Raw genomic sequence first — 144,179 nt, forward strand, 5'->3', positions numbered from 1 at the left:
TCCCAGCACCTTACATATAGCCTAGCACTCAGTAGCTGTTTAGTAAAGGATTATAGCCTGATCTTAATCATAAAATGGTGAAGGAAGATCAGTCTGTATTCCTGACCCCATTATGGACAAAACAACAGCAAGAGCACAGTCTCCTGAATGTGGGTCCATCTTTGCTCTCTTCAAGTAAGGACAGCGTTAGGAAAACCAGGCAAGCCAAGGTCACAGAACTGGACAAAGAAGTTCTCAACTTATGATTATTATGGTTAAGAATTTTATTATCAAAATTATTACATCTCTTGTGAAAGTTCAAATGTTACAGCAAGGTGTAAACACTCCACTTGAGAAAGAAGTGATACTTCTTCCCTTCCAAGAGTCCCCCCCACCCCCCCGCCCCCACCCCCCCCCAGAGGTCTGGTCTTGACAGCACCCTGCCCACACAGAGTGGCTGGGGTCTCTGCACGTGCCAGGCAGGGTGAGGGCCGCCTGCCCGCTGGCCTCTCCCCTCAGTCAAAAGCCAAGGGGAGAATGCAAACCCCAGCCCAAATGGAGAGACATTTACATACGTTTTATATAATATACAAAGAAACCAGCATCCCAGGCAACATGATTTCCACTCCCAACGCTCTCCCAGACTGATGGGTTTGTGGGGGAAACAAAAAGAAAAGTATTCTGCTGAAGTCTCAGCATTAAAAAAAAATCTCCCCTCATTTGAGCAAACACCTGATTTCAATTTTGAAAAAGTGAAATTTTGTAACAGTCACACACAAAGAGAGAAGACTGTGCATATGATAGTTGTAGGAGAGGGTAGAAAGAAAGGGGATGTAAGAGGCTGAGGGAAAAAAGGAGAAAACAAACTGGAGGGAAGGAAGGAGGGAGACTCACAGTATTATCTTGTCCAAAAGAAAGAAGTAAGGTCCACTGCAGCACCAGGGATTACACCTGTCAGATATCTGCTACCCCTACCATGGTTATAACTGAATACAAAATTAGATAAATAAAAACACGCCGGATATTACAGTAAACAAGTGAAAGAAATAAGCTGGCAACCGTATGGAATTTAAAAAGATTGTGTACCCCACCTGGCTGGCTCCAGGGCTCCTGCAGGGGTGTACAACAGGCACAATGCACTGATGGGGAGAAGCCAGTCTGCTCTCATCTCTCATCCAGAACAGTGTTATTAGGTATGTGGGTGGCTTTGTAACACTCTCACCTGGGCCACTCTCAAATAAGCATCTCCCAAAGAAACGTGGGACATGCCACACACAATCACAGCCCTGTCGGTGCCATTCCACAAATGTATCTTTCCACTCTTACCCTGCAGTCACGAGTGCATGCTCCCCAATCATGGAGGCAGTCCTACTCAGGGGATCATCAACTCCTGATTAATTGGGAGTAGAAAAAATAAAATTCAAAGAATTCCCTAACCACCTGGGACCCTTCCTAATCAAATTTATTGCCAAAAGCTGATAAGTAGCAATGCAATTGGCCCATCTCAGTTATATCTCTTTTCTTTGCCTACTTACTTCATAGATTACTGAGCTGTGAAATAGCTTGGGGAAGGGGAGTGGGATGGTACCAGCTGGGGGCTCAGACAATCTACTAGGACAGTCTGCTCCTGAATAATCAAGAGTTGACCATGAGCTCTTCCTCAGAGATCCAGGCACCCCTCAGTCAAAGCACACTCCAAGCTTCACTATCCCCGCCTCTTTCTTGGTGTTTCTAAGACAAAGGTAAGGAATATTCTTGGGTGGACACATCTTGGCCAGATAACTGCTTTTGGAATGGTTGTCTTATATACCTACCTTTTTTCTTAAGTGCATAAAACCCTAACACTACTCAGATGGCTTGGGGCTTTGAGATTGGCTCTTCTCACCATTTTTTCCTTTGAAAACTTTTTTTTTTTGATTTAAAAAGATGTCCTCACTGCACAAGTGACTACAGGATACAGGCAAGGATGGGAGACGGAGGCTTCAACACAACTCATTGCACTTAGAACCATTACTAACCGAAACACCATTTGCTTGTCAACAATGTACCCTTAACAGCAGGGAGAAACTTCTTTATAGTCTCTGCTTCAGACAAGATTTACATCTTTCTCCAAGGCCAGAGCCAGTCACGACCACAAGTCTTGTTTCTTGTTGACCAGACCCAATCCTCTGGCACCTTGTACCCCCTCCCCCAGCAATATGCTCGGCCTAGGTTCCAGAGGCAGCTGGAAGGAAGCAGCTATGGGCTCATTCAAGTTCTGTTTGCCCAAATCCAGAAGCCCTAGGAAAGTCCTGTCTGAGTCTTGACCCCTGACCCCTGCAGTGGCTGGAGCCGGTACTGGTGCACACCCCCACTCCCTCGATGTGGGTAGTGCTGTGAATTGGAAACCGCAGATACCCTGGAGGCCTGGTAGGCAGCTGACTGCCCAGCACTGGGCAGACTGATAGTCCGGAAGTCTGATGGCAATGACGACCTAGAGTTCTGAGGAAAGGAGGTGGAACTCAGAGTTCCTGTGCTGGACTGGGAAACCGAGTCTGAGGTCGGCGAGTCTGAGGGGCCCTGCGGGGTAGGGCTAGCAGCACTAGAAGGGCAGCTCCTCCTTGGAAGACTGCTGCCGGTGCTGTTTCCAGAATGTGGCTGGCTGCTATAATACCCTGGTGTCCCCGTAAATGGGGCCAACGAGTCTGTGGACACAGGGTGGGCAGGGCTGGAATAGGACGTGGAAGAGAGGGAGGATTCTGAAGAACCATGAGAAGGGGGGTTCCCAGGTCTCAGTGCAGTAGTTCGATAACTGTATCCCGGAGACTGGGTGGGATGTCCTCTAAAGGGGGAGGAACTCTGTTGAAGGAGGCTTTGTGATTCTGTCCGTGGACTATCACACTGCAGGAGCTAGAAAGAGTTGGGAGGAAAACATAAGGAGGTGAAAAAGTCCCTATTTAAGCCATTTAGGCTTGTGAATATTTAAAATATCCTACTTTTTCTTCATCTTCTTAAACATTTGTTCTTTTTAGGATACCAAGGACAGTAAAATGGCTGTCTTTGGTCACTTAATTTTTCTGGCATGATTTATTACCTGAAGGTGAGCAGATGATGACTTATTTCCAAAGCTGCTGAAACTATATGCAAAGACGGCATCTCAACTGCAAAGGATGGCCAGGATCACAAAACATTTGGAACCCAGAACACATTCTTATGCCCAGAGATGAGCACTTTCTTGTCTCACCTGGTAGCTGTATCTGGAAGGGCTGTAAACGGCTGCTCCTTTAGAGAGTGCTGAGCTCAGTGTCTCTGGGCCTTCACCATCTGCAGGGTCTGGAAGGTAATACAAAATCAACTTACTTTCTTAGAATAAGTGTGAGAGATCCATTGTTCATTCAAGTCACCAATGCCAGCACCAACCCATGCCTCTCTCTTTCTGACAAATCAGGTGAGTGCAGCATGCCAGAAGGGCAAAAGGAGCGGTTAATTATGGGGTGTTTTAAATGCCTGATCTGATTTCTGTCTCCTTTTTTCTCTTCATCCTTCATCAAGGTGATTCCCAGGGCTTTGGAGAGATGAGTTACATAAAGGTATCCTTTGGGAAAAAAGAGCAGACAAAGAGCAAGCAATGCTAGATCTTAAGAATGCTGTAGCCCAAAAGAGTGAAAGCAAGACTGAGCTGGAACTCTGCATACAGGGGAGCCCAACTGCATAAGAAATGGACTCACCTCAGCCCAGCATTTGGTGTGCATTGTGTAGAGCCTGGCTCGTGTCCCTGTACCTGGTTGGCAGAAGGCCATAGGCTCACCTGAGTCTTTTTCTGTGATGTTACTCTCCCACGTGGGAGAAGGCTCTCCTTTTTGGGCCACCCTCACACTGCTTCGGAGGACCTTGGGGATGCTCCCTCCTTCTCGGAGTCGTTCTACTGATGTGGGAACCATCCTGTGAAGGCAATAGGGTGTGGAGGTTTATGCCACAGGACTTTAGAGATAAGAGTCTGGAACAAACAAAGCTCTGACAAAAAACTGTACAACGTTTTCTCTTAGAACACCCTTTTTTTTTTATTATTATTTTTTTTTAGAACACCCTCTTTTTAAACATTATTTTCTTCAGGACCAATTTAAAACAAGGTATTTTCTCTGCCTCAAACTATGTCAGGCACTTAAGAATAAACACTTCTAAAGAAAAATAGCAATTAAGGAAAAGGGGGATTTGAAGCTGTTTACTTCTTTTAACCTCCATCTTGAAATGCTAATTCTCTCTTCTGTGAACTCATGTGACTGGCATGTGGTAGCAGTTTGTTTCACAGATGAATGAACATTACTCCCTTGAGCCATGTCTCTCCTTTCTCAGACCTCATTTCTTCAGTTCAAGATCCCTAAAATGCCTCATTCTTTATTTCACTCATTTGATACTCAGTACTTGACATTAGTATTATTTATTTGCGTTGTCCCCTAAACCAGACAAATCCTTTCAGAACGTGTCACATCTCTCTGCATATTCTAGCCGTGTGGAACTGAGATATCTGTTGTTAATTTAAGGGAAACTGAGCTCAAATCCTGACTTACCTTTCACACGAAATGAGAAAATAGAAGAGGCAGTGTTAGTGCCCAGCAAAAAAAATAACTCCACTGTGTCCACAGCTATATGCCATCCAACATGTTGTTTTGCAGGCTCGGTGGCAATTCTTTGCTTCTGTAGGGCTGGTGGATTGTGGCTGATACTATGAAATCAGCTGAATAGGGTAGATAGCACTGTTGGCTGGCTTTCTCAGATAAGTGTTTCCGTACATCTTAGGTAAAGAGCCTAGATGTTTACTTCCCTCCTGAATTTAATCATTAAAGCATCAAACATAAACTTACCACCTACTGCTGATACTCTCTTGAGGTCTGCAGTGAGATGAAGTGCCCCTGGAATCCGATGGGCTTACGGCCTCCAAATGAGACATAGAGGAATGAGATGGGGAGAACTTTTTGTGAGGGGAAGATGGGGTTCGGGCTGAGGATCCCTGCACACCATGGGCACCAGTGTCAGAAAGTGAGTTACTGCTGCCTTGCCCAGCTCCTGCAGACTTGCTTTTGCTCTGTGTAGAGTCACCTCCCCCACCAGCAGAATTTTCCTTGGCTTCCTGTTTCCGTTTGCGGTACTCCAGCAGGGATACCTAGGAAGGAAAAAAGAAATAGGACCCTAGCTAGACATCATTAGTGGATCACTAGCAATGGGAAAAGAAGATGGAATCCTAGTAAACTGCTAGCAAGCCATGCGAACAAAGCAGGCACCAACAGGTGACTTTTTCCAATGTGAGAGAGACCTGAGCACAGCTACTTATTTAAATCAGTCAGAAACTGGTAAGGAAAAGAGAATACACTAGGAGATGGCATTTTTGAAAAATGGTATTCACCAGTAGACCTCAACCTTTATTCTGCCTTCAGAAAAACCTGTGAGATTACAGTTCCCTTCAACAAAAGTGTGCTATCATAGCTATTTGGAACAATGGTAGCACCCAGAAAAGGGAAGGTGAAGAGCTGGGAGTCTGTGTAGTTTGAAAAAGTCTCCTAGATGATTCTGATAGCTCTTCCTCACTCCGCAGAAATCTCTAGTTAGTCGTTTAAAAACAAAACAAAACAAAACACACACACAAACACACAAACAAAAAGAAAAAGCCAATGCTTCAGGGTTTTTAAATGTGCTCAAATTTTCAAGATATATCCAGGGATTTATTACTGTTACTGTTTTACACATAGAGAAACTAGTGTAAAAGGAGAAAGGAAATGATTTCCTGTTTATATTTTAGCAAGCCAGCTCTAGAAAGCCTGTACTTAGAAACTTCTCCTCGATCTGCCATTCCTCTGCCTTATTCTTTCCTGACTGCCACAACAAACCCCTCCTCCCTGCCCTGCCTAGTACACCTCCTCTCTGCTGTTACAGCACACTGTGCTTACACTGCCTGTCGACCTATTACAATGTCTTGTATGCTTGTAAACTGTCATGTTCTACAAGGGCAAAGACCAAGTTTATTTGGCTTTTTATCTTTAACATACAGTGCAGAACTTGGTTGATAGCAGGTGCTCAACAATATTTCTGAAATAACAGGTCATGATTTCAAAGACGGCATGATTTCAATCACTTTTGCACATAATAAATGAAACCATGATTTCAATCACTTTTGCACATAATAAATGAAACCAGAAATCCAAAGACTGTTTCCACTTTTGTTCCTGCTAGTCAGTGCTGTTGATGCAACAGTATTCCAGACCCAGTGCTTTTTTTTTTTATTGGCTGCGCCTCGCAGCATGTGGGATCTTTGTTCCCCAACCAGGGTTCGATCCGTAGTGAAAGCACGGTGTCCTAACCACCGGACCACCAGGGAATTTTCCCCGCAATGCTATTTTGTTACAAATTATCTGCCAGTGTTTCCTCCTTCTTTTATCCACTTAGGGCTCTCATTTATCTGTTCAAATGTAAAATATAATGAAAACACAAATTAAGACAATTTTGTGTATGCATTTTCTATAGACAGTCATGGAAAGGGGTTAATAATAAATTCTGTTAACGTATTTCACTGTAATGCAAAGACAAAAAGCCACTAGGCTACATTTGAACAAGAGTACCACAGACATTTTGCAATTATGTGAGACTGTCACACACACAACATTAAACACCTCTAGCTCTGACCAGTAAATGGAAGTTGCTGTGACAACTCAAAATACTCCTATGCATTTCCAAATGCCCTTAGTTGAAAACCACTGACATAAAAAAAGCACACGTTTGGCTTTGTAATTTATAGATCAGGCATCACCTACAAGTCAAGCCCCAAACCAGATCTCTGCGACCTGGCCCTGCCCACCTCTGTATTCTCCTCCTGACTATCCCCACTATTCACCTGCCACCATAGCAACATTCAACTGCAACCACATCACATCCCTGCTGCCCACTCAATGGAGTGTCACAGTTACTTGTTCTGCTCTCTCTTCTGTAAGATTTTCACCCCCTCAATTTGTTGGCTGATTGATTCCTACTTCCTGTTTTGAGATCAGACAAATCAGTGACCTGTCACCTTGCACTCTACCACCCCTCAAACTTGGCTATGAACCTCTTGTTTGTTCTCAAGTACCCTCCACATATCCGACTTGGTCAGATTTCCTGTTAAGTTGTTCTCATCACATCTGAACAACTCCCTTCTCATCATTAGTACAATTATCTGCTAAGCTCAGTCTGCCTTGCTATAAGCTCCCTTAGGGCGGAACCTAGGAGGCAATATAGCATGGTGGCAATAAGAGCATGCAATCTGGAATCAGACCTGGGTAGTGTCCTGGCTCTTCCATATACTAGCTGTGTGACCATGGCAAGTTACTCAACTTGCCTTAGTTTCATCATCTACAAAATGGGAAATTACCCATCTTACAGGATTATTGTGAGGTTAAATGCATAAGAAGAGCTTAACAGTGCCTAGAACATGAAAAGTACTATATAAAACATGTAAGTAGCATTATTCTTTTTCACTGCTTTATCCTTTGAATTGCCTAGCCACGTGTATGGCACATACATGGTAGGCATTTGAATTTGCTTAACATTTACAACACTCATCAAATTATATTAAAACAGTCTTTCACTAGACATGCCAAGAGACCGTCTTACTTATCTTCATTTTCCTCACACTGAGAACAGTGCTGAAAACACAGTGGTAACTCAGTAAATATCTGTTGAATTATTCAGTTAAAGTTCTTCAAAAGAGCCTATAAAATGTGAAACACTTACCTTTTTCCTCTGTGGTGGGTTCTGTGGGGCAGATGGGACTCCCTCACAAGCCCTTTCGCCACCAGGTGACATGGATCCACGAGAGAGGTCTTTCATAAAACCATGCTCATATCTGCTGGGAAACCCTTCTGCAGGGGAACAATAGCCCCCATCCAAATGTAAAGGCTTCCTATCCCCTACTAGGGGAGACCCTCGATACAATCCATCTGCTCGAGGCATAGCGTTCAATGGGGAGTAGGCATACATCAAGTTAAACTCTGTCCGAAATGTCTGGTCCGAGTTTCTCACAAGGGTCTGATGTCCATCTCCACTCCTGCTTGTAAAGCCAGTCTCAGAGGTGGGTCCGACAGAGGGATGAGGAGCCAGGTCAGAATGACCCGAGCTTATCAGGGAAGGTCTGTCAGCACAGCTGTTAGTGTTGGAGTCAAGGTAGCCTACTTTTGTCAAGTCCAGGTCTTTTCGGTGACAAAGCTGAAAGAATAAAAATCAACGGAGACATGGGGTAGAGGAGAAAGGAAAAAGTCAAAGGGCAGAAAAGAAGGGAAGTGAGGGGGCACAGGTGAATAAGAATAGGTAAGAGGGACGAAAGTAGAAGAGAGAAAGCCATTAACATCTGTAAAGGTCCCATGTAATACCAGTGTATACACGCCAGATTACCAAAGAATCCTGGCCTTCCCCAAATTGTTTTAAAGTCTTTCTGGAGGAGAATACTGGGAAAGTCAGAATTAGATAACTGGCCAAATGTGACTATTTTGCCTGCTTAGCCTTTCATCAGGTTTGCTGAGTCACCTTGCACTACATTCAGGGACTGGCAGTATAATTAGGGATTTACCTGAGCCCCATGGAGCCACAGAGGTGAGAATAGTGTCTTAAGATAACTGGCTTCTGGAGTTATTCATTTCTAAACTAATATTGATGGAAGGTGGGAGGAGGGAAAAGGGTGAAAGAAAGTAGAAAGTAGACGAAAAGTCAAGTATTTAAGTTACTGGTTCAGGAAAGAAGAATGGTATTAGTTAACGACATCAACCAACCAGTTCTTCACTCACTTTCACTATTAAGTATGTATTTCTCGTAAAACTTTCTGGCCACTCAATTCTTCTTTTTGCATCCTCTAACGTATGTTAACATACCACAAGACCACTAATGCTCATCACTGCAGAGCATCTGAAATGCTGAAACGTACCAAAAATAAACCCATCTACTTGGTCATCATTACCTCCTAACATCAAGATTTTCTGCCACTGTGTCAGCTACAGCTAACTCTCTAGAAAGAATAGTACCAGAAACCCAGGTGACACACCATGTCAGCCTCCAAATTATGCTATCTTAGAATCTTTAGCAACTGAGGGAGAGCTTTACATTCCTTACAAAATAGAGTAAAAAACACCCAGAAGACCTCTAGTACACTAGAATACAATCTTCTTCAGTTTCACATTGATCTATAAAATCCTACTGATTCAGAATTTGGTCACCTGTCACTGATTTTAGCACTAACTTTTTACTGGAAGGGTGTGGGTTAATTTCTGAAAGGTTATGAGAGACTATCACTTTCTCTTTAAGAGGAAAAAGGCTCCATGTGGATTCATGGAGTTAATCATTACTACGTTCGTCCAAATCTTTTAACAGTTAAGAAACTCTAGCACTAAAATCTGAATTTAACATCTCCATAGCAGTAGGATTTGATATTCTAAGAGATACCATTTGTACAGCAACCATTTCCCAAGCACTGCAGAATGGAGCCCTGAGTCACAGAAGCCATGGGCTGACTTAAGCTGAGAGGCATGACTCTTTCTAAAGAAGCTGCTTAATCTATCAACCAAAGCTCAAAACATCCAGTTAAACAGCTGTCAGATTAACCCGGGAATAAGGCATAAATCGCTGCCTAACTTTTCCAATATAAGCTGCTCCTTTATCAGCCCAAGATAATAAAGATCAAAAAACAGCTCCTACCAACTGTTGATATAACCTTCCTTATTTAACAAACACACTGTTAGACTTTCTTTAACAAGGTTCCCACCGCATCTTCAGCTCCTTTAAACTTTATTTCTAGATTCTATTCTTTAAGAAAACTCTTCAGCCATACCCTTCCCCCCCACCCCCCCAAAACAACAAAAACAAACCCACCACACACACACACACACACACACACACACACACACAACTACTTCATTTTCCTCCATCTACATTGAGAGTTCTGAGTAACCACAGGCACACATGGGAAGATTCATTCAACTTACAGTGACCAATCGGCCACCCTCCAGCCCATCACCCCATTCACTCAGATCCCCCAGCCCTCCCCACACAGGCAGGAGCACACTCATGCACACTCACTCTCAGCCTCCAAGTGTGATTGAGATGGTGTGATAACTACCTCGGGTGACAGGGACTCGGGCCTATTCGCAGGGGAACTCTCAGGGGAGGATATGTTCTAGAGGAGGAAAAGCATCTTGTTATTCATCTACTCAAAGAAGCAAAACAAAACAAACAAAAAATAAAGCAAAAAAAAAGCAAGCATAGATGGTTAGCCACAAATTTTGGGGGGTGGGGCAGGGAGAAGGGTAAGAAGGCACAAGGGAAATGTTCAAATGCAGAATTCATCTCGATGGACAGAATGACTTGTTAAAATGCTTCCTGGCGTCTTTGAAAGCATTTAAGGATAAACTGGTTATGTATCATGCTGTAAGTAAACATCTCAAGCAGATACCAAGAGTTAAATTGGTAAAATTTTACACTATTACAGTATATGTCTTTCTATGTTAGAAGAGATTTCCTACAGTACTTGTTATTGAGGGGCACCCTACCACTCATTCCTCATGCTTAGGGGCACCTTTTCTCTTCACCCCACACCCTATTCTGAATGTCACATTTCCTCAATTCTCCTGTGTGACTCAAGCCTGCCACCATTACCCAGGGAAACTGCTTAGCATGTTGGGGGCTGACAGGGCTAGGAAGATGGCCAGTTCCTCTTGAATGACAGTTGCAGAAGTTATGATTGATGGATTCTCTAGCTCATAGGCTAGATGGTTCTTAACATAATCCAACTGGATCTGACCACCACCACTAAAGTTCTTCTGATATTAAAATCCACTGTACTTTGAGGAATAGAGGGAAAAAAGAAAAGAAAATAAAAAAAAACGGCAGATGTGTACACTTCCAGTCTCTGGTCCTAAACAGGGCTACCATTAGGGCGGCTTTTGCATGAGGCAGCACTCCCGTATGAAACAGGAACTGGGCAGTAAGTTCAGATGGGAAGGTATGAAGGGTAAAAAGCAGAGAATGACAGTGGTTGCTGTGACAAGGATTCAGGGGCAAGGTAGGGGAGGGCCTCTAATATCACAGGCTCTGGACAGCTGTGGCCTGGGTGGCTGGCCCATCCTGGGGCAGGAAATGAGGCTGTTTTAGCAGAGCAGGGGTACTGGTGTTCACTTTATTTGGTGGGGTGGTAGCATGTGTGAGATGGATAGTGGGGTATGGCTCTCCAGGCAGGAAAACAAAGGAAGCGTTATTCTGCTGGAAAGGAGGGGTTCATTAAACTTGGCCTCCCAATGTTGCTTTCACTTTTTTTTTTGATGCTTCCCTCTCCTCATGATCTTGCCTCTCTTCTACTACATGTCTTTTCAACTCATTCCCTTAGCATTTCTCACTTTCCTTCTTTCAAAAATATTCTTCCCCCAACCAAGCTGATCTTCACTTGTGACACCTTTCTGCTATTTCTCTTGTGTCATAGTCTTGGATGGAAATAAGGCTCCCCACCTCCCCATACTAGAATATAGGAAAGAGTATAGCAATTAGAATGGTGATAAAGATGGTTGGGATGATGAAATCTGTTTTTTGAATTGATGAAAAAGGCCAAATTTTCTTAGTTAAATCATGAGACTAAAACAGTGAAAACATGCACTGAACTTTTTGAAAGGATCGGCTACTTAATGTATTATGTTTTCTTTCCCTCCTGGTATCCTAACATTATGCTTAGACTACGCATCACTAAAATGATCTCTTATTAAAAAAAATAGAAAATAAAAACACCTTACATTTGCATAGAATTTCAGTTATCCAAAACGCTGCAAGGGGTAGGAAATACACTGAGTGCTAAACCCGGCTGTTCTAGATGGCAACCCACCTTCTAATTTCACCTTTAATTATAATAAAACATTAATTATAATAAAGTATGAAATTCTACTCCTAGAATCTACTGCCTCCCAGTGAGAACGTCCTCTCACGAAATTTTACCATCAAACTTTGGCTGCTAAATGAAAAATCAACTGCAATTAGATCCAAGTAAAGTTAGTAAGGCCCATATCAGCTGTTTTGCTATCTGACTAAAAAGAACGCCACAGGGAATTTGGTAAAGGGTAACTTCCCTAGAAATCAAATGTAACCAGAAGGTTCTGTTCGCCTTCTCAAAAAGGTTTGCTCTGAAAGTAAGTTAATATGGTCGAGTTTAGGTACAGAATACAGCTGTCTCTTACTTTCAAGGTTGCTAAGTTTCCTCTTTCTGAGTTAGTCATTTAAAGGTTCAGGTCTTTTAATCTCCATGCTCTCATAAAAACTGAATAGGTAGGATGGCACTGATTAGAACATTCACCTTTATCAAAGAACACATCTGGAAAAGTGCAAGGTAGGGTCAGAGCTGAGTGTTTAGTCATCAGAACAAATTTTTCTGAGAAGGAATAGATAGTGTCTGTTTAATTTAATTATAAATCAAAGCAACATGCGATAGATGAGTTTTTTTTTTTAACGCACGCACACGGATTCTATTCAGTAAAGCTGCCGTCACTCAAACTTGAATACTAAAGCAATTCAGAAGTAACTTTTTGAAACAGCTGACCAGAGAGCGAGTGTAATAAATCTGGTTCTTATAAATGCATGTTGCTAGGCTCTTTCTACTTCTCATTCCTAACACATGAGGAGAAGGAAAAGTAATCTGGGAATGAATAAAACCCCTAAATTGCCATAAACCATACCTCAGTGCTTTCTAAATCTGTTTACTTAGGCACACGAGAATGCAAAATAACAGACACTTCACTTATTTAAAGGCCTAGAAATGGAGGCACAACCAATCAGTATAACCTGAGCTCTCAGGCAGGTGTCATTAATGGTTACTAAGCAGCTAGAGGCCTATTTTAACCAAGGTATACAGTAAAGATAAAGATCTAGCACGCTTACCACCTAAAGTAATGGAGGTTGATGAATTGCATGCAAAAGATAAGATGAGTGTCACCTGTGGGAGCACTACTCCTATTTTGGGAAGTATGCGGACTGCCAAGATGAGAGGCTACCAGGTAATAGGTCACAATGACCCTGAGGTTTCCCATTCTCTTGCTAAGATGGGCGAAGAACATGGTAAAGAAACATTTGGAGTGATGTATTTGAAATGAGGAGGTGCAAATAATGATTTTCATATTCAGCACTCCCAACAACCAAACCCAAATCACCTCAAATTGCAGAGGAGTATTGCAGCGACTAGCAGTAGTAAGAGACGTGACTGGTGAGAACATGAGGCTGTATCCATTTCGACACTCCTCTTCTGGGTGAGATGGGCCAGGTGTGGTCAGCTGGGGGCTCTTTGAGCCTGGATTGGGAGGGGGTGGTGTGACTGGAGAAAGAGGCCGCAGTAACTTGGTAACATTCTGCTCCATCAGATAGCGAGATTTCCATTTCTTTAATGGGCTCAACAAGTCTGTGAAATACAAAGCTTGGATGAGAGGTCTGAAATTACATCCTCAAGGGCTGCTTCATAGTGAAGCCATTATTAATCTCTAGCCCACAATGGCTGGTAACTCCACTTTTGCCTCATCCCATTGTTATCTCCTGCAATCAAACCAAAAGCCCAAAGACTTTTTAATTGTCACACTTAAAGTAATTCTCAAAATTCTCTACCTCCCAGAAAATCACCAGATGAATTTGACCCTTCTGATAACTAATCCCTGGAGCTAATTTAATCTCTTGTAGTGGAAAATATAAATTTAGTTTTTTCACACTGAATTTCTGAACATCTCTAATCTGTGTCTCTTTGCTAAAATCACCCTCTACTGAATTGCCACGTCACCAGCTCAGTTTCAAGCTTTTATGTATTTTTGCCATTCTTTACCAGCTCTTTATGTAATATTGTTTTAGTAGGAAAGAGTTACACATGATTACTTGATCCTTGTTGAGTCCTTAGTTTTATAGTGCTTCAAAGTGTGAAATCATTTCTACAGAAACTTCTCCCAATCATTTTCAAAAAGTAGGGTGGTACTCTTTTTCTGATTGGAATATCCTACTTTCTACTGTACACTTCTTAGTTCCACTTTGAAAGGAAGTTAATATACTATAAATTTTACTGACCACTCAGGCCAATGCACCTGTCTCACTTTCTCAAAGGAAAAATCTATTTTTATTCGTTTACAGTTCAAAGCTATTCATTTACTAAATACCTACAATATGGAAACCACTGAACCAGGTAAGTGGGGGAAAATGGTTATCATGTATTCTATTTTAAATGAGTTTACAAATGTGTAAGAAAAAGAAAACATATATAAAACGTGTAAGTTTAAGAACCTCAACAGAGGTGATCATACTGCTATGTTAGTAAAAAAAAAAAATATGCTTTTAAGTGCTTATTACACACCAGGCACTATTCTACGTGCTTTATGTGAATTATCAGATGTAATTTGAGTAACTCTATAAACCCAGTACTATTATTATCCCCACTTTACAGATAAAGAATTTGATGTATAAAGAGAGAAAGACTAGGTCACCTGGTTCCCATCTACATTCTTAATCATTAGGTTAAATTATACCCCCAAGGCTTGGTGGAAGGAGTGACATTTACCCCAAGTCTTTGAGGAAAAGTTTTCGGACAGTAATCAGAGCTGTGCTTGAGAAAGATTCTCCTGGTAGCAATGGTTAGGATAAGAATAGACACTGGGAAACTATTTGGAGTTAATGAAGTAAACAGAAAGAGTTATGAGGCTTGAACTAGGGCAGCAGAGGTTGAAGCAGAGTCAAGAAATAAAAGCAAAAAACACTGGAGATACATATTTCTCCTTTCATATATATAAAAATTTAAAAATTTTCCTAGATTAGAAGTATATTTCTATTTTCCTTCCGTTCCAGATACTCATTTTTCTTTTCTCCTTTTGAAAAGTGCCTAGGTATAAACAAACAAACATGTGATTCATGACTTATAGTTAGGTTTATATATTTTGAGAGTCTTAAACAGTGAATCTTTCAAAAGACTGCTATACTGCTAGGTCCAACGCTGTAACTACTAAAGGTAATTATGTAAGTGATAAAGTTGATTGTAGAAAAGTTATAAAGTTCAGATGAACTCTCCCACCCCCAAAATCAACTTAAAGGTCATTCATTTAAAATATATTTACTGAGTACTTATTATGATATATTCAACAAGAGACCTGACACCTGCCCTTATGAGGTTTATGGGCCAGTGGTAATCTGCGTACTTTTTTCTATGAACGGCACTATATTTACAAAATTGTTTTTTTCAAGTTTCATTTTTCTTCTTTTTGCCATACACAGCTATCAAATTTCATGTGGTTAAACCTATCTTTTATGGTTTTTTACCTTTACTCAAATAATTCCTAAGGTTATCTAAACAAACACCCACATATTGAAACACATACATAACTTGAAATCATATCCACAAATTAATTCATTGTTAATATGCTGGTGTATTTTCATCTAGAACTCTTTCCTGACATGTCCTTACTCACCCTGTCTAAATCACACTGGACAATAACCTACTATTTTCAATCAGAAATACATAGTAAAAATCCTTCCATTACAATGACAAAAATGTTACAATTATATTTTAATTTTATTAATAGTCTTGGGCTATACAATGTTTTATATTTTTATTTAGTCAAATATATCAACCATTTCCTTTATTTTCTGCCTCTGATGTCATGTTTTTGTCACCCCACCCCAAGACAATAAAAATACTGACCAATTTTCCCTTTATCTCCATATTTAATTTTTGAATTCAACTCAGAACATATAGTAGTTTTGGTACTAGTATGTTCTATCCTTTTCACAGGCCAAATGGCTAGCATATTCTTCCAAATTCTTTTGTAATTATAGAACAATCATATTTCTCTATTGATTTGAAATATGACATTTATCTGACTAGATACTGGGTTTAGTTCTGAATGTTATTCTGTACACTTTTTAGTAAAATTGTTTGGGCAATTCCAGTTATTCTACTCTAGCTCTCCAAAATATTTTGCCTATTCTAGCATACTTGTTCATGTCAATGAACTGTAGAAATCATTTGTCAACTATGCTGATACTGGGACTTCCCTGCAGTCCAGTGGTTGGGACTTTGCCTTCCAATGCAGAGGGTGCGGGTTCGATCCCTGGTCAGGGAGCTGGGATCCCCCATGCCTCACGGCCAAAAAACCAAAACATAGAGCAGAAACAATATTGTAACAAATTCAATAAAGACTTTAAAAATGGTCCACATCAAAAAACAAACAACTTTAAAACAAACTAACAAACACTATGCTGATACTACCCCCTCCCCAAGGCTGACTGGGGTTGTATTAAATTCATGAGTAATTTGTCAAGAATTCTAACTGAGCACCGTGGCACGATCTTTTAGCTACTCATGCCTTCATTTATATTCCTCCTCCTCATTATTATTATTATTTTGGCTCTGCTGCGCAGCTTGTGGGATCTTAGTTCCCTGACTAGGTATTGAACCCAGGTCCTCAGCTGTGAGAGTGTGGAGTTCTAACCACTGGACCGCCAAGGAATTCCTTATATTCCTCTCCATTATAGATCTGCCACATTTCTAATTAGGTTTATTCTGCAGTGTTCACTATCTTCTGTTACCACTGTGAACTGGATGTATTTCTCCCTGTGTATTACCTAAATGTTATTGCTAACATGTAAGAAAATGTTTACATATTTTTGTACCCAGCTACCCTATTGATCTCTACCAGTTTTTCAGTTAATTCTCTTGGCTTTTCCAGGTAGAGTAGCATATTACTTGTATACAATGGCAACAAATACATCCTCTTTACCAAAACTTTTATCTCATAGATTTTCTTTTTGGTAATCAGTTTGGGTAACAATTCTAGATGTTGTTATATAAGAATGGTAATAGTGGGATAAGTTGATAACCAATTTAAAAGTTTAATCTAACTAGTTTTCACCAGGAAACATAACTGGCAATTGTTTTCAGATAGATGTAAAATAAAAAATCATTCAGTATGTTATTAGATTTATCATTAAATTCACAGTTACTGTGCTATTACTACCCCTTCTCCATTTGGCTGGCTAATAAATTTATATGAATAAAATTTCAAATACTGAACCAACCACCTTTACATTCCACAGAAAAATTTTATTTCATCATAATATACTATTCTTTTAATATTCTTACAGATTCAAGATTCAGATCAGTGAAATCTAATTCAAAAGTAGTACTGTGCTATTTTTTGGAGGTTAATTTGATAAAATAGAGTAAAAAATTTAATGCTACTCTATAGTATTCCACCAAAAGTATGTGTAATAGAAGATAAACCACAAATTCTAACATTTCTTTATTTGTTGAAACCCAGGTTGTTTTTATCCTGCACGTGTTTGCAATTATTAATAATTCCATGACTAACACTTTGTATAAAAATTTTGGTCCACACCTATTTCTACAGAACAAGTACCTAGAACAACAACTTCTAGGTTAAGGAATGAATTTTTAAAATGCATGACAGGGACTTCCCTGGTGGTGCAGTGGTTAAGAATCCACCTGCCAATGCAGGGGACACAGGTTTGAGCCCTGGTCCGGAAAGATCCCACATGCCGCAGAGCAACTAAACCTGTGCGCCACAACTACTGAGCCTGCGCTCTAGAGCCCGGGAGCCACAACTACTGAGCCCGCACGCCTAGAGCCTGTGCTCTGCAACAAGAGAAGCCACCGCAATGAGAAACCACGCACTGCAAGGAAGAGTAGCTCCCACTTGCCGAACTAGAGAAAAGCCTGTGCACAGCAACAAAGATCCAATGCAGCCAAAAAAATAAATAAACTAAAAAAATAAAATGCATGATAAATCTTACCAAATTGCTAGTAGGGGTATTACTTCCCTGTCATATATATATATATATATATTTTTTTTTTTTGCGGTACGTGGGCCTCTCACTGTTGTAGCCTCTCCCATTGCGGAGCACAGGCTCCGGACGCACAGGCTCAGCGGCCATGGCTCACGGGCCCAGCCGCTCCGCGGCATGTGGGATCTTCCCGGACCAGGACACGAACCCATGTCCCCTGCATCGGCAGGCGGACTCTCAACCGCCGTGCCACCAGGGAAGCCCTTCCCTGTCATTTTTGTTGCAAATCCTTTCTCCCAATATTTTTGTCCTCTATTAATTCAGAGAACTAAGGACATAGAAACATTGTTTATTTAACTTTAATTAAAAAACATGGGGGCTTCCCTGGTGGCGCGGCGGTTGAGAGTCCGCCTGCCGATGCAGGGGACACGGGTTCGTGACCCGGTCCGGGAAGATCCCACATGCCGTGGAGCGGCTAGGCCCGTGAGCCATGGCCGCTGAGCCTGCACGTCCGGAGCCTGTGCTCCGCAATGGGAGAGGCCACAACAGTGAGAGGCCCGCATACCGCAAAAACAAAAACAAAACCCAAAACACTGAATGCACATAGAATTTACTTTGGCAAAGATCTAAGTCTTTCTCATCCCCCATGCAAGTAAAAATTCCAGAATAATTTACCAAATCTTTCACTTACATAAGGCCTGCTTCTGGCTATTCTGTTCCATATATACATCCATTATTGCACCTGTACTAATTACCAGCTTCTAGATTCATAATAGAAGTTAGTTTTACACTTCTAGGTAAAGTACTTCTTTGTCATTACTTTTTCAATTTTTTCTTATTTTCATGTTTGCTTTTTATGATAAACTTCCAAGATCATTTAATCAAACCCCCAAACAAACTAGTTTGATGGAAACTATCTGAAGCCAGGAAAGAAACTGACTCATTATATTTCTTCTTTCCATTAATCAGTATGGGAGTTCCCTTCATTTCCTCAAGACTTAAAAAAATATTTCTCAGTAATGATTTGCTTTACATGTCCCCACCATTATTCCTAGGCAGAGTCTCAGTTCTGTTAAGTTCGGCAATGAAAAATTTTTCTTCATTTTCTTGGTACATAAATGGTATTAATTTTTGCATATCCAGCAGTTTTGTTGAACTCCTGTTAATTTTTTCAAATGATTGTTTAGGCTCTCCTAGATAGATATCCACATCATTTACAAATAATGAACATTATGTCCTCCCCTGCCTGAAGAGTAATACCATTTATTTCCATACAACTTTAGCTGCTAGGAACTTAGAATCTTTAATGTATCCTAGTACATGACTAATTTCTGCAAATGTTCCATAGATGTTCGACAAGAAATCTGTAGATAATGACAATAATAATTCCTATTAAGGGTCTGATACGGTAATTTATGTACCTTAATTTAATCTCATATTAGCTCTACAAAGCAGATATTACTATACCCATTTCACAGATGAGGCTCAGAGATAACTTTATAACTTGCCCAACATCATATAGTTAGTAAAGGGTAGAGATGGTCTTCAAACTCAGGTCTGTTGGATTCTTTCTACTACACCAATTTGTATCCCTTTTTGTTTTCTTTTTTCCCTTTCTTGATTAATATTTTCTTGATCTTTTTGAGAGGAAAAAAAACCAAAGAAACCAAATAAAAATAATTCCTCAGGATTTACACTAACTTGTAGCAATATACCAAGTCACTCATTTGAGTACTGCTTGTTTTTTTTTTTTTTTTTTTTTTTGCGGTACGTGGGCCTCTCACTGTTGTGGCCACTCCCGTTGCGGAGCACAGGCTCTGGACGCTCAGGCTCAGCGGCCATGGCTCACGGGCCCAGCCGCTCCACGGCATGTGGGATCTTCCTGGACTGGGGCACGAACCCGTGTCCCCTGCATCGGCAGGCGGACTCGTAACCACTGCGCCACCAGGGAAGCCCTGCTTGGTTGTAATTAAATATTTTCCCATTTACGTTGTTCCTAAAGGGCAAGGTGTGTCCTCTGAATGTTTCTCACTGCTAGAGACGAGAGACGTTCAATAAAGGTTGGTGACTAACAGTCCTACTTCCATTCCAACCAGGGCACATAGTAACAAAGGCAACTTTCCCTATGAGTCTTTGCCAGTCAGGACATGAATTGCTAATACAGCCTCCCTTTCCCATCCTCAAATACACACACACACACACACACACACACACACACACACACACACACACACACACAGACCATACACATACATATGTGTGTATACTAGATAGAAGATTTCAGTTAAGTAATACTCTCACCGTACTGTAAAAGCTGCCAATAAATTGATAATATTGACGGAAATCTTTTACCAGCATTTCTTTATGTTAACCTGGTTTGAGTAAATCTCCCTAATATTTGGTGAAGAGAATAAGATATTTTAAATACATGGTATCATTTATCTTCCAGATGTTCTACACTGGGATCTTATTATCCTGAGGTTACATATGCGATAACTTACAAGGTATAATCCAATCTAGGGATAGAAAAACAAAGTCAATAATTTTAAAAAAATCTGTTTTTAGTAGCCTATTTTTCCCCCAAATACAGTATTACACAAAGTTTTAATATAAAGCAGATATTCCTAGTACAAATCTCTTTATTTAATTCAAGTTCATATTTACTCAGACAATAAACAGAAACAAAGAAGTGGTTTTATGAAAATCGGAAATATTACTATGTGACTTTTAGCATCTTATTTATTTTGGCATTTTGTTTTGATTGCATAATATTCACAAAATTGATTTAGAGATAAATAAACTAAGAGGAATCACACAGAACTTTTCAATTAAAGTAATACTGGCCAAGAGAAACCGGTAATAAGACTATCCCAAAATAAGTTAAGTTGGTATCAAGTCCATACACCAGTGCTTTCAACTGCAATTCAATTAAAACCCCTGCAAGAGTCACCGGAAAACCAGTGGGCCAGATGATTTTACATGACCCTCCAGTTTGAAAACAACCAATTCATAATAATTTCTCATTTACTTCACTCATCCCCTGCCCCTTCAACCAAGTCCCACCCAACTCAATCACCTACGATTTTGACTCTTTCCTGAATAGTGCCCCGCATCTTTCTTGCTTATTTCCCCTCTTATAAATATGGATATAGATTTCCTAAACTTACTACTTTAAATGTATCTAACCTTTTTTTAACCATTTCTGCTGTTATCTGTACACTGTCTAGTTCCTTCTTTGTCGTCCTGGGAATACTGATCCCTGACTTGAGATCTCTCTCTTCCTCTGTAAAGACAGATGTAAAGTAACTATTTAGAGAACAATGCTATTTCTTTTTTTTGTATCAGACTTTTTAAAGTACTCAGTGAAATTTTTTATGTAGACCCAAAATAATCATTGCTCATGTATTCAGAAAGGTCTGCCACACATACCTGCATTGTCTTTGCAGATACTAGAAGAATTACTATTCTCATTACTTTGGTATAGGTGCTGAGTTCTAGTCTCTTGGGGTACAGATGATGTCTGGGTCATCCCTTCTTCCAAGGCTTGCTTTATCCAGCGCTATAATGGGAAAAGAATCAGGGAATTATCAATAATCATTTAAAACTATTTAGGTCACCTATTTTAAATGCATTAACCAGGTCATTACATATCAACTGGTGAGAGATGCAATACAATGCATTCATTCGGGTCCACAGTCAAGTAGTTTTTGTCTTGTGTTTCAGCATTCTAGGATAGTGCCCCATCAATTCTTTTTATGGGGCATAACTGAGAAAACCTGGATTACACATAATGAAGTCCCACAAAAAAGCCCAAACCAATAAAAAAAAAAAAAGATTACTATTTAACTTTTCATATTGCTTAGAATGGGATAAATGGGAAAAGATAAGGAAGAAATCTTAGCATTTATTTAAGAGAGACTCTGATCACACAGGATGAAACTAGCACATAAAATAAGTGCATAGAAGGAAGATAAAAGATCTCTTAAGAGTTGTCTGCCCTGTGTTGGGCATATCTGAATAATCGAAAAGATTCACAAGAAAACTTTGGATGAGAATAAACAGCTCTTCACTACAAGTACCGAAATGCTTCCAGAAAGTCTACTCTCAGAATATCCTCTGAGTTTTCCCTCCTTGTTAATAAGTAGTTTGGTTAAATTATGCGTGAATAATACAAATCATCACCTGAATAAATGACCTTCTGCAGAAATCAAAAAGGCAAAAAAAAGTAAAAAAGAGCTCTCTAATCAGTCATTTTTTGTTGTGAATAATGGAATCTAAAATGATGGAAATAGATTTTTGTCAGAAAGTCTGCAGAGATTAGCATAATAAGATTATGCATCCTGTGGAAGAGAGAAAATTTCTTACCTGTAATTGTGTTCTCTTAAGATACACAGTTGTAGGTTGCTCACCACTCTGTGGCTCTCCTGCCCTGACATAAGACAGATCGAATTTTGATAAACATCAATTTCTGAGTCAGACCCTATCCCAAATAGGAAGAGCAAAGGTGATTATAACTTTACACCTTTAGAAAACCAATATTACAGGTAAGTAAATATTCTCTTTACCAAAGAGAGAAATTCTAATAGAGTTACCCTCTTAGAAACTTAGGAAATAATGTGAGGAAACCAGACCATGTGGTCTGCCAAATGAAAGCAAGAATAAAATTATGAACATGAGGGGGTAAAGAGTGAGTAAGTACCTAAGAAAGACAGCTCAGCATCTATTGAATCACATCAGCATTTTAGGATTTGATCAGGTCTCTGAAAAGCCAAAACAAGACCAAGAATGAACTAACTCTCCTACATACAGAATACTGATATAAAGATGAAAACTGTCAGAACCATAGCTCCTTACATAGAAGAGACCTCAGAGGTTACCTTGTCTTAACGCACTCATTATACAGATGGGGAAAATAAGGCCAGGAGGCCAAAAAGAGTGAAAATCCTTTGTTATAGATACCTTATTACATACAAGTTTTTCATCAGAGCAGATGACAGGACTCATTTGGGGTCACTGTCCTTTCTTCCTAGAGAAGTCAATTTCTTATATTTCCAGTGTCAAATAGACGCACCCATAAAAGAACTTACACTCTGGATCTGATGACTACAAAAAGGGAAAGTAAAACCAGGACAAGGGCATTCTAAGGAATAAGATGCTGCTTTGGTTAGCTTAAGGTCGAACACAACAACATGATCAAACCCATTCCTCCCTGACCCTATATGTACGTCTACACAATATTTCAGGGCCTGTAAAGAAGGAACATGAACAGCTATTTGTATCTAACAAATCCCAATCACCCCTACAGATAATAAATTAACTTTAGACAACCCCTCTCCCCAAGTTCTAGCTACAGTTATTAAGGTCAAAAGAACATTTCTCCCTTCCCTGAAAGTCTGTGTTGAAGAGATTTTTAGAAAGCTCAGAGATGGGCAACAGAAATGTCTTAAAGGGTCTCATTACGATGGGGAAAGAGAAAGGAATTAATTTGGGTTTTAGGGTCCAAAGACCTGGATTGAAACTTGGCTGTGTCTCTTACTAGACGTCTAACTCTGGGCCAGTTACTGAACGCTTCTGAGCCAAAGCTTCTGGATCTGTAAATTGAAGCAATAATCCCAGCCTCACAGGGTTATCATGAATGGTGAGACAGTGTGTGTGAAGAAAGCTTGTAGCACAGTACTGGGCACACATGTTCAGTGAGGACTAGTTCAACTGAATTTCAGTGCTATGTACAGAGATATACAGATTAACAACACTCTAGTGCACATCATGAAATATCAATGCAAAACACAGTGTTTCATTTTCAGTCTGAACGGGAAACCAAATGCCCACACATATTATGCCTACAAGGTAAGTTTAGAGATTTAGAGAGAGCAAGGAGGGATACTACTGAAAGGCTTCTTAGCCAGTCATAAATGCTTCCATTCTAAAATAACAAGTGAAGTAAAATCCAACAAAAGACATGCTATAACATGCTAGTTAAGAACTGTGTATCGATTTAATTTAGAAACTACAGAGACATCACAAAACATTCTGCCAAATACTCTAAGAATCTGGGTGCAAGTATACCCATGCAGCTTTATACTGTTTTAAACTTATGAAGCTTTTATCTCCTTTAATCAGATATGAAAGAGTAAGCCTATTAAGAATGTACACTGTTCTAACTAATCCCATGGAGGATGGTTGTTTTCATCTGTTTAAATTATATTCTTCTCTGATGGATTTTCAGAAATTTATTACAATTTTGTTTTATCATGGAAATCTTCTTAGGTCCTGTACTATATGAGTACTTTCTAACCAATCTAAAAAATCTTCTCCTTCCCCATCTAGGATAAAGCTGAGTTCAATTTCTATATAAGGCCCAATTTCATTAATTTTGTCCCATAAAAAGTTACAGTCTTGTTGTGTAATATAATCTTGATACATTAACAGCAACTATTAAATCTGTGATTAAAACTTAATTTTAAGAGACCCAATTTAAGTAAGATAATTTGATATATAAGTCAGCATACATAGCCTGAACTCTTCCCAAAGACCAATATGACACAAATAGATAAAAGTGCCTGAGCAGAGCCTGTATAAAACAAGACTAAGGATGGTCAGATACATGTGGAGAATATAACACGGACATGAGTTAAGTATTTCTAACTGTTGCCAATGGAGACACAAAGATGAGATACAGATATAAGTCCTAAACCATAACCAGGTAAAAAGAGCTCTAAGAAATGGATTTTCTATCAGATTTGAAGTCATATTTCTACACGTTTTCGATTTTCACAGAACTCTGCTACTTGGAAAAAAGCAAGATGGGAATAGAAAGATTATAACCCAGCATCACAATGATCAAGGCAGTATTTTAAGAGGCTAGTCCGTACTATTTACAATTCAGACTTCACTATTACTCTGTATTAATAATTGTTCACCCTTCTTAAAGGACCAAAAAAAGAAATTCAATTATCTGACTTGGTAAGAGGCTTCAGTAGTTAACATCCTAGGAAATCTAGTACTGTGTCTAGCCAAAGACAGAACAAAAGGAAAAAGTCTATTTCATATATATTAAACCATCTCTTGACTTGTTCCTCCAAACTAAAGACCATATTTACAGCTTCTCTAATTGTTCAATACTACTCTGAAAATGTAGTTAAAGATTCTGAGCTGTTACTCTTAATGAGGGACTGAGCTAAACGTAACAGGAAGATTAGTTTCGCATGCCATACCACAGTTAATGCCCTTCTCCAATTATTACAGAATTAGGTTAATCATAATGGTCATTAAATGGCAAATACTTTTTTTTCCTTCTCAGATAATTTGTAAGATCCAGGATAAGTAACTTGGTATAATAAAAGATCCCCAGAGACGCAACTTTCCTTTATCACTTAGGCAAATTTCTAGTCTTATTTTCTTCTTAAGAAAGTTGTCACTGTTTTCACTTCTGACACCTGAAAGTTATGTTAGTCCATCATCCACAAACACTTCTGGCAAAGATCTCATGGTCAAATTTCTCTTTAGGAGTTGTTCTACTTGGTAATTTCCCCTAAATAAACCAGTAAGTGACTCAAACACTTAGGTAAGATTAGGAAAAGACTTTCTTCAGTGTATGCTGCTCATTCAGTGGTAGTACCCTTCCTTTGTGTGCAGATCCCTGTTGCCCTCCTCCCCTCCATATCCCACACCACTTTGGCTCATCTTTTATGCCCCCTCCCCCCAAGAAATAGTATCTGCTCTTTGGGAAAAGAGAAAAGCTTTAAGTTTGGAGGAGTCAGGGAAGACCTGCCTGGAGTTGGAGACTTCATCACATCAAATAATCTATATGCAGCATCCTCATGTACGTGATGCCAGTGGAGGAGGGCAATGGCAGACACTGAGGAAGGCAGCCTGAATCCAGATCTGAGGATAAGAGAAAAGGGTGTTCCAGGGAACAGACTCTACCTCAAAAGAAGACCAAATGAAAGGGTGTCCTATACTTCTAGAAACACGAAAATGACATTATAGGTCTGAGGGAGTGATCTATTCTTGAGAGACACTTCTGGAAAATATGCAGGGCTTCTGGGAACTAAGAAAGAGCATTCCAAAAACAAACAGCCATCAAATACTACTGTCACTAGATCCAAAAACAATATATAACTAGAGAAGAGCGAGAGAGAGGCAGAGAGAGGGAGAGAGAGAGGGAGAGAGAGAGAGAGAGAAAAATTTTATAGTGGGTTCCATAATCACTAGGGAATAAACAGTCCAACTTGTCATTTGATCAAGGAAAAGGAATTATGCCAATTGTAAACAGGACTTTTCCTCTACTCTCAGTCAAATGATAACAGTGACTGAATTAATCCAAAACACAATTCAATCATTCTTTAACTTGTACAACAGTGCTCTAGAGTACCTGGGGCCCAATCTCACACAATAATCACAAATGGACATGTTAACCAATATCACAGGAGCACACACAGAACACCCCTCCCTACCCAGTCACCAACTGCTATGTGCTCTCAACTCAGTAACCACAAGGGCTCTCAGAAAAGACAACAGTGAATACTCACAAACTGAGCACCAAAAATGTAGTATACATCCCACCTTAGTCTCACTGACTCTTGATGCGTCAGTATTTGTGGTTGAACAACTAACTCATTATAAACTCATACGGGCAGAGTGTGGCTATCTAGAGAACGTGTTAGATATGTCACCAGTACTGGAATCCTAGCTTAAAAGAAAAAACCGCGTAAACACAGACATACCTTTTTACAGGAGCTGAACATGCCATCAGGCAGAAGCGGCCTTCGACGCCTCTCAGGGATAAAGGGTGAGCCAAAGCGAATGTAGTGTTTGGGGGTGGTGCAAATTAACGGGGAATGGATAAGACCGGGTAACATGTTCAGGGTCGTTGCCAGTACAGTTGGGTCCGTGGTGATACGTAAAGGGCACTCAACAGGGCACTCTTGCTTCTCTGCTTTGTCATTCAACCACTCTGTAACTAGATACTAAGTTAAAAAAGAGACCATCAGTTGATGCTGCAGATGCAAAAGCCAGAGGAAGCAGTGTAGCTCACAAACACAAACCTCATCTAGAAACTAGACAGAGGTAGATATAGCAGCTGCAGAGAGTATGAATCGCACATTCAGAGCACAAGGGTATCTTCTTTCACCCTCTCCATGAGCACTATGGAAAGAATGATTTCAGCTCAGCAATTTAAACTCTGCCTAAAAATTATGCGAACAAAAGTAAGGCAGCAGGATGACCTCAGCCCTATGTGTCTAAGCATTTCATCTAAAACTTTCAATCTAATAATTCTTAGATTATTATTATTATTTTTTCCCCTGGGGATTACAGGTCCTTTCACTTTACTAAGCCACAGCTTTCGGCAGACTACACTTAACGAAGATGTACTTGTAACTTACCTTTTTGGTTTTGGGGTATTTAGATGCAGCACGGTTGACATGGGATCCAGTAACTGACACCACAGTTGGGTCAGACCCTGTTAATTGCCTGTTTTCTCCTGAACTGTCTACATTTCCAGCTTCAGTAGGAGTTACTGAGCTGTTATTTCCCCCCTCTTCCAAGGCAGCTTGTGATAACTCTGCCTGCTGTGCAATGGCCTGCTTCTGACGCTTTAGTCTTTGGGCTGAACTGGTCCGGTACCGAGAAATTCGACTCTTCGGTCGGGGCCTAGAAGGCTTTGCTGGAGGTGGTTTGGGGACTGGTTTTTCGGCAGCAACATCCTATAACAATAGCAAAGTTAACTGCTTACCAGAAATTTCTTATCAGCAAACATTCTATCCAGCTTCCTATTCACTTTAAGCATTCTGAATGTTTACTGGTGAAAAAAGTGAGCGTTTAAAAACATTAATTTCAAATGTAATCCTTATAAAATTTATACATTTAAATCAGCTAAAAAGGCTACAGGAAGATGTCTCAGTTATTTCTTTTTCTAATAAGTATTTATAAAATAGGTCTAAAGACAGCTGAAAGTAGCCACCTAATTTTAGGTTCTTAGCAGGGAAGGTAATTCTTCCTTTGTCTCTTTCCCCAGATAGTAAGGTTTTAGCTTAAGGCTTAGAATCTATGGCTAAGGTAGGAAAAGGAACGAAGAATTAATTCTGAGAATCCTATGAAAGGTCAGGTACATGACAGTGCTACACAGAGAGCCAAAGAGAAACCACATGATTTTTATGAACTCACCACCAACAATATCTGGCAGAAATTGTAGAAAGTCCCATTCTAGTCTGAGAGTATCTAGTCATTCAAATTCTGTCTCCTTGAATCCCACGAATCAGCTGACTGAAAATAGTCTTACTTACTGCGAAATAAGGCAAAGCTGAAAATGCTGACACTAACCATTCCAAAAGCTAGGTAACTGATATTAGCAAAAGAAAGACCGACTAAGACCTGGAGTCTTTTCATCTTACCCCTGCTTGGGAAGACCTCCGGGTGTTCACTCCAACACTCTGTGGGTTGCTTGGGACGGCAATGTTTGAAGCAGGGTTGCTAACTTCAGATTCAGGGGCTTCAGTTTTTGTCTCCTCTCCCACAGGAGTCTCTGAGGTGGTGGTAGTAATCTCTATGTCAGAGTTGCTCTGTTCCAAGGGCTGATCCCGCCGCTTCTTTCTTTTTTCTAAGTTTTCAAAAGCATGCATGATGGCTTCAACCTTCCTATCTTCCCGGGTCTAGAAAGAAATAACATTAGCATAGAAGGAAGCCTCAACCAGGAGAAGGGAACAGCTTTTCAGAAGTATTATTAATAGAAATTGATAGATATTTATAGAAAATACTAATAAGATAATATATATATCTTTGAGAACATAAGATAAAAACTAAAAATTTTTCATCTTAAATGTTGCAAAGAGTTGTAAAGAAAGGCAAGGTCAAACTCAAGCTTTTCAAAAAGGGTCAGCTATTTTGAAACTTTTTTTTTTTTTTGTGGTCTCTCCCGTTGCGGAGCACAGGCTCCGGACACGCAGGCTCAGCGGCCATGGCTCACGGGCCCAGCCGCTCCGTGGCATGTGGGATCCTCCCAGACTGGGGCACGAACCCGTGTCCCCTGCATTGGCAGGCGGACTCTCAACCACTGCGCCACCAGGGAAGCCCTTGAAACTTTTTAATACAAAAGAAAAATAGCCATCAAAACCAATTTTTCTCTGTATTTTCAGAGTTCAAAAAAAAAAAAAAGTCAAGCAGATTTTCTTAAACAGCTTCTCAGGGACAGAAATAAACATGACTGATTTCAGCCATAAAGCAGAATTTTTGAATCCATATGACTGAATGTTGTGTTTGTTTTTTAAATGTCAAAATTCACACAACAAACTTAGGAAATTCCTAAGTTAGAGTAAGTAGCCTAAGGATATTTTGTTCCATTAAGACAGTTTTTTGGAAATCAAACCGTTAGTAAGAAACCTCTTAAAACCATCATCTGGTAATAGTCATTAGAGAACTACGTGTGTCTGTGTAAAAAATCGTAATAAAATCTACTTTATAGAAAAAGCCCACACTGTGACCTAGAGGTGATGGCATAGTAACTTACTGAAGAAATGAGATGATATAAATTCAGAAGACAAGGGGTTTACATGCTATAGGTAACATGAGTCAGCAGGAACAAAAAGACGTTAGAAGGTACTCACCCTCTTGCTATGAGCTGGGTTCTCCTGGTCATCTGTAATCTCTTCTTTCTCTTCTTCTGCTTTTTCTTCTGGATTGTCTATTGCCTTTAAGACAGAGTAAATACTCAGCTGTATCCTTAAGCTCTAAGAAAACTCAATCCCTGTTTTTTGGCTCGTAGCTTAAAACTCTCTAGAAACAATTTCTAGTGCTTTATAGTGTTACTCATGTGGGGCTACATAGTAAACACAGATGATAAATCTCATTCACTGGACTGAAACCTGATAAGTACCTGAATGGATGTTCTTGACATTGTAAAAAATAATAAAAAGATAATGAATGAAAGCACACCCACCTTGATATGAAGGTTATTAAGTGTTAATATAGATTCCCTACATAAAACAACATGTGGCAACCTGAGATCCTCTTCATCTGAAGAGGATCAACACCAAAGCAACAGCCTCTGACCAGGGGAGATTACCTCATGGTCACTGGATACAATTACTTTCTCAGGAATTTGCTCTGGCTGCTGGTTGTTTTCCTCTTCTGGAGCCTCATTTTGCTGCTCCATCTCTAGCTCTTTCCGTCGTGCTTTTCTACGTCTTGTCTCTGCTCCGATGGTGGGCAGGCTTGGAGGAGGTGGAAGTGGCGGTTCTGCAGCACTGGGATTCCTTTTCTGTATAGGGCAATTCCGGTTCCCCTTGTGACATGCACAGTCCACTTTATAATTACTGCTCCAAAGAAACAACCAAAAGTGCCTGTTTCAGTACCCCTGAATATCAGTTATATTACCCATTCATTCTCTTGTAATATTAGTATAGTAATTTACTCTAGTTTCATCTTTGAACAAGGTAAATAGTCATTAAGAAAGTCCGATAAATACTTTCAACATTCTGTGTTTCTCTATATAACCCCAACGCTTCCCCTATATATGGTCAGTGGAAAGGAAATGAAGTTCCCACTAAATTCAATTCTCCCAACTGTCTACGCTATTTAGTGAATCAGTGACAGACTCTGCAGTGGCCGTACCCTTCTCCATGTCCTCACTTTTATCTACTGATTCCCTACTTATTATTAATACCTTTTCTTCTTGCACCTGTGCCCAAACATCAATTGCCACATAACCCCTGTTTGCCTGAAAGGACCAAGGGAGAAAAGCATCCATTTTACAAAACCCATCACATAATCACCTATGATTTGCCATCTGTTTTTCGGCATTGCCATATACAGCTACATTACATGGCTTGAGTGGATGGAGCAAAGCTTTAAATTCTCATTCTATATGATCCCTGGTACAAGTGCTGTGTGCATAACAATAGATGCTACTACAATTTCTACGTGTGTTTCATACATACACTTTTTGTTATGCTTGCTACATAGAGGCAGAGGCCAAAACACCCTTGGTTAGAAGATTGGTAAGCAGTATCACACTATGTAGCTGTGTCTCTTAAGAAAACACCCTCAGTCTGTCTTTCCCTCCACAATTTCTAGGCAGAAAATGCATTACTCATGGAAAGATTAGGTTTAAAAAAAAAAAAGAAGCAAATGGCAAGGCACAAAAACAGACTGAACAGAGTAGCTTAATCTGTAAGACAAGCAATTCATGTTAGGAAAGGTTGTGGAAATCTTACCAGTTACTGTACTCATAGTCAAATGCTATGGTGACCTCAGCATCCTTGGTGATGGCAGACACAGCATAGATACAGAGGTGAATCATCCCATCTGCAATCATGTGTCGCACCTGTGTGAACAAGGCTTATGGTTATGATTTATCAAAAAGACCAGGAACTCTCCATAAGAGGGAAAAAACCTTTTACCAAAATGATATCTCCTCACTTAGAGTTAATGGTAGTCTGTCATTTAACTCCATCATTTCATCTGAAACTATCATATAGTAATTGAACATTTATGATACTTCTTGAAATAAATGAAGAAATCTTGAGATGTTAGCAATCAGGGTCTGCTCTACATCTTTTTTTTTTTTTAAATAAATCTATTTATTTATATTTATTTTGGGCTGCATTAGGTCCTCGTTTCTGCACGCGGGCTTTCTGTAGTTGTGGCAAGCGGGGGCTACTCTTCATTGCGGTGCGTGGGCCTTTCACTGTAGTTACTTCTCTTGTTGCAGAGCGCGGGCTCTAGGCACGCAGGCTTCAGTAGTTGTGGCACAAGGGCTCAGTAATTGTAGCTCGTGGGCTCTAGAACGCAGGCTCAGTAGTTATGGCACACGGGCTTAGTTGCTCCGTGACACGTGGGATCTTCCCAGACCAGGGCTTGAACCCGTATCCCCTGCAATGGCAGGCGGATTCTTAACCACTGTGCCACCAGGAAGCCCCTGTTCTACATCTTAAAGCTGTTTTCAGTTGCACCAGAAAATTAAAATTCCTTAAGTCTATAAGAAAAGCTCTGTGGATTTTCTTGCTGCATTTGATGTGGTTGCACTCATTATGCACCAAATACTGAACTTTAGAAATGTCTAGAATCTCTCTCACAATCCTATTAGCTAAAATCTAAAAAACTGCAACCACACACTTTCGTTTTGACCCAATAATAAAATCTTTTATATGGCAATTCTTTAATATAATGTCACTGACTTCTTATCCAGTCTAGCTCTTTCTCTTTAGCAAATGCTAACATGCTTTTGCCCATTTCTGCCTTCTCTAAAGAAAATCCATTCCTTGCCCACATCCTGTGAGAACAGATGCATTATTACTTTTTTTTTCATCTCTTACAACGAAAGATCATAACCATTATCTACAGACCTTAATCTGGGTGAAGTTTTCAGACTGCTTCTTCAGTTGACTTGTCCTTTTGGTGGTTCCATTCAAAGAGAAATTGCTACAGAAATCTTACCTCTGCATTTGGTGTACATGATCTTCTGATGAACCGAGCATCATTACCGAAAGTACGTGCATCCACACACATCTCTACACCATTGAATTTTGAGTAGAAGAGCACAAAGGGGTATGGTCTAGGGATATAATTAAAATTCCTGTAATTCTCAATACAAATAAAAAGGCCACCCCATGATTTCAAATATGAAGCATATGCTGACAGAAGAAGCAGTAGTCCTTTGCAATGCCTACACTTGGAAAACACCACATGCTTGTCTGCTTCTGATTAAAGAATAAGCACAAAGCAAGGAATGCTTCGCTTGGAAAGGAGTCATCACCACTTTATACGTTAAACAATTTGCAGGTTTATTTGCACTTCTCTACAAATAGCAGAGAGGGGTGAGCTTATCTGAGCTGTAATCTTTTCCAAGAGCATCCCATCAACCAGGATGGTTTTTATAGCCATATGCTCAGCCAGGCCTACTTTAGCCCTTACTACTCAATGAATGATGCTCTTACTTTTTGAAGAAATGTCCATTGACCTCAAATTGCTGCCGTAACATGACTTTGCCTCGATACTCTATTATAAGAGTGTCCAAAGCCAAATCTCTTGCAGCCCTCAGGATCTTCCGGTGCTTCTGAACACGAGTGACTCTTCCCAACTGTAGCTAAATAAAATCAGAATATTAACATTAGATAATATCAACAGCAGCTTAGCAGACATTTAAAATATTTCTTAATTGAGGAAAAGGCACCAATATTTTTAGGTTTTATTTGTATGTTACTTAGCTCGCTGATCAGACATTTTAAAACATGATAAAACCTTAGTACTTCTAGGAAACAGGCTCCATCTAGTGAACCTGCCACCCCCCCAATCCTCAAAGACAAAAAAAAAAAAAAATCTAAGAAAAATATATGATTAAAACTTTAGTGGCTCTATGTTTAATGTAAGAGTTTAGGTTTAGGTTTCTATTAATCTTAATAACTCCTACTGAGACTATATAAAATTTCCTACCCTAATTTATCTATTTTTAATTAATAAAGATACGTAGTTTAAAAACACGTATCCGAACAGTTTCCAGTTACTGTAACTTGCTTTTAGTTAAAGATGCTCAATAGCTGGCTAATTTGTTATTCTAAGGCCATCTGAAAGAAACAGTAATTCCAAAATATGTCCTTTTCCTGGGTTCTTAAAATCTCAACTACTAGGCTTCCCTGGTGGTGCAGTGGCTGAGAGTCCGCCTGCCGGTGCAGGGGACACGAGTTCGTGCCCCGGTCCGGGAAGGTCCCACATGCCGTGGAGCGGCTGGGTCCGTGAGCCATGGCCGCTGAGCCTGCGTGTCCAGAGCCTATGCTCTGCAATGGGAGAGGCCACAGCAGTGACAGGCCCGCGTACCGCCAAAAAAAAAAAAAAAAAAAAAAAAACAAACAAACAAAAAAACTCAACTACTTAGGGAGTCTTTAACCCTTTGATCCTTACCTGCATTTGGGAACCAATAACTGTATTATTACAGGCCAATTCAGTCTTATTAATAGTGTCTAAAATAGCAGGTTTGCCCACAAATTCCTTGCTAGAATGTAGATGTTGTTCAAGGGCGTTCTGTACATCTGCACTGTACTGATTAGTGAAGGCTTCTTCATATTGATCAGTCCATAGTCTTATCCGATTTTCCCATCCCTCAGTTGTATTCTCATCTAAATTCTGTGCTTCAGAAGGAGAATTCTGTAGAGAACAAAGGTCAAGTAGGTTAGGAGAGTCCATTAAAGGGCAGGGGTGGGTGGGTGGGGTGGGGCGGGCTGAATATCCAGAGAAGATTAGTTTTCACTTGGCAGTTGGTGTGCCATAAGAGTAATGGCCTGGGAGTCAGGATCTGGCTTCTATCATGGTTTCATTACCAGTGAGCTGTGAGGTTCAGCTTCCTCATTTATAAAGTGAGAAATTAATCTGGATTGCAATTCCATCCCATCACTGTCATTTTATGACCACTTTTTAAGTCATAAAAATCAAACTTATCAGAAGAATGACATCAAGTTCATAAGAAAATCTTCATAAAAATGAACAATACAGACACCTTAAAATATCCATATTGCTTAAATTTCAATACTTATCAAACAACAGTGTGCCATCTCAAATTGGTAGTTTTACTAGCATCCAGGAGAATGTTTTTGTGCGACTTATTATTTTTAATATACAATTAATACATGTTCATTCTAAAAATACATGTGAACCAAATAAACAAATAAGTAACTCATACTCTTGCCTCCCATAGAAAAAGCTATCATTTGGAGTATATCTTTCTAGCACTCTACTTTTGACATTTTAAAACAGCCACTCTCTGTAGAGGTGAGGTGGGTGGAGGGGCGTGGGTAGGGGCAGTGTAGGAAATGCTGAGAGATACTGTGCTATACCTCTTTCAGAAAACCGCTGCCCTCTATGACAACATAGGACTGAGGAAAGATTATTACATCTCACCAACATCATCCTAAACAGTTTTATATGTGCTTGTGCTATAGAGACACAGCTGAACTCTGATACATGTTCTCCTCCATTGTGTTCAGGACTTAAGGTGTCGTCAGAAAACAAAACAAACGTGAGATGATGTCACACTAGTGACAACAAGAAGGAAAAGACACTATAGTACCAAAGCTACCTGCAAATCCATGTCGACTCTAAACTTGCAAAAACAGGTATGAAAAAATTAAATATAGTTTCCACAAATTACAGAGAAAACATTTATACCCATTGTAACAATTACTTTCTTTCACTTCTGTGTCACTAGTTTTGATTGACTATTGTCTACCATACTTCCCCCAAGGAACAGGGAAATCAAAGGAAAAAGTTAACACCACTGTTTTCCACATTTGTCACTAGAGTCCAAAAGAATGAACAATAAACAAGGGATGTAACAAACACCTAAGGCTAACACACTGAGAACAGACTATTACCAGCTTGAGGTGTCAGTAGCAGCTGAGCAACAGAAAAGTACAAAAGCTGAGGCTTAAGGGTGTTTATAAGACTGGGGATTAGGGGTGCCCCAATAGTATTCCCAGGTTTAAGCACCCAGCAGTGATCACTGAACTTATAACTTGTTAAACAATGTATACTGGAAGCCTCTGCCATAGTTTTAGCTACTGTTCACTAATATAACTGTATACTCTGCTATCCCATTCTTCCAGGTACTGGAGACCCCATCTCAGTGGGTTTAGAGCAGTGGTTCTCAACCAGAGGGGATTTTGCCACCAAGGAGACATTTAGTAATACCTGAAGTCATTTCTGATTAATACACCTGGGTGTGTGTGTTACTGGCACCCAGCAGGTAAATGCTAGGGATGCTGCTACACAGCTGACTGTAATGCGAAAGACAGCCCTGATCCCTGCAAAGAATTATTTGGTTCAAATGTCAACAGGGTCGAGGTTGAGAAACCCTGGTTTAGAGCAGTCTCCAGTAGGGAAATTCAACTTTGGGGTTAAAAAGCCAAATGATAGGTTCTTCTCATTCTTAAGGTATTGTTCCCACTCAGATGTTTGGTGTAGTTCTTACTAACAATTAATTCTGAGTACAAAATTTATAACTCAATTTAGAATTCTGATATGAGAATCAAAATAAACCAACTAGTACTATTTTTTTTGGGGGGGGGCCTACTCTTCATTGCCGTGTGTGGGCCTCTCATTGCGGTGGCCTCTCTCGTCTTGGAGCACCAGCTCTAGGTGCGCGGGCTCTAGAGCACAGCCTCAGTAGTTGTGGCGCACGGGCCTAGCTGCTCTGCAGCATGTGGGATCTTCCTGAACCAGGGCTCAAACCCGTGTCCCCTGCATTGGCAGCCGGATTCCTAACCACTGCGCCACCAGGGAAGCCCCAGTACTTTTTAGTTATCTAAATTTTAACATGCTTATGGGGCTATCTGTCAACATCTCAAAACTGCAAGCAATATTTGGGGTTTACATGTAGTTTTCTGGGAGAGCCAATCAACTGCTTTCAAACCTCTGGAAGTTAAGTTACAATAGTTAGCTGATACAAGAGAAAAGGGCTTAACACCTGGGATCAGGGGCTACGTCTGCCCCTTAAATCTACTGAAGGTCCCCTCTAAGCAACTGTCTCCTTGCAGGAGATAGATCTAACAAAGAAACAGTAATTGTGTTCCAAGATATCCCAGGATTCTGATGGTCTTGGGCTCTTAAGTCCTCTCCCATCTCTTTTACAGATATGTACAAATCTGTTTATGGGTATATGCACGGTGAGGCCTTCTAATTTTATATAAAGTACTACCTGAGATCTTTCTAACATGAGTCATATTGGTGTTCCATATGTATGTGTGTGTGTGTGTGCATAAATCCTAAGAAAGCCTCCCCTCACTAACAAGAGTTTAATGTTTACCACAGAACGGTCAACAGGAAAGATCCTGCTTTTATATTAGTTACACATTTAGGCATAAGTATACTTATGGAATTACACTCAACCTTAATTCTAATTAAATGCTTTGAAGCCATTAAGTAATGGTTTGGGAGGTATGCTGTCCTTCTATATACACACATAGGTAAAGGAAGATACCAGACAGTATATTCAAATCTCCTTTGGGCAATCTCTTTCCTTATCACCTAGTAACTGAAAGTCCCTTTAAACCATTGTACATAATTTCTCTATTCTCCAACCACTACCCGAAATCATGCCTCATAAGCTCTTTTATTTGATAACCGAAGAAAAGAAGCACACCAGCATCACCCAAGTCTTCTGTACCAAACAGATATGCCAGGAGAAAACAACTCAAAAGTAAGTAATTCCAGTATTCTTATCAAAACTACTACCTTCCTACTGATGAAATTTATCCTTCCAACTGGTGATTAAAGCCTACAGGGTGCTAGGGCGGGTGCACAAGAGATGCTCTATCACCAGAAAATCCTCACTCCTGAGGTGGAGGCCAATCACAATGATGGAAAACATCAGCCTCATTTTGTCTGGCAAAATGTCACTTACCCCCATGCCGAGAGAAGCAGCTAATGAAAAACCAATAAATGAAGGCTAATTACAGAAAGGGAAAATATTTCAGAAAATGGTCAAGAAAATCTACTTTGGAGAAAGGCTCTATGAAAACTGAATGGCAACAATTACAAACTAACGAAAAGCAGGGTCCAAGATTCCCAGACCATCAATGTCAGGAAAGAAGCTGACCAAAATGCAAGATCACAGTGAAGTAAAACACAGCATCAGGGAAGAATACCCCTTACCTTCATCCGCAAGGACTTCCGGGATCCCTCTCGAAATGCCTATCCCAAAGAGGAAAACAAGTAGAACAAAACAAAACTTGGTACCAAAATGACAGTTATACCTATCTGAGACTAAAACTAAGGCAAGAACTAGTGTTCTAGTCTGTCCCCTTTACCCTAGGTAACAAATACAATGGAATTCCCCACACTATTATCAAGAATAGGGGTAGCACATGGCCAGTGAACTCTGAGGCTAATTCCAATACTTTCCATTGCAGAATTAGGTAATAAACAGGGAAGAGCATGCATCACTTAAATCCTATATGCACCCCTGACACTAAAAGAAAAAGTAAATAAAAATGTTAAGTAAGGCTGCAGATTTACCAGTTTTGAAATTAAGAAGGAAACAAAGACCAATCCCCTTAACAAGGGGTGGGCAAGTCACCTAGGAGCAACAAAGTTGCCGTGATGGGGAAGAAAGAACACAAAACAGAAGAGATTTCTTCTGGAGACTTTTTAGTTGAGAATACAGGAAAGTGACCACAACACTGAGGAAGCCTAGACCATTCAAGAGATGTTTCCTGAATTTTTTGTAACAAGGGAAAAACAATCAACCAACGACATGAAGTGGGCATGTACCAGGACAAGAATTTCAGACTGGGTTTTGGGATTGAGGAGGTGGGAGATACTGTAAGGACAGTGGAAGCCTAGACTGGAGGCTGCAGCACACATGGACTTGTGCCAGGTGGGGCTGGGATTTCATACCTGGGATGGGGGCTGGAGCAAAAGAAACTCTGTGCCAGTTGTGATGATATGGAATAAAAGAGGTTGATCTACATGTTCATAATACAAATTAGCTGATTTGTGCAAGAAGAGCAAAAGTGGCCCTTCAAACATCTGGATCAAATTTCTTAAAAGAATTCTAGTGCATTCTTCATCCAAAATTTGGGCTATTTCAGACACATTTCTATTTGAGATAGTTTTACCCTTCATACCTTGATTTTCTTCGTCTTTGGTGCTGCACGACCCTTTTCTGGACTCTTTTTCCGCTTCTTGGGTTTGGTTCTTCTAACAGTTAAGGTGATGCTTGTAGGTGTGTGCTGTGTTGCTGTATACAACACAGTGGAAGGAGAAAGCTCCTCATCCCAGCTTTCTGTTGCACTGCTATCCCCACCTGAAAAAAGGTTATTTCATAGTTCATGTTGTACAAAAAGCCTCATAAATACATTAAAAGCAGCTTATTCCTTTCGATCTAGCCCATACCCAGTAAGTTATTACTTCTACTATTAACTCTATTATCTGTGGAACATATACCTACATTCCATATAGAAACAAGATTCTTTCTGCATCATTGGCATTAAGCATAGAAAACCCTGTTCTATATCATGTATTTCTACCCTTGAATTCAGTCCCCAATCTCCACTGCCTCAATGTATATGTAACATAGAAAAGGATGTGTGTGTGTGTGCGTGCGCACACATGTGCGCGCCCGTGCATGCTCACAAGGAATAATTTGATTACTATAGGGCTAAAATTGTTGACTCTGGATACAATTAGTTCACAACAATAGAATTACAATGGTCTTGAGAGGACTTCAATCACTGTCCATGAAAAGAGCTGGGGACCATGGGAACTTACAAGAGGGGTTCTTGGGATGAATATTAAAACCACAAAATATTATATGTCAAAATATGGTCCTAACCCATCTTTGGCTCACCTGATATGTTGTCCTGCTTCCGCCGATGAAGTCTAATAACCTTCCCCCTGCTCATTCCCCTAAAGAGGGAAAATAAACTTAAAGTAGTCCTTCCAACAGCATGCAGCGCATCATCAACACACATGGGAGAAGTATCTCTGCATATACTACCCCCTTCCTCCCACCTACCAAATGTTTCCAGGACATTAAATTTCATATCAAATTCAATAGCTTTAACATCAATCTCTCATTCCTTGTTGTCAGCAATTCTCACCTAGTGCAGAGAATTCGAGCCAAGGAGCACTAAGGAATCATCTACATTAACAAACACAAGAAAGAATACTTTGAGCTTTTCCCTACTAATAAGAAACCCTAATCCCAGCAACCCAGGGCTGGATTTAGATGGAACACGATCTTACCTGCACTTGTCACAGTTGAGAAGGAAGCCATCCTGAGAAAGACCACAAGGACACCAGGTAGGAACAGTCTCTCCTTCAGAGTTCGGGCTGTCTCCACAGCGTTCCTCTACGGGCGACGGCAGGCCATTCAGGTCAGAACGGGGGATGATCGTCTGGACAGGGGGAGAAGCAGGAGGTGTCGGAGGAGGAGGGGCTCCGTAATTATGATCCTGAAAATAAGATTTTTTAAATCAACAGTGTCCAAACACTGGCCCCTCTCTCCCCTAAAGTATGGTACATATGGAAAGAAAGAAGAAAGTAGTACCCTTCGTTTTTTGGCTTCAACCAGGAAAGTGATAAAACAAAATGCCAAGGTCAACTGGGACATAAAAACAAGAACAATGATGCAGGGCTAGACGTCCGCTGGAGGCAGGGAAGTGCAAAAGGGGCAACTTCGTCATGCTGCATATAAACATTTCAAGAAAGTCACAATGTATAAGAATGGATTACACTCCAGGAAGATCACTGCTCTGGAGAGAAACAAATGCATACTCACAGCATAAGGCAGTCCTCGACACCCATGTCTCTGAGTGGTCCCATAATTATGAGTGGAATACACGCTCTTCTCATTAACTGCTGGACTAGCCTCCACAGATTCAGGGCTGCACAAAGGCGAAAAGCAACGCATGATAGCATAACACCTAATCTTCCCTTAAACTAAGACTTAACTTCCCATTCTAACCCCTCCTCTTTCCACAACCACCAGCCACTAGAATAAGAGAAAGAACTCAGTGAAACAATCTGATTAACATAACTAAGCCTATAAATAACAGTAGGAGTGTCATTAAATGTGGATTTGTGTGTAACATGAAGCCAGTACAGGCAGATGTCTCAAAGCAGGCACCTGGGATACAAGGTGTCCCTAATGACAAACACAAACGTACCAGCTGAGCAGGGAGTTTCCCCTAGAGAAGCCACTCTGGGCTGGTTTAGACTCAGAACTATTCTTCTTAATTGGATCTCTTAATACTTCCATGAAACCTCACATGACATTTGCAGTGAGTGAGATGATGAAAGTGCCTTCTGCACTGCCCCAGGGACCAGGCCCTCTTCCATTCACTACCAAGACAGGATACCCTGAAGAAAGTACAGGTAAAAACAATGGCATCTTATATTTATCATACCTCTCATCTTGATGAACCCCCAAACACCTTCCAAATATTAGAGTAATAATTTCTCATCTACCAATGACATGCAAGCATATCAAGGACACAATTATTTAATAGCTGCATGATAATACCATAGAACTTCAAACTATTCAAAACTGTACTCAGAAGTTTAGTCTAACGACAAATAACAACAGTAGTACTGGCTACCATTTTGAATTGCCCATTATTTGCAAGGTGCTTTATATGTATTAATTCATTTACTCTGCCACTACTAAACATGATAAACAGCACCCCATCTTTACAGAACATGAAGTTGAGGTGGTGAGATTATATGACTTCACCAAGGTTACCCACTGACAGAGCCAGGATTTGAAACAATGTCTGACTCTAAAGTCTGTGCTCTTTCCACTATGCCTAATTGGTTTGGAAACCACGATAACTTTCTTCTTTTAAAGAAAATTACATAAGATCTTAAGTAACCAGGCTTAGTGAGAAGCTTGGTTGAGTATGTTTCTGTACCCTCACTGAGTGGAAAGTAAACTGTTCAAACACAATTTATTAAAATAAAATAATTATAAATGTGTTCAAATTTAGAAATTTAATGTAAACCCTTACTTGATAATAAAAAGGCATAGGTGGCTAAGGACAAAATTCACGTTTTGGGGCAAAAAGAACTTTAACTCTGATTACTTAGGTACCTGGTTAGGTTTTGGAGAATACTGAAAGATAATTAACGAATGCAATTGTATGATTTGCAGAACTGAATAATGGGTTATCCGTCATTTAAATTAACCAGCACTGAGATTCACAAATCAGAAACTCCAAAGACACACGTAACTCAGCCTTAGTGGTGGATCAAAGGGTCTTTTAGGGAATCAAATAATGAATATTGTTTGCTTCAAGTAATGTACATTTTTCCTGCTTAGAAATACACATAATATAGGACTTGGCAGGAATCAAGTGTGCAGTTCAATGTGGTGTAATGTCAGCTGAGAAGTGAGGGATAAAAGAAAATTCTGAGATATGTATCCAACTCACCCAGTTATTTGCTCCAAAACTGTAAGAAGGGATCTTATAAATAACAGCAAAGGTAATTTCTAGGTGAAGAAGAACTTTAGACACAGGAAAGTATTCTCTGTTAGTGAAGTGCATGCATTTTATTACTTAAGAGTGTCTGCAAGATGGGAACTGGGCGGGGGTAGGGGAATACATCAAGAATGCAGGTCAGTATTCTTGAGAAATAGATGATCTGAACGTGGCTCACTGAGAGGCAATCAGCTCTGAGTATTAGGACACAGGTGGGGTTTCTTAAATAAACCAAAGGCAAACAAGCATTAATAAAATGAAGGTAGAATTTAGTTTCTATGATGGACAGGTTAAGAGAAAGTAATAACTTTACACAACATTGTTAATTTACTAGATAAACAAGTATTTCAAAGAGCTATACATATTTTATGCAAGAGATTTTGTACCACTGAACACATGGGGTGAAACATGATAGCTGTTTATTAGAAATGGAATTTGTTTTTTTTGGACGGGAAAAAGGAAAGTGGCATGAAATAAAAGATGGCCATGGAGATGGAGCTATGCCGGTTGTATCTTACCCATCTCCAAACTGGGTAAATATGAACATATGCACTTCATGTGCAAGTCTAGGGAATAAAAATAAAATGTATATTGTGTAGGTTAAAAGGCCATCCCACTGCACAATACTTTGTAGTCAAGCATAGCATTTAATATATTGCTATGCATGCCAAATACTAAAATTTAAGCTCACATCTTTTGATGAGGAAACTTTGCAATTTCCATACTGGTTACTGATTAAATACATAGTTACATGCTGACAGGTAACTACAGGATTTCCTAGGATACTCCCTGACATACAGAAACATATATCAGCTCTTATCTATATTTTAAAATATCGATAAAAATTTTGGAGTGTTAGGATTGCATCTCTTTATTAGCGAATGATTTTACGCAAATGTAATCATAGCCTTTCTTCCCCTATGTTTGAACTTCTATGACAGCTAGGCACATACACAGAAGCCATGCTTACGAAAGATATACTCCATCAACTGTGTTCCAAGTATAATATGCAACCTGCTGTTATAACACTACCTCTTAGAAAATGTCTTTAATTCATTTATGGCAGGATTGTAAATTCAGAAAAGTCTTTGCTTCTATTGTTACATCTAGAGGTTTTCCTACAAATATACAAAAAAAACAAAAACAAAACATAATGCATACCATTGCCATCAGATTTAAAATCCCATAAGGTAAGGTCTAGATCTTTTATTTAGTTGAGGATGTTATCCTGTCCCCAGGTTTAATCTTAGAGTGCCCAGAACAGTGGAATATGCATGACAGTGACATATGCACAGTGAAGCATTAACAAATATCATCAATAATTTAACAGAGTGGTATATAAGCTAATTGTTGACATTCTCTTGCTTTATAGGAATACTAAACGAAAAACTGTATAATTAGCTAAGACCACAGTATCAGAAATCTGTCTGGAGATTATGGATGAAAATGTTTCAGGAAACAGAAACACTGCAGTCAAACTTTTAGGCCACAAGTATTTTTTGATTCTGCAATTACTTCTGGACTCCCTAGCAACATTTATGGGCAGTTAGCTCTGTACTATGGGAAAAATCCCTGTTTTAAGAATAATAGCTTTAGGTCTTTTCCTTAGCTACTAACCCCAAACTCGTTGAGTTAATCTTTTCGTTGAAATTTCTGACAAATGTTAATGTTGTTTACATATACAGTCTGTCAGCCAATCCATATAGGAGGCTAGTGGTTGATTTTATACAAATTCATTAACACTACACAATTACCTATGAATGCAGGGAGATTTTTAAGTACTCTATTTGGGAAACAGATGTAAAATTGGTAGTCTCGGCTATTGGCATAACTACATCTCTGTGGCATGCAAAAAAACAAAAACAAAACAAAACAGGAAAAAAGGCCCTGGAAGTAACACAATCCACCCTTCCCTACCCCCCGACCCTCCATCTTCCTTTTTATATAGGAATAAGGCCAGAAACTGCTTTCAATTCTACACGACCCCAGAATATAATACACTGCTTCTTAGGGTAGCTTCATGTTAAGTCTTCCTCTTTAAGGAAGTCATGAAACAGTTAAATTATCCTAGGTGGCTTTGTGAAGAAACATACATGCTCTTTACTAATATTCTCAGTCTTAAGAAAGAAAACCACTATTATCAGGGATGCAGTTGAACCCAGAGTTCTGGTACAGCTTCTTTACTTTGCTGGAGGGGAAGGAATCCCCAGGGACTGTGAGAATGGCAAGAGAAACAGGGGAATTAGAGCAACACCCACCTCACTCAAGAAGTGGCTGTGGGATCAAGAGTCTGAACTGGACCTGAACATATTCAAAACACCAGGATTTTTCCAGCCCAGACCCTAATCCCTGGTACTGCCTGGAATAGACTTGGCTTCTGGGGGTGTGCTGCCCCCTAGGCCCCTTGGGTCTCTTTCGCTGGACTTTCACATCCTGGTGTAGTGCCACTTCGTCTTGAAAGGTAGGGGGCTTCCACTTCCTTTCTGTAAGCAAGGAAGATTGGGTACAAGGGAGGTAAAAGGACAAGAGGGGGGGAATCTGTGAGCAGGGGGAATCTTGGACAACTTAAAAGAGAAGGGATACAAAAGTCTAAAAAATTTTAAACTGTGAATATAAAGTTTTATAATGAAGGCCTACCTTCATTGCCATTTGGCATTTAAATTCTTCAAGAATTGAGAGTCTATTTTAGGGATTGGACTTTTCGACAAATTCTGAATTCCTAAAGCTGCTCTTAGCTGAAAAAAAAGTTTGGTACCACTGATTTTGAAGGTCCTCTTTCTAGGCAATGAATATTATAAAAACAGATGATACTAATTTCCACATTTTCTATCCCAAATATCAGAATGTCTAAGTAACCTGCCCATATAGCTGCAGCCCCTTTACTCTAGAACAATGAGAAGTACATAGGAAGAGGCCTTCAAGGAAAATCAGTTGGAGAGAACTCCTCCTTATCCTTCATTCATCAGATAATCATTAACTCTACAGAAGCAGGTAGTGACACTTACTTATTTCAATCTTCCTCACCCATCAAAATAAATGAAAACATAATCACTACCTTGAAAATTTAATTCTATTAATTATTTACTCAGAAATCCCGCCCCGCCAAATTCTTTTCCTCCCGCTTCTAATTCTTTTTTTCCTCCAGTTTCTATGGGGGAAAGGGAAAGGTCTAATGTCATTTACAATGGGCTAGGCTTGGGTTTAGAAAATACCACGTTATTTATTATTAGATGCCCACAAGAAATTTGTCTCCACACAAACTGGTAATGTATCTGCTACCTAGGAAGCAGCACTTACTCTGATCCAGCAGCCATATCTGAGTAGGATGTATCTGGTGTGGTGACTCCCAGAGGGATTGCAATGCTCATGACGTCCAACACAGCAGAGAGTGGAAATCACGGGGTCCAATTATCAGAGACTGGCCACTCTGAGAGTGGGGGTGAGCTGCAGAGCCTCAACCAACATGTTATGGACATGAGGAATCCTAGAACAGAAAAGGAAAACATCTAGTAACCAGAAAGTTCTTTGAATTTATTGCAAATACTACTGAATATTTTTCTATTTTTTGAACAAAGCTTTTAAGGGATAAATATAAAACAAATACAAGGGATCAACATTGTATCGTGTTTACTATGTTCTACATTAATGTTCCACAAAGTGAGCTAGCAAAAGTTATGCTCACTTTTCATTTCTATTTTAATTTTTTTCTTTTCAGATAAAGGGAAAGTAACAGTCTGCTCACCACTGAGCACATTTCTCCCATTCCACAACTGCTTATCAAGCAAAAATTTCTGACACCCTAGGACCTAACTAACAAGAAAGAGAAGAGTTAAAAGAATTTACTAGTTTAATGTTATAGTTTAATGTTATTCCTTCCAAATTAAATATGATGATAAAAGAAATCAATTTGCTTATATTTGACTGAATAGCTGTTTCTTATTGCCTTCTTTTGTCATGGAATACTCTTTTCCTTCTTTTAAACCTTTTTAATAACTATAATTTTGGGAGAAGATGTAGTTAGTAATGATATCTGTGAGATAATATCCACTGCTAGGTATGAATAAAAACATAAACCACAAAGTGTACAGTTTCATGATAAAAATAAGAAAATTTTGCATGGAAAAGCAGTGAGGATACCTTGAGTTGGTGACCACAGCCAGTGGAGTTTGGGAACAGAAAGAAACAAACTTGGTAGTGTAAAGAAACAAAAGTAGATTAAGTAGATTAAGAGATTTGGAGGTATGGTGCAAAGGGAAAAAGTGTACTTTGACTTTACATTAGTGATTTTATAGTTCTGTAAAAAAAAAACATTAAAAGAATGGAACACAAAGCATTTTATGTGGGAGGAAAGAAAGTCAATGTGACTGTTAAGGCCCAGGTTAATACAGATTTTTGCAAAAAAATTACAAAAAGAAGTCATGACTGATATACTGATACATGATAAGACAAATAAGACAGTAGAAAATGGTTATTTATACTAAAAAAATTAAATCAAATGAAAACTATACCATATTAATTGAGTCAATACAGGGGATCAATGCAAATTTTAAAATGGTAGATGATCTCAGATGCTTGACTCTTATTTTGAAATACGAAGCAAATTAACATGGAAAAGAAAACCAATAGTGAACAGTGAATCAGGACAAGATTTTTAAGAACACGTAAAGATAATACTCTTCTGTATCATTATTTTACAATGCTAGAACAGCGATAAACTAAGCAGTCCTCCCTGGCACCTACACTTTGAAAGAGCTGGATCTCACTAATGGACCTAGGACTCTCCAAATCTGGGTGTGGCAATATACCTGTTCCCACTCAACTTGAGGTGACATGTTGGACTTGAGACTGAAATGAAAAGGGCAAATCTTCCTATCTATTGCTTCCTCACAGCTCATAAAACAAAAGTGACTAATACAACTTTCTGCCTTTGGGCCTATTTTACACATAAATGTTTCCTTTCCCTAACAAACCGAACAGAGGAGAGCAGTACATTCTCTAATCCTCTGGGAAACTGAAATAAAATCTGTTAGTAACAGAAGAGAGAATACTTATCAAATAAGCCCAAAAGGGCATTTTTAAACATTGGGGATTGTTGGTTACAACTCTTTCTCTATTTGGTATCACTGCATAATTCTCAAAAAAAAAAAAAAAAAAAAAAAAAAGTCCAGAGGCTACTTGGCTAAATAACCAGAACAGAGTCAATAATGAGCATACTACTACCTTGACCAATACAGGAATCTGAATCGTGTGTTGTATTTCAGTAAAGAACCCCTCACTACCAATTATTCAACACCATTAAAAAATCCTCTGTCATAGCCATTACTGTTATATGCCCATAAAAAAATGTAGGTGTCTAGATAAAAGAAAATTTACAAAACTAAGCTGACAGAGGTTATTTTTCTGAGTCAAAAAAAGATATACTAAAAGGAAAAGATGGAAAAATCACTTCAGATAATACCTCCTTAATAAATGAGTAAGTGATTAATACATTCCTTAATGAAATCTCAACCCAGCTAATTTGGATAGTTGAAAAATAACTTTAAGAAAGATTAAGTAGTTAATTACTTTCATGAATTCTTCCATTTCCCTTTTGTGTAATTTTACATGACCTCTTCCACTCTTCTGATGAAGGCATTTTGGATTAGCTTGGTTATCCTGTTCCAAATAATACTCTTATAATATTGGGTGTTTTTAATTAAAAAAAAAAAAGATAACAAAACCTAATTTCTCATATGACCCCAAGACTAGTTCCTTTCCTAAATAACATGCAAAATGTAGCTATTAAAATGTTAACTGAAAATAAATAAATAAATAAATAAATGTTAACTGAAAAACTTCTAACAGATCATCTATATGCAGTATTTTACTGTAATTACCCTGGTTTTATAAGACAAGACAATAGGCTCCTACTATAGTTTACCAAGCTTAGTAGTTATAGCAGTTACTAATTTATCACATAGTTGGAGATATGTCCTAGAAAGAATTGATAAGAATTAAAATCTCTAGGTGGAACAGTTTCAAAGTATCTTTTACTTGTTAATTTGTCTGTCTCTCTTCCTACCAAAGTAAAAACTCAATGAGAACAAGGATTTTTGTATTTTATCCTCTGTTGTAGTTCCACAGCCTACAACAGCACCTGGCACATAGAGGGTATTTGAGAATATTTGCTGAATAAATTATGATCACTCATATCAAAATTATAGTTTTTAGCATTCATTGAAGTACAAAAATTAAAACAAATTAAAAGAATTTACTTGGTGCAGTCACCTTTTTATAGACCTCTGAATATGAAGTCCCCCAAAATTATCTGCCAGTAGTTCTGAAGACCTAGAAAAAGTTGAGAAGCAAATTAGTATAGAAAGAAATAACACAGATGGACACATGGAATAGAATTCTACAGAAATAATATTTTAACGGTAATTGTTCCATTTAGTACGGTATCTTTGTCCTTTAACCTTGTTATCTTATTTTCCTGTAAAGCCAGAACCTAAATAAAGGGTAGAAAAGGCAATTGTCTATTTGAGTTAAGAAGTGATATATATTGTCTCTGGGTGTAATCCTTTTCTTTCCTTCAAATCAGAATTCTCTCCCATTTCCCAAAGGATTCCTTCTTTTTATCTCTCCTAGGAGGTGCTTTTCTCCTCCTCTGACCCATTCTTAAATTCGGAGGCTTTTCTTTAATCAAATGTCAGATTTAGTCTCCAGTCAGACAGGGACCTACCATGATCTATTAGAGTTCATATTAGTCCTTTCTTCCCCCTACCCTCTTGTCCTACTACAGAAAGAGTGACAAGAGGGAATCCATTTGTGGTCATCTACACAATGGAAAGCATGTAGAAAACAGAGCTTTAATTAGCTTTCTACACTCCAAAAAGAAAAGGAAAATAGGTGATGACATAGGACTTGGGGGGGTAAAAAGTCAAATTTAACATTAGCCAGAAAGGAGTTTCAACATCTGAAATGTTATATCATATATGTGAAAAGAGTTGTGTGTGAGATTCCAGTTACCAAGCAGTAGAGAGTAAATGTTCTTTATGTTGATATCTTATGGATTTCTAACTTTTTATTAAAAATTGGAAAATAAACTATTCTTTAGAAACAATTTTAAAAGAGCATGCTCAGAACTGTAAAAATAAAAGGTATGAAGGTAACAGTAAATGGAAGGAAGAAAAAAATTACACCAAGGAAGAAACAGACTCCTTTAGCAACAACAAATAAGAAAGAAAAATGGAGAGGAGTAAAAAGAGAAATAAGCACATGAGTATACAGTAGGGGGAAAATGAATGCATCGGAATTTCAATTTCATTTCAGTTTAACTACAATCCATCAGACCCCCAGGAACTGTAGTTAAGTTCTTGGACTCAGAAGCAGAACCAGCTTGACTCCCAGTACTGAGTACTCTTTTGAGAAGTCACCATTTACATATAGTTTCTAAGGAAAAGGCTTTTAAGAACGTGCCAGAAATAGTTTATAATTACCCCAGTCTTTTAAATTGAATTCAGAAATGGTCAATAGTCTCTGTATCTGCCATTCTGACAGTCTCTTCTCTATATGACTTGCTGAAAGCACAAGACCCATGTGATCTGTCAGGTCACTCTCAGAGAAAACAGACAAAAAGTGTTTTAAGAACAACTCCAACAGAGATTTCAGAAAAAGAAATTGCATCAGCCAGGTGAGCCGGAAGCAGCTGGGAGACAAGAGTCCAATAAACAGCCAATCCGATGAAAGAAATTCAGAACAAGTCTGCTTCAGTAATCCTGTGAAGAGGACTGGCAGGAAGAGGAGTGCCGCTTCAGAAAAAGAACAGGCCTCATATGCTTCAGACAGTCTTTGTACTGTGGCTGTGGACCTTGGCCGTTCTCCCAGAAATGATGCAATCCTGATGAACAAGATCTGCTGCCAGAGAAACAATTGTTAACAGCCTATGCAGACAGCAACTTAGCCAAGAAGCAATCTCTGATCAACTCTCTCACAAACCACCAGAAAGTCAAATTTCTTCCTCAGTTTTGATCTCTGACAAAATGTTAGTGAATATATATTTAGATATATACAAACACGCCATTTTCTCAAAATGTCCCTTTTAAGTTCCTGTGGCTTTATAATATCTATCCTCTATCATTACATTTGAAAGAAAACACTGAGATTATTTTTATTTTTATGAATTCTCAAGCTAACAGCAAGGTATTTACGTTGAAATTTTACACTTTTCTCCCCTTCTTATAAAAAAAAAATGTTTGGGGATGTAGTGGATTCCCTAAGTTTTAAATTCACTCTGCAATCTAGGGCCCAATTATGAGATTTCAAAGTAAAGACAAATATGTACACTCACTAATTCAGGGCCAGAAAGGTGTATTTTTAGACATTTTTGAAATTATGTGAAACTCAATATGTTAAAAATAGGCAGGTGTTACAGAAAAAGAGAAAAATCTCTTCTTGCTTAGGCTGACACAAAAGGTAGGCTGAGTAATATCAGTTTGCAATGCCCACTTTTCTCAAGGGCAGTAATATTACTTCAGATCTTTTAAGAGGGTTAATGATTATTTTCATCCTATTAGCCACAACTTACTATTTTAGAATCTAAAACATCCTCCACCTAAAAATTCTCCCAAGGGGACTTCCCTGGTGGCACAGTGGTTAAGACTCCACGTTCCCAATGCAGGGAGCCCGGGTTCGATCCCTGGTCAGGGAACTAGAAACCACACGCATGCGGCAACTAAGACCTGGCGCAACCAAATAAATAAATAAATATTTAAAAAAAAAAAAGAAAAAATCCTCCCTAGACTCCTCATCTCCTAGGCCTGGTTTCTTTTTCAGAGCTTTGGTATCAGGTTGTTCACACAGTATTGTTATGAAATTATTAGGATTTTTTCCTGCCTTGCATACTAAATAAAAGACTCTGTATACAAGAAACCTCATTTCTCTAAACTCCAACTAGCCAGATGCGACAATTAACCAAATTTCTTCTTTTTTTTTTTTTTTTTGCGGTACGCGGGCCTCTCACTGTTGTGGCCTCTCCCGTCGTGGAACACAGGCTCCGGACGCGCAGGCTCAGCGGCCATGGCTCACGCGCCCAGCCGCTCCGCGGCATATGGGATCTTCCCAGACCGGGGCACGAACCCGTGTCCCCTGCATCGGCAGGCGGACTCTCAACCACTGCGCCACCAGGGAAGCCCAAATTTCTTCTTTTTGAAAGCAATAACCCTTAAACTGGGATTCACTATAAACACAAGCTTCTAAAATGTATTCTGAAATCAATATGTTCAGCCCAATCTACTACCCCGATATTTAAACTATTAATAAAAATCAACAGATATACAGAATAACTCTGAAGCAGTAAAAATTTTTAATAGGCCAATAAATGAATAAATTCAACACAATTAAGATGGAAAAAAAGTCAGAAAAATTTTCAATAAGGGTTAAAAGAAAATAACCACTAATTTTAAGATTCAACTTCTGAATCTACTGATTATTCAAAATTTTGTTATACATGTAAGTTGAGATTATTCTTAAATACTTCTATACTTAAATTTCCTACTTTTGAATGACTAAACAGTAAAAAGGGAAGACAGAGAGAATATTAGAAGACTTTTTTGTATGTTTATATCCTCAATTTTTAAATCACATAACACTTAAGAAAGCAGTAAATATATATGTACATTTAGCTACACAACCAACTTGCCTGAGAACTAATGTGGCAGCTGCATTATACGCTTATCTTCCATTTCCCACCCAAACTGAGATATTGAGGAAAAACACTGCCGTTGTACTGTTTAACATAAAGCTTTTTATCTTGGGAGGAGAAAATGTATGTTAGGAAAAAGTACTGTATTAGGAGTTAGGAAATTTGAGTTCTAGCCTACAACTTAATTAGTCTGGTGATTTCTGAAAAATCACTTTTTATAGATGAGACTTAAGTTCCTCAAAGTAAAATCTTCACTGGGTTTCCTCCTGCTCTAAATTTCTGTGAATCGTGACACTGACTTGGGCAATTCATGCAATGTCTCGGTTTTCTCAGTGTACAGTAGAAAGAATAATACCTGTACTGCTGACATAGGTGCACATAGACTAGTGTTTGTAGCAAATAATAATTTAAGTGGCTCTCTGGAACTTTAAAATATACGTAAACAAAGAGGAGGTGCTACTAATAATCTGAATGTGGCTAAAAATTATTTTCACTCATCTCTAACAGTGTATATTTCAATTTTGCTAAAGTAAAATAAACCGTGTGAGAAAAGGATATGTAAGAAACATGCAAAAAAAGAAAAGTATAGGAGAGAGAAGTGATAAGCATTAGAAGAAATAAATAAGAATTATTGGAAAATAAGAGATGTACTCTAAGAAAAGAGAAAGAGCTCAGAGATCTGGGGAAAAGTTCATGTACTTGGGGTAGTGTAAGTTATAAGTTAGGCTTATGATCTGAAGCAAGTTAATACAGGCAAAGGATCTAGAAATTCAGGGCTGAAGAGAAGAAAAGACAAACGTGTTGGGATAAACAATTAAGAGAGACTAAAGAAACATCGTTATTTAGTAATTCAGAGCCAAGATAAAGTTTTGCTTTTCTCCCACCTCTTCTCCTTCAACACCTGTTTATCCCTTGGCTCCTTTGCCTAAATTTATACTCCCTCTAGGGGCTACTGGGCTTGGCACAATAAACTGATGTCTACAAAAGCTCTAAACTTACTAGAGTAGGAGGTAATTAAAACCCAATTAAAAAAAAATCCTATTTCAGTCCATAGTAAGAATTTCTTTCCCCATGAAATACTTCAATAATGGCAATATTATAGAGGCGAAGACATACTTCATTGTGCTTGGAAGGAAGGGGGGTGAGTAACAGAATAAGAGTACACTCTATAAATAACGAAACTAAATCTTAAATTATTTTAAGATGACAGTGAAGAAAAAGAAATATTTTATTTACAACTCATTTAACAATGATAAACAGATATTTACTGCTAAACTAACCAAGGATGCACAGACTCTTTCTGCCCTTAACAATAATCAGTTAGGAAAATTTTAGGTTTCTAAGTGTCAAATAAAGATGATACCCTCAATGAACTTCGATTTACCTCTTTAAAGAGCTATATTCTAAAGACTTTCTAAAGGTTTTGTCCTACTGTGTTTGAAGCCTCTGATCATGCTTTAGAGCCATGTTCCATACTAGATCGGAAAAGAACCTCTCCTACCTCTGTGTCTGCCTCCTCTAAATCCATACTTTTTTCATTTTCAAACCCTGAATGGGAACCATGTTTACTTACTCCAGACAAAGTGAGACATACATATTTATAAGGAATTGATATCTTTATATTTTCAGTAGTTTAGGCAAAATTTCTCCAGTTGATAAGAAATTTAGAGTTTCAAGTTCAGAGTCTAATTCATTATTCTATAGATGAAGAAACAGAGCTATAAAAGTGTTAACTTATAAGAAGTCACACACACAGTAGTGGAGTTAAGAAGAAAATTAGGATTTTAATGGATAGGTTCTACTTATTAAAGTAATCACTACTAACTTTAGATAGCAATATTTGAATTAAAAGAAAAAAATATATATTTTTTGGCTGCTGAGCAGCTTGTGGGATCTTAGTTCCCCAACCAGGGATTGAACCTCGGCCCTCCACAGTGAGAGCGCAGAGTCCTAACCAATAGTCCACCAGGGAATTCCCTAAAAGAAAATTTTAAAAAATTAAGCACCAATTATTGTTGGTACTACGTTAGACAAACAAGTCCAGATTAACATTCCTGGCTCTCTTGGGATTTATATTACCTAGATTTGTCAGGGTTTTCTTCATTCGTTCATTCAACAATCATGAAGTGAGTAACTACTCATGTAACTCTACTACGTATAAAAACGATCTTAAGTTTTATTTTAAAATGTTTCTCTTGGGACTTCCCTGGTGGCACAGTGGTTAAGAATCCGCCTGCCAACGCAGGGAACACAGGTTCGATCCCTCCTCTGGGAAGATCCCACATGCCGCAGAGCAACTAAGCCCATGCACCACAACTACTGAGCCTGTGCTCTAGAGCCTGTGAGCCACAACTACTGAGCCTGCGAGCCACAACTACTGAAGCCCACGCACCTAGAGCCCGTGCTCCGCAACAAGAGGAGCCACAATGAGAAGCCCATGCACCACAATGAAGAGTAGTTCCCACTCGCTGCAACTAGAGAAAGCCCGCATGCAGCAACAAAGACCCAACGCAGCCCCCGCTCCCCCCAAAATAATAAAGTTTCTCTTATCCAAGTAGAAGAGGGTAGGCACTTTGCAAAAACTCTTTCTGTTTGCCTGTGTGCCAAAGTATTGCATCTTCACAACCATGAAGGGAAAAGAAAATCCTGAAGTGTGTTTCTACAATTTATGAGTCATCCTGAAGTGAAAACAACACCCTACCCCCAAAGAAAGAAAACCCCAAACCACTCCATCTTTTAGCAATGACACAGAGGGGTACAGAAACAGATTCTTTTATAAATCTCTTAAACTGTTTAGACAAAACTTTTCACTGATTGGTCTCATGAAAAATTCTATTAAGAATGAAGAAGAATAAAGAACAATGGGCAGCAAGAACCTTCAAAACACAGACAAACAGAAGCTGACTATATGTGTTCTGTGATTATTTGACAGACCAGGTGGCTAAGTATCTAGCAGTAAAGGAATTTAAAGCTTAATAATTCTGATATGCACAACGGGGATCCTCTCCTGACCAATAGCTGTATCTTTATTGACTTACTGAGAAATAATAAATGCTTATAAAAATATACAAACATTACAAACGCATAAAAAGTAGAAGTGAAATTCTCACATAATTCCACTTCCCAAAGTTCCCCAAAGATGAAAGTGAGAACCCTACTTTTCTTTAATCAGCTTTGCTCATTTAGTAGTAAGTTTTGGACATCTTTCTATATGCACATGTACAAAATTTATTTCTTCCTCTTAAACAACAGCACTGGGGCTTCCCTGGTGATGTAGTGGTTAAGAATCCGCCTGCCAATGCAGGGGACAGGGGTTCAAGCCCTGGTCTGGGAAGATCCCAACCGCCATGGAGCAACTAAGTCCGTGTGTCACAACTACTGAGCCTGCAAGCCACAACTACTGAGCCCACACACCACAACTACTGAAGCCCGTGCGCCTACAGCCCATGCTCCGCAAAACAAGCCACCGCAATGAGAAGCCTGTGCACCGCAACGACGACCCAATGCAGCCAAACAAAAAAAAGACAGCACTGTATTCTATCCTATGGATGCACTATAATTTAAATCAATTCTCTGCATGAGAATGTTTAGATTGTTGCTAATTTTCCATAATATACACAATGCTGCACTGAATGGACATGTACATGTACATATGCCTTTCTTTATACATGTGTATAAACAATTCCTTAGGACACAGTCTTAGAAGTGGAACTGCTAGAAGGGCATGAGCACATTTAGTAGTGATGCCGAACCACCCTCCAGAAAGTTAAAGCCATTTTACACTGCTACAAACATAGTGGGAAGGCTACATTTTCCCGTAAGGTTCAAAATAATTTCAATTCTAACATTCCTCATAGAGTTTCTTCCTTAGAAGACTCTCTACAGCCTACAAGAAAACCCTAAAATGAAAGTTAATTGCAAATTCTCAACATTTCTGTGATACACTTTTAAGACTACTGACTGGATGTACTGGATGTCCTCTAAAATTCTTTTATACTAAGTAGGAAATCTCAGTTGCTTTTTCACTAAACTTGGGATGGGATCTTCAAAGTAAAACCTAGATAAGGCACCATTACACAACGGAAGTATTTTCTTATGGTTGTCCCATGACATAACTTTAAATTCATTTAATAGAATGCAGTGCCAAGCTCTAAATTTCTTTTCCCAGTAATGAAAAAACAAATGCTAGCCATCTAGCTGGCATCTGTTGATTTGAGCTCTTCAGTTTCAAATAAGCTATCAAAACTCTGTTCTAGCAGTTCTGCCTCAGTAGTATATATGATGCCTTCCATTTTTAATTACCTTCAGAAAGAGAAAAAAGTTTGAAACTACAAGAAGCTTGTCAATATTGACTTACTAAAAGACAGAGCGCCAAAATATTGACTAAATTTGTAACGTAGCTACAAATCATTTGGTATATACTCCACTATGACACCAGACATGGTTCAAATCTAAGTCCTGGGTCAATGAGGCAAAAAACCTCTCCTTTTCGCTGAGCTGGCACTAGCACCTGACTGACAGCGTAGATGCAGAGGTATTCTTTCTCCTCTGAATATTTCACAGATTGTCTTTTATCCATCCATTCACCAACACTACTCACCTCCTTATGATTTCAACGTTGCAGTGAACTGCTCTCCTGAGTTCTCAACCCTTCAATCTACTCTTCATTCTCCCATGACGCTAAATAACTATGACCATTATCATTCTACTATTAGAAACCTATAATGGCTACCTAATACCTACTGGGTTAGTTCAAACTCCTTTGCCTGAATGGAAAACCACCTTTGTTAATTAGCTATTCATCTGTTTCTTTTCCTTCAAAATTTTGTTCACACTACTTATCTTGTCTGATATGCTATTTTTTTGCATCTTAAAAAAACTTTATTATGAAAAATTTCAAACAAATACAAAACCAGAGAAAACCCTGTAATGAACTCACAGACTACCGAGTTTTAATCAACAACCAACTCATAGCCAATCTTATTTTATCTATAATCTTTCCTCTTCTACATGATTATTTTAAAGCAAATCCCAGAAATATCAGTTGTACATATTACATTTGCTGAATAAAGTTATCCCTTGTTTATTATAAATATGGTGAGAGTGGTTGGCTTATAATGACAGGTGGCAGTGACAGGGAAAGAAAGACCATCATTCCAAGGCAAAAGTGAAAATGGATAAAAACGTAACGTAATTCATCAATTGATTTGCTGAGTAATGTTTAGGCTTTACAGTTATACACACATAACTATTAAAAATGTCAATCTTTTTCTTTTAGGAAAAAAAAACTACTGGGAATTCCCTGGTGGTCCAGTGGTTAGGACTCCACTCTTCCACTGCAGGAGACACAGATTTGATCCCTGGTTGGGGAACTAGGATCCCACAAGCCGTGTAGCCAAAAAAAAAACCCCAAAAAACAAATACTGTAAGCAATTTTTAAATTTGATATGGACAATTTTTTAATAGATTCATTTATTTATCTATTTATTTATTTACGTATTTATGGCTGCGGGCGGGTTTTCTCTAGTCATGGCGAGCGGGGGCTACTCTTCGTTGCGGTGCGTGGGCTTCTCATTGCAGTGGCTTCTCTTGTTGCGGAGCACGGGCTCTAGGTGCACGGGCTGCAGTAGTTGTGGCTCGTGGGCTCTAGAGCACAGGCTCAGTAGTTGTGGCGCACGGGCTTAGTTGCTCCGTGGCACGTGGGATCTTCCTGGACCAGGAATTGAACCCATGTCCCCTGCATTGGCAGGCGGATTCTTAACCACTGAGCCCCCACGGAAGCCCTGATATGGACCTTTTTTTTTTTTTTGCGGTACATGGGCATCTCACTGTTGTGGCCTCTCCCGTTGCGGAGCATAGGCTCCGGACGGGCAGGCTCAGCAGCCATGGCTCACGGGCCTAGCTGCTCTGCAGCATGTGGGATCTTCCCAGACCAGGGCACGAACCCGTGTCCCCTGCATCAGCAGGTGGACTCTCAACCACTGTGCCACCAGCAAAGCCCTGGACCATTTTTTTAAAAAAAAAAAAATTTATTTATTTTTGGCTGTGTTGGGTCTTTGTTTCTGGGCGCAGGGTTTCTCTAGTTGCGGCGAGCAGGGCCCACTCCTCAACGCGGTGCGCGGGCCTCTCTTGTTGCGGAGCACAGGCTTCAGACGCGCAGGCTCAGTAGTTGTGGCTCACGGGCCTAGTTGCTCCGCGGCATGTGGGATCTTCCCAGACCAGGGCTCGAACCCGTGTCCCCTGCACTGGCAGGCAGATTCTCAACCACTGCACCACCAGGGAAGCCCAGCCCTGGACCATTTTTAAAGTCTTTATTGAGTGTGTTAAAATATTGCTTCTGTTTTGGTTTTCTGGCCCTGAGGCATGTGGGATCTTAGCTCCCCCACCAGGGATCAAACCCGCACCCCCTGCATTGGAAGGCAAAGTCTTAACCACTGGACTGCCAGGGAAGTCCCAGTAAGCAATTATTATTATATTTTTAATTTTTATTTATTTATTTATTTTTGACTGTGTTGGATCTTCATTTCTGTGTGTGGGCTTTCTCTAGTTGAGGCGAGCAGGGGCCACTCTTCATTGCGGTGCGCGGACCTCTCACTGCCGCGGCCTCTCGTTGCGGAGCACAAGCTCCAGACACGCAAGCTCAGTAGTTGTGGGGCAAGGGCCTAGTTGCTCCGCGGTATGTGGGATCTTCCCAGACCAGGGCTTGAACCCATGTCCCCTGCATCGGCAGGTGGATTCTTAACCACTGAGCCCCCAGGGAAGCCCTGATATGGACTATTTTTAAAGTCTTTATTGAGTTTGTTACAATATTGCTTCTGTTTTGGTTTTCTGGCCCTGAGGAATGTGGGATCTTAGCTCCCCAACCAGGGATCAAACCTGCACCCACTGCATTGGAAGGCAAAGTCTTAACCACTGGACTGCCAGGGAAGTCCCAGTAAGCAATTTTTTTATCTGAGTTTGTTGATAACAAAATTTCTTGTGTTCTTGGGAATGCAAATTTTTCCTTATAGCAGAGTTAAGTACAAGCATACACACGACCCACATCTCTGACATAGCATTCTTATTTGTATATGCTATGTGTCAATAAGTAAAAATGGATAAAAAACAGAAGAAACAGCTGGAAGCAGTTAAGTGTGATAAACCAATGCATTATAGAGGACTGTGACCACCTGGGGGGGGGGATAGGGAGGGTGGGAGGGAGGGAGATGCAAGAGGGAAGAGATATGGGGATATATGTATATGTACAGCTGATTCACTCTGTTATAAAGCAGAAACTAACACAGCATTGTAAAGCAATTATACTCCAATAAAGATGTTAGAAAAGAAAAAAAAATTGGTTTTGAGTCAAAAAAAAGAAAAGATAAGGACTGTAACATCACACTAGCAATGGATCATATCTGAGGTGCTAGCCAGCTGTTCTTTTTAATGAGCAGTTTCTTAAGAGTACTAGAACCTTAGGCTGATGACTAACTTAGGGTTAAAAAAGCTCACATACTCAATGGAAGCATACTTTCCAGCCAAAAAATAACTCACTAATAATGGTGAGTGTCACAGAACAGAAACATTTGGGAATATATATAGCTGATACCTATATAAACCACAAAGCAAAGATATCTTAAGATCCAGTTAGTGGAAAATAGGCCCAAATCAATGCCAATGCAAATATATACCAACACATTCTATTACCAAACTACCCTCCATAAGCTATACTGATAACAATAAAACTAAACTCAAGATAATTTGTAATTTAAAAAGTAACAGTGATGTAAGACAATGATCAACTCAAAGAAACACTGATGTACATTGTTTTACCTAAGCCAAAAACTAGCCTACATTTACTCATATAGTAGCTTACTGGGTAAAATGAAATCTTTGGAATGGTAAATACATCATTTCCCTAGAAGTCCAAGAGGATGAACATCTCTGGACCAACTAGCTAGTAATTTGTTATGAGATGCAGAAACTTGTAAGAGTTCTCATCATGAAAAACATCAAAAATATTTAACTTATGGATTGTAAAATTATTCTCTGGAGATCTTAATATGAAAATAATTTAAAAACCTTGATACAGAGAATTCCCTGGCGGTCCAGTGGTTAGGGCTCTGCGTTTTCACTGCCGAGGGCTTGGGTTCAATCCCTGATTGGGGAACTTAGATCCCACAAGCTGCGTGGCATAGCCAATAAAAATAAAAACCCTCATAATTCAGTTTCAGTAAACCCTTCAGCTGTATTTGGGCCAAAATTCTCATTCGTTAATTAATACTTAACAATAAACTAGCCCCAGGACACGGACAAAACAGTACTTTTTAATGAATACAACTGGTACAGTAAAGTTGCTCCAAATTCTCATGCAAAATATAATCACAACCATATACTACGTTAAAATTTCCCAGTTATTTTATTGTCTCTTTCAATCATCTCTGTTGCTTTTCCTGTCCTGTCAGAGTCTGACCCTAAGCAAAGCCCAGAATTCTACCACTGAACAAAGTGGAGTAAAACATAAAGCATCTTAGGATTTAGCTTCTATTTTTCTTTTTTGTTAAAACATTTTCTATGTATAAACTTATTTTTTTCCTAAGTAAAATATTTCTAAATGCTCAACATTACTGTTTTTGAATATGGTATTTCCTTTTCCAGTGCCTGGTAACCAGTATAAAAACTAAGACTTAAAAAAAAAAAAAAAAAGCCTATGCCCTAGATTTTGACAAATCCCTTGTAGACCACCACTAATAACTTCAGAGCAGTGGTTCCCAATCTTTTTGGGTATGAGGATAGCTTTTAAAACTGCAAAAATTTTGGGGGGTGGAAGAAATGGCTATAGGGGGTCAAAGGTAGAAACTTCCAGTTGTAAAATAAATAAATCATGGGGGTATAATCTGTAGCATGGTGACTAGTTAATACTGTATTGCACATTTGAAAGTTGCTAAGAGAGTAGATCTTAAAAGTTCTCATCACAAGAAGAAAAAGTTGTAACTAAGGTGAGGGATGTTAGCTAGACTTATTATGGTGATCATTTCACAACATATACAAATCATTATGAAATCATTATGTTGTACACCTGAAACTAATGTCAATTAAACCTCAAAAAAAAATTAAAAAAATAAGACCATTAAGGTGGGCCCTAATCCAACATAACTGGTGTCCTTACAAGAGAAAATCTGGACACACAAAACACACCAGGGACATGCACACACAGAGGAAGGACCATACGAAGAGGCAAGAGACTGACCATCTGCAAGCCAAGGAGAGAGGCCTCAGGAGAAACCACCCCTGCCGACACCTTGATCTCTCAGAATTTTAGCCTCAAAAAAAGGGCAAAGAAGATTATCTGCTGACTAGGAAAGTACAGTAAAAAAAAAAACACAAAAAACAAAAACAAAAAACCCTGCATTTGTCAACACATTAGATCCTTTGCAATTGGGGCTCCTGGCCCACAAAGCACCAGTGCCCAAGAATAATAACTATGGGGCTTCCCTGGTGGCGCAGTGGTTGAGAGTCCACCTGCCAATGCAGGGGACACGGGTTCGTGCCCCAGTCCAGGAAGATCCCACATTCCGCGGAGCGGCTGGGCCCGTGAGCCATGGCTGCTGAGCCTGCGCGCCCGGAGCCTGTGCTCCGCCACAACAGTGAGAGGCCCGCGTACCGCAAAAAAATAATAATAATAATAATAATAATTATGGAGAACTGACAATATTTCTGCACAAGAGCCTTTCATTTATGCCCTTAAGGACCATTATCTATTAACATTTAGCCACGACAGGACTAAACAATTTATACTCTGATAAATGTATCAGATGATACTTACTAAAAGTGAAAAAAAAAGGGAAACAAACAAAATCCCTGCCTAAGAAGGTGCCTTTCTTTGACCTCTTGGGCCAAACCACCATAAGGCCCCCTGTTAAAGCAAAGATGTCTTTACATTCAACCCTGAATTGTGAAAAAAATTACATGACCCATGGCTCTTCAATGAACTTAGGATTTCTTAAGAATCCACTAAGACTTAAGTTTGTGTTTCATGTTTTAAACTCCAACTCTTCCCCCATCTGTACATGAAAGCAAGAAGGAAGCCCACGACGCAGGCTCTCCATTTGCCTTGGTATTTATATTAAAAATTTATCTGGGGGCGCTTCCCTGGTGGCGCAGTGGTTGAGGGTCCGCCTGCCGATGCGGGGGACGCGGGTTAGTGCCCCGGTCCGGGAGGATCCCGCATGCTGCGGAGCGGCTGGGCCCGTGAGCCATGGCCGCTGAGCCTGCGCATCCGGAGCCTGTGCTCCGCAGCGGGAGAGGCCGCGGCGGTGAAAGGCCCAAGTCCCGCAAAAAAAAAAAAAAAAAAAAAAAAAAAAAAAAATCCGGGGTATAACTACCTTGTTACAGTTTTTCTAGCAGATTTCTAACTTAACACCTCTTAGCTATTATTTGAGCATACATACTCATTAAATTCCTACCAACTCTACATTAGTGTACTGTTCAAAGGAAACAATTATTGGCCTAAAATTTTCTTTGAGGGGGACCTACAACAAATGTTTATTTGACTATCAGTCTATTACAGTTCAAACAAAATCCTTATTTACAAGCCAAAATAAGTTTTAAAGATAAATGTTTGGGAGCAGCTTGATACCATTCCTTATTCTACAAAAATTCAAATTCTTTTAGAAGTCTTAGCAGACTTCTAGACCTATTATTAATGCCTCCCTTTTTTACTTCCTTTTTTTTTTCTTTAATTTTTAATTTTGGGCTGCACTGGGTCTTCGTTGCTGTGTGCGGGCTTTCTCTAGTTGTGGAGCACCAGCCCTAGGTGCGCAAGCTCAGTAGTTGTGGCTCATGGGCTCTAGAGTGCAGACTCAGTAGTTGTGGCTCACGGGCTTAGTTGCTCCATGGCAGGTGGGATCTTCCCGGACCGGGGATTGAACCCGTGTCCCCTGCATTGGCAGGTGGATTCTTAACCACTGCGCCACCAGGGAAGTCCTTTACTTCCTTTTTAAAAGGTATTTTCTTTGGGAAAAAACTGATTTATCAAGCACAACTGAGTGTGCATCTGTGCCAATTTGATACAAGTAGGTTTTGATTTCTAGTAGCAAAATTATTTAAAATTTCAAAACTACAAGAATTCACAGATTATTTCTTTATAAGAAAACAAGTACGTTCACGGGTGGACTCTGTGGTGGTTTGCTGCTTGGCCCAATAGGTCAAAGGGGGGCACCTCTTCAGGCTGAAGAAGAAATCAACTGAGTCAAGCTGCTCTCTTAGGAACCAAATCATAGGATGCCTATAGTTCTTAACCTTTTTGAAGAGTAAACACAGATTTCTGTGATAATCTTAAGAAGATTATGAAACATTACCTCAGAAAAATGTAGAGACAAAACTCAGGGAAAAATTCTAGGGATTCCTAGGCCTCTGATCTACACCCATTCCTGAAACGCAGGCAGTCTGGAATAATGGAAGCCGGTAACTGACTGAATGGTAAATACCCTCGAAGTCAGAATTTACAATATGTCCAGTAGGGGACAAAGTCCAATAAAACCTCATCAATTTCCTCTCTTTATCCAGATCCAGGACCGCTATCCAATTTGAGGCAAAGAATCCTAGAGGAAAAAGGGGAAAAACTACAGATGGATGGCAACATCCAAAGTCAGGAGGAGAGGAAAGTGCAGATTATGTTGGTGGAGTCTTCTTTAAATAACATAATACAGTATAATGAAAAGATCCTGGAATCATACAGGGTTGACTCACCTTATTACTAGTTGTGCGATCACTCTGATTCAGTTTGTTCATCTGTAAGCCACTCCTATAGCACTACTTTGAGAATTAAGTAACATAACATTGAGAACTTAGCAAGATACTTAGCACACTGCAGGTACCTACTTTTGGTATGCAGGGTTACAATATTACAGAAGTAAATAGAGGTCAAAAGGCAAATAGGAACCACTTTCCTGCTTCCAAGGCAATAGTATTTAGCGGAAGAAAGGAACCTACAGTTTGAGTTTTGTTAATAACTTGCCAAGTCTACTAACATTAAAACTTGCTAACAGTCACAGAATAATCTGCACTCTTAGTCAAATACCCTATTAATTTTCTTAGAGAAATCTGAACTGTTTGGCATTGATGTGGTATTTATAAGATACCTTTTCAGAAATTCAACCAGCTCATAAAATGAAATCTAATATATACTGAATATACTGTTAATTTAGCCACTTGCTTCCTCAATCCTGTCCAATTCCTCTCAGGAAGGCTCTCCAGAATTCCATACAGACTTTTAAAAAATATTAGTTTCCTTTTACTACAAAGTCATATCTGCGTAGCCACTCTGTTTTTCCATTGACTGGAAGTATCATGTGACAGTCACAAAAGGAACTGGGCTCAGAAAGCAAGTAGCACCAATGGGGAAAGACTGAAACATCTGAGTATGTTACTATCTGCTTTAACAAGACTCAAAACAGCCAATTTGATAGACACCTTTATTTTATCCTTTAAAATGTTTTATTGTGAAACATTTCAAACAAGTAATAAAAGTAAACTTTTAGAAGAAACTCCATTTATGTATCATCTTTCAACAATTACCAACTCACAGTCAATCTTGTTCCATCTTTTACCTCTCCTCCATTCTAAAGCAAACACCAGGAACATATCATTTCGTCCATAAATATTTCAGCATGTATCTCTAAAAGACAGATTCTTTAAAAAAAAAAAAAAAGCGTGCATTTCAGTTCCTGTTTTGTTTTGGAGGGAAGATAACTTTATTTTTAAAATTTTTATTGGAATATAGTTGATTTACAATGTTGTATTAATCTCTGCTGTACAGCAAAGTGAATCAGTTATACATATATTTACATATATCCACTTTTTAAGATTCTTTTCCCATATAGGTTATTACAGAGTATTGAATAGAGTTCCCTGTGCTACATACAGTAGGTCCTTATTAATTATCTATTTTATACATAGTAGTGTGTGTATGTCAATCCCAATCTCCCAATTTAGCCCCCTCCCCTTTTGGGGGGAAGATAACTCAAACCACCATTTTGTCCTTTCCTAGAACTCCCATTCCTATATCTAAAGGATTGTCATCCAATCTGAATTCACTTTAGCACTCCTCAATCTCACTCTAATCCCAAAGTACTAAAACAAACAAACAAAAACCTTCCAAAAAAATTAAAGAGGGAACACTTCAAAACTCATTTTACCCTGATATCAAAGCCAGATATTAATACTACAAGAAAAGAAAACTACAGGTCAATAACCCTGATTAACATACATGCAAAAATCCTCAACAAAATATTAGCAAACTCAATTCAACAGTACATTGAAAGGATCATATACCATGATCAAATGGGTTTTATTCCTGGGATGCAAGGATGGTTCAACTACCCAAATCAATCAATGTTATACACATTAAAAACCATATGATCATCTCAATAGATGCAGAAAAAGCATTTTACAAATTCCACCATCCTTTCATGATAAAAACTCTCAATGAATTGGGTACAGATGGAGTGTACCTCAACATAATAAAGGCCATATATGACAACCCACAGCTAACATCATACTCAATGGTGAAAAGTTGAAAGCTTTTAAGATCAGGAACAAGACAAAGATTTCCACTCTTACCACTATTATTCAAAACAGTAGTGGAAGTACTAACCAGAGCAATTAGACAAGAAAAAGGAAAAAAAGAAAAAAAAGAAAAGGCATCCAAATCAGAAATAAAATCATCTCTGTCTGCAGATGCCATGGTATTATAACTAGCAAACCCTAAAAATTCCCCCCAAAATGTTTAGAATAAACAAATTCAAGGAATTCCCTGGTGGTGCAGTGCTTAAGAATCCGCTTGCCACTGCAGGGGACATGGGTTTGATCCCTGGTCCAGGAAGATCCCACATGCCGTGGAGCAACTAAGCCCGTCTGCCACTACTGAGCCCACGCGCCACAACTACTGAAGCCCGCACGCTGCAACCACTGAAGCCCATGAGTCTACAGCCCGTACTCCGCAATAAGAGAAGCCACTGCAGTTAGAGGCCAACGCGCTGCAACAAAGAGTAGCCCCTGCTCGCTGCAACTACAGAAAGCCCATGCGCAGCAACGAAGACCCAACACAGCAACAAAACCCCAAAACAACAACAAAAAACAAATTCAGCAAAGTGACAGGATATAAAATCAATATATAAAAAAATCACTAACAACAAACTACAGGAATGAGAAATTAAGAAAACAATCCTATTTACAACAACATCAAAAAGCATAAAATAATTAGGAATAAATCCAACCAAGTGAAAGATCTGTGCACTGAAAACTGTAAAACACTGATGAAACAAATCAAAGACACAAACGAATGGAAAGACAGCTCGAGCTCATCAACTGGAAGAATACTGCTAAAATGTCCATACTATCCGAAGTGATCTACAGATTCAAAGCAATCCCTATCAAAATTCCAATGGCATTTTCGCTGAATAGCCAAAGCAATCTTGAGAAGGAAAAACAAATCTGAAGCATCATATTTCCTGATTTCAAACTATATTACAAAAACTCAGTATGGTGTTGTCATAAAAACAGACACATATATCAATGGAACAGGCTGAAGAGCCCAGAAATAAACCCATGCATATACGGTAAACTAATTTTCAACAAAGGTATCAAGAATATACAATGGGGAGAAATTCAGCAAAAGCTATGAATTAGGACTTCTTTGGATATTCTTTAATTTTGAGAAGCATCTTTCTGTTACTAGAGCTGTTAAGAGTATTTTATAGGCCATGACAGCACTGTAAGCAACCTAAGTGTCCATAAACAGATAAATGGATAAAGAAGATGTGGTACATACACACAATGAAGTATTACTCAGCCATAAAAAGAGAATGAAATACTGCCCTTTGCAGAAAAAGGATGGACCTAGAGATTATCATACTAAGTGAAGCCACACAAAGACAAAACTGTATGGTATCACTTATATGTGGAATCTAAAAAATAACACAAAAGAACTCATTTACAAAACAGAAACAGACATAGAAAACAAACTTATGGTTATCAAAGGGGAAAGGGATGGGGTGGGATAAATTTCTGATAAATTATTTCAAAATATAAATCACAGTACTTCTACAGCTGATAATTCTGATGGAGTAATTTTTCTTAAAAAATTTAACTCTTTATATAAATCAGTTTGTTGTAAATCTGAATTGAATTTTAAAATGTAAATTTATACAATAGCATTTTAGTGTTTCCTCTGACATTTTCTGTAAATAATGGAGGTTGTACAAGAAACTAAAAGTGGCTTTTTTTATTTGCGTATAATTAAAATATAATGTAATTAAAATTTCATTCATATATATAAAAAAGAATACACAATGGGGAAAGGATAATCTCTCTTTACCATAAATGGTGCCAGGAAAACTGAATATCCACATGCAAAAGAATGCAACTGGACGCCTATCTTATATCACACAGAAAAATCAACTCGAAATCTATTAAAAAGACATGAATGTGAGACCTGAAACCAAGCAACTCCTAGAAGAAAACATAGGAGATAAGGTCCTTGACACTGATGTTGCCAATGATTTCTTTTTTTAAATATATTTATTTATTTACTTAGGGCTGCATTGGGTCTTCGTTGCCGCGTGCAGGCTTTCCCTAGTTTTGGCAAGCAGAAGCTACTCTTCATTGCGGTGCATGGGCTTCTTACTGCAGTGGCTTCTCTTGTTGCGGAGCAGGGCTCTATGCGTGTGGGCTTCAGTAGTTGTGGCACGCAGGCTCAGTAGTTGTGACTTGCGGGCTAAGAGCACAGGCTCAGTAGTTGTGGCGCACGGGCTTAGTTGCTCTGCAGCATGTGGGATCTTCCCGGACCAGGGCTCAAACCCGTGTCCCCTGCACTGGCAGGCGGATTCTTAACCACTGCGCCACCAGGGAACTCCCGCTAATTATTTTCTTAAAAATTAATTTTTATTAGAGTACAGTTGCTGTACAATGTTGTGTTGGTTTCTGGTGTACAACAAAGTGAATCAGTTATACATATACACATAACCACTCTTTTTTTTAGATTTCCTTCCCGTTTAGGTCACCAGAGAGCACTAAGTAGAGTTCCCTGTGCTATACAGTAGATTCTCATTAGTCATCTATTTTATATATAGTAATGTATATATGTCAATCCCAATCTCCCAATTCATACCACTCCTCCCCCCTTGGTAACCATAGTTTGTTTTCTACTTCTGTGACTCTACTAATGCTTTGCAAGTAAGTTCATCTGAATTATTTTTCTAGATTCCACATATAAGCGATATTATATGATATTTGTCTTTCTCTTTCTGACTTGCTTCACTCTGTATGACAATCTCTAGGTCCATCCAGGTCACTGCAAATGGTATTATTTTGTTCCTTTTTATGGCTGAGTAACATTCCATTGTATATATGTATCACATCTTCTTTATTGCCAATGATTTTTTTTGATTTAACACCAAACGCCAGGACAACCAAAGCAAAAATAAACAAGTGAGACTAAAACAAACTAAAAGTTTCTGCAGAGCAAAAGAAACCATCAACGAAAAGAAAACGTAATATGGAATGGGAGAAATTATCTGCAAACCACAGAGCTGATAAAGGGTTAACGTCAAAAACATTTAAGGAACACATACAACTCAATAGCCAAAAAAGGAAAAGAACAAAAAAAAAAACCCAATTAAAAAAAGGGCAAAGGACCTGAATAGATATTTTCCCAAAGAAGACATAAAAATGCCCAACGGATCCTTGAAAAGGTCAACACCACCAATCATCAGGGAAATGCAAATCAAAACCACAATAAGACATCACCTCACACCTGTCAGGATGACTATTATCAAAAAGACAAGAGATAACAAACACTGATGAAGATGTGGAAGAAAGGGAACCCTTGTGCACTGTTGGTGGGAATGTAAATCAGTGCAGCCACTATGGGAAACAGTCTGGAGGTCTTCAAGAAATTAAAAGTAGAACTACCATTTGATCTAGCAATCTCATTTCTGGGTATATATCCAAAGGAAACAAAATCACATCTTGAAGAGCTATCTGTACTCCCATGTTCACTACAGCATTATTTACAATAGCTAAGTTATGTAAACAACCTAAGTGTCTGCTGAAGGATGAATGGATTAAGAAAATGTGATATCTACCTATCTATCTAGCTGTTTACCTACCTACAATAGAACATTATTCATAAAAAAGAAGGGAATCCTACCATTTGTGACAACATGGATGAACCTGGGGGGTGTTATGCTAAGAGAAGTCAGACAGAGAAAGACATATGTTGCACGGTATCACCACTTATACAGGAATTGGTAAAAAACAAACAAAGCAAAAACCCATAGAAAAAGACTGTAGAATGGTGGTTGCCAGGAGTCGGAGTGTAAGAGAAATGGGAAGAGGTTAGTAAAAGCGTATAAACTTTCAGTGAAAAGGGTGTCTAAGTTCTGAGGATCTAATGTATAACACATATTGGAAAACTGAAACGTGCTGAGAGATTAGAATTTATAGGTTCCCTCACACACAAAAAGGTAAACATGTGATGGATGAATGTTAATTAACTTAATTGCTGGAATCCTTTCACAACATATGTGTATATCAAACAATCATGCTGTATGCTATAAATATATCACAATTTTGCTTGTCAATTATACCTCAATAAAGCTTAAAAACAAAACAAAACACAAAACAAAAACACCTGACCTGATGAGCAACCTGGACTTACATAGCTTTACCTGAAGGCTCTTAAAAGGCTGATATATCTTAGAATTCCAGAGTTAAAAAATTCCTTTCACTCTGGTCAGTATATACGGTGCCCTAGAGCCGCTTCTAATGATGTCTGAAAAGGACCTTGGATCCTGAAAATAAATTTTGTTTCCTTAAAGCTCCCTTCTCTGGACTTCCCTGGCGGCACAGTGGTTGAGAATCCGCCTGCCAATTCAGGGGACAAGGGTTTGATCCCTGGTCCAGGAAGATCCCACATGATGCAGAGCAACTAAGCCCACGTGCCACAACTACTGAGCCGGTGTGCTGCAACTACTGAAGCCCATGCGCCTAGAGCCCGTGCTCCACATCAAGAGAAGCCACCACAACGAGAAGTCACGCACTGCAACAAAGAGTAGCCCTCGCTCACCACAACTAGAGAAAGCCCGCGCACAGCAACGAAGACCCAATGTAGCCAAAAACAAAAAAAAAAAGAAAAAAAAACCACACCCAAAACTCCCTTCTCTATTAAGATATTTAATGTAATTATATTTATATAGCAAGCACTGGTACCTTTGTAAAGTCAGAAGTCTCAAATTTTAGCTAGACACCAATTATTCCTCTGTTAACAGTTGGTTCTTTTCATATAACCAAGTGAAGTTGTGAAAATCAGATGCTATATTTACAGCATGTAAGCATTACTTATCCTAAGATGCAGACAGAGTTTAGAGAATTGATCAAATATTCATAACAATAACGAATTCCAAAATAAAAGCTAACATCTGGAGAATGCTTATTTTCTAAAAGCCACTGTGTCCTCAATCACTTTGTATGCATCAGCTCATGTAACGCCCACAACTTCATGAGAAAGGCACTATCCCTATGTAGCCAAAGACTTACACTCACTAAGCTGAGAAACTTGTCCAAGGCCAGAGCAAGGAAACCCCCAAACTAGAATCTGACCCAAGGTCTATCCAATTTCAGAACCCTCACACCTTTAACCACTATCACTTCACCATTTGGCATATCTTGATTTAATATTTTTTAGCATACAAAATAAATATATTAGAATGTGACATAAGATTGCTGAAATGATGCTGTAACTTTTTTCTTTTTAGGTATTATAATTAGAAAGGATAAGACAGATTTAATATTTAACAGGTTTAAGATTTTCAACAATTTGATTTTTAATTTAAAACTTATAAAATCAAATAATTTGACTTTTAAATGACAAAGCTAAAAATTAGATGACATCCTTTCTAAGATAATATCTAAATTTCAGGTCTAAGGGTGAATCATCGAGAAAATGTTAATTGATGACCTTTGTACTACAAGTACTTCCAGTGTCCCACGTGGTAGTCAAGGTCAAGTATCTGAAATCATCAGGGACAAATGGAAAATGATCTAACAACTCAAGAGAGAGAATTTTTACTGGAGAAAGGAAGTTTCTTATCTTGAACTGTTTATATTAAGTCAAGAAATTCGGGACCCTAGAAGAACAGAAAAGTCTATGTCCTTTTCCATGGCCTAAAAGTTATCAGTTACTGAAAAATCTAGAAGCAGGTAAGTTTTAGTAAATAAACTAACTTATATGCTTTTGTGTTACAACAGAAGCACCACGACAAAATATCACTTTCAATAGTATTCATATGAACCTGTATTCGTAAGTCTTACATACAGGGACAGGAAGATAACAGAATGGAAAAACCACTGTAATTTGACTGTATATCCTTGGAGGAATATATACTCAGGGCAAAGACAAACAAACAAAACAAACTTACTTTCCAGTAATCATATTGTTCTGCCATTCTAAAACTGTTGTGTGTGTATTGTGGGACAAAGCAAAGTAATTACATTGGTTATTAGTGGAAACTGGGATTTGAGGCATGGGGAAAAGATTAGGCTTATGAAAATATCATGAAGCACTAAATTCAAAATAGAAGTTATCAAACACCAACAACTGATATTTTAAAACAAAAAAAGGAAAGAGAAAAAGAGGAAAGGAGAGAAACCATTTTTTAGTTCTGTTCACTGAAAAGGTCTAGAAACAAGGTCCAACCCAAGAGCACTAAACACTCCTAACACCCAGACCATGGTCTCTAAGTACCATTTCCCACTAAAAGAAATCAGAGTTTTGCAGAAATGAATAATTCCAGGTTTGGGGAGGGAAATACACAAAATGATCCTAGAACATCTTGTCATACTAGAAAGCAAGGAATCAATCAAAACAAGCCAGGAAACGACTGAGAATAAATAAAAACGACTTAGAAGCCAACAGCCAAATATGGGACCATTTGAATGTCAAAACTAGTAACTCCAAGGGACTGCAACATATCAAACAGGTTTAAAACCTTAAGTACACAATAATAACAACACTTTATTGCTCACCTCTAGACGTTGCTAAGTTACCAACCCATTATTTTGAAAATTAGTAAGAGGGGGGAAAAAGAAACCAAGTACTGATCTTGCTTTTTGTATTCAAACTGTATCTTAGGGTACCATATAATTAATGAGGGGGAGTATTACAGAAATTAAATGAAGTAGTGATATCACCATTCCACAACCATAAAGGAAATAAGGATCTAAGCCTGTTCTTCTCAAACTGTGGTCTAAGAACTCCTGAAGGTCTTGAGATTCTTTCGGGGAATAAGTGAAGGCTTTCCCTTTTTAACTACGCATCTGTGTTAGGCCAGATTTTCTTCAGTCTTTAACCAAAACAACTTATCACAACAAATTAAACGCAGAAGTAACTATGAGAAAGCAGCTACCTTCTATCACTAAAGAGACTTACAAAAATGTTAAACAATACCATTAAAAAAACTGGAAAGTTATTTTTCATAACAGTCATGTTACTTATGTCAGCAGGATTTGTTATTGCTATTCTAAAATTGGTTAATAAATATTTAAAAATATTATCAGTTTTAATTTCTAATATGGTAAATCTCAATAGAAACTACAAAAACAGAAACCCTCTGGGGCCTTCAACAGCTGCCTAACATCACAAAGACAAGCAGACATTATGTAAGTCTTAAGGGACGTATCCACTACTTTTATAAAGTATACTTGAAATGGATCTAATCACTAATTTACATAAAATATGGGGGGGTCATCTAACAGGAGAATATGTTAAATGACACCATAGAGACACACTTTCCAAAATCCAAGAGTAAGAACTCAACACAATGATAAATTTCATTAGTCAGTGTATTACATGAGAAAAAGAGAAGAGAGAAGCTATAAATTAGAAAGACATAAACTAATCCACCAAGTGCAACGAACGTATGGACCTTATCTTGACCAAATGGAATGGTTTCAGTAAAATCCAAAGGGAGTCCATTTTTCTACATTCCCTCTATTTTGTTGTATTTGGAATTTTTCATCATAAAAAATTAAATCTGTACCTATCCCCTCCCTCACCACAAACTGAAAGGAAAAGAAAAAGGCATTCTAAACTGTCCACGTGGAAATGGGGGTTCAGAGAGGCCAACAGAAAAATCCTAGCCGAGAGGACAATCAGAAGAGCTCTATAAAAGAAAACTGCATTGCTGTGGAGTGATGAAAAGTTCCACAACCCTCTATAATTAGGTTGAGCATGTAATTTACGGCCCAAATTGGGACATTTTTGAGAGTGAAAGGGGTGCTATCACTAACTACCTGCTAAACACAAAACAGGACTCTCCCAGGTAAACCAAGACATATGGTCACTCTATCCACAAAAGATTAAAAATCATTTTCACAGAAGATATTCAACTCAATCCTTTGGGTAACCATTTTCCATAGAAACATATTCCTAATGTAATAGAGTTCAGAAAAGCTAAGGTATTCTTCACACACAAAAAATTACTTTTCATCTTTCTTGCCTGGCACAGTTATATCATAAAGTGGGATATGCCTACTTCTCTTCTCGTTGCTCAGTGTATTCTGCAAACCTCCAGCCATTCCTTTTCATACCAACTGTGCATGATAAACTATGAGAGGAAAGTTACTTACCCAGAGCCTTGCTTTTCTAAAAATACACGTCTTCCCATGGGCCTCCACACATGACTTAGTCAGACTCCTACTCAATTTATGAACAGATACCTTATTCCTAGCAATACTTCAAATCTTAACAGCCTAGGGGTAAAGCAAGAGTAAGCAAAAACATTTTGATCAGGTCAGCCAGCCCAAGCTCCAAAGGGCCTTGGGGTTGGCATTATTATTACCTACTTTTTCTAAAGTGGTATGGCTACAGTAACTGCAGAGCTCCATACATGTTAATATAATTTTCAAATTTTTTAATTTTTAGCAAATATCTGGTTTTAGTATTGCTTATATAACATGTCACCAAGAGATGAGTACCTGTTAAACTGTGAATATTTTATGCCATTTCATAGGTTTTAAAGTATTGGGTAAACCTTTTCAATAGAAGTAGCCTAAATATGAAAGTATGCAACAATTTGGTACAATTTAGCCTCATACTAAAATGTGGATTGATACCCTGTCAACCTACCTTTATTCTTTTCTATTACTAAGCTATGACATTAAAGTTCTAATTGCCATAAATAAAACTAAATTTCTCTAGTAAGAATGCAAATAATTTAAAACGGACTTCAAAAATTTGGACTTGCTTCTACAATTTCCTCAAGCCTGTTCTTTGTTATTTTTGTTTTCTTAAAGTCATTTCACTATATATTTTCCAGGCTGTGGGCATAAAGACACTTAACTTGCATGGTTGTAGCAGTCTGCACCACAGAAATCAAGAATATAAAAATTTATGTATTCACACAACAATCTAATGCTACATGTGGCATGCAATCAATCACAGTCCCTCAAAAGTCTTTCTCCTTGTTTTACTTTAAGAGATTAAACTCTTTTGTCTTTAGAACTAAAATACAGTTTTTTTAAAAAAGTGTCCTCTACACTCTATCCCAAATGCTAACATATTAAACATTTATTTTTCAAATAACTATCTGACTGTGGCTCTTCCATTCCTGTCTGGTTTCTCTTTTAAAGTAAGTCAACTCTCAACAGCCTACGTTAATAAAGGAAAATGTAACATAAAGGCAGAGTAATTGCCAACAGGTCCTTCCAGGTCATTCCTCATAAATAAAACCTTCCTTGGATGCCAAGAATGCCCAAACAGTTGATTATTAACTGCAGATCATCCTCCTTCGCAGAGCTGTGAGAGAGTACAAACTGTATGTGTTGTGGCATGCACAGAGGTTGGTGGAAGGAAATAGAATTTTTCAACACAGGCCAAAGATCATAACAGGACAGGAATAAAAAACCATGGAGACAGGGGGACAAAAAAAGAAAAGAAACAACCTTAAACAAAATGACAAACAATGGGTGCAAATGTAAAACAATGACATCCATCTGGATATACATTAAAATTAACAAGTCAACATTACTAAATATGCTAACACTATACTGGAACATCCTAACCAGATCATAACTTCTAAGAATTATGAAATTATCCTCTTACTATATCCAGCAGTGCACATGCCTTATTAGATTACTGAATTTTATCTGAGTCTTCACATTTCATGAGTGGGGAGGAGGAAATTTCAGCATCAGAAAATAATAAAAATAAAATTTCTTGTTTGGGGAGGTGGTGTGGGAAAAACAAGGCTTGAAAAATATAAATTATGCAGCTTGAAGAAAGAAGTCTGAAAAATCTATATTCAAACAATTTCACCTCCACTAAGGTAAAGGGGTAAATATTCATCAAGGTTTAATTTTTAACCTTACTTTTGTCATAAATCTGAGTTATACTAATTAGTAATTCCCAATTCAAATTGCAAATATTATCTACAGAAGAGATTCTCTCTTTTTTCAAGCTAATAATACGGTGGCATCTGGTGGTAATAATGATTGTGTGACCAACCAATGAAAAATAAGTATGCTTAAAAACAGTTTTTTTTCCTGTAAGGCTAAGAACTGAAATGGCTTATCAAGAAAGAGAATGCAAGGTACTGAAGTTATAAAACCTCTTTCACTACTGATTTTTAAGAATAGGACAAATCAGCTTTGTCTTTAAGTATATATAAACAATCGAATCATAATAAAAATCCTAATAGCCCATCCAATTTTCCCCCTTTGTCCTATTTTCCTTTTTGCTGGGGAGAGGCACTGCAGGATGATAATAGCAGGAAATAAGGTGGAGCAGCTGCACAGGCAAGATGAGGTAGGTAGTGCTGCGTTTCACCTTCATTCTAGCCTACTGCTGACTACGTCTTACTGAAAATGAGATTAGCTGTCTGGGGAGCCAAAGCAGTTATCAAAACCTTTGGGATCAAAATGTGCGCCCTCCTCACTCTTGCCAGGAACTTTTTAGGGTAATAGGAGTACTAGGAACCACGATGAAGAGATTTCTAATTTGGGAAGTGGTGTGTGTGCGCCCGAGTGTGTGTACATGCACAAGCACATGCGTAAAGGATGTTTAACCCTAGTGCTAGCAATGTGGGTCTTAGGACTCATAAAGAAAACTGTCTGGAATGGAGGCCAGGGTTTGAACTAGATGGCTTCTATTTTACTCCCACAAATCTATAGAAATAATCCATGTGAATGAATTTTAAAGAGAAGAAATGACTACCCTTAATTTCCATAATAATATAAAATACAGCCCACTAAATTTCATGTTAATGAAAAAAACTTCTAACTAATGGCAGAGATGATTAGTCACTCAAATTTCCCTTTTCAGGTCAAAATATATCTTTACTGCCAAGACCACTGCACATAAAAATATAATGTTAAGTATGTAACACATATTTCTTTTACTGAGGGAAAAGACACAAAACTTGGTCGTTTGTTTACTATTATAATGTGCATTAAAGGCAGTTTTTTAGCTATTCTATTAAGTTAAAACATCTCTTCTTTGCTAACAGCCACAAGCTCTGAACCCATAAGTAAAAATTAGCACTCCAGTTTCCTTTATCATCTCCTCCAGTCTGGATAGAAGGGAAAACTTTAAAGCTAGTTTAATAACATTGCAATACAGGTGGTATCTCAATTCAAGCAACAGATGTACTCTTGGAAAGCTGAGTTCAAACCAATCATGTCTAAAAATCAAATTCTCCTAAAATATATTAAGCATTTAAAAGAACCACAGCATATACCTTTTATAAAGCAGGAATCCTTTTGCAATCAAAATAACTGCTATCTAATTTGTGAATGCAATTCTTTAATATTTTGGGTTTTTAAAAAGAAGTGGCACACATGTATTGTTCAACATTTATTTTAAAACTAACTACAGGGCTTCTCTGGTGGCTCAGTGGTTAAGCATCCACCTGCCAATGCAAGGGACATGGGTTCGAGCCCTGGTCTGGGAAGATCACAAGCCGCAGAGCAACTAAGCCTGTGCGCCACAACTAGTGAGCCTGCCAGCCACAACTACTGAGCCCGTGTGCCACAACTACTGAAACCCGTGCACCTAGAGCCTGTGCTCTGCAACGAGAAGCCCACGCACTGCAACGAAGAGTTGCCCCCGCTCGCCACAACTAGACAAAGCCTGCGCGCAGCAACGAAGACCCAAAGCAGCCAAAAATAAATGAATAAATAAATAAATTTAAATAAATAAATAAAAGTAACTATAAATACTGTTCAGGACATTGATACTTTTAATATTTTAATGAAAACCTCCAAAAACTTTCAAATATTTCATTATGATTTTGCTTAAAGGGATAGATAATGACAGATCTCTTCCAACTCTGATTCATATTAATTATAATAAACTAGATGCAACCATCCCACTTGCAACTGGGAATTGAGCACGTATGTATCAAACAAGGTTGTGCCTAACTTAAAAGGGGGGCTGGGTAAACTCCAGAGAATATCATGTTCTCCAGGAAGTAGGGATGAGACAAACAGTAAGTAACCTTTCTTTAGTTAGCATTTTACATGATGGCAACCCAACACTTGAATGCTGAAGGATGCTCTCCATGATACTGATATAAAATTGGAGCTAACAATATGCAACTATTTCACAAAGGGAAGCAAACTATTCTACTTACTCTGTTCTAATCCCAACCCAAATAAGGACAATGTATGTGTTGAAATATAAAAGTTTTATTCAGATAGAATATTCTTTTCCATTTTTTTAATGAGAATTCAGCTCTCAGATGCTCCAGAATTGGTCTACTGGGGGGGAGGGGTGATTTGTATTTAGGAGGGTGGAGAACATGGGATTTATTCTTTTAATCTATACAAAGCTTTTATTTTCCTTGGAGGAGGGGATGGGTTCCTACCAGATATTCAGGGACATACTAAATTTGGGGTTAACATTATATGGTTGGCACAAATTCAATGCTCGAGTAGGAACTATAAATGATTTCTTTAATTGTATGCCAAACTGAATAATCTCCCAGGGAAAAGAACCTCCTCCTCCTGCCTTTCCTACCTCCTGCCCCTCCCCCATCAACACTGCCTCCCTGCTGTGCAAAGAGCCCTTTGTCCTGCCCCGTACTTATCTAGCTGTTTGGCCATATTGACAGGCCAACTAGAGGCATAATAAGCGAGTCAGTCTGATATAAGCAGCTGGCAATTTCAAACAAATATCTTCCTTTTCTACTCAGACCAAATCCTGCTGCAGAGGTCTCAGGCCCCTCCCATGCTTCCACCTATTTTTCAAACAGCGCAGCAGGGAACTCTGCATTTTTTCTCAATTAGGTAGCACATCAAAAACTTGATTCCCCAGACAGAAACAAATTCTGTATAAAGTCCTACATCCACTGTTTTTTCTGTGATTCATAACATAGGCCAAGGAGTACCCTCAGCTCTAGGTGTATAACATGACTAACATGGCTAAGAAAATGATTCTTACTCCTTCAATTTGCCATCAAAACTGATAATTCTCATACTTCAAGGAAAGACAGAAGAGCACAGAAGAGGAATCAGTCAGATGAAATCAACAGTCGTATACATCAAGCAAAACTGGCCAATAATCCTAGTGTTTTAAAAATACTAAGACACTATTCCAATAAGCAGAAAATTCCTTATCCCTGTCTTTGTATCAAAGATACTTAATGTGACCCTTACATCTCTCCCTGAGGTATTCAGCAAACAAAATCCATATGATGGAGAAACTGAGTGAGGCAGGATGGGATTACAAATTCCTTGCTCAGTGAGGGCTCATATGAAGTAGACAGAGATTCTGCTTCATTGTTCCTTTATTATCTCTCATAGTTCCCTTCATAAAGTGTTAAGAGTTTAATATATTCTGTCAAAATAAGAGGATTCTCTAAAGTAATGTTTTCCAACACCCGTCCCCCACCAAGTTACAGGGTATCTTTTTTCATAAGACTGCAACTAATTAAACAAAATATGTATCAAGATATTAAAGAAATGATATTCTATCAACCTTTGGTGAACTTCCCTGACCCTTTCCAAGAGAAATCAATCATTGCATCAAGGGAAAGGTTAAAAATGCCATTTCACTACATATTTTGGAATTTTTGGTAGCAAGGAATGGTATCAATCCCTGTTTATCATAGGTACATTATACCTACTTTCTAAGGAGTGCCTCTGAAAGGATTTTTTTATACAAATAACTACCAGTTGTATTACTAAATATATATTATCTTACAATTTTGTGGAGTCAAAGTTTTGTTTGTTTTAAACAAACATCCCTATCAATAAGTTTTAGTTTTCAATAGCCAAAACAATTTTTATAAAAAAAATTCACTGCTAGGCCTTTTAGTTTCAAATTAAACTGACACATCACCAGAGGTGAACCACAAGTTATAAAAAATTTTTATTCATGATCCAATTTCTCACTGATAAGATGTATTCAACAATCATTAACTGTCCTTAACTGTGGCCTAATGTTTCATAAGTTATTTGAATATGAAGAGGATAAAGTAAAAGTGGTTGTCTGCACATCTGCATTTTCTACCATATTATTTTCCTGTCCAAAGGAAAAAAAATGAAGTAGCCACTCTCCTCCAGAAAAGCCAAAATAAGCCCAGAAAGTATGTAAGTTCCTGGACACAAAACACTATCAAAAGATATTAAAAATTTCAAGCATACTGGTTAAATAAATCCTATGAAAAGGCCCTCTATGCTCTTAAGGAAATGATCTTACATTAAGATCACAAGGGGGTTCCAAACAGGAAATACAAGTTAAAAGCAATTACTTTATAAGGTAACTTTCATGTTACATAATAACTTAAAGACATTTATATCTAAACTATGTTAAACGGCCAGTATGAGTGAAACCATATTTACCTGATATGACATCTTTTATATGTGATAGTAATAAGAATTAGAACCACCTAAAATATTATCCATTAAAGGTTCTGTTTCATTAGTCTGCTTATATCCCTGAGCGACAATGCAAGCAACCTTTGTGAATGACAAAACTCATTTCCATTCTTTTTGGTTCCCGCCACAAATGCCAGAGTCACACCACACATTATAGATGACTGGGTACATCTGCACAAAACTGAACATATCAAAATTCTTAGGGAAAAAAATACATGGGCTGCAAGAGTTGTAGGGATGTAACTGATGGTATATTGTGGTGGTGGTTCTTCTTCAAGTTCTTCCATACTCAGCAAACTGTTTGCTTAATCAGAGATCTCCCTGAAGTGTGGGAGCTGTGGGGGAAGAGAGACCACATAAGGGGCTCAGAGGCTGTCTTCTCAAGTATCCTGTCCACTAGATATTTGATTTCTGAATATTCTTTCTAGTCTGTCCCATATTTCAGATGGATCACAGCCAAACATATACATCCTTGTGATCTCAGATGACTATATTCAACATTATTTTAATGAATCAATATCATAGGTCAAATTCTAAAGAAAAAAAATCTAATCTGGAGAAGTCTATTACAAATACAGAAAAAAAGAAAATACTTCTACTAGTTATATATATAGAAATAATTCCTAAAAGGACAGTTCTTTTTAAAGTTTAAGATTCCGAATTTAGTAAAATGTTTACCAAAACACCTGTTCAATAAGGTAAATATGGTCTAACCAGAAGTAAGGAGACATACAAATAAAGTATTAAAATTGACTTAATGATTAAAGAGATGGAGGAAAACCTGTCAGTTGCAGAAAAATGAACCGATATTTTCCCCATTCTCGTTCTCAGGGAGATCCTTAAATTCTTATTACTTTGGTTGTAAATGTATTGAAAAATTAAAACTCAAATGGAACTTCCAGTCCTATCCAAGCAAAAACCCCAGGCAAAACCCAAAATGTGCCAAAAAACCAAAAACCGAACAAAAAAGAAAAGTCTTTAACTATGATCCAGTTTCCAGATGGTGATATCCATAAATGGGTAGAAGGTTACGAATTGCTAGTTCTCATGTCCCCACCAATAAAATGCAAACCAGCTCAGCAGTGAAAATTCCCAAGAAAGCAAGGTTTCTTCTTAGTCCTAAAGCAGCCATCGCCTAAGTGCAGCTCCCTGCAGCCAACAGCATTAATGGACGCTGCACTGCTGTCCTTCCCTGGAGACAGCAGCCAGCACTACTCAAGCTTCTCACGTAGCAACCAGAGCTCCAGAGCCAGCAGCTGCTGCTGCCTTGTATACTCACCCCGGTGATCCAACCCAAAGGAACAACCTTCTCCTTACCCTACCCCCACTCCTACACACTCTTTTTTTGGGGGGGGGTGGAGTGGGGTGGGGGGAGGACCAGTGTTCCATGCCAGGAGGGCTGGAATTATGCCTTTAGAAAGAAACAATCCTAAAGTCACCCTTTTAGTTTGAACTAAGTCCTTTTATTAGAAAAATCAACATTTACCAAATTCCAAATATATATTTAATAAGCCAGCAATTTAGGAGTGCAGATTAAGCTTTAGTCTTTAAAAGGCCAATTTGCCAAACACTCTCTTTACAGTCAAATTTAAATCTGCAGTTAAAGACAGCAGCTTGTGTTATGTCCTACCAAAGGACATAATTCATTTTTCTATATATAATGACATGCTGAGTAAACCTTAAAGCTTCTACTCCCATAATGGGCCAGAATTTTTGGCTACAGAAGAAAACTAATGATCCTCCTGAGAAAACTGGTAGAAACCAATAAAAAAATTACCTCTGTCCTCCAAGAGGCCCAGAAACCTCTGATAATGTGAATATTCTCTGCTTTAATACTACCTCAGATTCTATACACCTAAAATTACCATTTATAATTTTTCTCTCAAAGTGACGTAAAAACATTAATGATATAAAACTAATCACCAAGAAATTTTCCCAAATAGGGGTACACATTCTCCTGAAAAGCTCAAACACTCAACTCAGCTGAATCCTCCCTAATCAAACTATAGCTATGTAACTGCCCAACAAAAAAATGTTAATATGACCTTGGTTACATATCTGTTATTTAAATGCAACTCGTTTAATCAAGTGCTAAGGGAAATTAGCAGAGGACCTAGGGATTTTTCCAGTACTACAAGAACGGGGAAAACTGGAAAAATGAACTAACTACAGACAAAGCCCAACGGAACCCAGAGGTCTGGGCAAGAAATGAGTTAGTGGTGAACACACTGCACGAGTAACATGAGAAAGCAGAAAATGCAGGTCATACACGCAACCCCTGACCCAGACCAGCAGAGCTGGCTCCAGCACCAGTATACACGGGAAAGACCAGTTATTCCTAAGAAGTGAGACAAGCAAAAGAACTCTGTAGAATAAATTAGCAGAGAAGGGGCTTTCCCGACAGTTAAACTTTCCCTCTCACGCGATTCACCTACTTAAAACCAGGGCTCTTCCTCACCACCATTCACTTCGCATCCCTGGCTTCCGCACAGACGGAAAGGGAATTCATAAAGGCTACATTTTTCTGCCTTTAAAGACGTTCGCAAATGATCGCTCTCCACGCCCAAGGCAGGCAAAACGACACAATCTGGCTCCACTCCAAGCAAGAACCCTACAAATTCAGTAGGGCCATCTCAGAGATACTGGGGCAAACGCCACCGAGAGCCCAAGAATGCGAGCTGGGGGTGGCGAAGGTGTGGGGAACGAAGCAATCATCTGCGATGGGGACCCTGGCCGAAAGGGAAGGCGTCCAGAAACATTCTGGGGGGGGAGGGGGAGATGGAGATCGAGGCCCCCAGAGGGATCAGAGTTGTCACAAGGCCGCGCGAACGGGGGTGGGGGTGAGGTTTGGGGAGGGGGAAGAAGTGTGCCTGTGTATTTTGAGGGGAGACCAGCGAGAGGCCTACCCTCAAGTAAAAGGTAAACGTGGAGTAGGCAGTTCCCAGGAAAAGGGATGAAGAGGCGTGGGGGGAGGGGAAACGTCCTGACCCAGGAAAGACGTGAAAAGGGTAGCGGGGTCGACGAGATTACCGACGGGGCCTCTCTGCCTGGGCAAGAGGGGTGCAACGATGTGTGGGGGGCAGCGAGCGGGATGAGAAGGGGCAGCATCCTCCTTGCTGAGGGCCTGGGGAGGGCCAGGCCCACGTCCCGAGAGCGAGCGCGGGGAGACGGAGGAGGTGACCCTTCCCTCCCCCGGGGCCCGGTCGTGAGGGTAGGTCTCGCTTTTCTGTCGGACCCTTACCTTGTCCCAGGCCTGGGCCCGGGCTGCGGCGCACGGCACTCCCGGGAGGCAGCAGGACTCGAGTTAGGCCCAACGCGGCGCCACGGCGTTTCCTGGCCGGGAATGGCCCGTGCCCGTGAGGTGGGGGTGGGGGGCAGAAAGGCGGAGCGAGCCGAAGCCGGGGAGGGGGAAGGGCCAGGAAAGGAAGGGGGGCCGGCACTACAGTGTTGGCGAACTGGCGGGACTGGGGCTGCGTGAGTCTCTGAGCGCAGGCGGGCGGCGGCCGCCCCTCCCCCGGCGGCGGCGGCGGCGGCGGCGGCGGCGGTAGCGGCAGCAGCTCACTCAGCCCGCTGCCCGAGCGGAAACGCCACTGACCGCACGGGGATTCCCAGCGCCGGCGCCAGGGGCACCCGGGACACGCCCCCTCCCGCACCGCCATTGGCCCCTCCGCCCACCGCCCCGCACTCATTGGCCAACTCGCCGCCAATCAGCGGAAGCCGCCGGGGCCGCCTAGAGAAGAGGCTGTGCTCTGGAGCTCCCGCTCCTCAGAGAGCCTCGGCTAGGTAGGGGAGCGGAACTCTGGTGGGGAAGGGGGGGCCTGGCGGTTTGGCGGGGGGGAGGGTGGGTGGCTGAGGCCGTCTGGCCGGTAGCTGGGGGTCATCTTCCCCCGCGGGAAGTCGGGAGCATAGCGTTTGTTACGCTGCAAGGGAAAGAGGTGGTTAGAGGCAGGCGGGAGTGTGGCCCACCCTGTGGCAACCGGAGGGGGAGGGAGAAGGGAGCGGAAAAGGCTCGAATCCGGACGGAGCCATTGCTCCCTCAGAGGGAGGGGCGCTTCCGGCTATTCTGCTGTCACTGATTGGTTGCCGCTCCTCCCGCCGTGTGTGAAAACACAAATGGCGTGTTTTGGTTGGAGCAAAGCGCCTGTCAGTTACAGCCTCGGGAGTGCGCAGCCGCCTAGAGACTCTCGCATTGCCCCCTGGGGCGGGTAGGTAGGTGGGGTGGGGAGCGAGCTGGACTGGCGGGCGCGGTCGGCCTCCCGCGGGGGGGAGGAGAGGGTCAGTGAAAGTGGCTCCGTGCGGACGTCCTGCCACCCTCCCCTTCCTTCGGGGGAGTCGGTTTACCCGCCGCCTGCTTGGCTTCGGCATCTGATTGGCTGCTGAAGCCCCGGCAACGGCCCCTTGTTATTGGCTCGGGTCCCAAATGAGCGAAACCACTGCGCGGGTCGGCGGGGAGGCGGTCGTTGGTACGGCCCTCCCCGAGGCCCAGCGCCGCAGTGTCTGGCCCCGCGCCCCTGCGCAACGTGGCAGGAAGCGCGCGCTGGAGGCGGGGGCGGGCTGCAGGGCCGAGGCTTCTGGGTGGCGGCGACTGCGGCTCCGCCCTGGGCGTCCGCCGCCTGAAGGACGAGACTAGCCCGACGTGCTCCTGGACCCGTGGGGGTGGAGGAAGGAGCGGGGGTCCGTCCTGGTGGTTTGTGGGTGGGAGGCGCATGGTCTCCAAAAATCGGCGCGAGCTGCAATCCAGAAGGAGCTGCAGAGGAGGGGGCGGAGAGAAGGCCGCACCCTGCTCGGCAGGGGGAGGGGAGTGCCGCAATACCTTTATGGGAGTTCTCGGCTGCCTCCTGTCTCCTAAGGACCGCCCTGGGCCTAGAAAAATCCCTCCCTCCCCCGCGATCTCGTCATCGCCTCCATGTCGAGTCGCTCCTTCTCGATTGTGGGCGGGATTCTTTTGCCCACGCTTAACCTGATTCCTGGGCGTTGTCCTGCAGGAAACTGAGCAGGTGTAAGATTATGAGGACGAGCCCAGTTTCTCTACCCACAGACTTGAGTTTGTGTCACAAAGTAATTATAATAGGGGTGGAGGGGGGAAATGGAGTCCAGGCAACACCTGGGGCTGATTTTATGCAGCGAGACTGCGTGTTATTAGTTCTTAAGATCTTTTTTCGCATTTTTCCTGGAGATTAAGGGAGGTGGATGAAAGGCATGATCTCCTGAGTTTTAAACTTTACCCATTTGAAGCCCTTGCTACACCACCAAAATAGAGTATCTTAGATTTAAATCTTAATCTTAAAATTTTAGTCCCCCACCCTTGCATCCCCAGGGTCAGGCATTTTAGCAACTCTCACTCATGCTTTCAGCCCATTTTCTATTTGTTTTACTTGCTCGTTTAGTCCCAGACATACCATTGGCTTTCTTCTCTCCTGTTTTGGTAGCCCGGTAAGTCATGAAACCACACAGGCTACCCAACTTGAGCATAGGCCTCACTCTTGCCCAGCAATGCGTTTATTTCTCCTTTACGGATATTCTTGAATCTTCACCTTAATTTTCATTTTGTCCTTTTCCCTCATCTGGGATTCTATTCCTGACCCTCTTCTCAGTCCACATGATTTTGGCTACTGCTTTCCTGAGAATTGGGTGTGAGGTTCAGCAACATCTCTCTTTTATGTCCTTTGAATACCTTTCAGTCCATCTCCAGTGCTGTTCTCATCAGTAACTGAGCTCAGTTGCCATAATGTTAGTAGTCTCTGAACTAGTGTCTCCATCTCCGGTATCTGCTGTTACAACTTTTGTGTGTCCAGGACAGTTGTCCTAACATAAAGATAGAGCATGAAAATAACTGATCCAACTCCATTATTGGCTCCCTAACTACTGACAGGATGAATTCCATCGTTGCAAATGTGATATACAAGGTCCCTCAATGGACTGATCTCACCTTAACAGCTTTTTCCTTTGCCACAGTTTTCTGCATATACACACAAACACTACTTCTCAAGTCACACTGAATTGACTGCTGTTTACCCATATCATAGTGAGATTATCAGACCTCCTTGTAGGGTGGTTCCTCCTGGAATGTTACCCTTGATAATCCTTACCCTTCCAGTAAAAACTGTTAAGACTCAAATATCATCTTGCCTTCTGTGATCTGCCGTCCTTTAAGCCAGACTCGCCTACAAAAAAGTTAGTATTGCTTTCTCTTGGTCCCAAAGCAGGTTGAATCATAGCACTTCTCAGGTTGTTGTTGTTGCTTGTTTAAATTCTCTTAACTACTCGGAGATTCTTGAGGGCACAGGCTCTTGTTGAGTCTTGTACCTAAGCTCCTAGTATATTCCTTGATGGCTAGCCAACCCTAAATGAAAGAATGTCTTTATAAGGTTTGATAGATTGGCCTCTCAAACACTTCTTTGTGCACTTGCTAATGCTCTAGATTAGCACTGCCCACGAGAACCTTGTGCAGTGATGGAAATACCCCATAGTTGTGCTGTCCAATATGGTGGCCACTAATCACACATTACTTTTGAGCCCTGGAAATGTGGCTATTATGACTAAGGAAGTCAGTTTTTAATTTTATGTAATTTAAGCTTAAATTGCCACTGTGGAGGTGTGGCTATAGCCACAAAGTTGTGTTGTAGATTGCAGAATACTTAATATGGACATTGATAATTTTGTCTTCATACTGAGCAGTAAGGAAATAAAAGTTGAACCTTTCTGGCCCATTTAGGTGTGCACCCCGCCCCCCCAGCCCCCCACGCCCCCCACGCCCCCCACCAAGTTGGTTGGTTGGTTGGTTGGTTGGTTTTTTTTTTTTTTTTCCCTGGTACGCAGGCCTCTCACTGTTGTGGCCTCTCCTGTTGCGGAGCACAGGCTCCGGATGCGCAGGCTCAGTGGCCGTGGCTCACGGGCCCAGCCGCTCCGCAGCATGTGGGATCTTCCCGGACCAGGGCACGAACCCGTGTCCCCTGCATCGGCAGGCGGACTCTCAACCACTGCGCCACCAGGGAAGCCCTGGTTGGTTTTTTGTTTTTGTTTTTTTGCGGTACTCGGGCCTCTCACTGCTGTGGCCCCTCCCGTTGCGGAGCACAGGCTCCAGACGCGCAGGCTCAGCGGCCATGGTTCACGGGCCCAGCCGCTCCGCGGCATGTGGGATCTACCCGGACCGGGGCACAAACCCGTGTCCCCTGCATCGGCAGGCAGACTCCCAACCACTGCAGCCACCAGGGAAGCCCGGTTGGTTTGTTTTAAAACTTATTTGTATACTTTAGCTGACAGCTGAATCCAGCAAACCATTACTAAAGATAAACCTGCCTTGGACAATGGTGTGTTGAGAAAGCAACTGTTGATTCGTTTGAGTTTCAAGAAGGCATAATGGATTTTAGGAAAGTGGGATTTCATTAAATCATAACGGTGACAGAAGTTTAATGAGGAATAGGACTATATCTGATGTTAGTGAAACTAGCCCTGAATTTCAGTTCTACAAAGTTTTCAATTTTGGAAAAACTTCCATCAGAGGAGGCCCTAAGTATCATTTCTTAAGTTACAGGAAATCATCACAAAGTAAGTTTTCATTCTGATGAAGTATAAATTAATAGATATGTTTTAACACCAAAATGCTTTTTGGTTTGTATGCTAATATAGATAGCATCTTGTAAATTTCAAATTTTTTATATTTAAAAAACAAGTTTTTTAACTTAAAATTTCTTAAGATTTCTCCTTAAAATATGAGAAGTGCACATAATTGGCTTGCTATTTAATGCAGATTCCCAGTCCCACACTCAGAGATTCTGAATTCAGTTAAGACTGGTGGGGGTCACTAGAATTCTGTGTCTTTTATATGCTTCTGATGTTGGTGGCCCAGAAAGCACACTACAAATACAGACCCGAGGGGCTACAGTATGCCTATCTTACAAAAATGATTACAACTTCAGGGAAACTGTATGTCCCCTCTACTTTGTAATTTTTTCCTCCAGAAAAACTGAATAAATGGGGAAACATTTTGAAAGGCAAAAAAAAGAGTTATATTTAATAGTTTGGGAAACATACAGGTCAGACTGCTTTGTTTTAAAAGGAATGTTAAACTATTCCAAGTAATCTTTTTTTTTTACTTTTTTACCAAGAAAGTTCCCTCTTTTGTCTGTTGTCCCACTAAATGCATTCCTTAATGATACAGATTTGTTCTTGATTCCCTGGTGCCTGAACACAGAGCTGGGTACTCAATAAATGTTGATTTTATTGATTTATATGTGAAGTTTGTTTTCAAGTAATAGTTTAAATCCACAGAAGCAATGCTCCTTTTATGGAGAAAGTTTAGGATCATACTTAACCCAAGTCACCTGATATTCTATTCATAAAGGAATCTGATGCCTCATGGTCTCTGAATACATTTGTCTGCCATTCAGCTCTTCCTTGGGTTTCCTGTGCAAACCCTTGCACTCATCCTCTTCCTATGCTTGACTTCCTTACGCTTTATTACAATTTTTTAAACAAAGCAGCTACTTACCTCCTTCTGAAGTAGAGCCATATTCTTTCTTATACTCCTAGGACAGAAATTAAATAGAGTGAAAACTTGTACTTGCATGAGAGAGTTGAAGGCTTTGTAAGGGATTTTATAATCTTTTTGTTTTAAGATTTAAAAAATTTGAACTACATAATGTTTCTCTCATTTTTTATGCACGGAAGAGGTTTGGTATAATTATGGTTTGCAACTGTTAATCCAGAATATGATAGGGATCAACATCACAAGTGTAAGACTAGTTTGTTTTAAGCCCATCTTAATTTTAGAGCACATTGTTAGGTCACATATCCAGAAGTCTGGTACTTTACTTTGCAGGCTGAGAATTCTTGATTTAGTTACATAGTAGCGTACAACTTTATTGGAGGATGTATTTCTCCAGAAGACTTTGCTTCTTATCCATGACTCCTCATGGATTCTTGATGGAGTGGGTGAGAAACTGGGTTATTAGAGAACTGTTAATAGAATGGTATAAAATATTTAGGTTTATTTTATCTAGGCCAGTGTTGAACTTGATGACTTATTCCTGGTATCATGATGTATACCTTCCTGGTGACTAGAGAGATTATTTTCTGCCTCTCTGATTATATCTGGAAGTCATGGTTACACTTAATAATTCTACTTTCTAGCTTTTTTCCTGGACCTTTGCTTTGTACTGGTACTTAGTCACCCTTTGTGTTCTAGTTTTTTGGGTTTTTAAAAAACATGTTTACGATTGGCTCTTCCTGCTGACAACAGTAACACATTTTCAGATCACATTTATAGAATTGGTTATGTTACCAGCTAATGAACCCCACCTCTAGTATATGGATTTTAGTCAATTCAGTCAACACTCTTTACAGACTTTCTTCTTTTTACTGACCTTGGTTAAAATCTCATCCCAGACTTTTTAGTATAATAAGTAGTGGTAACTTACTAGTGCATACTATAGGCAAAGCTAATGGAAACACAGGTTAGAAGAAATGAACTAATAATATTCATTGAGTGCCAGTTGTGTACCAGATAGTATGCCAGACTCTGCCATTGTATTTAGTGTGGTTCTAATACATGAAACCTCATCTTACAGAGTAGGAAACTGAAGCTGTGAGGTTGAACAACTTTCCTATAGACATAGCAACTAATTAAGGGCCAGGGATTGAGACTGATCTGACTTGCTTAGTCAGTATTCCTTACCAATTTAGGGTACTGTGTTTCTCTGATGGAAACAGTCTTTTAGGAAATTTAATCTGGCTACAGATGCAGGATGGGTTGTAGGGTTGAAGGCAGAGAGACCGCTTAGGAGATTCTTTTACAGTAGTCCAAACAGGAAGTGATTAGGTCTGGTATACAGTGATGGCAGTCAAAATGGAAAGGAAGTTAAAAGAGTCAGACTGACCAAATGGCCACTGAAAATGGTCTCGACACATCACTTCTTAAGGAAGCCTTCCTTGATGCCTTAACTCCACTGTATTGGGTACCCACCTGAATGCTGTCATAGCATTTCTCGCAGTTGTAATTAGTAATTGGGGTTTTTTCCCTATTTTTTTAGGTTGCTCCTTGAGGGCATGACATTGCTTGTTTATGGCTATATCCCTGTTGTGTAAGCATACAGAAGTCTTCAAGGTCAAAACTGTTTTCATAACACAGTAAGTCCCCTACATACTAACCTTCAAGTTGCGAACTTTCAAAGATGCGAACATGTGTTTGCACGTCCAGTCGTGTAAGTTAGTTCACGTGTCTGGCGTACATTGTCACATGCCTGCAGCCTCTACAAGTGGTTGTGCTTTTTTGTACTTTACTGTATACAGTAGTATAGTATCTTTATTTCAAGCCCAGCATGTCCAGAAGCGCTGTAGCTGGTACTGCTAAGAAGCCCCAAGTGATAACGATGGAAACAAAAGTGAAAATAATTGAGAGGGTGGAGCGAGGCGAAAAAATGGTAGACGTTGTTCATTCTTATAACATGAATCGTTCAACCATCAGCATGATTCTAAAGAACAAGGACAAGATCATGGAACATGTGAAGTCTGCTGTGCCAATGATGGCGACAATAATGTTGAAGAAGCGGGAAAAGTGACGGAGATGGGGAAACTTCTCAGTGTGTGGATGCAGGATCAGCATCAGCATCGAGTCCCCCTCAGCTTAATGCTGATGCAAGAAAAGCTAAAAGGCTTTATGAAGACTTGAAGAAGAAACATAGTGAAGAACCAGAGGGTGCATCTTTTAATGCCAGCTATGGCTGGTTTCATCAGTTCAAGGCTAGAGCCAACCTTCACAATGTAGAAGTAAGTGGCAAGGCAGCGAGTGCAGATATGGTAGCTGCCCGGGATAAGGAGTCCAAAGAGGTTTTTAGCAACTTAGTGACCCTCAGAGAGAAGCTGGAGCTAGATCTGCAAGAGGACGACTTCATTGAACTCCTTGCTGTGCAACACGAGGAGCTTACTAAAGAAGACCTGATGGAATTGGAGGCCCAGAGAAAGGACGAAGAGAGACAAGAGGAGGAAGTAACCGAAGAGATTCACGACACAGGAAATGGCAAGGGGATTTTCTTTATTCGAGGAGGCACTGTTAGTTTTTGAGGTGCAGGATCTGAATGTAGAACAGTACATGAAGGTTGCAGCAGCCGTTCAGGATGCAATCCAGTGCTACCGTGTCATCTACAACGAGAAAAAAAGAGCTACTACCCAGACATCATTGGGTTGTTTTTTCAAGAGGGTAGATAGAATTGAATCCAGCAAGGAACCAGAACCTGTGCCACCAGTGTCAGGTGTGAGTGAAACTGCAGCTTGCCTTTTGTCTCCTGTTGCTGACCATCCCTGAGTTCTACCATCTTCTACCTCCTCTCCCTCCTCCAGTCAGTAACTCTTGCCTGTTCACTCGATGCCAGCCCTTGTATGCCAGCTGTTGTACTGTACTACTGTACTTTTTAAGGTACTGTACTGTAAGATTAAAAATATTTTATTTTTTGTATTTATTTTTATATAAACCTATTATTAGTACAGTACTACATAGCCGATTGGGTACCTAGGCTAACTTTGTTGGACTTATGAACAAATTGCACTTATGAATGCCCTCTTGGAACTGAACTTGTTCGTTATGTAGGGGGCTTACTGTACTAAGACGTAACTTACCTTTTCAACTCATTCTCACGAGTACATAGAGGCTACATGATATGTGTTGGATGACATCATCACTAATGTTGAATGGTGCTGTATATTCTTGAATTTTTCACAATTTCCTAAGGTCGTAGGTTTAGGGTATGAATATCTGTGTCTTTAGAAATTCACTCTTCAGGTTATACCTCCAAAACCCCAGCAAACCTCAGTATTATGCAGTTATTATAAAATCTTGTAGTTTTCCTTGCACCTAAGCATAAACATGAATACATTCTGTTATCAAATAAGGTGATGAATATTTCACAGAGTTGTCTGACACATAGGGAGAATCAACTCCAAAAAACTATGAGAAAAACCTACTGAAGTATCTTAAAGGATAGGTTATATTGTATGAGATTACATGCTTTGTAATGTGCCATTCTTTGTTGAAAATAGTTACTTCTGTGAAAGTGTTAATATTTTTACTGTATTTTACTTTTTTTGTTTTTCTAATTATGGTAAAATATTGGTAAACAAAGCTACTTGGAGCCCTCAGTTTTTAAGAATGTGAAGGGGTCCTGAGCCAAGAAGTTTGAGAAAGCTGCTGTAGCACAGTGTATATTGTAAACAAACACTCATGCCTGTTGAGTAGCTGGATGTAGCTAAAAAAGACTCCCAGCACTAAGTGTGGATTACTGGGAGGATGGGCACGCTAAGACAGGGAGCAGGTTTTAGTGGAGAAAGATAGGTTCCTGTTGAGTTTAAGTAGGACTTACAGGAGAAGGGATAACAATAGTAGGCAGTTGGAAATTCAGAATTTGGGCGTGAGAAAAACTAAAACACCATTCTCCTTTGCAGTGAAAACTGCTTTCATCATGGAATATATCACTGAACAGCTACTACCTCACAACTGATTGGCATACGTGTTAGCCTTGGGGCAAAAGTATGAGGGTGACAGAGCAGGCTTCTTGTAAACAATGATAAATATTTTCACATTGTGCACTTTTTAAAATTTGGCACAGGAGAGACCTATATATGGTGTTTCTCCTGAACTTAAAAAAAAAAAATGTAACCAAGGTACAATAATTTGATTTTTTTGTCCTAGAAGTTTCAAACTTTCATCATATTCCCACATAACACCTCATCTGAACTTGGAAAAGGCTATGCTTAGAATAAGGATGTTCTACTTTTCCTATGCCTAGCTCAGTAATTAATATTAAGCACTTGTGGGCATGAGTATACTTCAGGCACTTTACAGACCTTTTAAAATACTTCCTTTTTTCAGTCTTCAGCTTACCTTTTGGTCCTTGCAGTGGAAACATGAGCCATGTCTGCAATGTGACATGTCAGAATCTAAAATTTTCTGAAAGTCTTATTACCATTTTAAAAGAAATGTTTAAACAAATGTTTCCCTCTCTAGCCAAGTAGTATATTGTCTCTGGGAGATAACCATCTTCCTTTAATTTCATTAAATTTATAAAATCTGTCTCAATGTCTGTTGTTTTCTTTCCCCTCTAAAATGCATTGAATGTCTGCTCTATAACTCAAGTCATTCTGTTTTCAGATTACTTAAGATTACCTTCCCCATCGTTTTACATCCCCATGGTACAGGTCTGTTTCAAAAGTTGAAAACCAAGGTCACAGAACTAGTAGGTGGCAGTGTCATATATAATTCAATCTCAGCTTTTCTGAATCCTCATGTAGCGCATTTCCTGTTCCTGTCACCAGATTACAAAACAATACTAGAGAGGAAGATGGCAAACTATTACAATGTTCGCTACATACTTATATCATCTTAAATCACATCTGTTCATGTTTTTATGATGGTATTTAATAGGACTAAAGCTATGATATATTGAGCACAAATTTGATACACTTAAAAACAGCCAATATGCAAAAATACCCATTTGTTCAACAGATATTAAATGTCCATGCTGATAGGTAATGTGTCAGGCAGTTGATGAACAGTAGAGAAAACATGGTCCTTGTACTTTTCCAGTCCTATGGACTGCTGACCAACACTTAGAGGTTTAAATGGTTTCTTTTGTGAGAGGTGAAAGGCTGTTTGTTCTATGTTGAACCCATAATAGTGAAACTGCATTCTGATGACCTTAAAAACTCCAGTCTAGGATATAAGACCCTTATAAATGTCTTACTTCCAATTCATTCTCAAGGGTGAGGTATATCAGAGAGAAACCATACAAGGACTGTTGGCTCTGCTGCTAATGTGAACTCTATTCTTTCAAAGGAAAGAAGTATTGTGTCCTTTTATTCTAAATGAGACATCAAAAGTTAGTATGTTACTGACATGACACTGAAAATCTAAGCTGAATGCAGCCAGAAACTCCAAAGTAAACTGAATACAGAATGCCACATAAAACCCCAACTCTGTTGCACAGAAGCACTGTTTTTACAAGGACTTGATGTTTAGGTTATTTCATTTTCCACTGTCTTGGGAAGGACTTTGCTACTGCAAAAGCAATTAAATATGAATAGTGACTGAGAAAATAAAAGAACTTACACAAAGTTTTTAATTCAAAGATACATCAGTTTGTTCTCTAGTCCTTTAGAGAAGCCAACAAAAATACTTTGACAGGTTTATGTTTGACTTTGAAAGGCATCACCACCTTTGTGTACTGAAAGAAAAATTTATTTAAATATGGCTTGTTGGTCCCATACTTCATCTACCAGTGTAATCCCTGCTGTTTACAAATAGAAATGTCTATTTAGTTCTATTAATCTGAATAACAGATGCATATTGTAATTTTTAAAGCAGATAGTAAACTTTTCTGTAGGTCTTGTGAGATTTCACCTTGTCATGGGGCAAACACTATTTTACAAAGTGTAATAATGCTTCATTTTTTAAAGTTGAGGTGAAGAACCTGAGCAACTAAACAACAAAGCTGCAGAGGCAGTGAAATGTAACCTCATGATCTGATTATGCGCTCTGCCTTTCCCTCAGGCCAGGGTAGCTTTCCACCTGCTACAGTGGAAAACAGGAGCTGCTATAAAGCCTGAAAATAAAATGTTCTAAACCCAAATCCCAGAGTATTTTAGTAGGCTTAGCATCTTTAAAGCATTTTAAGAAAAGTACTAATTGCCCAACTACAACAGCTCCAAAGAAAAGCTCTGCTTTCTCTTAAGACTTGTTCCATTCTATTCACACCTGTTGCTATCTAGGGTGAAGAGATTTACACCAAACATCACTTTTATTAGTACTATTTTTCTCTCAAAGCAAGTTCTTCATGCTGACATGTCCACTGTCAGGAAGCACTGGCAGCGCTACTAATCATCTTCAGTCTTTGCATCACCAAGGAGATCTTTCTCCATCTTGTTCTGAAGGATGAACAAAAGTTTGAGGTGTACGTTTCAGAAGATAAACTGCGGCATGAAGACCCCCTATGTTGACCCAGACGGTATGTACCTTCCGCCACAGGTGTCCCATTCCAGATAATGCCTGTGTACACAAAAGTAGAAAAGTAATTAGCTGATAACTGCTTCTCTACCAACCAGGGGTCTTAGTAAGAAACACTGGGAGAAAACAAATCTTATTGAAATATCCCCAAGTATACTTAAAAAGGTCCTAAAGTTGTCATGGGCTGGCTGAGTTTTCAAGCTAACGTACAGCACCTTGATAAAGCATTTCTTGTCCTGGGTCAGTAGTACAGCTTGGCCTGTCCCTGGCCTACAGACACGGCTCATCTCCCGTAGGCAAGCTGGATAAAGGTTCCAGTTTCTCTTCTTGGAGCCCATCCTATAAAAGAAGGTCTAATGAGTCACTTACTTTTGCAAAAAATAAGTATCTAGGACTATATGAAATGAGAAGTTACTAAAAACTCATTTTCATTGCAATAAGAAAGTCCTGAGGTATGAAAAACAGTTGCCTTCTAGAGCCAGACCTTTGTCATTACATGTCAATGAAATGGTTAGATTTAGTTAAGTTGTTTAGAATTCTGAATGGGATGAACTGGTTACAGAAAAGATCTGACAACTATAATAGTTATGTTAATAGTTATGTAAATTGTCCCCTTAATGAGTATAAGCAATCATTATGTAAATGAAACCAGTGATTAAAAAATATCCTGATAACCAAGTTTTCCTCAACCTTTCTCTGAAGTATTAATGTAATTCAACAACGGGCTACGAAGTGGATAAACCTGTGATGGTCAGGATCAAAGTGTAGTTAGTACATTCCTGAGTTCTCATAAGAAACAAAATGGGTGAATCTATCATATTGTTACATTCTTAAGTGAAAAACTGTTAAGTCTGCTAAAAGAAACGGAAGATTTCTGACAGAATAAGCTCAAGGAAAATACAACAGATTTAGAAGACAAGTGGGTACTAATATAACAAATGAAAGTAAAATTCATTTTTTTACAAGTCCCACCTTTTTCCAAATGGCATGTCTGTTACAATAATGTCCACAGAGCCAGTTCTTAGTGGCAAGTTGCAGATATCCCACTGAATAGTATCTATGGGCAAGCCCCAGGACAGTTTGCTGTGGCGACAAAAGAAAAGGTGCTTCAACATATCCCGAAGAATGAAATTTTAGAAGACTTTTCTTCTGAAGAGACTGCTATAAAATACGAAAACTAAAATAATAATATCAGTGACAACATCAAGAACTTAGTAAAAATTTTTAAAGTAGCAGGTAGGCAGAAAGCATAGGTCATAAGCTAAAACTTTTATAATGACAGTCCGTAAAAAAGTAAATTAAAAAATTAGTTAAGATTCGTTTTCAAAAGCTGTCTATATCTGTTTCATCTACAATTTAAGAAGACAGATTAAGGGGAAAAGACCGTTAACACAAAGAACTGTAGTACACAACTTGAAAACAGTGTTGAGGCAGTTAATTACCTAACTGATGATGTAAAAACATTGTTGATGAAACATACACTGGAAAAAACCGGAACACTAAAGAGAAAAAAGCTGATGAGGTGACACACCTGAAGGATAAAGTTTGGTAAGTCTACACAGAAATAACAGGAGACCTAAAGAAACAAGATATGTAAAATTAGGAAATATAGAGGTACTGGTCTTAAGATTAAAAAACATGTATCATACTATAAAAAAACAAGAGAACAAAAAAGTTAACATCAAAAAAATAATGACAGAAGGCAGGATGAATATAATAATATAAATGATTTAAATCCTCCCCATTAAGGCAAACCTACTAGTTTAAGAAACAAAATTATAACAGGCAATAATAATGCACAGGCTAAAAATTAAAAGCAAATCAAGATTATGAACAGAAATTAAATGTTGTAATATTGATATTTAATAAAGAATTTAAGAAAAAATAAAATGCAATAGAGGTAATCACTACATAATAGGAAAAAATACAGATATTAAAAATATGTATTACACTCACAAGCACCAATAGCTACAATAAAACAAAACAAAAAAGGCAAAAAATATTAAAAGTCAATGTAAGATTGGGACTTCCCTGGTGGTCCGGTGGTAAAGAATCTGCCTTCCAATGCAGGGGATGTGTGGCTTTGATCCCTGGTCAGGGAACTAAGATCCCACATGCTGCGGGGCAACCAAGCCCACATTGCCACAACTACTGAGCTCCTGCGCCTCAACGAGAGAGCCCACGTGCCACAAACTCACAGCTAGAGAGAGAAAAATCTACACACCACAATTAGAGAGAGGCCCGCTCGCCACAATGAAATATCCCGCATGCCTCAATGAAGACCCCGTGTACTGCAACTAAGACCTGATGCAGCCAAATAAATTAAAAAAATAAATATTTTTTAAAAATCAAGGTAAGATAGAAATAGTACAGGTTGAACAGACAAAAAGTGAAGATGCAGAGGATATGAAAAATGATAAAATATTCAGAAACTAGAAAAATTATTTGCTTAAAAATATCAGGTTTCAAAGAAACCCTAGTCATGTACTATGCCTCAGGAAAAATCTCAAATATAAAACAAAATATACCATAAAAATTCATTAATCACAATAAAACATAATATAAAAATAAACTAAAAGCTTTTAACTACTTATGTATAAAAAATGATCTAAACCATTGGTCCTCAAAGTTGGGCCACAGACCAGCAGCATCAACATCACTGGGAAGCTTGCCAGGAAATGCAGACCCTCAGGTCCCATCCTAAACCTACTGAATCAGAATCTGTGTGTAGTTAACAGGTTACCCAGGTGATTCATCTGAACATTAAAGTTTGAAAAGCACTGTCCTAAACAATTAGAACAGAGAGAATCAAGTATATAACCAATCATTTAGAAAGTAACCAAAACAGATTTATCAAAATCTATAGGATATGGTCAACAGGAGTACTTAGCATAAAAGTCAGCTCTAGTAAAAACTTTTATTAAAAAGAAGACATTGGGCTTCCCTGGTGGCGCAGTGGTTGAGAGTCCGCCTGCTGATGCAGGGGACATGGGTTCATGCCCCGGTCTGGGAGGATCCCACATGCCACGGAGCGGCTGGGCCCGTGAGCCATGGCCGCTGAGCCTGCGCGTCTGGAGCCTGTGCTCCACAACGGGAAAGGCCACAACAGTGAGAGGCCCGCGTACCGCAAAAAAACAAAAAAACAAACAAAAAAAAGAAGACATTTACAGCATATAACTTAAGATTTTAGATAACAAATGAAAAGACCTCAATAGGAAATAGGAATAAAAAACAAAAAGCATCAAGCATAAAACCACAGAACAAATAGTATATGAAAGAACAAAACAAAGCACTGGCAATCTAATCAAAAGGGAAAAAAAAACTAGCAAAGAAAAGAGGATAAGCAATATACAGACAAAATAATATTAAGGCATACCATGTATAAATAATATGAAAATTTGCATAAAATGAACAAATATTCTTAAAAACAACTGATTTCTACTTACAAATATAAACCTCACATTAAGGGTCATGGAGGCAGCTGTGAGGTCAATCATGGGATATAATGACTTCCTGTGCTCCTGGATATGAAGCACCTGTAAGACCTAACAAATCTGCTTACCGCTACATATTTCTGCCACCTTGTAAGAAAATGAAGGACTCCAAGCAGAGGAGACCAGAGAAACAATTTTGTGATGAGGCGTCTCGTAGGAAACTGCAGACCAAGTGCTATTTCAATCAATTCTTCCCAAAGACAGCTGAGACTTTGAAAGAATGGTGAAAGGCTGGCACAGATGGTGTGTCGTCAAATCCAATTTGTAGCAATGGGCTAGGGCTTAAGGTACTATAGCAACATACATCTCAGGATGGGAAATTTCCCAGAGGCTAACAGACTTTCAATGCACATATATCAAAGGGATATGGCTGAAGGACCTTGGAATATTTTGCTTGGAGAAGAGAGGATGTGGAGAGCTGGGATAAGGAGAGGAGGGTTGGTAGCCCTTCAAATATCTGATGTTAATCATCACTGTGACACAGAGATAAGATTTTTCTTTATGGACTCAAGTGGAAGAAAAAACCCAGATCTGTACAAGGTACAGGGAGAGATTCATGTTCCCTAAAAGATATGACTAGCACTCAAAGCTGTGCTAAGCTGGAATCAACAGCCTTCAGAGTCATAAGAGGTGTTTATACAGGCTGGAAGACCACTGGTCAGGATCTCCTACAGGACATTTAGGGACTGTAGGGACAGCTTTCAGGTCTTTTCCAACTCTGAGATTTAAGTGCCAAATAACAGAGGAAAGGCTAAATAAACTGTAATAGTTCTGTACAATGGAATATTATGCAGTCATTAAAAAACAGATTGAATAAAAACATAAGCGTTTGAAAATTTTTTAATGTTTTCAACTGTTTAATTGCATTAGAAAATATTAATATTTTAATATGTACTTGTTTTACAAGAACCTAGAAATTTTGAATTGAGAAAATGATTACAAAGCGTGTCTATGTGTCAGTCTGAGTTATGAATGAATTAGGTCCTGGGGCCCATGTGGTCTTGTAAGACTACAATCATCAAAAATGGTCCTGAAACATACTAATAAGAGGACATGAAAGCTAATATGTGTGGGATCTGCAAATATTTGAACATTAGATTATTTTCCCCCTGGTATTTCTCTAATACTTATAGCATGTAGCAGAGGACTGAGTTCCTTGTTGGTGTTCAATTAAGTTTCAGATATGAGAGTGCACCGCTGCCACTTCGGTCCTCTTCCCCGACAGCTAGGAGGACAGCTAGGGCCCCTTCTCTCACCCCCTTCACCGGGTGCCTTCTCCAAACTACATCACTTATTCAATACTAAAACATTTCCAGAGAAAAGACCACTAGTCAGTTAGGAGGAGTCTTGTGCCTCTGTTAAACCCCCAGCTGGATGCCTGCATGCACTAATGGAAAACTTATGAAATTAAAATGAATCTATGCAGTTCTTCCACTACATGGGAAAAAAGATATCTGAATAAGGAAAGAAAAAGGAAGACAGAAATAAAAATAGTTGCATTAGGGTGGGGGAAATTATAGTTAAATTTAAAATATTTTAAAAATACAAATTAGTTTCAATCAACTTTTAAAATTTAAATGGAGTTTCAATATATTCATTTGGCTATAATACTGTCACAATGCACTGGTTGTATTAGTTCATAAAGCCAATAAGAAAAGTGATTATTGGACTTCCCTGGTGGTGCAGTGGTTAAGAATCTGCCTGCCAATGCAGGGGACACAAATTTGATCCTGGTCCAGGAAGATCCCACATGCTGCGGAGCAACTAAACCTGTGCACCACAACTACTGAGCCTGTGCTCTAGAGCCTGCAAGCCACAACTACTGAGCCTGTGTGCCACAGCTACTGAAGCCCAGGAGCCTAGAGCCCGTGCTCTGCAACAAGAGAAGCCACTGCAATGAGAAGCCCGTGCACCGCGATGAAGAATAGCCCCTGTCTGCCGCAACTAGAGAAAGCCTGTGTGCAGCGACGAAGACCCCACGCAGCCAAAAAGAAATAATTAATTTTAAAAAAAGAAAGAAAGAAAACTGATTATCTAAGTCTAAGAGATGCTACAAAATCTTTTAAATTAAAATTTTACCCTTCTTTCACTTGGCTCTTGGTCAATAAAGATGAGATGTTATTTGCTGCTCTATTCACAGCCAATGGATTATTATCACCAGCAATGTGATAACAGTTAGACCATTCTGTAGCCCCCTAAAAGACAAGAGTATATATGAAAACAGAAGTAGCCAACTGCAAAAAAAAAAAAACAAAACCAAAATATGATTAAAGGTAAAACCATTTCAATCACTTGTCAATAAACAAGACAATCCAATCCAATCCAATAATCCAATGCTTTTCTAAAGTGGCAAAATACTGCATGCTGTCAACTTTGCTGTTCCCCTTGCTTGAAATGCCCTCCTGTTCTGTTTGCTGAACTCTTACTCATCTCTCAAGGCCCAGCTCAAATGTCATGCCCTCTGTGACATCAAGCACAACTCTCCAAGCTGTCTCTCATTTGCCCCTCCAAAAGCACTCTGTACATGTATCTGCCACTGCACTTGCTCTCTTTTTAATTATTTCTATACCTGTCTGCGGCTCAAAACGTCTAGGAACTCCTTAAGGATAGGTCTGGTGTGTCACTCAGTCCCTCACCCAGCAGTGTCTGCCACACAGTAGGTATTACAGACTTTAAATACAAACATAGTTTAACCAAATCAAACTGACTAACCTATATCCTTTTGTGATTATGGAATTTTTATATAATCCGATAACCTGGAATATTTGAGAATTTAAATAAAGTGTAATGTCTATTATATAGGCTTTTGAATGATAACCACCATATTCTTGAAAGGATTTTGTCACTTTTTTTTAAAAATAAATTTCTTTATTTATATTTGGCTGTGTTGGGTCTTCGTTGCTGCACACGGGCTTTCTCTAGTTGCTGCGAGTGCAGGCTCCTCATTGCGGTGGCTTCTCTTGTTGTGGAGCATGGGCTCTAGGTGTGCAGGCTTCAGTAGTTGTGGCGCTCAGGCTCAGTAGTTGTGGCTTGCGGGCTCTAGAGTGCAGGCTCAGTAGCTGTGGTGCACGGGTTTAGTTGCTCCATGGCATGTGGGATCTTCCTGGACCAGGGCTCAAACGCATGTCCCCTGCATTGGCAGGCGGATTCTTAACCACTGCGCCACCAGGGAAACCCAGGATTTTGTAATTTTAAATCAAAAACATGTCAGCAGAACAGAAATACCGAGCTTTCCATATTATTTGTGCAATGGGGTGACACACTACCCTAGGCCTGAACAATGTTCTATGCAGATTAACAGAAGGTTTCTGACATGAAAGCAGAGACAGTTCTGCCCTTGGTTTAGGGATGAGTAACAAACACCTCTTCCATGGTAAACAGTAATACCCCCATATCTATGGACACAGGGCTTCTTAGCTTTTTCTTTTGCCCAGACCCTTGAGGGTAATGGAGAAGGGTGATGTAGGGAGGATGATGTAGAGTTTGATGAAAACCTCTCTGGTGATTCTGATTGCCGAGTATTCATTTTTTCTTCTAAACCTATTTAGATTTTTGGGTTTTATAGTACTTCCAAGTTTTAAAGGCAGTATTATAAATCAAATACTTTATACTTTGGTGAACAAACTGTTTATATACCCTTTCAATTCCTTTCATAATTTCATTCATTTTGATCATATACCAACTTAGGTTTTTCCATATCGACATTCTCATGCCTACCCCTACATGGAAATGCCTCAAACATTTTCTTTTTATCTTTTTTTTTTTTTTGGTGGGGCTGGGAGCTCCTCTGGTCTCTCTCTAGCTCTGTTGTATATTTCTTGACATGTAGTAACCTTCACTGCTACTCCAGACCATAGACACATCATGGTTTAATGCTAGAGAAGCACACTCTGCTTTGTTCCCAGAATTCTTTGTGACAACAACTGAGTTTTCTCTGTGTGGCTCTTTAGCCAGAGTAAATTTCTCTAGCTGACACTAGCAGAAAACAGCAGTCATCTAGACTACTATGATTTCCTTCTGGGATTCTAATTCCCAGATAGCCGATGTCATTTTCTAATTGCAGTCTGGATTATTTTTCCCTTTGTGGGTTGTTTTGGACTTGCTCATCTGTCCAGTTTCTGCTCAGTCACAGAATCTGTAGTATCTCCCTGCAGTTTGTTCCCATTGGCTTTACATATACTATACATAAAGCAATTTTTTACAAATTTAAATTTGTAATTTTTTACAAATTTAAATTTAATTTAATTTAAATTTAATTTTTTTTTTTTTTTGCGGTACGCAGGCCTCTCACTGCCATGACCTCTCCCGTAACGGAGCACAGGTTCCAGACACGCAGGCCCCACGGCCATGGCTCACGGGCCCAGCCGCTCTGCGGCATGTGGGATCCTCCCGGACTGGGGCACGAACCCGTGTCCCCTGCATCGGCAGGCGGACTCTCAACCACTGCGCCACCAGGGAAGCCCTAAATTTAAATTTAATTTAAATTTTTTACAAATTTAAGCAATTTTACTGGCGCCCTCTTCCAAATTATTTATTATAGAAGTTTAGGTAATATTGATTCAATAATACAGATTCAAGGAGACTCTCCTGTTAAATGTTCTCCAATTAGAAAATGCCTTTCTATTTCTTACTTTGCTTTAGGCAGTTTTTGAGTCCTCTCAATGTCATGGTATTTTCTGAAAACTTTGTAACCTTGCTAAACTTCCTAACAAACCTAACTAATGGTCACAGGCTTCCCCATCTTACAAGAACCTAGGAGGATGAAGAAGCATAGTCTCACTTTATAGAGATGAAATGCCCTCCTCCAGTTCAAGCTTGTACCTTCAATTATCTTTTCTGTTCAAGTCTACCAGTTTGTCTGTTACAGAAATGGGACTCACCAGTTTGTAATTCTCAGCCTCCTCTGTAATCCAGTGACTAAACATGACTTATAACCTAAATCTAGTCCTTGGCTATTTGTAATAAGTGGCTACATCCTTATCACAAAAGTTCCAGCTTTACTAGTGTAATTCACTCAAAACTCTTGGGTCCATGGATCTAACCTTGGTGATTTCATTATGTCTATTTACCCATGAGTTCTAGAACATTCTGGATGTATCACTTCCTTATCTAAAAGCTAAAGAAGGGCTCCCCTGGTGGCGCAGTAGTTAAGAATATGCCTGCCAATGCAGGGGACCCAAGTTTGAGCCCTGGCCTGGGAAGATCCTACATGCCACGGAGCACCTAAGGCTGTGCACCACAACTACTGAGTCTGTGCTCTAGAGCCCGCAAACCACAACTACTGAAGCCCATGTACCTAGAGCCCATGCTCCGCAACAAGGGAAGCCACTGCGATAAGAAGCCCGCACACCGCAACAAAGAATAGCCCCCACTGGCCGCAACTAGAGAAAGCCCATGCACCGCAACAAAGACCCAATGCAGACAAAAATAAAATTTAAAAAATAATAAATAAATAAATAAAAGCTAAAGAAAAGTTATTACCTCAATTGATATTGCCCCTGTTCCACACATCGGATCAACTATTACATCAGTAGGCTGAGGAGCACAGAGCCTAGAGAAGAAAACAGCCTATGTGAACAGACAAGACTTCCACAAAGACTATTCCTAAAGCTGTAAGATCAAAGGCCTGTTATGCTAGCATGAAGAAACAATTGATATTTATTTTTAAAATCAATTTGTAATTACATGTTGACTCTATATCCTAGCACTTACAAAAACATTACATATAACTAAAAGTCCCCTTTGACTACCATCCAAAATCCCATTTCACTTCCAAATGGAAATAGCTTCTAGATCTGTTAATATATGTGTGTATATGCTTTTAGAAAACACATGTTATTTTGTATATAGACCTGTGTTGTTACATTTAAAACAACTCAAATGTGTGAAGTAGAATATATATCAATATAAGTTTACTGGAAATTATTCATTCAGTATTCCTTTCCTAATTAATTCAATTTGAAAGATAATAACATTGCTATAAAATAACTGCTTTACTTTGAGCACCTAGTATTTGCCAGGCATGGATTTAAGCTCTTTGCATGCATTATCTCTTTTAGTCCTTTTAACCATCTTGTGAGATAGGTTACTATTATTATTCTCATTTACAGATAAGCTGATGCAAACCTGTCCATGGACACAAAGCTAGTAGGTGACAGAGTCAGGATTAGAGGAATTACTGTTAGTGGCTTAAATGTTACCTCTTCTATGAAGCATCCCCTCCTCAGACAGGCGACAAGGTTTCTCTTTCCTCCTTTTGTCCTGCTATTCTTTCCACATTCTATTATGGTTCTCCCTTACAAAACTGAGATTCCTGGGGACTAACTCTGGATTCTTATTGTAATACCTGCCCAGCTCTACTTCTCCATTCCTGCCCCTCAACACACGGCAACAGAATCCTTGGCAACCCTCTTGGTAGTAAGCAACCCCGTACTCCTAGCCACTGCTGCTGCGTCTGGGTGAACACATGACTGAAACTATGTCAACCAGATTCTCTCTTCTAAGACGTGGGAACAAAGAGCTAGAAGACCTAGGCAGTATGGGGCTGGCTGGTTATTTAAAATTGGAAATACATAAATTTAGATGACGGGCAGCCATTTGCACAGATGAGCAAAACAAGAACCTGTAGGCTCCCAGGGTAGATAAAAGTGACTGTCTAGGTTTCTGGTGGTTTTCTAAGACCTGGTTCCTACCCTTCTTAAGATATGGCTTTTAGTTTTTCTGTGGATTTCCCAAGACTTCTCAGTATCTTGCCAGTAATTCCCCCTCCCACACAATCATCACTTTTTTTTAATCTTAAACTAGCTTACTTAGGTTTCTAACAGTTGCACCCAAAATAACTCTCCATATCCCTGGCTCCCACCATAATGCCTGGCAGTAGATAATAAATGTTTGTTAAATGAATGAAGACTAGGAGCTCTTCCTTAATCAAACGGGTGCAGTTTTCTATTGTTGTCATTGAATTGACAGGTTCCAATTGTATTGAACTAGGACTCCATGGATGAGCAGGGTAAAAGAGGAAGCAAAGATTGGAGGAGTAGGAAATACAATTAACTACCAGGCTATGCCAGGCACTGTATGTAACAGGTATTTTTCATCTGTTTTTGCAATTTACTCCTCACTAATAATCCTTTAAGTCTAATATCAAACCCATTTTGCAGTCTGGCAAACAGAAACTTAGAGAAAACAACTCGTCCTAGTGGTGGAAAGAAACACCCAATCAAAGGGAAAAGGGCAAAGGAGAAAGAAAGTTATATCTTGCTCTTGGAAAAGTGGAAAATTTTCCATGTGAGTATAAAATTTTAAAATATAAGTAAAAGCTCTCTGTGTTCACTTATACATTATACACATTAAAAAAATCTCTGCTTTCATCTGCTTCACTGCATAGAAATGAAACAAAGCAAAATTTGTTCTATTTCCCAACACGCAGTATATCCTTTCTAAACAGAAACGTGATAACCACGTTCAAGAGGCAGATGAAAACTACTGTTCTCATTTTAAAATCAAGAAAATTGAGATAGTAATTAAGTGATATTTTCAGGATCTCAAGGAATCAACATTGGATACAAAGAAAGAGCTTTAGCTTTTTATCCTGTTCCTTAACTACTAGATTCTAACACAGTACCTCACAAAAAATTACATTTTGAAGGGAAAATTCAAACCAAGTTGTCACTTTCATCTACATGGCAAACCCATTCTCTTACCTGAGCATCCCATAGGCAAGAGTAGATCTAAGAGTTGTGGGTCCAAAATGTGTGATATTTCTTCGGTGGAGACTCTCTTCTGTCAATGCAATGCCCACAACAATTTCATTATCATGGATATTCAAAAGAACCTATAAAATAATAAAATAGTTTTAGGGTTATTCGAACTGTACTTATCACTAAGATTTTAAAATTTGAGGCTTTATTAATTTTTGTTACTTTATTACTGAGGTATACTTTGCATACAGTAAAATGCACAAATCTTAAGTGTGAAGCGCAGTAATTTTTACATATAAATGCTGTGTAACCATCATATATACATATATATAGTTTTTCTTGCCCTCTGTCAATACCCACCACAAATTATCATTAATCTGACCACTACCGTGATAAATTCTTCTGTCTTTTTTTGAGCTTCATATAAATGAAATAATTTAAGAATACTGTATTTAAAATTTTTTTAATCTATTTTATTCTCCTTTTAATTCACCATATTCACAAGTTAGCTATAACCAGATTCCCCCCGAATTTTTATAAGAGAAACACATTTTGAAGGTTTCCAGGTTTTTAATATGCATTTTTACAATTTTTAACTTTTTTGGAAAAAATTCCAAACATCCAGAAATGCTGGCACAACACTGGCACAACGAACTCTTAAGTATGCTCTTCATTTAGATTAACCAACTATTAACGATGGGCCACATTTGCTTTAAAACCTATTATTTTTTTAGTATTTTTTAAAACTTGACTCAAGTAATGTCTGTGAAAGAATGTTTCTTTTTGGTCTTAGTTATAGTTTTTCTAACACACAGTTAAATATATACTATTCAAACAAAAATAAAAGTTGAAATAAAATATGTTCTGCAATCTTCCACCTAAAATTTCCTCATAATGATCTTAACAGCAGCAGCTAACACTTACCTAGCTATATGCAAACCACTGTTCTACACACTTTATATCTGTTACCTCATTTCATAGCCACACCCTCTGAGCTAGGTATTATTATCCTCCTTTTATAGATAAGGAAATCAAGGCACAAAGAGGTTGGTTTCCTTGCCCAAAGTTATGCAGCTCGTAAACTGAGATTTAAATCCATGTAGTATGGCTCCAGAGTCTGTACTCTGAGCTCCCATGCTAACTTCTGGACATCACTGTTCTAGTTAGCCTATTCATTCTCATAACAGCTGTTACAAGAAAAAAAAGAATGGGGACTTGTTCTTCTGATTTGATATGCAAAAACAAAAGTTACAGAGAGAACAGGCAACTTGCCCCAGATTCAAGTGTCCCAAAAGCAACAGTAAATGACTCCTTGGTGAAAACGTCAGCTGCTAGGGGCCTTTTAAGCTGTCAGAGATGGAAAGACTTGTTAGTATGGCTCACATGTGAATCACCCTTATAGTAGAAGATTGAGACCAAGGAGGGTAAGCATGCTAAAAAGAGGTATCTGGATTTGGGAATCTAGCAGAATTTAAGAAAAAGGACAGCTGGCTCTAGCATGAGTATTAGCAATGATGTCCTGATTTTAGAAGGTCAAGGTTTGTTTTAAAAATGTATTCCACTTCAGAAGCAAAGTCTGAAACCAAGACACACAAAACAAAATAGTTGTTTTAATTCTTCTGAATTTTATAATCTGACAGTCCACATAATGTTGTAAAAAGCACTAGATTAGAAATTAGAAAATTCAAGTCTTAATAGCTCCCATCTATTAAGCATGTAGTATAGACCAGGTATCACACCAGATACTTAAAATGTATAATCTCATTTAACCTTCAGGACACACAGGTATAAACTATTATTGGCTCCATTTGAAACAGAGGCTCAGAGAGAATAACTTGTCCAAAGTTACACAGTTAGGGAGTCAAAAGTTGGATCTAGCTCTGTCTCAATAGCTCATGCTCTTGTTAATGATACCCTACAGTTTTCTTCCTTTGTGACATCTTTGGTTCTGGTATCAGGGTGATGGTGGCCTCACAGAATGAGTTTGGGAGTGTTCCTCCCTCTGCTATATTTTGGAAGAGTTTGAGAAGGATAAGTGTTAGCTGTTCTCTAAACGTTTGATAGAATTCGCCTGTGAAGGCATCTGGTCCTGGGCTTTTGTTTGTTGGAAGATTTTTAATCACAGTTTCAATTTCAGTGCTTGTGATTGGTCTGTTCATATTTTCTATTTCTTCCTGGTTCAGTCTCGGAAGGTTGTGCATTTCTAAGAATTTGTCCATTTCTTCCACGTTGTCCATTTTATTGGCATATAGTTGCTTGTAGTAATCTCTCATGATGCTTTGTATCTCTTTAGTGTCAGTTGTTACTTCTCCTTTTTCATTTCTAATTCTATTGATTTGAGTCTTCTTTTTTTCTTGATGAGTCTGGCTAATGGTTTCTCAATTTTGTTCATCTTCTCAAAGAACCAGCTTTTAGTTTTACTGATCTTTGCTATAGTTTCCTTCATTTGTTTTTCATTTATTTCTGATCTGATCTTTATGATTTATTTCCTTCTGCTAACTTTGGGGGTTTTTTTGTACTTCTTTCTCTAATTGCTTTAGATGTAAGGTTAGGTTGTTTATTTGAGATGTTTCTTGTTTCTTAAGTAGGATTGTATTGCTATAAACTTCCCTCTTAGAACTGCTTTTGCTGCATCCCATAGGTTTTGAGTCGTTGTGTAGACATTTTTCCAAAGATATACAGATTGCCAACAAACACATGAAAGGATGCTCAACATCATTAATCATTAGAGAAATGCAAATCAAAAACTACAATGAGATATCATCTCACACCGGTCAGAATGGCCATCATCAAAAAATCTACAAACAATAAATGCTGGAGAGGGTGTGGAGAAAAGGGAACCCTCTTGCACTGTTGGTGGGAATGTAAACTGATACAGCCACTATGGAGAACAGTATGGAGGTTGCTTAAAAAACTACAAATAGAACTACCATACGACCCAGCAATCCCACTACTGGGCATATACCCTGAGAAAACCATAATTCAAAAAGAGTCATGTACCACAACGTTCACTACAGCTCTATTTACAATAGCCAGGACATGGAAGCAACCCTGAGTGTCCACTGACAGATGAATGGATAAAGAAGATGTGGCACATATATACAATGGAATATTACTCAGCCATAAAAAAGAAACGAAATTGAGTTATTTGTAGTGAGGTGGATGGACCTAGAGTCTATCATACAGAGTGAAGTAAGTCAGAAAGAGAAAAACAAATACTGTATGCTAACACATATATATGGAATCTAAGAAAAAAATGGTCATGAAGAACCTAGGGGCAAGACAGGAATAAAGACGCAGACCTACTAGAGAATGGACTTGAAGATATGGGAAGGGGGAAGGGTAAGCTGGGACAAAGTGAGAGAGTGGCATGGACGTATATACACTACCAAATGTAAAATAGATAGCTAGTGGGAAACCGCCACATAGCACAGGGAGATCAGCTCGGTGCTGTGTGACCACCTAGAGGGGTGGGGTAGGAAGGGTGGGAGGGAGGGAGACGCAAGAGGGAAGAGATATGGGGATATATGTATAACTGATTCATTTTGTTATAAAGCAGGAACTAACACACCATTGTTAAGCAATTATACTCCAATAAAGATGTTAAAAAAAAAAGATACCCTATTAGCTTTGTGGCCTCAGTTTAATTGTCCATAAGATTGGGTTAGTCTTGAAAATTCTACACATTTATGAGAGCCTTCTTGAATCCTCACAGTAAGAGCCTGCACTTACCTCCACATCAAAGTTGGTCATGTCAGCCTTCCACTTAAAATAATCTTGAACAGCACCCCCAAAATCTCTTGCCGCCTCATTTGAGGAAAAGCAATGTTTCTCTCCTGCCCTGTTGCATGTGACTCTAAACTTCAGCACTTCAGGATCAGTTTCTTCTTTTGAGCTTTCCTCAGTCTCATCTTTGCAAGATGTCAAATCATCACCTACTAATGTTGATATCTCTTCTTTGATGGCTGCATTTTCATAATAGTCTAAGATCTGTGAATCTAAGACATTGTTAGTGAACTCTTTTTTGACATCTCTCTCATCTGTTTTGTCTCCTCGTCCACTTTCAATCTTCTCTTTACTTGAATTCTGATTTATCTTTTTGTGCTTTGTTTTTTTTTTCTTGAAACATGTGTTAATTTTCCATATTTTTAAAGGGTCTGACCATGGAAGCTTCCCAGCCAAGTCCTCAAAATCCTTTAGAACTTCTTCCTATAAAAGAGAGAATGAAATCCATTCATTTCATTCATTTCTCACCACTTTAATTGAACAAATAAACCCCTACTTTGCCTACAGACTACGTTAATTGTTATGTTGCGGGTGGCAGGAGTACAGGACAAAAGAGTAAATAATATAATGTCTGCAATTGAGGAAATTAAAGTCTCACTGAAAATTAAGATTTACACAAATTAAGGCTACTACAGAATACTACAAGACAGAATGGTAGATCAGAGGCTGGGATTCAAGATTAAAATGTAAGCAAATAAGTAACTATTAACAGTGGTTACCTCCAGCGAGTAGAAATGAGGAGATGAAAGACAGGGGAGGGAAGGCAGCTTACCTCTCACTGACTTCCTTTTGAATTTTGTGCTGTGTATACAAATTAACTATTTTTGAAAAGAAAAAACCCAAAGCTTAAGCAGTTAAAAATGTATCTATCCAATTTCTAAATAGTATCTATAGTCATCTTTTAGAAAAGTAAATCTGATCATGCTTAAAGCCCCTCAACAGCCTCCCATTACACCCCCCAAAATTTAACTTCCTTAAAAAGCCCAAACAACCCGACTCTTGCCTGTGTCTCTTACATCACTTCAGGATCATTCTCTCTCTAGCTTCATACCTCTGCTTGGAAGGTATTTGCTTCATATGGCCTCTCTGCATTGCTGGTTCTCTTCTCATTATTTAACAGCAATTTAAAAGGCACATCCTTTGAGAGACCTGCTCTACTTAAAGTAATCCTCTCAAGTCATTCTTTTCTCATTTTATTTTCTTTAGAGAACTTAACATTATCTAAAGTTATTAGGTTTAGGCTCCTCCCAGAAGGTAAGCACAGGGTGGAAAGACCTTGGCTGTCTTGACCATTGCTATAAACCACACATTAGAGCAGTGTCTGGTGTAAAAAAGGTGCTCAGTAAACAGCTAATGGATATGTGGTAAAATGTTAAAATGGGTGGTACAGAGCCGTGCTGTCCAATTCAACAGCCACTAGTCACATACAGCTACTGAAATATTTTAAATGATTTAAAATTAAAAATTCAGTTTCTCAGTCATATTAGCTACACTTCACATGGCTATCATGCTGGACAGCATAAACATACAACATTTCCATCAGAAGTTCTGGTGCAGAGCACTGGCACAGACAGTATATGTTACTGAAGATCAAAGTAGAAAGAAATCAGTGCTGACTGATGGAGCTGAGACTTGAATTGGAAATGAGTGAAGGCTCTAATACTACTTGAAACCTGATGAAATAATGGTAATTTCAGGTTGGGCAAATTCAATTTTATTTACAAATAATTTCCATATAAAGGGCATCTATAGGACTTGTAGGTTTAACATGGTGGGATAACACTGGTACAGCCCCTTTCTTTCTTCAGAAACCACTCTAAAAGAAAAGAACAACAGAAATACCAACTCTAACCTAATAGAATCTACATGATATCTGTAACCTAGAAACAGAACATAAGAATTCTAACATAAGAATTCCCAGGTTCAGTGAAGGTAAAGCAGAGGTGCAGAAAGACAACAGAGGGAGAATGACTACAGATCTCAGACAAAGGGGAGAGCAGTCTGCAGAGCAGTAGGAAATAAACTCTTCTCTGGAACAGCAGGGAACAAGTACATGCACTGAGAGGGAGCGTCCCTGGATCTCGTTTGTACCCAGAAGCAGCAGAGGAGAGAAATGGAGGCTGAACAAGGAATCTCACAGACATGCTCTATTTGCTGGAAACAGAGTAGAGATGGGGAGATATACTCTACATTGTGAATAACCCTAAAGCTGCTGAATGCTTCCAGCTAGGGAGAAGTAATGGTTAAAAGAACTCATTAAGTGGTATGGAAATTACACCTCAATAAAGCTATTTAAAAAAAAAGGAAGAGAACTCATTCACCACAACCTTTTGTCAAAAGGAACTTCACAGTGAACCAGAGGGATTTCTTGCTATCTTGGAACAGTTCCTGAACCTCCTATAAACAGTAGGCCCAAGAGGAACTACCTCATTCAAAGATGAGCAATTATCAAAAGTTATCAGCACCAGATTTATATGAACGGAAAAAAGAAGAAAAGGGACAGAAAAACAGTGGACTAAATCCAGTGACCAGAAAGACACTGCCACAGAGCAGCTGAAAACCGTGGTCAAATATATTGACATGACATCAAAAAGTGTAATAAGGAGATACTTTTGTAAAATAAGAGCTCAAAGCAGAGATATAAAAGCAGGAAAAAGATGAGGGGAGCCGCCAGAAGGAGATGAAACAGGATCTTGTAGAGTTCAAAGAAAAGTGGAATAAAAAAACAAACCACTGCAAAAATGAAGACCATATTGAAAGCACCACATATAAAAGCCACCGCTGAAAACACAGTAAGGGATGTGAAGAAAAGTAAAGCAAATACAATAAAAATGAGCAAAAATTTTAAAATGGATTAGAGAGAACATGATAAAACATCAAAGACAGTCAAAGAGATCCTGCTGTATGTATAACTGGTTTATCCCTGATGGAGGGATTTAAAATAAAGAAAACATACTAAAAAAATAATTCAAGAAAACTTTCAAGAAACATAAATGGAAGTGAATTTCTCTACAGACTGACATGTCTTAACTGGAATTAGCAACAAGGAGATGTACCCTGGTGAACTTCAAAATTGAAAAAAAAAAATCATCTGGGCATCAAGCAAAAATAACAAGAAAGCAACAAATAAGGAGGAAAAATAACAGGATGACTTCAGAATTCTCCATGGCAACATTTCATGCTAGAAGAGAACAAACATTGTCTATGATATTCTTAAGGAAGGAAAGCGTGACTCCAAATTTTAAACCCAAACTATTAATCAAATAGAAAGGTGAAAGACAAACATTTGTGAACTCATGCCAGTCAAGAGATAAAAACTGTAACAAAAGGACAGGTAGTATGTCTATAATCAATTTAACTATAGGACTAAAATGAAAACAAATACAGGGATTATGACTGCAAAACAGAATGTAAATGTTACAAAGTGGCCTGTCCTTAGAGGGGAAAGGGAACAGAAGATGGAAAGTAATTTAAGCACACTGATATCCTCTCCTCTCATACCCCAAGGTCAAAGGATAGAAATTAATGCTTAGCAGAGAAAGTGCAAAACACAGGCAGTTTGGTGCTTCCAGAATATAATCTCAGTGACTTTTCATGCAGCATTAAAGCTTTTCGGGTTTCATCCAATCTTTAAAAAAAATAATAAATAAAGATGATTTTTAAAAAAGTATATTTAAAGGATTTAAAGGCATGTGGTTCAACACTAAGAAAAATTATAAAACTGGAAGGTGAAAGGGAAGGAAGAGAGATGTGGGAAATATGCCAATTTCATCATTGCTCTTAGTAGGGATTCAAAAATACTGTGTAAGCAGTAGATTAAGTTGTATTTATAAAGGTAATAGCTAGAGAGCAAATACAAGCCTTCCAAATATTTTAAAACACGTGCACGGGGAAAAAGCAAAGAAAACACATAACATAAATTTTTAAAAAGAAAGAAAAAGAAAGCAGAAGGCATGTAGCATAAATGTGACTGAACCAAGACCAAACATTTCTGTCGTGTCAATAAACATCAATGGGATAAACTTATTAAACAGAAAAATGACCCTCAGACTGAATATGTACAAGGGTGTATATAGGATGTTCATTGCACTACTGTAATAGCAAGACTGTGAAAAATCCTAATGTCCTAAAATGGGACCGATTAAATTGTGATACAGTCAAATCCAACAATGATATTGCCATGATCTCCAAGAAAAATGAGAAAAAGCACAGCACAGGACAGTATGTATGTCATACTTCCATTTGTGTAAATATGTAAATAAAATACACATATTCATAAAATATCTCTAGAAGGATATCTCAGAAATTGGTAACAGTTGTTGCCTCCAAGGAGGGAAACACGTGGTATGAAAACAGCGGAATACTTTTCACTGTATATCTTTTCAGTCTTTACAGTTTTGCTCTAAGAACATGTATAAACTAGCTTAAAAAAATTTTAATCACAGATGTTAGCCTTTTTTTAAATCAGTTAATAAAAAGGCTAATAAAATTCATGATATCATCTGAATATTTAAAAATAAGAGAACCCATTAGAATGCTTAAACTAACAGGCTTTTATAAGCCATGAGAAAGTATAATGCAACAAAGAAAAACTGATGGTCAACAGAATGAAAACTAGAAGCGAATGTTTAAAAACAAGGTTTTATTGGGGGCATGTTCCAAATTAAGTCCACAAAGTGGAGGGCTTAACAATTTCTCATGGTTATACACAAGAGAAGTTGCCCTTGCAGAGATCTGAAAATCTACCTCAGGGCTTCCCTGGTGGCGCAGCAGTTAAGAATCCACCTGCCAATGCAGGGGACACAGGTTCATGCCCTGGTCTGGGCAGATCCCACATGCCGTGGAGCAACTAAGCCCATGTGCCACAACTTCTGAGCCTGAGTGCCATAACTACTGAAGCCCATGCGCCTAGAGCCCATGCTCCGCAACAAGAAAAGCCACCGCAATGAGAAGCCCGCGCACTGCAACGAAGAGTAGCCCCCGCTCGCCGCAACTAGAGAAAGCCCGTGTGCAACAACAAAGACCCAATGCAGCCAAAAGTAAAATAAATAAATTAATTAAAAAAAAAAAAATAAAAGGTGAAATTATTTTTAAAAAAAAGAAAAAAAAATGAAAGAAAATCTGCCTTAATCCCTGCTGCTCTTCTTCTGGGACTTCCACCAGTAATATCTTTTGCAGTTACTTACAAGGCAACTCTGAATACCTGGCTCATATAGAACCATTCCATAATAACAAATTCACCTCCAAAAATACTCAAAATAATACAAATTCTAAGATGACAAAAACATAGTAATTGAAGAAAATATTAATAACACCCTAGTAGGTTAGAGGCAAGAATTTAAGATGGACACTTATAGTTTTAAAAAATATGTTAACATTTATTCATGTATAGAATTGACTATCACAATTTTGAAATACTTAAGAGCAAAAACTGTCAGTACCCTGCCTGCTATTCACTAGTTTTATAGATATGATATGGTTGGCAATGCCTATCAGAAGGCTGAAGGGTTATAAAACTAGTGTTAGAAGTTACATTTTTAGTTAATAAAATTATCATCTATTTTGAGTCTCAGTTCTTTTAGGTCTGTTTTTTTCTAGGTTGGGGGTTCATATCAGTTTAGTTTTTGAAATCAACCTGTTGTCAATAAATAAAAATTAGAGAATTAGGCAGCACATCACAACTTTAAAAAAGATTATTTCTAATATAGGCAATAAAACTGAAAGAAAAAAGTTTTCAAGCATTTGACTCTGGAAACCAGACCAAAAAGCAATCTGGAAAAATACCAAAGACTCACTGTGATCTATTTTCAGCGTTCAGCTTAGGCAGTGTCTCAATATTTAGGAATCAGATGCTAAATACAAGTTGGGGACAAAGCTGTTATCCTAACAACTGAAGGAGTATTTAGATATTACTTTGGCTTTATTTCAAAAAACAAGCTAGAGAAGAAAGCAGGGCAAAAGGAGCATGGTGAGAGAAAGTGTTATTTGTAGATGACACAAACTGTCACCTACTCTGGTTCACAGCCTAGAAGCAATTCTATTTTGAAACCATATACATCAGCAAAGCTCATCTAAGGTGTCCATCTTTTGTAAGAAAGTCAAACAATTTGTTCTATTTCTTATAAGTTTTTCAATATTGATATTTATTTCTTTGTTGTTATTCTTTCATCTTTTTAGAAAATGGAATACAATTAACATATAATATTATTTTAGTCTCAGGTGTACACATAATGATTCAGTATTTGTTTACATTGCAAAATGATCACCACAATCTAGTTAACATCTGTCACCATACCATTAAAATTTTTTTTCTTGTGACGAGAACTTTTAAGACCTACTATCTTAGCAATTTGCAAATGTGCAATACAGTATTAATTACAGTCACCATACTGTACATTATAGCCCCAGCACTTACTTATAACTGGAAATCTGTACCTGTTGACTCCCTTCATCCATTCCCCACCCCCTGCAATAATGATTTTTAAAAGCAACTTTTGCGATGGACTATCAATAAATCTCTGGATTTTACTGTAAAAGTCTCCCAGTATTCTATATTATAAAGGCAGCAGTAATGCTAAACGATACACAGAGTGTGAAAAGTGGAAATAATCTCTTTGGGAAGACGGCTGAAAATCAGCTACTGCATTTGGGATAGCTCACCTTTGTTTCTTTGAACTGGTAATCCTTAAACTCCTGAACAACCACAAATAAGTTATCAACTGATCTCAGACAGTGAACCTGGGGAGGGAAAAAAATGTTAGAAACAAATTTCTCCAAAAACTTTTGAAGTGCATAAACTATCAGCATTTAAATATAAAAATCAGGTACAAAGATTTTAAAGCAGCTAATACCTATAATTTGTATTTAAAATTTTTCCCAGCTTCTGTTCCTCTACAGAAAAGGAAAAAAGACAGATGGCAGGATAGAAGCTTGAAGTGTTATGTGGGCAACATGGGTTTTGGGGGGAAGGGAGAGAGGAAGACAGTGAAGTGGGGCTTTATACTGCCCTCATGGCTCTCTGGGGTACTGTATAGGTAGGGTTTGAGCTCCAGCTCTGTGATTATTAGCTAAGCAACCCTGTGCAAATTACTTACTCCTAAGCTCAATTTTAGGAATAAAATTAATTAATCCTTAATTAATGAGGATAATGGTAGGGCCTATCTTTACAAAGCTGCTGAGTTGTTATCTAAAACACTGGATGAAAAATACTTGCTTACCAATTCATCCCACAGATATGTAGTGGGTGTCTACTATATTCCAGATACTAAGAGCTTGGGAGATATTGACCAAAAAAAAGAAAAAAAACAAACAAACAGGCAACAATCCCTGCCCTCATGTTGCTTATGTAGTAATGAGATACAGCTTAGCTTTTACTTTAGTGGGATGGCAGTTTGCTGACCTTCACTTCTCACCTTCAGTGATTCCTAATTACTTTTGAGCAAGAATAAATTTGACACAGATAAAAAGAAAAATCTCTCCCTTTATGCTTCACCACTGAAGTCTAAACTTCAGCTAGATGCTGAAGTAAATAAATTCTAAGAGGCGTAGCAGATACTAAGAATTTCTTCATAAGTCTCACAGGATCCTTTCTGGTGAATTCATCCTCAGGAAATACTAGGATCACTTCTAAAAAATATAGCAAACCTAGTAGTCACACTTACAAATCAGTACCCAAAGGAAAATGCAGTAATACTTTAAAATTACCTGATTTGGGGCAGAGCAAAGAAAAGAAAAGCAATAAGGATTCCAGAGAGGTCTGTAAACTAGAAAGTAACCATAAAATGATATATTTAGAAAACTATTTTAAACATTGCTTCATTCAAACCTGAGCCAGACTTTCCACTGAAATGTCAAAATATATCTTGCCCCGGTCTTTGCTGATTTTGCACGGTGACCCCAATTTCTCTCTCACTTCATCTGCAGCTGTTTGCTCAAAACCAGTAGGCACAGTGGCTCCAATAGTGACTTGGAGATGTTCAGACTCACTTCTGAGGCCACTTTCTGTCACTTGTATAGACCTCTGGTTCTCATGAAGGTTCACATCCAGGAGCTGGTTAGTGGCTTCTTGAACATCAGACATATTGGCAGTGCTTCCAAGGTCCTGAATATAGTCCCTTTAAAAGTAGTACAGAAAAGAAAAAGAAATAATGCCTAAACGTTATCACCTCTTATTTCAACTATAACTAAAAACATCTGCTTTGGAGGTCTGGCAGAACAACGCAACACAACGGAATCAGTATTCACCAAAGATAAAAGGACTGAATAACATGGGTACAAAGTGGAGGATATAAAATATTATTAAACAAACAATACAGGTACTGTGGAAGAAAAGGAGACAGACAAGAGTATCTCCACAGCATGCAATATTTGGTTTGGGATCACCTATCTTGATGATAGCCATCGCATAACTACAACAGTTAATCCCAAAACAGAAGTTGCTACAACACATTCAAAAATATTTCTACATCTAGTCCTTTTTCAGCTAGCAGTTAAGAACATGGGGCTTTGGAATTTCAGACCTGGGTCTGAATTCTTGCCCTCACCATTCAGAGGCTGAATGACCTAAAACAAGTTTATTCTCCATTGCCTCAACTTCCTTATCTGCCAAATGGGAACTGAATAATGCCTCTCTCTTAGAGTTGTTGTAAGACTTCAGTGGGAATAGCATACTGCCAGGCCCATGATTAAAACTTGCTAATTAAGGATATCTATCTTCCTCCTTGAAATGGACAGTGATTCATGCATTAAAAAATGATCAACTGAGCACCTACTATCTAGTGACTACAAATATTTGAATGCCTAGGACAGGATAGGCTCTGGGATGCTTGGATGGGCATCAAGAGAGACCTGTGAACTATTTAAACCAGTAAGCCAAATTTCCTTTATCTGAGCTTTTGGTAGGGTGGGGGGCGGGGTGGAGTAGGAGGGACTAAAGAGCTGGGTGGGAGGTGGAGATCAATAGTTCTCGGCAGATTTTCAAAGTTTCGTGAGCCAAAACAAGTAGGCCCAGAGTACCTACACAGTTCTTGTTCTGTACCCGGGACAGGCGACAGTGTCTAAGACAAATAAATGTCAGTTCCTGCCATTAAGGAGCTCACAATCACTGTGATAACGACCTCCATCTGCTAAATAAGGCAGCTGAAGCCCACGAAAGGACGTATCCTACCACGGTCAGAGAGCCAACCAATGGCGCAGGCTAGAATGAAACCCACGTCTCCCGACTACCACCCCCAGGGCCCTAATCACAGGATCCTGGGGAGCAGGTGAAGCCCAGGGAAAGGTAGCGAGAAGGGCTCCACCGTGGATCGGGCTGAAGTGTACCCAGTCTCCGGCCCGGGTCGCAAGACGAAGGCCGCCCTTCCCTGCCGAGGGTCAGCAGCGCCCCAACGGGCCACTCCCACCCGCCGCCCGGTTACCGGTCGCCAATGAACACCCTTCCGGCTCCCGGTGCCGCCGAGGCCAGCGCGCCCAGGTCACCGCGCCGGAAGTCGCCTCGGTGCCCCGGAAACGGAAGTCTGGTGGGGCGGTCACAGGGGCTCCGCGCTAGGGGCGGGCGCCGGTGCGAGGTCGCTGAGGAAAGGGAGTGTGTGTAAAGGTCTGTGCGCGGTGGCGTGCAGTAGGTGGTGGTTGGTTTCTGCGGTTGCGGACAGGCGCCTCAGCAAGCTGAACCGGGGAGGCCGCGGGCTTCGTCGCCAGACGTCTTTGTAGCTAACTTTAGAGAGCGCTTAGCGGCGCTGGCACTGAGTAAGCGCTTCACACGCGTCATTTAATTTGTTCCAATAATTCTCAAGTGGCAGGGGCCACCCCTCTTAAAGCCGGGGAAACAGTCTCACAGAGGTTAAGTATCTTGCCCAAAACGTCCCCCACAGCACTTTAGAGGCAGAACTGGGATTTGAACTTGGGTGCTGTGACTCCAGAATGCTTGCTCTTAGCGTCTGAGCCAGTATTGCCCAAACTAGTCCCTGAGTTGTACATTGCCTCCATTATTTTTGCCCAATTGTACTGTTGTTTACTTAACACTTTTCTTTAAATTTATAGTTTCAACAAGTTATTTTAGAAGGAGATTTTACAATTCAGCAACAAAAAGTAATTCATTTAAAAATGGGCAAAGGCCATTTGGAATATTTCTCCAGAGAAGACACGCATATGGTCAACAGTCACGTGGAAGGATGATCAAGGTTACTAGTCATTAGGGAAATGCAAATTAAAACCGCAGTGAAATACCTATTTGAGTGGCTAAAAGTTTTAAAAAGTGGACATGCCAAGTTTCAGTAAGGGTGTGGAGCAATGGAACACTTGGGCTTTGCTGGTGGGAACGCAAAATGGTACAGCCACTGTTGAAAACAGTTTGTCCTTTCCTCATAAAGTTAAACAGAATTACCATATGATCCAGCATTTCTGCTGGTAGCTATATACCCAAGAGAACTGAAAACAGATGTTCAAACAAAAACTTTTACATGTATGTGCTTAGCAGCATTATTTATAAGAGCCAAAACGTGGAAACAACCAGAATATCCCTCAGCTGATGAATAGGTAAACAAAAGTGGTGTATCCACACAATGCAGTATTATTCAGTCATTAAGAAAAGGAATGAAGTACTGAAACATGCTACAACCTGGATGAACGTTGAAAACATGCAAAGTGAAAAAAACCCAACAACAACAGTCCCCAAAGACCACATATTCCATTTGTATGAAATGTCTAGAATAGGCGAATATATACAGACAGAAAGATTAGTGGTTGTTTAGGGCTGGGGGGAATGAGGAGATTGGGGAGTGATAGCTAAAGGGTATGGGGTTTCTTTTTGGGGTGTTGAGAATGTTCTGGAAGTAGTGATGGTTGCACAACATTGTGACTATTACTAAGAAACACTGAATTGTACAGTTTAAAATATTTAAATTGGTGAAGTTTGTCTTAAAGGAAACTTTGGTGTCATGGGAAACTCTTCTGCAGTTTCCTCACATGCAAAATGCTACTTCTCTCATAAGAGTTCTTGCAAGCTTTAAATGAGATTAACGTGTTACATAATTAAAATAAATCGTGCCATTAAAAAAAAATACAGTGGAAACAAAGTTATTAAATGCTGGCCAGATAGTGTTCCCTATAAAAGGTTCTAAATGTGAGGCCCATTTGCTTTTTAAAAGGATACATTATCAAGTATTAGAGACAAAATTGCATTAAATGAGACCTTCTTGACATAATGAGAGGGATTAAAATATTGAAAAGATTCTTTCCACTTGATTCAGTGTTATTTAATGCATACCTTTATACTATTTAAATTGTCTCTCATAAACAGGTCACACACGTGGGGAAACATTACCCTAAGACAGTAACTACCTGTAATGTTAGGTCTGTCGTTGAAGCAACAGAATTTTTTTTTTTATAAATTTATTTAGTTAGTTAGTTATGGCTGCGTTGGGTCTTCGTTGATGCATGCGGGCTTTCTCTAGTTGCGGCGAGCGGGGGACTGCTCTTCATTGCGGTGCGTGGGCTTCTCATTGCAGTGGCTTCTCTTGTTGCGGAGTGCGGGCTCTAGGCGCGCGGGCTTCAGTAGTTGTGGCGCACGGGCTTAGTTACTCCACGGCATGTGGGATCTTCCCAAACCAGCGCTTGAACCCGTGTCCCCTGCATTGGCAGGTGGATTCTTAACCACTGCTCCATCAGGGAAGTCTGCAACAGAACTTCTTGAACATGTATTACATGTTAGACACTCTCAGGCACTAAAGATACAGCACTGAAAATTTTTTCTAGAGCTTATATGCTAATGGAAATGACAGACAATACAGAAAAATACACATATCATCCCTGTGATGATAAGTATTACGGAGAAAAACTAATGAAGAGTGCTAGAGAGATGGAGGGGAAAACCTATTTTATATCAGGTGGTCAGGAAGGCCTCTTTGATAAGGTGACAAAGCAGAACCTGAAGGAAATGAAAAGCAAGCCATTTGGGTATCTGGGTGAAGAGCATTCCAGGCTGAGGGCAGGAACATGTTCAACAGGGTTTAGGAATAGCCAGCCAGGAGGCCAGTGTAGACTGGGAGGAGAGAATGAGGGGGAGAGAGGGAGAAGATAAGATGGGATGGGTACATCATATAGGCCAATGTTTTACAAATTGTCACCGTGACTTAGATTTTAAAAGAATCACTCTGGCTGCTGCACGGAGAACAGTAGAGTGCAGGAATGGAAGCAGTCCCCAGGCCATTTCAGTGGTCCAAGTGAGAGAGAATGATGACTCAAACTAGGATATTAGGGGTGGGTGTGGTGAGAATTGTCAGATTCTAGTGTATTTTGAGGGATGACCTGTCACTGCTGATGAATTGGATGTGGGTTTGAAAACAAGGTAAAGAACAGGAAGTTTAAGGGTCAGACCTAGCAGATTTTGCTGGTTCAAAGTGCCCATATTCTGCTGGGGGATGAATGCTCTGCTGGGGGCCAAAATGCTACAGAGGAAGTAAAAATGGACATATTTGCTCTTTAGAGTTCTGGTTCTGGTTTATTGCAAAGAGTAATAAACCAGAAACAAAATAGTATTCTAGCTTACATCAGACAAACCCTGATGATCTGCTGTGAAAATATTGACTAAAGTGCATCCTTGCTTGAAAATGCCAGTTTTGAATAAGTAACACATACCTGTAGAAATTGAAGCCTCTAATTCCTTTCTAACTGGTAGTTGTATTATAGTAAACTAAAGTGACCCCTAAGTAAATAAGCAAATGATTAAATTTAATAATCCCTATCAGATACAGTGACACAAATTAGGAACTGAGTGGTAGTTGCTCCCATGAACACAGACATCTATTTTACCCTAATAGCTGTCTATCCTTGCCTATTCATAAGGGTAAAACAATATCGTGGTTAGAAAGTTAAAAGAGTACAGCCACTCCCCAGCCCTGTCCCTTCCTCTGCTCTTGTACGGAAGCAAGGACTGTTAACCACGTCTGCCTTTAGTTTACATGGTGATTTCCTCCATGTCGCTAAATAGCATGCTTGAAGTGCTATGTTTTGCTTTTTCAATTTTGGCGTTATCTGTGAAGTCTGTTGTGGTACTTGAGATTTAGCCTATTTCCCCCTCCCTTCCACTCCCATTAAAGTTACAGCCCAATATAGTTTGTTCCTCTATGTTAAATTTACTGGGGTAAATTTAAGCGATATATGAAACATTTTTTTGTTTTATCAGCTGTAGACAGTATCTTTTGATTCCCCATACTGTTAGGTGAGGGTTTTATCAGCACTCCTGGCCTTTCTGCTGCCCACTTTGTACCTTTCTCTACTTTTCTTCCTTTTTAAAAAAAAAATTAATTTATTATTTATATTTTTGGCTGCATTGGGTCTTTGTTGCTGTGCGCAGGCTTTTCTCTAGTTGCGGCGAGCAGGGGCTACTCTTCTTTGCAGTGCGTGGGCTTCTCTTGTTGCAAAGCATGGGCTCTAGGCGTGCAGGCTTCAGTAGTTGTGCCTTGTGGGCTCAGTAGTTTGTGGCTCGTGGGCTCTAGGGTGCAGGCTCAGTAGTTGTGGCGCATGGGCTTCATTGCTCCACGTCATGTGGGATCTTCCTGGACCAGGGCTATGAACCCATGTTCCCTGCATTGGCAGGCGGATTCTTAACCACTGCACCACCAGGGAAGCCCCTCTCTACTTTTCTTCTTTATAGCTCCCAACCTATTTTGTTAGGATTCAGCTTGCCAGGTTGGATTCCTGTGGGGATGTAATTGAAAGAAAGGATACCCCTACACCTGCTTCTCACTCAAGAAACTACTAAAATTCCATCGTCCCCAAGAAAACCTTTTGGGACCTCATTGGGAAACAAGTGATGTGTCTACAATCCTATTAATGAAATGATATGGTAGACTAGGAGTCCATGAACTCTTAACCCAACGGACCTTTGGCCTGTCAGGTGATGATAACAACTAGAGAGGAAAGCAATCAGCTTTGGCCGTGCCCTGAACAAGCTGAGATTTATTTACTTTTCCCAAGCCCTGTCAAGCCAAAGGCTATAAAACTGCTTTAAGTAATATAACTCCTGCGAGAACTCTCCAATAGAATTAGTGACATCACAGTGAATTTTCAAGAGAATGTCCTTGAAATTTATCGTTCACCTTAAACTTCCTATGGATAAGTAGGTTTATTTAAAAGCAACTCATTCATCTTAAAAGGAACTGTATTTTGGGTGTAATTGAGATTGCAAGGAGGAAGGTAATAAACTGGGGAGCAAAACACCCCTGCCACCTAGTGGTCACTCATTCTGAAACACGGCAGTTCTTTGAAAGCACAGACAGCAGAAAAGGAACTGAGTTGGTACAGGAAACATCCAGCAAATGTTTGGAACTGGGGAAACTTCTGTTCCCTCTTCCCTTGTTAGAAAGGGATGTTTGTGAGCCTTTTTTAAATAGTCAAAGACGAAGCAAGGTATTAATGGGGTTGACCCTGAGAGCCGTTCTTCCTTTGTGTAATCAGAAGAATTAACAGAGCACTGACAAAGGGAGAATGTTGTTAGATAAACACGGACGGCCACCAGATCTCTAGCATGAAGTGGAAGCTCCAGAAGGAAGCAGGAAGTGCAACTAGTGAGCAGAGAGGGACCACAGTGAAGCAGGACCCTCTGCAGTGGTTACTGCAGCAGCAGCATGGGTCTAGAGGCAAAGCAGAATTAGAAGCAAGGCCAACAGGGAAGATGATGATTAAGTTGCATAGACTCAGGATCACTGGTCAGCAGCAGCCTCGGAGACCATGGTCTTGGCACTGTAGTACTGCTTGATTCAGGGTAAACTAGTCAGGACACGCAGGGGATAACAAAAGTAATTAACATTTATGGAGCACATACTCTATCCAGGCAGTGCTTTACATGCATTATCTCATAATAGTCCTGTGGAGTAGATGTTGTTACCAGCCCTGTTCTGAAGATTGTGAACTTGAGTCTAAGTAACTAGCCCAAAGTCACAGAGCTAATGAGACTTAGAGCCAAGATTTGAACCAAGGCAATTTGATCCGAGTTCAAGCTCTTCATTGCCATGCTTTCCTGCTTCCCTAAGGGGGAGGGAACATGGGGTTCAATGCCTCTAACTCTACTGACTGTTGTATTGAGGGATAGTTGTGAATTGGAACTCTGAAGGTGATTAAGATCTGGTCTTAGGTCTGCCACCTACTTGCAGGAGGATATTTAACCTTTCAGGAACTAATTTTCCTTATTGTAAAATAGGGATAAAATGGTGATTATTTCATAAGTTGCTGTTGAAGATTCATTAAGATAGTATAGTTTTTGGCATGTGGCAAGTGAGATGGCTTGCCTGCAAAATGGTTGCCAACAATTCTCATCATTGTAAGGATCAATATTCCTCCCAAAAAGAGGTGGGATCTATTTCCCTTCCCCTAGAAGTGTGCCTGGGCTTATGACTTGCTCTGGCCAGTAGGACGTGGCAGATGTGTTGTTGGCCAATTCCAAGCCCAGGTCTTAAGAGGCCTGGCAGTTTCCACTTTTGCTCTCTTGGACCACTTGTGCCACTTTGTAGGGAAGCTCAGCCTAGATTCTTGTGTGGTAAGAGACCACATGGAGAAAGAGGCATCAGGGAGCCGGAGTCCCACCTGAATGCAGCCATGTGAGTGAGCTGTTGAGACCTGAACTGACCTGCCAACCTATATAATTATGAGAAATAATAATTCATTGCTGTGAAATGACTAAATTTTGGGATAGTTTGTTATACAGCAAATAGAAAGTCCTCAATAAATGGCATCTATTAGTATTATAATTGGTGCTGGTGAGGGATTCGGCCAAATGTCTGGTTTATCTTTTCTTAGGTCACTGGGTTTTTTTTTCCTCTTTCACTGAAAAAGACTGAGAGAAACAAGGGTTATATGTGCAGGTGAATGTTGCTTGTTACAAATAGGTCTTGTATTTTTATTAAAACAGGATATCTACTCAGAAAGACTTTGTTAGCATTTCAAATTGCTATATACATTTGATATAATATAGAAGTATATTTCTTCAAACATTTCCAATTCAGGCTTTTCACTAAATTGGTTATGATGGGACCTTCCGAAGCCTTTATGTTGGAGACCTTCCAAAACCTTTATGTTGGAGGAGCTGAGGCGTGAACAGAGATTTATCTTCTTTCTAGCATCTGAAAGCCTTGAAAAGGACACTTCACTCTGACCTTCATCTCCTTTATCTCCCTGTTCCTAAATTCTCTTTTTCTGTCCCTTCTCACATACTTTTCCTATCTCATTTCCTTATTGGATTATTAAATAAGATCTTCCCTACTGAAATGTAAGTTCCAAGAAGGAGGAGATTTTCACCTATTTTGTTCTCTACAGAACATTCTTAGAACAGTGCCTGGCACACAGAAGGTGTGCACGAATGTGTGTTGAATGAATTAAATAATGCATATAAAAGCACTTAGAACAGTGTCTGGCATAGGGTAGATGATGCTGAATAAATATAACCTATGGCAATTCAGTACTGTAACACATGAGATCATTCACATTTGTCTTATAAATGTTCTATTACTTTTAGTCTTTCCTCTCTTTTCTTTCCACTTTATCCCTGCTTTTCTTTTTCTGTCATTGCATCTTCTCTCCTGCCCTTGCTTGTGGCCTGTCAGGGAACCTCATTGGTGTTGTTTCACCCTACCTCAGAGGATGGGCAGAGAAAACTTTTTGGAACTTTGTCTTGGATGAAAAGTAACTATTTGTGATTTATAGCTGACCTAGGACTGTGCATAAAATTCTGCTGTTAAGGCAAGCCAAATTTTGATGGTACTGAATATTTTATCTAGCGGCCTGGATAATGGAAAACAACACACTTATTAAGTTATAGTCTAACAAATGCTTGACTGTACATGTCTCTGGGTGTGTGGGTATTTCTAGTGCCTGTTGGTGAATAACTGCTACTCTTGGCAGTAGAGATGTGAGCAGAATCAAGCAGAACTGATTTAGCTAATTTTCTCATCCCCTTTTTCTCCATAAGGGAATGGAAATGTACTGCCATGCAGTGGAGCAGTTCTTCCTCGGGCTCGTAACATTACGGAATTCCTGTTGAAATGCGAGCTGGACTGGTGAAAACCAGATTCTCATATCGTCTCATGAGCTGTTTGTCAAGGTAAATCCTATATATTTTAAAATCATGGGGAAACTTTGAACCTATCATCAGAACCAGTTATACAGATATCTCCATTTCCTCCAATAATCACTTATGTAGGAAGAGCTCTCTCCTCTTTCCTGCTAGTCTTTCAGATTCAAAGCAGGAGTTTCATGAATCTGTAGGCCAGCAGCTGGGTAGCTTGAGCTGAGTACAAAACAGTATTGGTGCAGTTCTCAACACAGTGTTGTTTATGTTTCTATTAGGCTAATAGGTGGCTCAGATCTCTTACCCCTGCTAATGTTTGAGTCCTGTTTGATGTATATATTCATATAATATATATTCCTGCATATATTCTGTCACATAAGACCACTGTTTTAAAAACCAAGAGTTGGGAGGAGAAAGGGTGAGTCTGTGAGCCTCCTGTCACTCTTTCCCAAAATTGCTTTCAGCCACTCTGTTTTCTTTCCTTCTTTCAAACATCTGATCACCTTATAGGCAATAATTTACCAGGTCTCTTTACTAGGTTAACCAACTTAGTAAATCAACGTAGACTCAGGGCAGTGAGATTTTGAGGCATTCAGACCAATGATTTGCACATATGTTAATTGGCACAAAAGACCTCGTAATACACCTAACCCATCCATTCCACTTCTTGTGAGAAGAGAATTTGATGATAACAAAGAATTAGGGAGGAACAAAATAGCAACCCCAAGTGGCAATATCATAACGTTTATGCATGAACAATATCATAAAACCAGAAAAACAACTATATTTGACCCGTGAAATAACACATACAAGAAGGGCTGTATTTGAAACTTAAGACACTATGAAGTCTCCCCAGTCCCCTCAAAATCATTCCTGAAAACTGTGGAAATTCCAGCAATCTGTGCTGTCACATGTGTGGCAGGAAATTTGCATCATTACCAAACTTTCTGTGGCAGCCAAAGTTTTTGATAATTGGCAGTACTGCACTTTTTTTCTTTTGAGACTATAAAATTTTAATCACTCTTAATAATTAATGAAGAAAGCTATTAAGTACTTAGTCATATATAAAAATGAAAGTCCTTGGCCTTGCATGGCATTTGTTCTAAGAGTTGAAGAAAGAACTTTCATATTTTGAACTCTTCATGTTTCGTCAGGAAGACTGTAGTGGGCCACAACTATATGTGGAAACTTGCTGGCCCAAATGACTACAACAGCCTTATTTCCGAGCCTTCTCTGGCCTGTGTTTTTGAAGCTGTAAGTTTTTTCCAAGTCTTTGAGTAACAATTTGATTTCTGCATTAAAATGATCACTCTACTGGTGGAAACATAATAAATGAGTAAAACCTTTCCATGGAGTATTTGGCAAAGATTCAAAGTCTTAAAAATATGCATCCCCGTTGACCTGGCAATTCTACCCCAAAAGAGTTAATTATGATATGAACAAAGATGCATGTACAAAGATGTTTATTATAGGATATTTTAAAATATTTTTAGGGACTTCCCTAGTGGTCCAGTGGTAAAGAATCTGCCTTAGAATGCAGGGGACTCTGGTTCGATCCCTGGTCAGGGAACTAAGATCCCACATGCCGCAGTGCAACTAAGCCCATGCGCCACAACTACTGAGCTCGCACGCTTCAACTAGAGAGGCTGCGTGCCGCAAACTGCAGAGCCCACATGCTCTGGAGCCTGTGTGCCACAACTAGAAAAGAGAAAATCCACACGCCACAACTAGAGAGAAGCCTGTGCACCACAACGAAAGATCCTGCATGCCTCAACGAAGATCCCGCATGCCATGACTAAGACCCGATGCAGCCAAAAGTAAAATAAAATAAAAATTAAAAAATAATAATAAAATATTTTTTTACTAGGTAATTTTATACTAAGAAATTGTTCACAACTCTAATTTTAAAAAGTAGGGCAGGGCTTCCCTGGTTGGCGCAGTGGTTGAGAGTCTGCCTGCCTATGCAGGGGACATGGGTTCGTGCCCCGGTCTGGGAAGATCCCACATGCCACGGAGCGGCTAGGCCTGTGAGCCATGGCCGCTGAGCCTGCACGTCCGGAGCCTGTGCTCTGCAATGGGAGAGGCCACAACAGTGAGAGGCCCGCGTACCGCAAAAAAAAAAAAAAAAAAAAAAAAAAAAAGTAGGGCATATAAAGTATGTATAATATAATCCTTTTTATCTGAAGATGTATGTTTATTTATAGAAAATGGCTGGAAGTATATATAATACAGTGTTAATGGTGATTATCTTTTTGTGCTATTACAAACTCTTTTCTGATGTCCACAATAAACATGTATTAATTCTGTAATAAGAAGAAAGGTATTTAAATACAGTTAAAAATTTTAAAAAATCCCTTTGGCAGTCGTGGTTATTAGAATATGAATGAAGGAGATTGCATGAGAGCTTATTGCAGTGATTCAGGCAAAAGACGATGTAAGTAAGAACCAAGGATAAGGCAGTGTGGATAGAGAAGGAAAAGCTTATTGAAGACATATTCAGTAGTTTTCTGAGAACTATAAACACACACCACACCTCCAAGTCAATAAACATTGATCTTTTTTTAAAAAAAATATTTATTTATTTGGCTGCACCAGGTCTTAGTCGTGGCATGTGGGATCTTCATTGCAGCATGCGGGATCTTTAGTTGTGGCATGCAGGATCTTTAGTTGCAGCATGCAGGATCTTTAGTTGTGGCATGTGGGATCTAGTTCCCTGACCAGAGATCGAACCCGGGTCCCCTGCATTGGGAGCGTGCAGTCTCAGCCACTGGACCACCAGGGGAGTCCCAACAGTCATCTTTTAAAAGAGCTAGCATGATTCATCTATATCCTTAGAGAAGGGGTCCCCAACCCCAGGGCTGCAGACCGGTACCGGTCTGCAGCTTGTTAGGAACTGGGCCGCAGAGCAGGAGGTGAGCGGCAGGCAAGTGAGTAAAGCTTCATCTGCCGCTCCCCATCGCTCCCCATCGCTCCCCATCACTCACATTACTGCCTGAACCACCTCCCCCCTACCCCGTCCATGGAAAAATTGTCTTCCACAGCACTGGTCCCTGGTGCCAAAGAGGTTGGGGACCGCTGCCTTAGAGTACCTTCTAATATGCATTTAAAGAAACTCAGAGCCAATTCTGATGACAGGGTTTTGGTTTTCTGACTTGTTCAGCTGAGTTAATGGAGGTCCCGTTGATCAAGAAAGAGAATTAAGAGGAGGACAGGATTGTGGAAGGAAAAAATCAATTCAGTTTTGGACATGTGGAGTCTGAGGAGTTTGTGGGACACATACTAAGCTGTGGTACACTAGTCTGAAACTTAGTTCTGGTCAGTAGATACAGAATTAGGGATCATCAGTGAATGAGTGATGGTTAAAACTGGTTGGTTGTTATGGTTACCTGGAGAGTGAACAGTGAGAAAAGGGCTGAGCGGGGACCCTTGTGGAACCCTTACAGTTCAGGGCAGGGTGAGAAAGAGGAGGTCCCGGAGAAGACTGAAGAGTGGGGAGCGAGGCCAGCCCGTAATAGGCTAATCCAAGTTCAAAGCCTGGCGAGAATGAACAGTTGGACAAGTTCAAGGTTGCTTTCATTTCTGCTTACTCTCTAATGTGCGAGCAAACATTGAATGAATAGATGCTGGGGTTTCTTCTGCTCCTTGTGGAGCTGTGTGACCAGAGTTCAGGGGTCAGTGCAGTCCCTCTCAAGTCTGATCTGCCATTCACTGCTCTTCAGGCTGGGGAAGGGGTCCGTAGCCCTCAAGGGTCTGGGTATTACTTCTTAAGGCAATTGCTCACTGTTCCACAGGTACTTCCTCACGTGTTCTCTCTTCTTCCTGCCGCTCCACCTGCACCAGGCTTGTCTGTAGCATCCCAAAAGTGGCCAGAGAGGTTCAGAGGGAAAAGGCAGTGAGGGAGGGGAGAATTTCAGAGAAGGAATTGTCAACAGTATCATGTGTCAGTAAGGTAAAGTAATATAAGTGCTAACAAGTTCCCACTATATTTGGCAATTTAGGGCTATTTGTAACCATACACATAGGGTACTGCCAAGCTCAGATTCCCACAAAAGTCATTTTCAGTCTCGTGAAACGTAATCCAAATATTTATTTTAGCTGTGGTATTTTGTTACAGCAGCCTGAGATGACTAAGACAGCCACCCTGCCAGACTCCCTCCTTTATGGTGATTTTCTCTTAGTGGTCCTATTGTCTCTTCTAACAGTTGGGTTTTTAAAGGAACTCCCCTGTCCATCATACAGGTTGTAGCATATTCCACTTGTGGGCAGTTCAGCCTCTCTTCCATTGGGCTCTTGTGTCGCATGAACATCAAGGAGTGCGGCTGGGTACCAATTTCATTGTCCCCGAACCTTCCCAACAGGTGAGAAGACTATTGGATGTTGGTCTTCCCAGAGCATACGGTGGACTTCTAGGTGACTCAAGTCTATCAGGTCATCCCTGATTCATGGAATGCTCAGTTGCCCTTAAGTGGCAAAATAAAAGAAACACATTCCGATGGAAAGTGTGGGTCTTTAGCACCAAATTATAATTACTGGGCTTTATAAAGCATGGCATTTGTCAGAGGCAACAATGCTTAGACCCTCCTGCAAGGGATGAGGCAGCTCCAATCTTATGTCTGTTACCAGCTTCATTTGGGGCTCCAAACTGAAGCATTATAAATATCCGTATCTTTTTACATCTGTCATTGTTTATTATTTGGTTTTCCATCTGCCCTGCTCTGGAACAGGAGGAAGAGAAGACAGAGGGAAATGGTAAACTCTTTAGAGGAATAGTGCCAGATATTAAATCCTAAACAAAATAGATTGAACCGGAAAGAATGAGTCAGAGATGAAGGAAGCGTGAAAGCAGTGAGTATCACACTGGGAAAATCTCACCTGAAAGTGCTGACTGAATGCTCCTGCTGTATTTGTGATTGGCTCTGTAAGTCTGATCAGCACAATTGGGTTCCTGCACTGCTTGCGCCTCACTGCCCTGTGAGTGCATTTTCATTGTTTCCTCATATCGAGCCCTTAGATTCATTTATATAATGCAAGCTGATGACCCGTGGTGAGATTGTCCTTTCCTCTGGTGATAATGATCCTGTCGCACCAGGTTCCTGTTTCACTGGAGTGTGAAGAGAGGTAGGCTGATTGATTGAGTCCACGCTGGAGTGAAATAAGAATTTTACTGGAGAGTCCCTTGGTCTTGCTGCATAATAATGCCTCAGACGGTACTTAAAACTGGGAGTTATCTGCGTGCCCAGCCCTCTTGTAGTAGTTGCAAACAGGCAGCACCTGGGTCTGATGTATTTTATTTGGTCTACCTAGGGTTTAGAATTAATTAGTTGACAACATTTAAAAATAGGCATATTCCACACCCAATTTTCCTGCTTCTCTTTAAAACTGGAAGATCTGTAACGCTGGCCCTGCAGTCCCTCCCGGAAATGACTGGCTGATGCTGAGTGTGTCACTGCCCTTTAGTGTGGACATGAGCTCTCCAGGTCGCCACAGTCCCTGCTGCTGCACTCATTTATGTTGGCCACCAGAGGCACCTGAGTTTGTGTTCCATGACCTATAGGAAGGACGTGCAGGGGAGGAAAAGCCTTTTTCCTCTATCATCCTAGGTTTGTGGCTCTGCCTAAGAATCAAATTGATAATATATAGATTAACAAGAGAAGAAAACCAGTTTTAATTATATAGGTACACATGGGAGTTTCACAAAGAAACAAGACTCAAGGAAGTGGCCAGATGATTGAGGTTTATATACCATCTTAGGCTAGACAAAGGAAAAGGGGTTTTGGGCTTCTGGGTAGGAGAGAAAACTTATGACAAAGTGAGAGGAGGAAATATATGATAATTGTCTTATTATAGGTAAGAGTTTCTTAGGTGATAAAAGTCGTCTTTCTTCCTGGTACAGAGACACCTTTAAAAATGGAAAGTTCTTTCATAAATATAAGTTTCCTTTACAAAAGGGGGAATTTATACTCTAGTTTTAAGCAGTTAGGGGGAGGTGAAGAGCTTTTCTTGCCTCTGCTTGTTTCAATTCCCTTTAGCTTAAAATAATCCATATGCAAAAGAGGCATAATTTCATATGGCGTATGCTGGTACCCTTCAGAAGGAAACTAGCATTTATTGAATGTCACTTTTATAGATGAACCACTGTGTCTTGTAACTTGCACATGTGATCTAATTTGATTTTCCTAACAACCCAGTAAGATTTGAGCTCCAATGCTCCAGGGACCATGCCTGTGATGCTTCAGGACACGCCACCTCAAAATATGGCACCTTGGCATATTGTGTATTTTAAGCTGAAGGAATTTGAGAACACAGCAGAATCAGGAGGGTTACTCTGACCTTCTCCCTACCCTTCTCCCCTGAAACAAGTCATAAAACCTTCATGTGAGAAGTGCCCTCCCTATACAGGTTTCCCCTGCTATCTGAAAGTAGAGCATTCCTGTGAAACCTTTCGTAAGACAAAGTGGCACAAGGTGAAGAAGCAATTACCTCAGGACACATCTTGCTAATGGATGCACAAAGTAAATCAAGATAAAGCACAGATGCTCACAGACACCGTTCAAAGGTGAGGTGCCTAGTGCTGAGATGCTGAGTGTAGTTCCTGGGGAAGGAGCTTTGTGGAGCCACGCTGCTCTGGGTGTGTGCTCACTGCAAAACAAACGCTAAATGCTATTTTCATTTTTTTTGTCTTTTTCATTTTCCTTTTTTTTTTTTTTTGTAAAAATGAAAATCCTCTTCAGATTTCTTTCAGTTAGCAGAAGCAGGAAAATGTAGGTTTTTTGTAAAAGTGAAGTGGCATAAAGCAAGCTTTTGAAAAGCAGGGGATATCTGTACCTGGAGGAAAGGTATATCCTCATCTCTGAAGACAAAGGGACCCTGAGAAGAATCCTAACAAGCAGATCTTGATAAGTTTCCCTCCTACTCCTTACCCTCCCCTGTTCCTCCCTGACTATCCACTCTTCATCAAATCTAGCATTCGGGCTTCCCTGGTGGCGCAGTGGTTGAGAGTCCGCCTGTCGATACAGGGGACACGGGTTCATGCCCCGGTCCGGGAAGATGCCACATGCCGCGGAGCGGCTGAGCCCGTGAGCCATGGCCGCTGAGCCTGCGCGTCCGGAGCCTGTGCTCCGCAACGGGAGAGGCCACAACAGTGAGAGGCCCGTGTACCGCAAAAAAAAAACAAAAAACAAAAAACAAAAAACTCTAGCATTAACCTCTCAGGTCTAACTGTTTCTTTGGGTCCTCATTTCCTTATGAAGCCTCCCATGTAACATAAAACTTATATTTCATTAATTTGTATGCTTTTCTCCTGTTAATCTGTCTATGTCAGTTTAACTTTCAGACCCAGCTAGGCACCCTAAGAGGGTCGAGAAAACGTTTTTCCTCAACGCTGTGAGAGTACCCTGCACTCAGTGTAGTCAAAGCTACGTGGTAGGAGCTTTGAATGGATGAAGGTACCCATGAACACATAAATATATGAATGCAGCATTTTAATTCCATTTTTGTAGATGAGAAAACCAAGGCCATGAACAGTTAAATAACTTAATCAGATTCATAGAGCCAATAGAGGTTACAGTTGGAATTTAAAGATGAGACTGTATGACTTCAAAGGTTCAGTGTGAAAGAAAAGACCATGGGTCATTCAGGGCCAAATGCATGGTAGGCACTTTGTAAGTACCTACTGAATTGGTTGACAATGCTCAAGCATATTTTCGTGAGTACAAGTAGCCAGAAGATTGCAGGCATGGATCTTAGCTTCTGAAGTTTATTTAAGACCTACTGGTGTCTAGGTGCCTTGGACTTCGGGATTTTGTAATAATCAGTCTCTGTAGTAGAGGGCACCATTGGCATGTGACAAGGAGGCCATGACATTTCTGTCCACACTTGACTTGTGTCCCATAAATGTGGTAAAATCCCAAAGTTAATTCTCCTTACACATCTAAGGACCTTCCTCCAGGGCTTATTTCCTTAAACTACCTGCTGATGGTGCTTGGTTACCACCCTGGAACCCAGAGCTGTGCTGAGGGATAAATGTAATTCAGTGCTCCTTTGGGAGCTTATTAGGAGGGCCTAAAGCTGGCATAGGAAGCAGGCCCCTCAAAATGAAGCCCCTGTCAGTGAGAAGGGATTAGCCTGGTTGAGGAAAATGGGGGAGTGGGGAAGAGGGTATCCTGTGGCTTAGTTTCCACCTTTATGCTGATTATTCCTAAATTGATCTATAATTTTGATAACTCTCAAACAAGTCTCATAATTTCAAAAACTGTTAGATATTTCTTCCAGACCTTTGTGTACCATGACTCCAAAACCAGCATATGGAAAAGTGAACATATCATATTTTTTGCCCATACATCAGTCTTTCCTTTTAGTTTTTTTCTGTTAGTGTTTATGTATTCTTCACTTACCAAGGTTTAAACTTTGGATTTTTCTACTGTTACCAGATCAAACTTGGGTGTGCTTACCCACCATACAGTAAAGCCAATTAACTTCACCGGGTGGTGGAGGAAAGTACAGTTTTTATTGCAGGGCCCAGCAAAGAGTATGGGTGGCCCATTCTCAAAAGATCTGAGCTCCCTGATGGCTTTCAGTGAAGGGTTTTTAAAGGCAACATTCGGGGTAAAGGCTAAACTCTTTATGTAGCCTTCATACACCTGGGGTGTATGACCTTCTTCTGATTGGTTGGTGGTGAGTTAATGGGATGATGTTTCAGGAACCTTAATCACCAACCTTCTGGTTCCAACCAGTCTGGGGTTTACATGATTATGGTCAGCATGTAGTCACCATCCTCCACCTGAGTGGAGGATGACTTGGCCCTATAGGCAAGTGAGTTTCCAGCCCGGGCTTTACGCTGAAGAGTGCTCAACAGACTTGAAAGCCTTTTACACATCCATTATCCCAGCAACCCCACAAGGTCAGCTGTATTAAATCTCCATTTTGCAGCTGAGGAAACTGAGGACTAGTGAGCTAAGGGACATCCCTAGAGCCACATAGTGACAGAGCAGGATGAAAACCCATCACTTTTCACTTCTTCTTCAGTGCTTTCTCCCTTCCATCTGGGCAACTGACTGTTAGTCTCTCCAGGCCAATATACCTGGCTGGCACCAAAGCCAAACTCTGTAAGTTAATAGGGTACCACGTTTTCAAGAAGGGGAACCCTCTATCTTGTCTTTATTTATTGTGAATATTTTCTGTAAAGTGTTTAATATACTAACTAGTACATAGAAGGTCCTTAATGAAAGATAGTTACTCTTATTATTATCTACTTTGTTTGTATAGCATCACTTGATGCCCTTTTCCTTCTTTCCCTACTCTCCATACCCGTGGCTGGATACTTTCGTCCCTCATCTAAGATCTGGTACATTTTCTGTATCTCTATTATAGCACATAATCATACTGTATTATATTTTCTTAATGTGTCTCTCTACTTACTCCCTCAGTCCTTGGGTGCTTTGGTTTCAGGGATTATTTTTATTTCCAATTTTTGTAGCACAGGGTCTGGCCCAAACTAGGTGCTGCCCAAAGTAAATGCTGAAGGGAATGGAATTCCCTTGACTGGAATTGAAATTCAGTTGCACAGTTGCAAGATACATTCAGTCATATTCTAATTTTACTCCCTATAATAATCATCCTGCGAAGCAAGTATTATTATTAATATCATTATATGCATATTAAGAATGAAGAAATGAAGCTCAGAATCCTGAATTCTCTCCAACTGGTGTTACTAGGTGATGTTTGCCAGGTTTTCCATCAAACAGTTGATTGTTATTCTTTGCTTTTCTTTATAATTTGTGCAAGGCTTTCTCCCTGACAGCAGAGCCTAAGCCTTATGTAGATCTTTATCCCCAGCATGGGGTGTGGCAGGTGGCAGACACTCAGTAAGCATTGATTTGAACGTAATTTCCACTGCTATATGTTAGAAGCTGTGTCTGTTACCAGTTGAGGGAAACGTTTGAAAGTATAATCTAAAAGTTGCTCATGATTAAATCTACTTTCTCTCCATCTGAATATTATCCAAATATACTCACTGTTTTATCAGAGATTGGATGCTGAGAGAGACAGAGAGAGAGACTGGGATTGACTTGGATCTTTGAGAAAAGGACATGGGAAGTTGCACGGTAACCAGACCCTGTCTGAGAGAGAATTCTTTCTTTGTGCTAATACCAGAGAGTGCAGGGCTGTCATGTGAGGAGCAGTTACGCCCTTTGTGTATCAGGTAAGGCAGTAAAGAGAGGACTAAGGTTCAAGGAAAGGAGGAATTAGAAAGGGCCAAGTGATTGAAATCAACAAAGGGAATGGGTCAAGAAATATGAGAAATGGAGAGGAAGGAAAGACTGAGAGGGTGCTCTGTAGATAGCATTTAAAAGAGACTAAGGAATGCAAAGTGACCCACTGTGAAGGAGCCACCAGATACCATCTGTACTCTCCCTCCTCACCCCCACCGTGAGACACTTTCTTCTGAAAAGGATTGTCATCATCAAACCCCAAACACCACTGCAGTATTTTGTGGTGCTATTGCTTTTAAAATATGGACTGTAATTTTATTTTAAGAATCTGATTAATCTGTGATAACATTCTGGTATTTTGTAAAACTAAAATATGCTAAGGCATCCTGTCAAGAGAGACGATAAGTCAAGAAGCTAGGGTATTTTTTTCCTATGATCATGGTTGCTGATTTTGATAGGGAATTACCCACGTGCAAGAAACATTTCCTGGTATTAGCAGTGGGTTCCATATCATGTTTTGTGCTAATTTGATTTTCTGGTCTAGAGCCATTTGTGTCTGAATAAAAACGACAGCTATATTCACAATCATCATATTCTCTTTGGATCAAGTTCCTTTTGCTCATGAGACTGTTATTATTGAAGAAGCATTTAGTTGTAGGTAAATGACCCTTGCCTTCTGTCTTTAACTGAAACTCAGCCTGCCACAGTTAATATGTTTCATGATTCAGTAAATCTTGGAAGAAAAACCTAATGTGCTGTAAAAGCAAAGGAAAAAATATTAATTGATTTCAGCACACATTTTCCTATGTAAACAAGGCCTTGCTTTCACGTAGAAAGAGCTCTCTTGACATTCTTTTTTGCATAATCTTCCACACGTTCTTACCATTATCTGTTTAGTTGTATGTAGTTCTGTTTTCAGAAGAAGAACCCTTTGGTCTGTTTAGAAGGGAGCGTGAGATCTGTAATCACTCTCTGGGCATGGAGTGTGGGCTTGATCTACGTGTTAGGAAAAGAAGTGCAAGAGAGCCTCACTGAAAGGGCTTGTACCTCACTGTGTTATTTAGTATTTTTTTTTTGCTGCATTGACCCAGCATAGGCACCTCAATGACTTGAGATAGGCTCTCAGCTTTGTAAATTCAAGTTGTATCAGTTAGCTATTGTTGCAGAACAAATCACCGTACAACTTAGTGGCTAAAACCAACAACAGTATATTACTTTTCACTATTTTATGGATTTGCTGGGTAGTTTTTCTGCTCATTTTGCCTGGACTCACTCACATGGCTGCATTCATTTGGAAGGTCACCTGGGGGATGGGCTCATTTGGGCTATGGGGAATGTCTGGGCCTCTCTCTCTATGTGGTATTTCATTTTGGGCTTCTTCACACCATGGTGGTCTTGGGGTTCCAAGAGGATAAAGGTGGAAGCTGCAAGGCTTCTGGAACTTCCATGATGTCACTTCTACCATATTCTGTCAGTGCAAGTCTCAAAAACAGCTTAGATTTGAGGAATGGGGAATCTCCCTCTCTTGTAAGAAAGAGACCCTATATGTTGTGGCCAGGTTTTTCTACCACATGGCTACTTATCTAGGAGAGAATTATTAGGATATTTGGGACTGGGAAGCATGCTTATATCTGGGTTTTGAGTCTTCGATAGTTGCCAACTGAGCCAGCTGTCCCTAAAGTGGAGTGTGTATGACAGTAGCTGGATGTGTACAAGTTTGCTTCCATAATTGTATTCCAGAGTCATCCCACATCAGACTAGGGCAAATTGCGTTGTCTCATTTCCTCATCTTTAAAGTGTGAATAGTAATAGTGTCTCCCACATAAATTGTGAGGATTCAGTGAGAAAGATAATGTATGGAAGGTGCTCTGCATGGTTCCTGGAACACAGCAGGTGTTCAAATGAATGATAGCTAATTTAACTTTTTGGTTTTCTTATTTTAAATCCTGTTGTCGTTGTTGTTGTTTTACAAGTAATTCACAACATTCTTTTCAGGAAAATCTGAAAATATAGAATAGCAAAAAGAGAAAAATTATTTCAAATTACCCAGTATCTTACCACCCAGTTTTAGTCACTGTCAGCCTTTTGGTGAAATTCATCTAGCGTCTAGACTTTTTTCAATGCATATGAACATATGAATAAGTACATGTTAGAGAGAGAGAGATATTGGTTTGTGTGTGTTTAAGTTATATATATATAATATATATATAATTTTTAAAATCACAGAAGTACCCATTACTTTTTATTATTTGTATCCTTCTCATCCTGGCATTTGTATAGGCACTGAGACTGCAGTGTTAAGTAGAACCTGACTCACAACGTGTCATTTTAGTCTTCCATGGATCCCAGCTCATACCTGTTACCAGATCTGAATTTCTCAGGGTGAATCTAGGAAACACCAGGCTCCAGAGATGCTCTGGGAAAGAAAGGTTTCTTGGTCAAATAAGTTAGAGAAATGCTACATATTCTCTTCTAGTCTTTGAGAATCACAGATGCTCATTTGTGATTAGATAAATATTAAATTAAATTAATATATATTAAATTAAATATGTGATTAAAAATGCAAAGGCTCTGAGAAGTCCTGTTGTAAAGCACCCTATTTCACTTTAACCCAAACTTTCCCAAATTTAAGTGAAATCTTCTTTTGCTTTTATTTTAAAAAATAATATACAGTAAAAATAACTTTTTTTTTTTGGTGTACAATTCTGTAAAATTTCACACATACATAGATTCGTGTAACCACCACCACAGTCAGGATACAGTTTCATCATACCCCAAAAAGCCCTGGTGCTATCCCTTTATAGTCATATCCCTACTCCCCCAAGCTCTGGCAACCAATAGACACGTTCTTCACCAACATAGTTTTCTTTTTTAAAAGAAAGTCATATAAATGGAATTATACTGCCTTTGAGACTGGCTTCTTTCACTCGGGTAATACCTTTGAGACATATCCATGTTGGATGTATCAAGAGTTAGGTCTTTCTCATTGTTGAGTAGTATTGTATGGTATGGATGTCCCAGTTTGTTTATCCTGTTGAAGGACATCTGGGTGGTTTCCAGCCTTTGGTGATTATGAATGGAACTGCTATAAACATTCATGTACAGGTTTTTGTGTGAACATAAATTTTTACTTCTCTAAGGTGAATACCCAGGAATGGGATTGCTGGGTCATATGGTAAGTGGATGTAAGCAAATTCTTATTATCTGTGTAATACCTATTAAGATCCCACATAATTAGTATTTCACAGAATGTGCTATTAACACCCTACAGTCCTAGTATGTCACAGAACATACTTAGGAAATAAAACTTTGGGAAGGCCTTGAATGATGTGACAATGCTGTATTTGAGAGTCAAACAGACCTCAAATCCATCTCCCCCACCCAAATTTTGCTTAGGTTCTGCCAGGACTCCCACCACATTCCCATTTGTTGAGGACCTACTGCCAGACATTTGTATCATGATCACATTTAGTTTAACCCTCACAACAGTCCTGTGATTTTGCAGATGAAGGAGCTGAGGACCAGAGAGGTTAAATGGCTAGCTTAGGTTCCCACAGCTGATAAGTAGCTGAGCTTTGAAGCCTTGTATCTTATCTCCAAGCCTAGTGCTTTTTTTGCTACCCCCTCTACATGTCTTTTTTTCCCTTTCTCTCTTGAAACATGCTTTTTCTGGGTCTGCAGTCAGTTGTCTTAGACCAGGGCTGGCAAATAAAAAGCACAAATGCTGTCATTTCCCACTTCCGTGCTCTTGGAAGACATTGCTAGTTCAGTTCCATCTTCTCTTTGTTGCTCAGCCCTGGTGCAACTTTCTCCAGACAACTATCAGTTGATTGGAATTAGCATTTGAGCTAATAACCATCTACTATTTTGTTCCTGGACTCTGTATTAGTTATCTATTGCTATGTAACAAAGTACCTCAAAACATAGTGGCTTAAAAATAGTAAACATCATTTATGATCTCGCACAATTTCCATGGATCCAGAATTCAGTTAGGGCAGGTAGAATGGCTGGCTCTACTCTGCCACGCCTGGCACATTCAGTTGGAAGACTTGAAGGCTGGGGCCGAAGTCATCTTAGTTTTGTTCACTCACTTGTCTGGTGGTTGATTCTGGTTGTTGGCTGAGGACCTACCTGGGGCTGTTGTCTGAACATCCTCATGTGTCCTCTCCCTGTGACTTGGGCTTCCTCAAATTGTGGTGCCTTGCTTGGTTCTAAAGCCTAGAATGGAGAGAGAGAGAGAGAGAGAGAGAGAAAACATCCCTTTTATCACGTTCTATTTCTTAGAAGTGAGTCACTAAATCTGTTCATTTTCAAGGGGCAGTAAATTAAACTCCATGTTTTAAAGGAAGGAGCGTCAACTAATTTGTGGACATATTTAAAAACCACCAGATGTTGTGCACATATTGGACATAGATGGTGTCTGTGTAACATTCTTTGCGTGGGCCTCATTTAGCACTATGAATAATTAAGTGTTGGAATTAAGTTTTTTTGGTGGTAACAGTTGGAGCTAACGTTGTTCAGAGCCTTTTACCCAGCATGCCCACAGTGAATATTCACTGGTTGGAGACAGTACCTTGGAATCTAACCTCTCTGCCCTTCATTGGGTCTTTTTTTTTTTAATTTATATATTTTATTTACTTATTTTTAACTGTGTTGGGTCTTCGTTGCTGTGCGTGGGCTTTCTCTAGTTGTGGTGAGCAGGGGCTACTCTTCCTTGCGGTACGCGGGCTTCTCATTGTGGTGGCTTCTCTTGTTGTGGAGCACGGGCTCTAGGCATGTGGACTTCATTAGTTGTGGGAGGCAGGCTCTAGAGTGCAGGCTCAGTAGTTGTGGCACACGGGCTTTGTTGCTCCGTGGCATGTGGGATCTTCCCGGACCAGGGCTCGAACCCGTGTCCCCTGCATTGGCAGGTGAATTCTTAACCACTGTGCCACCAGGGAAGTCCCTCTTCATTGGGTCTTAAAGACAACTTCCTTTATCAGTGTGAGAGGTTTGGCTAGAGACCCAGAGGTAGGACCTCTGACAGAAAAAGCTGAGGGGAAGTACATTTAGATCTTATTCTTTATGTAATTCCACAAAAGTGTTGTGCTTTCAGTGCATCTGTCCATATTTTCATTATTCAGTGCAAATTTTTATGCACAGTGAATTAGCAAGACTCTTTCAGACATTAACAGATAACCAGAAAAGGGAATTTACTGGTTCACTTAATTGAGAAGTTCAAGGGGATGAATTTATTAAGATTGGATCCAGGCACTCAAAGAATGTTTGTAGGATACAGTTTCTTTCTCTTGTCTGCCCCTGTATTTTAGCTCTATTTCCTACTCTATTGGCTTTATTCTCAGGCAGACTCTCCCTGGGAGGTGGTCCAAATGGACAGCACCATTACATTATACTGGCTTAGCAAGCCCAGTAGCCCAAGTTGCCTCTTTTCTTATCGCTCTAGAAAAGTGCCAAGGTTGACGCTTGTCTTAGTTCCTTTGGGCTGCAGTAATAAAATACCACAGACGGGTGGCTTACAAACAACAGAAATTTATTTCTCACAGTTCTGGAGGCTGGAGTCCAAGATCATGGTGCCGGCAGATTTGGTATGGTATCTGATTAGGCCCCACTTCCTGGTTCATAGATGATATCTTCTTGCTGTGTCCTCACATGGTGGAAAGGGCAAGGGATCTGTTTTGTAAGAACACGAATCCCATTCACGAAGGCTCTACCCTCATGACCCAAACACCTCTGCAAACACCCAAACACCCTCATGACATCAAGCACCACCGCAAAGACCTCACCTGCTTATTCTGTCATATTTGGGGGTTAGGATTTCAACATATGAATTTGAGGGGGACACAAACATTCAGACCACAACAACACTGATTGGCCTACCTTGGGTCACGAACTCCCCCCTGAGCCAATCACTGTGATGTATGTGGAATCCTGGCCTGGCCAGTAGGCAGTCAGTCCCTCTTGAACCCATGAGCTAAGGTTGGGGGCATTTGTTTCTCCAAAGGGTGGGGTGGGCTTTGTTATCAGAAGCCGGCAAGCTAGACAAAGGCAACAGACATTCTCTGAGCAGAGCGACATGCCTTTAGACCCCGAGGACTTTCTCTGATCTCTGCTCTCCCGTTCCTGTCCTGGCTTTCCACTCAGCCAGTCCTCACTTTCACAATCATGTTCCTACTCAACTTGTGGGCTCTGAGTTTCCCAGGACAACTTAAAGGGCAAAAGCATCCGTTTATAGTCTAAGGTCTAGCTCTTACTATTGATGCCTTGATTTACTTCTGTGACTCCTACATTCCTGACTCCTGGCCAACTTAGGATTTGAGGGGCATAGGACGCTTTGGTTTTGGTCTTAATTTTCTGGACTCTTAACCTGCCTCTCATAGTCCCGAAGCAGTTACTACTTGACCTGTGGCCTTTGCTTGGGGCCTTTTGACTCCCTAGTTTCTGGTGTTTACGAATCTGTTAACCCCTTACTTCCCTCGCATCCTGTCTCCTGGTTTATTTTATTACTTTGCCTTGTTACCACTACGCCTTGGCTTAATTGTATCTCATGGGCCAACTGATTTCCTAACATTGATCAGTATTCTGGTCTATGCCTTCTCCATCAACAGGCCTCCCTTTCTCCCTTTCTTCTTCTGGAGGACAAGCTGAGATAACAGTGGAGTTAGCCTTGGATTCAGAACCAGAAGCCCTGAGTTCAAAACTTGGCATATGTGACTTTAGGCAAGGCTTTCTAGTCTGTCTGCACCCCAATCTTCTCACTTGTAAGAATAATATCTACCTCACAGGATTGCCTTGAAGATTAAACAGGAGAATGCAGATATGGCAAGATAATAATAGATAATAATTCTAAAATGCTAATGTGTGTGTGTATTTTAAATTAGTTTTTCTTCACCCTTCTATGGCTCTTTTGTTTATGCAGTCTTCCCCATTTAAGCAGGTAGGCCATTCTGTGCTCATTAATTCAGGGAAGGAAACATCAGAGCAGAAAAAACAAATAAGAATCTTTTTTACTTTGGTTTCCAAGAGTCTAAAGCCCGTAGGGGAACACTGAGATCACTGGACATGGCCAGAATGAGTGGGGGCAAGAGCTTTGAAGAGAGATTCTCCCTCAGAGGAGCAGAGAATCCACTGTTCTGGGCAGAGGAGGGCAGGTAAGGGTGGGAAGAAGACACACAGCGAGTCTGATAAAAGTAGAGCCCTGGGGAGCAGAAAGGACAGGGCTGGCCGACTCCAGGTTCCCAGTGTGGCCCAGAAATGGTGCTGGGCCGGAAAGGGTCATGCAGCCTGGGGTGAGGGATATGTCAGTGATGATCAGCGAGGATTGAAGCCTACGGGCCAAACAGGGTGATGGCGATTTCATCTGACAGCTGTGTGGATAGATGACAGCAAGGACCAGAATGCAAGCCCTGATCACAGCCCACCCACCCACCCCCACACACAGTGATTATCCATAAACACCCAGAGCCTAGAGGCATTCCCTGAAGGTGGGAGGAAGACTTTAAATTAGCCGAGGTTACATTTTTACCACTCTGGTTGAATAGAGGCTAAGAATGAAGTTGAGTTATAAAAATATTTTTATATTTTGTGTATAACTGTGTGGTAGATTGA

At 39.6% G+C, this 144,179-nt stretch overlaps 2 protein-coding genes across 15 annotated transcripts; both read right to left on the reverse strand.

Annotated features, from left to right (window-relative positions):
* Window positions 1-408: 408 nt before the first annotated feature.
* Window positions 409-82,878, reverse strand: SETD5 (SET domain containing 5). Of its 14 annotated transcripts, none has more exons than XM_082847207.1 (26): window positions 82,574-82,878; window positions 48,000-48,059; window positions 45,030-45,216; window positions 40,422-44,215; window positions 40,034-40,139; window positions 39,499-39,650; window positions 39,101-39,159; window positions 38,379-38,557; window positions 37,405-37,443; window positions 33,661-33,903; window positions 32,700-32,848; window positions 32,200-32,317; window positions 30,978-31,087; window positions 29,828-30,077; window positions 29,370-29,453; window positions 28,161-28,418; window positions 27,153-27,473; window positions 26,493-26,735; window positions 21,196-21,325; window positions 13,152-13,396; window positions 10,088-10,144; window positions 7,717-8,187; window positions 4,821-5,119; window positions 3,767-3,900; window positions 3,203-3,291; window positions 409-2,868 (listed from the first exon to the last, which is right to left on the reverse strand). In XM_082847207.1, exons 4-26 carry the CDS (start codon window positions 40,511-40,513, stop codon window positions 2,260-2,262), a joined length of 4,437 nt encoding a protein of 1,478 aa, XP_082703333.1. In that variant the 5' UTR covers window positions 40,514-44,215; window positions 45,030-45,216; window positions 48,000-48,059; window positions 82,574-82,878; the 3' UTR covers window positions 409-2,259. The 14 variants fall into 14 exon arrangements, with proteins under 14 accessions (XP_082703333.1, XP_082703323.1, XP_082703331.1 ...); XM_082847197.1 differs by having other exon boundaries at window positions 39,499-39,707; XM_082847205.1 differs by lacking the exon at window positions 40,422-44,215 and having other exon boundaries at window positions 39,499-39,707.
* Window positions 82,879-86,365: 3,487 nt separating this feature from the next.
* On the reverse strand, window positions 86,366-118,796 carry THUMPD3 (THUMP domain 3 tRNA guanosine methyltransferase). The gene is given in 11 exon segments (XM_082847662.1): window positions 86,366-94,242; window positions 94,244-94,366; window positions 94,540-94,663; window positions 95,297-95,407; window positions 99,898-100,013; window positions 103,300-103,369; window positions 105,522-105,652; window positions 109,251-109,727; window positions 115,965-116,042; window positions 117,130-117,418; window positions 118,721-118,796. Coding segments are annotated over 10 exon segments (1,533 nt in total). The 5' UTR covers window positions 117,385-117,418; window positions 118,721-118,796; the 3' UTR covers window positions 86,366-94,194.
* Between the last annotated feature and the right edge of the window lie 25,383 nt (window positions 118,797-144,179).

Source organism: Leucopleurus acutus, assembly GCF_964270905.1.
Source record: "Leucopleurus acutus genome assembly, chromosome: 10".
Classification (NCBI taxonomy): domain Eukaryota; kingdom Metazoa; phylum Chordata; class Mammalia; order Artiodactyla; family Delphinidae; genus Leucopleurus; species Leucopleurus acutus.

Excerpts from the sequence above, each read along its gene's own strand:
- SETD5 (XM_082847197.1), bottom strand. The coding sequence starts at position 40,513 with ATGGAAGTATTAAGAGATCCAATTAAGAAGAATAGTTCTGAGTCTAAA. Across the intron at positions 37,444-38,378 it reads CAAAGACGAAGAAAATCAAG|GCATTTCGAGAGGGATCCCG; the intron begins GTATGAAGGGTA and ends TCTTTGGGATAG. Across the intron at positions 8,188-10,087 it reads CCGAGTCCCTGTCACCCGAG|CTTTGTCACCGAAAAGACCT; the intron begins GTAGTTATCACA and ends TTATTCTTTCAG.